Source organism: Lygodium microphyllum, chromosome 22 (assembly GCF_053477565.2).
Source record: "Lygodium microphyllum isolate KBCC chromosome 22, Lygodium_microphyllum_v1.1.10, whole genome shotgun sequence".
Lineage (NCBI taxonomy): Eukaryota > Viridiplantae > Streptophyta > Polypodiopsida > Schizaeales > Lygodiaceae > Lygodium > Lygodium microphyllum.
The window spans coordinates 16,576,315-16,720,493 of record NC_141156.1 but is presented as its reverse complement, the minus strand read 5'-3'; positions in this window follow the sequence as shown (position 1 = coordinate 16,720,493).

The following is a 144,179-nucleotide window of genomic DNA, read 5'->3' as shown; positions in this document are numbered from 1 at the left end:
AACAAGATGGTCTTCTTTGGAGTTCCTCAACATGCCTGGAGCCGTTACTTTGCTCGCTTGGCTGTGCATGGTCTCTAAGACCAAATTCATGGTCTTTTCCAAAAAGATGTAGGATGGACTGTGTTCAAGAAGGCTCTTCGAGAAGAATTTTTCCTTGAAGATTCTGGCCTTATGACAAAGAAAGTCTTCACCAAATGGGTCGAAAGGCCCAATAAGGGTTTAACCGCTACTGCTCTTCATCGAGAATTTGAAAGCAAATTTGCCCAACTAGATCCTGATGACCAACAAGGTATGGAAAGTCAAAAGATTGAATTATTTTTAAAGGCTGTAGACTCTTCTTTTCAGGAGAAATTAACTGACCGACTTGAAGACCCTGACTCTGAGTCGGGATTGAAGACTACTTGGAGTGATGTCACTGAAGCAGTTAATATGATTGCTCGAAGAGAGCGATTGCACCTAAGATGGGGATCAACCCCTGCAATAACTGAATCTATGAAGGAGCCTCTTCCAGTTTCTCGACCTCCTGTCTCTATGGCCGAGCAACCAAGAAATTATGTTGTTCCTTCTCCGAAGAAGGATGTCATGGACGAGCTAATTAAAAGCATGCGAGATCTCCATCTTAATTTAACGGAAATTAATTCTAAAATAGAAAGGCTTGATGTAAAAGTAGAAGAAAGGGGTCGGTCAACTGCCCAAAGGCCTGCACGAGAAGGCTTCAAAAGACGCTGCATTTGGTGTGATAGCCATCAGCGTGACAAAAGGGAGTGCGGTGCATTCCGTGAAGCTGAAGCACAAAAATTAGTGTTTTGGAAGGATGGTAAAATTCATGCAACCAAAACCGGGCTTCCTCTTGAGCCAAACTTCGGCAACAGTGGCATGAAGAAAAGATTGGAGGATTTGGCAATAAGAACGGCCTATGCAGCTATTGATGCTGCAACTTATGGGCTGCAAATTGAGCCAACTAATGAAATTGTTAAAGCATGTAAAACTAATGCAAAATCTAAAGTGTGGACACAGGCCTTGGAACGCATGGAGCAAGGCAAGGCTACTAAAGATGATTTAACCACTGCCAGTCAATGTATCCGAGGAAGAACCAGTTGGTCCGAGCCTATCGATTCATTTTCATCTTTTGCTCGGTTAGCTGAAATTAATAATCAAGAAGCCATGATAGAATAAAAGAGAAGAAGAGAAGAAGAGAAGAAGATGTTGCTGGTCCTTCTTCTTCAGGACCGACTAAACACATAACAAGAAGTAAACCAGACCAACAGAAGGCTACTGAAAATACGCCACCACCAGAATTTGACATGGGAGATGCCCCTCAAGCAAAGAAGACAGAAGGAAAAAGAAAAGCAAACATCCCAGCTACAAGTTGCAGTCTGATATAGAGACCGCAACGGATCTTAAACGGATCCTTGAAGAAAGGATTCTACATACATCATATCATAAAGGATATTTTTAGATTCTCAATTCAATTATGAATGTCAAATGTAAGATCTAATAGCATTTATTTCAAGTACATGGATGAATTTCAACCCTTTGGAACAAGTATATTGTTGATAGACTCAAATGCATCCAAGATTTGGGCCAAAGATACATGAAATGAATTGAAGAAGCATAACTTTAGCTTCAGCCCTGTTTTAAAACAGAAAATTCCAGCCCATAATCAAGTTCAAAATGAGTGCATAAGCTCAAGAAGAAGCACTTCTAATCATTCATGAACAATGTCCTGAAGAAAAGAGGTCATTTCCTTCCATTACAACCACATAAATCCCATGTTTGCTCATAAAAATGGACCATAACAGTGGGCTTCCCTGTTTATCACTGGTTATTTCAGCCCATAACAGCCCATATGTCTTCAATATCCTCACCTTTGCTTGCCCCAAAGTCACTCAAGTACTTGGGTACAAGTCGGGCTTCATTGGACCAAGAATAAGGTAGACAAAATGAGAGAAGTCGTGTATAAGAGCAGGTTGAATACTCTTCTCTCAAATTTCCCTCTTTTATAGACTATTTCAGCATGCATTTTTGTCAGACCAAAGAGGCAGAGAAGTGGAGCTCTCACCATGTTTACATCTTCAGTAGTTGGGCCTGTTGATCTTCAGTTTGCATGCTCCATTTCATGCACCATAGCTCCAGCTCTCTCCAGTTTGCCTCAGACTATGCAACCCGCATTTTGCGCCGAAAAATGCAGGCGGCTCCTTGCTCAGTCCCTGGTCACTTTTTGACCAACCTAGGTCACTTGCTGGTCACTTAAGTCTGTTACTCCAGGTCCCATGTGGACCTAGTGGACTTTTGGCAACTTTTGGCATCTTTCTTGGGTTCTGACCATATTTTTGTACCTGAATTAATGTGATTTATCTTGCAGACTGTCAATTACTTCCAGATGACCAAGTTGTAGGTTCCCATAGACTTATTTTTCATAAGTATACATGGTATAACTGAAAATTATATGCTAAATACAAAAGAACTTGTGTAACTAAGGTGGTTATTGGATAACAATGTCTAAATTTTGTATGCAAATTTCTCATATAACTTCCAGTGAAGCTCTTCTGTGTTCATAAGAATCCCATGATTTATATTATGAACAGTAAACTCTTTGACATTCACCTCCTCCTAACCTGCACATCCTCCGGCATGTGCCATTTCATAAGATTACAGGTCAAGGAGGGTCTTCTTCTTCATCTTCATTCTCTAAGTCTTTTTCTTCCTGCATGTCTTCAAGTAGAGGGCTTATTTCTAAGTCATCAAGTTCATAAGTTGAAGATTCTCTTCGTTTGAAGAGTTTGATTTGTTTTCCAACTATTGGAATCTTTATCATGGTTCCATCCATTTTAGCCAAAGAGTAAGTAGCATTATTATGTACTACTTTTACAACATATGGTCCAAACCATCGCTTGGCTAACTTCCTATGAGCACTATATTGATTGTCAAGGCTGCTATCATAGACAAGAACCCAGTCATTCTCTTGAATAGCTCTTGGACGGAGTTGATGATGCTTGTCAAACCTCTTCTTATTCTTAAATCTTGCTGTTTTTAGCCTTTCAATGGCTGTTTTGACATCTTCTGGCCTTCTTTCAAGTTGCCTTATGCGTAAAGATAGCAATTCTTCTCTATTCAATCCTTCATCCCAAGGCAAGATACTCCATGTGACAATGGATTCCTCAATAGGCATAACGGGTGGCTATCCATACATGAGTTCAGCTGGCATATATTTTTTCGCTACACTATGGGTAGTTCTATCAGCCCATAATGCGAATGGTAGCATTTTAGGCCATTCCCTCAACTTTCCTTTGCATGATTTTGCTAAAGCTTTAAGAATTGGTTGATGGCCTCTTTCACTCTTACCATTGCCTTCAGGATTGTAGGCTGAAGTAAGAGATAGCTTAATTCCCAATTGAGCAAAGAAATGGCGAGCCTCGTCGGCATCCAATTCTCCTCTATCAGCAGTTACTTTAGCAACACATCCATACCTGCAAAATACTTCTTCAAGTAAAAATCTACAAACAACATGAGTGGACTTTGTTGTCAAGGCCTTTCCTTCCACTTGATTTGTGAGATCTTCTCTAGCAAGTACTAGATATCTCATGTTCCAAATTCCTCTAGGCATGGTTACTAAATCAATAACCCATCTATAGTGAATGGATAAAGGATAGGTAGCATCTCTATGCTTTACCATAGAATACATTTGACAAACATGAGAAGACTCAAAAAAATGCTCAATGTCTTTATACATGTTTTGCCACCAAAATTTCTCTTTTATTTTGGCAAAAGTGCCCCATATGCCTCTATGACAAGCCAATAGGCTTTCATGGAATTCTTGCATGACCTGTCTTTGTGTCTTTTTATCTCCTAAGACACGAATAGGTGCCCTTCCTTTCTTTTTCACATGCCTCCAAAGGTAACCATCTTTAAGAAAAAAACCATAAGCTTTTCTCTTAATTCTCTTGAACTCTTCATTAGTCCAATCTTCCTTCTTTGTCATAGTGCTTAAAAATTGGCCAATTTTTAGCCAACCATCTGCATAATATTCTTCTTTGAAGTGTGAACAAACCAATGCAAAACATTGAATATGTTGTTTACTAGCTGTCCATTGTCCTTTTTTGGTTGTTTCATCCTTCCTTTGCTGATGAAAAATTTGTTTTAGCAGTTGAACCTGTTGTACTTGCTGTAATTTTTGTTGTACCTGCATTTTTGACTGTTGAATCAATATTAGATTTAGCTATACTTGTTGTTTTCAGATTTGTACCTGCATTAACAGTATCATTTATAAACTCTGGTTCTTCTTCATCCATCATTTCTTCTTTATCCATATATCTGGCACGTGAAAACATGTTAGCAAAACTGGATTATCTCTACCTGCAATATGTTTCAAATCAGGATTTAAGGATTTAATATAGCCTATCCATCTTAGCATGGCTATGTCAAGAGTGGAACAGTTGGCGATCATGCCCAAGAGTGGAAGGCAATCTGTCTCAACTATAACATGTGCGCCCATGAAGTATTCCCTGTCACATTTTAATGCAGTTACTACTCCCCAAAGCTCTCTTTTAATTTGAGCATACCTTCTTTGTCATTCATTAAGAACCTTTGCTCCAAAGCAGATTACATATCTGTTACCTTCAAGGTCGTCTTGACCAACTGCCCATCCTATTCCAATAGGACTTGTGTCCACTGTGACTATAATGGGCTGTCCATTAGAGTAATTAGCCCTTTTTAAAGTGGGGGCTGAAGTTAGCATTTTCTTGAGTTTCGGAATAGCCTGAGTGTGTTCTTTTTCCCATATAAACCTTTGGCTCTTTCTCAGAAGCTGATAAAGACTTTCATCAACATGGGAAAAGTGTGGTATCCAAATAAGATAGAAGACACATGCTCCAAGAAATCTTCTCACTTCTGAAACATTTGTACATTCTTCCTGTATTTTGCTGATAGCATTTATTTTGGATGGAGAAGGCTTTCGACCATATGGACCACACATATGACCGACCACAAGGACTTCTTCGACTCCAAAAACAGATTTAGCTCCTGAAAGAGTAAGATGAACTTCTTCTAATTTAGATAAGATTTGAGCACAATCATTAATATGATCAGAAACAAACTTTCGACATCCAAGCTCATTGAGTTCTTCATTTTTCTCATGAACTTCACATCCTTTGATTGGAACATCATCAAGAAAAGGAAGAGTCAATTGAGGAATATAATCCCTCAATACTTTATGCATAGCATTCATCATGTGAGCTACTGAATTCGTAGCCCCTTGAGGTCGAGTGTACATGCGGACTAGGCGAAGAGGCGTCTTCATTGTGGTAATGTCACAACTTTCCAAAGCAAGCTAAAATTGGTCGTAGCCTGAATATAAGTCTCCCATGGAATAGATTGCCCTACCTACAAAAGCTTCAGCAAACTCATCTACAATTGGTCCTGATCCAACATTTCTTATAGTGACTTTATTGACGGGTTGTAAATCTTGAATGAATTGTAAAGATCCATTCTTCTTAGGTATGGTAAACCATCGGTTGGAATATGGAGCTGAAGATGGCTCCAATATTCGCATTTTTATCTTTTCATTTAAAAGTTCCAATAATTTAGGCAAATGAGTCCTTGGAACCGGAATTGGTTTAAGATTCCAAGGCACATGTGGGACCGTAAAAATTATCATTGGTGCCACAATGCTTGGATCCACACAGCCAATTTCATGTGGCTGAAATGAAAAGGCTTTGCCATGGTTCTTTAACATCTGCATGAAGATTTTCTTTTCAGCCGTGGCAAGAGAAAAGAGTCTTCACCAATTTTCAGCTTTTGTAGACTTTCTGCTGTAAATTGGTGACCAATATCTTTAGGATGAAGAAGGCTTGGTTGTTTGGATACCCTTTCTGCCAGTCCTTCGCTTTCAAGTGGTAGAGGAGTAGCTATCGGCTTGACCTTCTTATCAACTGTTTTATACTTTGTTTCTACTCTTGCTTCATCCTTGTTTGGCTGTCCAAAAGCTTCATAATCTGCAAATTCTTGAATTATGTCATACATATCCAATGTACATACCTGTATGGATTGATTTTCAGCTTGATTTTCTTATACATGAACGGCTGTATAAATTTCAGCCATTGTATCATTATAATTCAGTCCATAAAATAGTCCTGAAATTTCTTCATCTTTAGGTAAAATATCAATTTGCTTCAGCTCTTGCTCCATATGACTCAAATACTTTCTTTCAGCCCTGTTCATGGCTGAAAACTGTTTATAACAGGCCACACCATTGGCTGAAAAAACTTGCAAATCAGCTTTGGGCCTTGTCTCCTTCATATGTGGAGGCAATTTTTTGTGACATGATGCACTCCATAGCCTCCACTTATAGCAGCGCTACCCAAAAACCCTTAGATTCTCGGGAATTAGGAGCAAAAGGATGATCTCTCAATCGATCCCTATTCCAATGGTGATTAACATAGACAGTTAGGAATTGAATAGCTTTATCATTATCCATGCTTCTTATCCGAGCATATGATGAACCATCATCAAGAGCCTTTGTCTCTGAACGAGACTCGGAAATAAATGGTTGTCCAAGAATGATAGGATAACTGCAGGAATCTTGAACAAAGAAATGAAATTCATCTTTTACATTACCAATAGTAACTTGTACATAAGGACACGCTCCATAAAGATCGCCAGAAGAGTTATTGGCTGCCTTCATGCGCCATCCTGGGTCCACATCAATGGGCCATCCACCATTCTCATAGAGACTTCTTGACATAACATTAATTTCCGAACCATGGTCTATAAGGGCAATGCATGGAGTTTCTTTTTCACCGATTTTAACAACAGTTTCAGTAGTCGCCCTTGCCCAATGGGTATAGGAATAGTAACTACTAGGAATAAAGTGAGTTTCACTTTCTTCTTGCATGTTGTGAAGAAGAGTCTCTTTCTTATGCATGAGCTGCACTTTAGATTGAGAGGTTCCCACCATTATGGCTTCTTCAGCTTCTGCTTCATAAATGTCTTCATCTTTGGCTTCTATGGCTACAATCAATTCTTTGATTGCCTCCAATCGAATCCCTTGAGTTTTCAACTTCTCTTCATCCTGCAAATACACATGAAGTACTTGCAAAAAAGCATGTACAGATTCTTCAGTTTCCTCACCAACATATTGTCTTTTTCATTTAATTACATCAATTATTACATCATGAAATCCTCGTTTTGCAATACCGAGAATTTCTCCTCTCTTGAATCCTACACTCTTCTTCTGCACTAAAGCCCTAGTGGTAGACCTTCAACCCTTAACGTGACAACAACGTCATGACAAAAGGGTGCGAAGAGAACGAGGCATGTCGAGGCGTGTTAATTAAAAAATGCGCATGTTTACGTGCAAGGCAAGGTGCACGGGGACATAGCAAAACAAAGAAAATTTAATAACTCGCAAACCATTCGTCGGAACATAATTTGGTAAAAATGAAAACTGGGCCCAAAGGTAAGGGGGAGACTGCAAAAAAGTAGAATGGGGTGTACGGGATCAAATCAGGGTGTTCCCTTGGGAAAAACACAAAAAACGATATAAAAAATACATACGGGGATTAATATTGGAAAATTAGCACGTCGAAACACGGGACGAAAAGAAGGAAAATTGTGCCAACTAACGTGTTTGATAAATCTATCATGTCAAAACATGGTTCCGATCGAAAGAGGATGCATTCACATGCAAAAAACCCAAAAAATAAACCCAAAAATGGACTCAAAGATGAATACGAAAAGAAGTGAGCAATGAAATGAAGGGCAGTAAAAAGAGAAAATGTCTGCAAGAAGGGAATGCACAGGGCTATCATGTCAAAAATTACTTTTGGTGAAGTTAAAAGGGGTTTATATGCGAAAAACATAAAAAACAGAATTGAAAATATATTGAAAAATTAATAACAGAAAATCCAGTAGTCGAAATAGGGTGGAAAAAAAAGTAAAAATGTGGGGAAAGGCTGGGGGACACAATAGTCAAATGAAAATGGAATTTCGTTGAAAATAGGGTGTGTTCACATGGAAAAATATTAAAAATCTGCATGAAAATGACCCGAAAACATGCAAAAATTGATAGAGCAGATGAACCGTGCATTGGAAGGATAGGGAGAAAAAAGAAAAAATGTCAGGAGAAAGATGGAGGATAAGACTATCACGTCAGATTGTTGCTTGGAAGGAATAAAGGTACATTCACATGGAAAACCATCCAATTTACGAGAAATACTTCAAAAATTAATAACTCAAGAACCGTCAATTGGAACAGGGGTTGGTAAAAAGAAAAAATAATCAGGTCAAAGGGTCAAACAGGACTGTAAGGTTGGATGGGGGTCTCAGTGAACGTAGGATGTGTTCTCATGAAAAATCGTCACAATAAGAGATAAAGGGGAAAAAAAGAAGGAACGGCCCCAAGGATGGGTTAAACATCGACGAGTGGGTGGGGAAGGGACCCAATCAGGGTAAAAATAGGTCATGGCATACATACAAGATTAAAGTGAAGCATATGTAGGGGCTATGCATCATAGATGCTCAGGGATGTGTCCCCACACTTAAAACCTTAATGGAAAGGGTTAGATATAGTAACACAGCCTAAGACTTATCACTCGACTAGAATCTAGCGTCCCCACACTTAAAAAATAACGTACAATTGCAATCATAATGATAAGGTTAGAAAAACTTGGCTCGTTTCGCATATGGTCGAAGGAACTGTCACTACTACAGAAGGGTTGGAGTCGGCTGCAGGAGGTACCACGACTCACTCCCAACATTCAGCCAACATGGCAGGGACCATGCAACAGCACCCAAGGAGGTAGCTGGTTGATAAAGATCGTCAAGGTAGGTGTCGTTGACGAAGGATAGTCACTCAACTCACGGGCACTCAAGAGGATGATAGAATAGTCGCTCACTCCATGATGCACATCGCTCAATGAATACGCATGAAATCCCATAACTCACAGCCAGTGTAGAATTGAACAAGGAAAAAATGATTTGGAGGGAGTATGCCAGTATGCACAATTGATGGTGCACTCATGCATTCCACCCATTTGGCATAGGTGCAAGGAGGAAGACTAGGGAGCCTTGTAGTGCAGTGGATAGAACAGAGTGGCATGTCCTGTGATGATGGCAAAGACCCATCCCATGGATACATAGGAAAATAGAAAAGTACCTGATGCCAATTGTTGTAACATCCCTCAAGCCTCACCTCCTCAATAGTTGATTGAAGAAACACCAGTCACACTCAATCCACCCTTTGTCTCACTCTTTGTTGAAAGATGTGGGAGCTTTCGCTCAATCGCCAAGACCCTCGGACCGCTTATTCTTTCAAGCGTTTCAAGCGAGCTCTAATGGCTATCTCTCACCTAGCCGACGCGCCGTCAATCCTACGAGTGTAGTGAGCTTACCTTGATGCTTGATCGAGTACCCTCCTCTCTCTTGCACTCCGGTAGCTCCACGATCCTAGATGCTAGTGCAAGCATCCTCAAGCCTCCTCCGTCTCCAAGCTCCATCCTCCATAGCCGGGCGCGCAAGAGAAGAGAAGGGAAGAGAAGAGAAGAAGAGGAGAGGAGATGGTGAAGAGCTTCACCCTCTTGATCCCTCACCCTCACACACACTCACTCCCTCACACTCTCACACTCCCTCTCTCAAGAGCACACACAAGCAAGAAGGAGAGAAGAAGAGAAGAAGAAGAGGACTCCTTTTGCCACACACCAAAGAATGAGCTTCTCATTATTTTTCAACTTTATATACAAAACCCTAAATCCCTTTCGGGCGGTCATCCCCTTTTCCTTTTTTACATGGCCGGTCATAACCTAGGCCCTCTTTCCCATTTCCCACCATTCTAATTTACCCTATTCCCACTAATGCATACACTTTGCACAGGAGCGAGCCTGGCACTCTTTTACACACATTTGGGAGCGCTCCCATATTTTAATGGTGCACATTTTCCTCTTTTATTGCTGTGGCCCAACACCGAAGCCTCTTGAGAGTCGTGTCCGAATATTTGAATTTTTTAGGGATTGGTTGCTAGTCAAGGCACCTTTTTTGCTCTTGCGCCTTTTTTGCTCTTTTTCCTTCTTCCCAGTTTCCGCTCCTCTGTGCTGCGGTAACGTGGTTGGAAACATGGTAACATTACCCCCCTCCTAGCCAAGTGCCAGTCCCATGGCATTGCGGTGGGACAAGGGGCACGTTAGGTTGGTTGGTAGGCTGAATAGGTAGGTGGGTGGTTAGGGACGATGACCCCGGAGCGAGTCCGGCGTATGGTAAGCTCCATGGAGACACTCGGCATCTGTCACATGGTTGTAGCCAGTCGTCTTGTGAGTAGGAGAAGCGCTTGAAGCAATGCAATGATGATGTGGGGGAATTTATTCTGGTAAAGACCCCTTGAACTCGATTTGGCTTGAATTTCGTGGCTTTGATTGAAGATTTGTGACTTGGATCTGAAGGTCCTCGGGCCGGTGGAATCAATAAGCTATCCATGGATCTTGAGGCGTAGGGCATGGATCGTTGGACGATACATGTCCAAGATCTATGCCAATGGCGGACTCACCTTGAGCTGGTTCGATCATAGTGGCCATCAGCACACCAGGTGGTTGGCTGGAGGCCAGCACGCTTTGGGTCCTTAAGGGGTGCCAGGGGTGACGGTCTTCCGCATGTAGCTAGCCCCTGAGAGTTGATATAGCCTGCAAGAAAAGTTGTGCCCTCCCTAAGGGGTGTGCTGCTTGTCATGTAGTGTGTTGTGCTCGTGGCAGTGGAACTGGGAGATGGGTCTAACCTTGGGCAAGCCCTTGGTAATGTCCCACACTTGAGGACCCAGCTTGTGCTTCATTGGTGGTGCAGTGCGAGCCTTAGGGTGACAAGTCTGAAAGTCCTGCCCTTGATGAGTCCTAGGCGTGAAGTGGGGGAGGGGGCTAGGGAGATCCCTAGGTGCTTTTTTTTTTTTTTTTGGAGATGAGACATAGGCCCAAGTATCTTAGTCGGAATGAGGAGGAGAAGGTGGGCGGAGAGACTTGCTCAAAAATTGGTGACTCTACATGTAATTCTTTAGATTCATGTGGACATGTAGGGAGGTAGTGGAGAGGAAGGGGTGGTTGCATCTAGTGAATTGGCTGTCGTTCATGTCCTCTAGGAGGGCTAGGCAAAAAGAAGGGAGGAGGGTAGCCCTCATCATGAGACAAGCCATGGCACAATTATCTATAGCATTAGGGTCGAAGAATAGGGGAGGCAGGCCACGCTCTTGTGGAGTCGAGTCCTGCTTAAGGAGTAGCCTAAGTAGCCTAAGATAGTTACAGGTGGTTATGAAGGCGGGGTCAGGACATGAGGAAAAGTCCGCAAGGAAGCGCATCATAGATTCATCTAGGCTTTCTACGATAAAAAGAAGGGCATTGTCAAAGGATGCTACAATGGAGTTATAAATGACGGGGAAGTCATAGCGCCCGTGGAGGGTGGCATCAAAATCTACGCCTACCCTTCGAGGGTACGCCATATAAGTAGGGTCGTTCCGCTCGAACGACAAGGTATTACAAAAAGCCATCCAGGCGAGCATGCTTATGTCGCATACTCGTCTCCTCCACACGGGTTGGTCCCTATAGTTTTGTACAGTGTAGGGGATTTCAAAAACTTTATCGTGCCAGTAGTCGGCCACTTCGATGCCCTAAGAGGTTGGGGTCTTTTCCTGCTCTTCCAGCCATCTTTTCCCCAGCCGGCCACCGACCGCGATCACCTCGTCCATCACTTTGAGGGGCAGGACCCTCCACAGACTGTTGGGTAGGAGGAAAATTGAAGGAGAATGGCTCCTTTGCTAGTTCCTGTACCTCCCACACCACCAGTTCTGCATGGAATCCCGCCGGGAGATCATCTGGGAACGGAGGGAGAGGCGCGGACGGTAGCACGGCTGGTTTGGCTCTCAGCTTCTGTCTGGCCTCCTCCACCAGCTTTTTTCGCCTTTCTTTAGAGATGGCTTTTCTTTCTGCAGTTGGGTCTACTTGTGGTGGATCTTGGGCCTGTGGCGAGGGGGGTTGCAGGACCACATCTTCCCTGAAGCGATTCACATCGATTTCTAGCTCGGCTTCTTCCCCCTACCGTTCTGCGTATACTACTTCTTCCTCGAACCCGAGGGCATCTATTTCCTGGGGGGTTAAGACCGGCTCTCGTCAGGTATTTCTGCTGTTCCTCCAGACTCAGCCTCACCTCCGTCGGCAGTGGTGGCATCTGTAGTCCAGCGTGTAGAGCTCTTCTCGCCATACCAAGCTTCCTCTGTACTGCTTCCAACGACTCTCCTTGTGCTGTGTGGGTGGCGTCCAAGATGGTATCGAGGAAGATCTTCTATTGAGTGCTGAAGGCCACTTGGGCTGCCTCTGCCTTGCTCTCCGCAATGATTTTCTCTTTTTATGTTAAAGCAAGGCGGTGCTCCAATGTCTTTACCCTCCTCTCGTTATGCATGGTCCACTCCTCTGCCCTCTTGTTCATCACTTCTAGGCCTTCCCCTTGTCTCAAGGCCAACATCATGATTTTCTGTCCATAATCCTCTAGTTTTCTAACAAGCCTCTCTTGTTCTTGTCATTCTGAGGTTAGCTGATCTGTTAGGCACCTGAGCTCCTCCTCCTGCTCCTCCATTCCTCATTGCCTTTCTTCGTCCCTAGCACTCAGCTCCTCCCTGAGTGCATCCACCTTAGCAGCTTTTGCAGCAAGCTCCTGGTACTGCCCTATGAGAAGCTTGTGCCCTCTTTGCATGCTTACTAACTCTTGCGTCTCATTTTCGAGTAACTGCCTCCAATGTTTTTCCCTTTCATCCCTAGCCTTCAGTTACTGTTTTAGCTCTGCAATTTCGCGCAGTTGCAAGGCTACCATTCTTGTCTTGTCCAACTGGAAGGCGGCCAACGGTTTCCTTCTCGGCTGCCAACTCAGCCACGGCTGTTTTGCATTCCTCCTTCGCTCTCTCCAACTGGGAGAGCAGCTAGGCGATGTATTCATCATAATTAGCTGGTGGCATCATTGTTGCGTGAATAGGTGAGGTGGAGGCTTCGACTTTTTGCTTTTTGGGTTCCTGCTTGGACTCTGCATCTGCGGCTAGCCTTTTCTATCCTGTGGCTGTAGTTTTCATGCTCCGCCCCTGGCCCATTTCTTTGTTGATAAAATACTGCATCCACGCCACGAAATTCGACATATCTGCGCTGGTGGGGATGCTGGGGGTGACGGTGGTGAGTTCTGCAGGAGGTACCAGGAGTGTAGGGATCGGATGAAGCAGGGCCTTGCCTTTGCCTTCGGAGATTGGGGGTGACACGAATTCTGGCATCTGTGTGCTGGATCCAGGCCCCTCCTCTCTGCATGGGCTTAGGTTCCTTAGTTCGTCCGCTCGGCACTGCTGTTCGATGGACCGTCGTGTGGCCTCCGCCAGGTCCTCCTCCTCTTTCCTTCGCAGCTCCTCCTCTTCTTCCTCTGCTTTCCTCTTCCTTTCCTCCTGCCTTTTCTTTTGCTCCTCCTACTTTTTCTCTTTTTGTTCTTTTTCCCTCCTTTTCTCTACTTGAGCTTCTTGTTTGGACGCCTCCTTATCTTTCTGCAACTCCTCTCTTTCCCTCTACTCCTCCTGCTTTTTCATCCTCTCTTTCTTTTGCTTCTTTTAGGGATTCCTTCTTTGCTCTTTCCAAGTCCTCCCTTTCTTTCTTCATGCATTCATCACCCTTTTTCTTCCCCTGCGCCGCCTTTTTCTTCGTTGTCCCGATTTCCCTCTTGCTAGTTGGTCCTTTCCCTTCTTCTTCCGTTTCTGTTCTGTTGGTGGACTTGTCTTTGTCCTGTCGAGGGGGCGACTCCTCCGACATTTCTCCTTCTCCCTCCTCTGGCTCTTGTGTTGCCTTTACTGCCTCCTGAATTAGTGCAGTTAAGACTCCTCCGTAGCCGATGAAAGAGGCCTTGGAGGAGGCTTTCTTCCTTTCCGTCACCTTAGAAGCAGGAGAATCTCCTCCTGTTGGTGCACTTCCCAAGGCTAGTGCTCTGGCCGCTTGATCGATAGTCTTCCGCACATAGCCATTCCAATCCACCTCATCTAGAGTGTGGGCTGCTACAATCTCTAGCATGGGCACACTAATCCGATGCATTAAGGAGTTGTATCGTTGGCTGGAGAAGAGCACGTGCACCAACTTGGCCTGCAGCCTAGCGTCAGTGTCGGGGATGTCTTGGATGCTTATGCCGTCATTTGTAAGTACCTCTTCCTTCTTCATTTTTAGCAAGGTGTAAACATCCCTTTTTTGCCACCTTTCTGTCCTAGGTGCCAATCCCAGAGCTTTTTCCACCAGGACTGGGTCCAATCGGACCGGTACCTTCTTTGCACCCTCTCCTCGGCCTACTATTATAGTGCTCGCTTCTTGGTCCGAATTGTATGTCCTGAGGAACTCCACGCATTTGAAGTGATCAGGCTCGTGTGAGAACTTTTCAATATATTTTGTCAGGTTGCATTGCTTCACCACCCTTTTGGCTGCCTCCTCCTTCGCCACCACGACTCCGATGTTGTGGATGGTTCGGAACTTCAGTTGGCCGAAGTCGCGGTTTTCCAATTGGATGCAATATAGCTCCCTTTCCTCGTCAGTGAATGGGAGTCGATGGGCCGGTCTTGCTGTGACATTTTCTACTGCTGCCACAATTCATAACTTCCATTAGTGTTTTCCATATAGCACTTTGCTGTTTTTGAAATCTTAATTGAATTTTCTGGAAGCCCTTTTTCTCATACTAATGCTTATGTCTTTCACTACTTTTACTTTACCATACCCTCTTTTTATTCATTTCCTATCTAATTCCTTCCAGCGTATTTTCCACTTTTCTTTTTACCGGGTTTCCCACGTGCATAGTTTCCCAGGTATATACCACCTTTTTTCCGGCTAAGAGAAGAATCCTTCCTAGGATTGGGAGTTAAAGGGTGGCATTGGTGCTGTTGGGGTATGAATTGACGTGTGAAGAAGCCACGTGTAGAATCATGGGTTGTATTCTAGTTGCGCATGACAATCGAGAGCAACCGGTTGGATAGAGACCTGGGAGATGTAGGTCAAGACATCATGAAAGAGATCCCCAGTATTAAGGCGGCTGGCGACATGTAATCCTCTTTGGTGAGGAGTTGGTCAATATAGGGGTGGGCGAGTACATGGTCGTCCAATTGCTGATTCTGGGTGATGGCCAAAACCCGAAACGAGATGGGTGCCACATAAGTGGGGTCGTATTCAATGGTTTTAATTGCCTTGCGTTGCTCAGCATTGGTCATTATTCAGCAACCTTTTTTCTCCCATTGGATTCGCAGAGCAAACCACTGTTGTAAGAACGTGGAGGGCGAGCTTGCCATCTGCATGAGCTCGTGCATCTCGTGTTCAGGAACAGAGTAGGGAGGCTTTCGATATGAAGTGACTAGGTGTTTGAGCTCCGCTTGCTCCTTTGAGATTTCATCGTTTGCTATGATTTCTGCAGCGATCATGGGGGATTTAATAGTTATAAGTTCGTATTCCTCCCATGTGCATAGTAATGCAAGAACCTCCGAAGCAAGGGTTCTGTCAAGGAGGCCTAGGTCTAGCCTCTCATAGCTTCTAGCGAATGTGGTGAAAGTGTCGTCCAACATCTTGATGCAGGTTATTAAGTCATCCCCAGAGGTCGCGGCAAGGTCGTTAGCCAAGGAGAGGAAAGGTCGGACCGCATACGAGGGTCTAAGACCTGCCGGTGGGGATGGTGCAACTAGACTAGACAGTGGTGACTCCCTTCTCGGTGTCACAAGTTGGGTTTTGTATGCAGAAGCACATTGAGGTGCTACAGGAAGCTCTGGGGGACTTGGGGGTTGGGCTGGGTTCTGAGTGAGCAGTCATAGGCCTTTTTAAGCCCTCTGGATTAAGCAGATTTAAGGCTTGTGGCGTTTGCTTTGGTCGATAGATGAGTTGAGGCTTACTAGCCATTGCTGGCAATGGCGTGCTGATTATGTGCTGGTTACCCTGTGTGCAAGCCTTCCTTTCTAGGGCGATATCACTTGTAGATGAGCTTTTTAGCCCGCCATTTTTAGGCACCCAAATCCAGGGGTTGCCCTCGTAGTATCCTTGTGTCCGCAAGAGATCCTTACGAATCCATTGTAGCATGGTTGTTTGTTTATGGAAATAGCATCTATACTACCTCCTAGGCCGAAATGACTGACGTTTTTGGTGGTTAGGGTCCCGTTTGGGTGGTGTACCCGAATGCGGTTCTTGTCGTTTTGGCACCCACATAAGTCTGGGCTCCTTGGCCTTGTGAGCATTCTTGGTGGATTTGGGCCTTGGGTCAAGTGCGTGACATGAAGCCACAGGTTTCGCCCATTTAAACTGGGTCTGGGGCGTGGTCCTAGGGGTTTCTATTAGTGGCGTCGTGATGGTGGAGGAATCATGATAGTCCTTGCTGAAGGTCGTTACTATATGGGTGCTGCTGATGGCAAGATTAATGCAGTTTAGGTTGTAATCCACATTACAATGCATTAGCTTCTTGAAGGTGCGACCCAATAGTGACACATTACCGGCTTCTTTAGTGTTAGGCAACACATGGAAGAAGGCTGGTAAACTTTCAGTCTCGATGGAAATAAGTGCCTTGAACTTCCCTAGGAGTGCATAGGCAGCACCCCCAAACGGGGTGAGGTTGGCATTAGTGGGCTGTAGCGTTGGTTGACCAACGCATGTTCAATGGTCATGCATCAAGATGTTGTAGTCGGCCCCTTCATCAATCAAGGCGTCGAAAGAATACACCGTGCCTGCTATGACTGTGATTCGTAGATACGTCGGTGCCACTGCTTCCTCGTCCTGATCCGTAAGGTCGGTTATAGTTGCCATTCGGACGTTCAACGGAGCTTCTAGCATGGGTGGCTCATGTAATGGATGGGAAGGAGGATAGTACTTCTTTACGCGGTTGCCGTTAAAAAAGCCTACTCCTTCACCGTCAAGTGTCTCCAACTCAACATTCCCGGTTCTTCCAATCATGCGTTCTCTAAAAGGGCCTAGTCCTCGAAACTTCATCTTCTGTTTGTGTCCTTTCACTGAGTATAGCAGAACAAGATCTCCTTCTTCGAAGTCTCGTTGCTTGACATGCTTGTCAAACCACATCTTTCGTCGAGCCTTCTCGCAGATGAGTGCGTGGGTGGCTAGAAGACGAGTCTCTGAGACAAGTGTTCCAGCTCGGTCAGGCGTTGCGTCCATGCTTCCTTCCCTTCCCATCATTCTTGGAGTGCTATTCTCAGGCTAGGGACAAAGAATTTGACCGATAGAATCACTTATGTCCCATAGGTCAGCCTAAAGGGGGTTTGACCGACGGCTATTTTATAAGTTGTGCCGTAGGCCCAGAAGGCGGCCATCAACTTGTTGTCCGAGTCGCTTCTCAAGGCTGAGACCACCTTAGTCAGGATGTTAATAAGAATTTTGTTAGTCAATTCAGCCTGGCCATTAGCCTGAGGGTAGTATGGCGAGGATTTGCGACGGATGATGAGAAAGGTGGATAGGAGATGTGCTATCACTTCGTTGATGAAGTGTGTGCCTTGGTCGTTGACCAAATCGATGGGGCAACCGAAGCGCGAGATCACTTGCTCCCATAAGAACTTGGCAGTCATTCTAGCATCGTTTTTTAGTGTTGCTCTTGCCTTTGCCCATTTTGTGAGGTAATCCATGGCCACTATGATGTACTTGGCTTGCGAGTACTGCGTTGCGGGGATTATTGGTCCTATGAAGTCAATTCCCCATTTTTCGAAGGTTTGGCGAGCAATAATTCGGGTTAACTCCATCTGATCCTTACGAATCGAAACTTTTGCCCACTGGCACTCGTCACAATGCTTGACAAATTGCTTGGCGTCACGGAAAAGTGTGGGCTACCATAGTTGGGACTGCAGCACCTTCCGTCCTATCGTGTCTCCGCTAAAGTGTCCACCTGCAATGCCGTTGTGTGCTTTTGAGAGCACATCATGCATCTCATGTTCACACACACACCTTCGCAACAATCCGTCTTGCCCCAACCTATAGAGTTGTCATGCAATCAGTTGATAGGGCTGGAGCTTCAATATCAAGCGCCTAAGTCGTGCCTTTTCTATTGGTCGCTCAAGTAGTCGGTGCTCGAGCACTTGGACTATGTCATCTGCCTAGTATGGCGTCAGATCAGCCTTAAATAGGTCTCCCTCTCTGGACAGGTGGAATAAGTGGGCGTCAGGTAACTCGTCAATGATGCCTTGTCCAGCTGCTTCTCCTGTGGGTATACGGGACATGTGATCAGCCATGTAATGTTGTTTTCCCTTTCGTAACACCATAGAGAAATCGAACTCTAGGAGCAGGAGGAGCCATCGAGCTATGTGTCCTGTAGCACAAGGTTTGTTCACCAAGTAGAGAAGGGCTTGATGGTCCACGAAGAAAATGAAAGGTGTGGCCAGTAGATAGTGCCGAAATTTCTTCACGGCAAACACCATGGCTAGTCCCTCCCTTTCTGTTGTTGAATAATTCATCTCCATCTTAGTGAGTTGCCTGCTCACTGGGTAGTCCAAGTTATGCTCACCCGGTTGGCACAACACTACTCCCACGGCAAACTTAGAGGCGTTAATGTGTTCCTGGAAGGTAGTGGTCCAGTCCGGGGCTCGTAGAATCGGTGCCATTGTTAGAGCCTTTTTCAATTGTTCAAATGCCTGTTGGCATGCTTCAGTCCACTCGAAGACGATCAGTAGCTTGTACAATGGCCTAGTGATCAGCGCGTAGTTCAGTACAAACCGTCGATAGTATCCTGTGTGACCTAAGAAGCATTGAACTCCCTTGTAATTACTTGGGGGTGGAAGGCCAATGATAACCTTGACCTTCGAGAAGTCCATGGCAATGCCGTTCTTTGACACCACGTGTCCTAAGATGCATCCGTGCTTCACCCAAAACTGACATTTCAAGGGGTTCAGGGAGAGGCGATATAAGCAACACTGTTCAAAGACCGTGCGGAGTTTGTCTAGATGTTCAATCCAGGTCGAATGGACACACAGGTCATCAACAAAGACCTCCAACTCCTTGCAAAGCATGTCCTTGAATATGGTGCACATAAGCGTTGAAAGGTGGCGGGGGCATTGGTTAACCTAAAGGGCATGACTACATATGCAAAGACGCCCCACTCAGTGGAAAAGGCGGTCTTGTGCCTGGTCTGCAGGATGCACTTGCACCTAGTTGTACCCCGAGAAGCCATCCACGAAATTGTAGGCTTCCTTACCTGCCACTCTCTCAAGCATGTGCTCGGTGTACGGAAAGGGGTAGTTATCTCTCTTTGTAGCAACGTTCACCTTCTTGTAATTGACGCACACTTGAATCTTGCTGTTTTTCTTTATTACAATGACTATGGGTGACACCCAGTATGTGTGCTGAATTTCGTAAATGAATCCAGCTCTCATCAGCTTGTCGATTTCCTCCTTGATAGCATGAGCGTGCTTTGGATTCATGAGGTGCGGTCGTTGCTTGACCGGCGTTGCATTCAACATCATGGGTATGTTGTGAGTCACAACACTCGGATCTACCCCTCGTAGCTCATCTAAGGACCAAGCAAATACGTCTATGTACTCCCGCAAAAGAGCGACAAGACTGAACTCCTCTTCAATAGTCAAGTCCTCAGCAATGAACACCGGTTGGGGTACTTCCCCTTCCAAGGCTAGGTTTACCTCCTTGACCTTGGCTGGCCCTTCGATTGGTTCGCTTGTTTGCCCTTGGCACTTGGTACCTAGCAGAACCACTACCCTATCCCCTTTTTTGAATTTAGTGAAGCATTTAGGGAGGTCTTGCGGCTTTCTCTGTTCCTTTGATCATGCATCCTTGGGGCGCTTTGCCTCATCCTGCCACAACCGTCTGCGCCTCAGGTGGATGGGTAAGTCCCCCTTGGTGCGTCTGGTCATGGGTGGCCTAGGAATTTCTGGGTCACTATTAGAAGTAACTTAGTTAAACCCTCCATTTTCACTAGAAGAGGTGGTCTCCCCTAGTGGCCGCAGTTTAGATGGCGATTTGGTTCTAAGCAGTGATGTCGTTCCTGGTTGGGCTAGGCTGGCTTGCTCAAGGTCTACAACTCCTATGCATTCCAACCAAGCACGATCACATTTCATACACATGACTCCTTGGTCCATTATAAGGGCCTGTCTTTTCTGCGGCTTGGAGTCTACCCATATCTGCTCAATTTCTCGTCCTTCAGTGTCGTACTCTATGGTATCCACTTCACCCTCACTTTAATCACCAAAGGATTGGCAATCTTCGTATTCATCATAGGAATATTTATCGCTCGACTGCTCATTGTCTCCCAAGGCTTGCTCTGCCTCGTCTCGTTGGTCGGGGACCAAGGCCCAGTTATACATGAGGTTCAGCTCTTGTACCCTGGTCCACTTCCACTCGGACTCCTCCAAGAGGTCCTGGAGTAGCTTGAAGTTGGCGGCTGAGTTGCCCGCTAGCCAGTCCGTTAAGTACTCCAGTATTCCCTAGAGTTCCCTTTTGTTGGAAGGCACTTGGAAGGTAACAGGCTCAGGGCCTCCATGGGGGATTGCTGCCATCATGTAGAGTGGCGTAGGAAGTGTTCCGTTTGTCTTGCCGATCGTTTTGATGGCTTGCTCATATGCCTCCTGGTCAGAGAACGACAGGTCAATTGTAGCAAGGACATGCATCCAATCCCGCTCATCCTCTAGGTATGGGATATACTTGGTCAAGGACTCATAGGGATGCCTGACCTAAGTGTTCCCTTTGAGCATAGCAGAGATGGCGTCCAAGTCGACTGGTGAGGTCTTCCAAGTGTCCATTTCTATTCTACGACGTTAGTTCTATTACCAAGGAAGATCAAGCCATTACCCCAATCTTCGATGACTCTAGCATTGTGCATCCAGGGTCAGCCTAATAGGACATCGTAGTCCACTCCCTTCATGACTATAAAGTCAACGGAGAAATAGACTCCTGCGATCTTCACTGGCCAACTTTTCAGGACCTCGAATGGTTTCACTCTCATACCGTTTGCTAGCATGACATTAAACCTAGCAACTTCAACAGGCCGGTTTTCCCAAGTCTGCAGCATCGCATGGCTAAGCACACTAACCCCGGCTCCCGTGTCTTCTATTCCCTTTCTTGTTGCATCACCCAAGGCTAGGACCGGCAGGACTGCATGCATCTCAGAGCCTTCCCAAAAGGCGTTGACGTGCAAAGTTCTAGGTACAGAGTGCAGCGTGAGGCTGGGCAATTGTGTTTCTGCATCCTGGTCTTGAGGGTCTACCGTGACCTGCTCTCGTGAGCCCTCAACCCATTGCCTAAGGTCTTGCCATAGGGCAGGGTGCTACTTAAGCAGATCTCCCAGACCAAATGTTACAGGGGTGGTCACTAGTGTGGTCAGAAGATTGCTAAATACTCAACCCTCCTTTAACCTAGACTATCCATGCCAATGGCCACGGCTGATCTGTGGCTCTGTTGTGTCTAGGCTTGGTCTCAGTGGCACTGCTTGTGGCATAGTAGCCTCGGCCAACTTAGGTTGAGCGGTGACATTGGCATGCTTATGCTGGAGAGATCATCGATCTCGTCTTCCGTGATGGTTTTATTGTCTTTGAGTGCTGTTGAGCCTCCCTCACCCATTCCTTCACCTTTTCTATGGCCTCCAATTATCGCTTGGGATGCGGGTATTCCCCTATCTTAGCGCTTCCCTTTTCTGCTGTCTTAGGGGCTGAAGTCTCTACCTCTGTGTCTGAGACTTTCTTCCCAGTAGTTAAAGTCGTAGCACTCTCGGTCTTCAATGTGACCTTAGCTTCCGACCTCTTCTTTTTCTGCCTGCGGCTTTTCTTCCCTATTGAGGCTGCGTCCAGGTTGCTAGGTCTTGGCAGAGAGATGCCGGTCTGCTTGGTTTGGGCTCGGGTCATAACTCGTAAGGGAATAGGTGTGGCCTCCCCATCGGGGTTTTTGACACCAAACAACCCTAATGGGATGGATGGGAAATTAGTTGCGCTAGAGGACGGCTTCCGCTTTGGGCAATCAATGAAAAGATGGGTGATTCCACACTCTGCGCGCCTTTGATCAGCCTTGTCCCTGTTTTGTTGCTCTCTTTCCGGGCAGCATGATGAGACGTGATCGGGGTGTCCGCAAGTCCAACAAGTGACTGGATCCTGTGGCTGCCCTCCTAGGCCTCTACCCCGTCCTCTTCCCAGCGCCATCACCGACACGGGTCGATAATCCATGAGGACCGCATTACCCTCGTCGTCATGCGAGACGTAAGGGTATATGTAGGTCTCTTCATCATTTGGCTCCTCCACGTAATAAACTAGAGCATTGCTTGGTGGGTGGGTCACATAAGGACCAGGCGGTCTAGGAATGGCGGTGGGATTTATGTCCATTTTAGGGACGGCAGGTTTCATATCGTTAGGCGCGGGTAGAGCCAATGGGGCTCCCCTTCCGAAGAATGGCTGTGGCCTGTTTAGCTAGATAAGGCTGGGCATAGGGTTGCGAGTATGGAAACCTTCTTGGTAGTCTGCATTGTGCGGCATCGTGGCCGAACCTCCCGCAGTTGAGACAAGGTCTTGACCTAGGGTGTTGACACTCGGCCGGCAAGTGGTTTCCTCCACAGTACACGCACTGGATGTGCGAGCGCGTTGGTCATCTCAGCATGTCCTGTATCTTGGCTAATTCCATCTTGACCTCCGCCAGTCTCGGTGGCTTTCCCCTTATCTTGGGGTGAAGGGTTCAACCGCTCACTAGAGCCTAGCGTTCTCTCTAAACACCGCGGGTTGGTTTCTTCTATAGTTGAGCTCCTAGAGCTCCGCTCTTTCAGCTGGTCATCGACTCTGATGGCTTCCTCAAAAACCCTAGCCACCACATCTCACTGCAAGCTTGAGTTGCCTGCCAGTGCCTTATATAACTCCTCATCTCAAATTCCACCGATGAATACAGTTGATACTGCCCTGTCAGTTAGTCGCTCGCCTAAGGGGATTCTTTTAAAGAGGCTTCTCATGTGGGTCACATAGTCGCGGATACCCTCCTTCTCCTTCTGCTTGACGTTCATCAGGCATACTAGCAGGTTGTCGGAGTATCCGGGCTCGGCAAACCTCTTGACGAAAAGATCCTTGAGGTTATTGAAGTTGGCTCGTTCTATGGCATCCAGGCTTGTATACCTCGTCCTACCCTTTTTGCTTAAGTAGAATCCGAATGCTTGCGAACGTTGAGTCTAGTCGTTGAGGCCATTGGCTTCGCAGAATTGCTCAAACTGCTCAACAAAGCTGTACGGATCGTCATGTGGTTGGTACTTGTTGAGTTTCTTGGCAACAATTGGTATTTTGGCGTGGCTCTTTGAGCCCTGGTTTGCCCCTAACCCTACAAGCAGTGATGTCACTAGTGTAGTGGCACTCTGCTCTACTGCGGTGTTATCGAGCAGTCGTTTCATGAGGAGCTCGCTCAGCGTCAGGTCTCCCTCTAGTGCTCTTTCCTAGTCCGTCCGGTTCCGGCCAGCCAAGTTTAGCACTCACTGCACCTCATGCAGCTCCATGCTTTGCCTTATGCTCCTGGCTTGTTGATCCCTATTATACTCGGCTATGCCTTGCAGGCTAGCCTTCTCTCCTCCTCTAGGTCTGCAATGATTTCCTTTGTCGTTTTGCCACGGTGCTCATACCGGGCATGTGCATCATAACTGCTCACCATTTGCTGTATAGGATCTAGGAATGCACTCACATCGAGCTCCTCGGTAAACCAATGGTCTGAGCCTTCCTCCATCATGGTCGAATTCTTGCGCTTCACTGCGTTGTCAATCAGGTTGACTAGTCGTGATAGGTCCTTGTTATTGGCGCTCCTCGCTTGGTTCTCCTCTATGCTTTGCGTGTCTGTCTATGTCCTGGGTCCTCTCCTATTGGTGGGTTCCTTGAGCGATTTATCTGAGTGAAGTCCCTTAATTACTGAATACAATTCTTAATTTACCGCCACTCGGTGAGTGTGTTGTTCCTCGTGCACTTGTGCCCAATCAGGCTTTCAGTTTTTCTAAGTGTACTTTAAGTGCAAAATTCAATGTGAGTGTAGCAAGCAATTCCTCGGCGCCCCACTCACTCTCGCTCGTTTCTGGCCTGATAGGCTTGTAGGTCCATTTTTTCGGCCGTTTAGTCAGGGTTCAGGGTTCCTTGTTTGTTTCCTTGTTCACTTCTGATCGATCAAGTCTTCGTGGTTCAGCGGCTTTCGTTCTAGTCCTGGATCCCTCAACTATCTACTGCCCACTACTAAGCGGCTGTGTACTACAATTTCTCTTATCCCGGGTGCCAGAATCAAGTTCTGAACGCCCGAAGGGTTTCGACAAGTTGCACTAATGCGCGTTTTCCAGTCGGGTAAAATTTATGATAACTTTGTCAAAAAGCAGCATTCGGACCAAGTGGTCCAAATTGTAGGGTTCGAGAGGGTCACGCGGACGCGGGCCGAATGGCATGGGGATCAAGGGCCGAATCACCAAATCTGGCTTGGACGATTTTTACTCAGACGGTTCGAATGGCTGGTTTGACAAATTCGGACAGGCTAATTTGGACAGGTCGAACCGCAATTGGCGGAGGGTCGAATCCCAGGTGTGGACGAGTTCCGATTTTGGACTTCGGACGGGTCGCTCGGAGGGGTAATGGCATAAGGCCGAATGTGCCACGTGGTCAAAAAGTTCTGGCTCGGAAGTCCAAGTAGGGTCTCTCGAACGGGTTGACTCGGACGGTCCGAGTGCCGACTGGGATTCCGACCGAGTGGCCGAATGGCAAGGGGCCGAAGGCCGATTCTGGGCCTCGGCCCAGAAGCAACGGCTCGGACGGGCCAAAAACAGCACGACGGAAACAGTGTGATGCTGATCTTGCCCGGTTCTTATGATTTACTCAACCATTACAAGCACAAACCTCTAGATACCATCTAAGGGGTTTGAGGGAGGGATTCATGTACCTGAATGGATCGGTGAGTGCGTCGGTGCTGCGATCAAATCACACGGCTTGGGGCTTTCTAGCTCTCTCTCTCTCTTTCTCTCACATTGAAATGGCACAAACGAGTTCTCTTTTGGCCTCCCGGTTCTTATATGCCCTCCCAGCTATGGCGTTGATACCCCTGATCCCTCTCTTGTCGATCTTAGTCCTCACTAGCAAGCATTTTGCGCATTTGCATGACTTTTTCCTTGTTTTTCCCCTGTTTCGAAACAGTGAACCCTACCCTTTTCCGGTTGGATCTCCTAGCTCTAACCTACGCTAAATGCAACAAAAATCGAAGGCAAAAAACTGGAATAGATTCTCCATGCTTTCCAATCATCAAACAACCAAAATATCCAAAATAGTTACTTGTTCCGAAGATTAAAAGCACCCAACTTCCTACCTATCTCAAGCTCCGTTTCGGGAATGAATACCCTACTTCGATGCTCGATGTGAGGCATGCAAGTGCTCAAGCTTGAATCCGTTGGTCCCGGCAACGGAATCAAAATGTGGGAGCTTTCGCTCAACTGCGAAGACCCTCGGACCGCTTATTCTTTCAAGCATTTCAAGCGAGCTCTAATGGCTATCTCTCACCTAGCCGAAGCGTCGTCAATCCTACGAGTGTAGTGAGCTTACCTTGATGCTCGATCGAGTACCCTCCTCTCTCTTGCACTCCGGTAGCTCCACAATCCTAGATGCTAGCGCAAGCATCCTCAAGCCTCCTCCGTCTCCAAGATCCATCCTCCATAGTCGTGTGCGCAAGAGAAGAGAATGGAAGAGAAGAGAAGAAGAGGAGAGGAGATGGTGAAGAGCTTCGCCCTCTTGATCCCTCACCCTCACACACACTCACTCCCTCACACTCTCACACTCCCTCTCTCAAGAGCACACATAAGCAAGAAGGAGAGAAGAAGAGAAGAAGAAGAGAAGAAGAAGAGGACTCCTTTTGCCACACACCAAAGAATGAGCTTCTCATTCATTTTTCAACTTTATATACAAAACCCTAAATCCTTTTCCGGCGGTCAGCCCCTTTTCCTTTTTTACATGGCCGGCTGTAGCCTAGGCCCTCTTTCCCATTTCTCACCATTCTAATTTACCCTATTCCCACTAATGCATACACTTTGCACATGAGCGAGCTTGGCACTCTTTTACACAGATTTGGGAGCGCTCCCATATTTTAATGGTGCACCTTTTCCTCTTTTATTGCCGTAGCCCAACATCAAAGCCTCTTGAGGGTGGTGTCCGAATATTTCAAATTTTCAAGGATTGGTTGCCAATCAAGGTGCCTTTTTTGCTCTTGCGCCTTTTTTGCTCTTTTTCCTTCTTCCTTGTTTCCGCTCCTCTATGTTGCGGTAACGTGATCAGAAACATGGTAACAAAAGATATAGGAGGGCAACCCGTTCTTGAAATCCATTGATGTAATCTTCACTGTCACTTGTGCAGAGGTTGTATGCCTTGTGTGCATTTGATGGTGCAACTATGCATCCCACCCTATGCCGGCATACAGTGCAAGAAGGAAGGCTAGGGAGCCTTATGGTGCAGTGCACATGATTAGATCGTGCATTGTGCATTGAGAGGCCCATCCCATGCATGAAATACTCAAGTCATAGATCTCACCTCTCATTTAATTTGATTGGAAAGATATGTCACTTAGCCCACCCTCTGTCTCACGCTCACTGATAGATACAAAGGGCAGCCCATACTCACGTCCCCATCCTGTTAGGATGAAAGCTCACATCACTCAAGGGGTTGGTGATGAAGATCATATCGACTGTTGTTGTCATTAGGATATTGAAGACAAGGAATACCCACGGAGGTATCCAACAAGTCTGGCACTTCAATGATTTGTGAGAAAGGTCGTTTGTTAAGAAGGGTATACGGACTGATATTGCAGAGACAACGCACCAAGGGAGGTGACTTCAAATTACTTGTTGGAAAGGTTCTACTAGTGAGGCAACTATCCTGAATTGCGCAGTGTTACCACCTTTTACATAGTTAGCTTCCCATCCAAGGGTATTTCCACCTTTTCTTGGAATGAGGCCTATTATGACAGGGAATTTCTTTCTTTTCTCCCATAACATATTTTTTTGTTTTGTTTTTTTATCATTAATAAAAAGAATGGTAGAAATACCATGTGTCAGGACCAACCTCGCCACCATTGTTGGATCAGACAAGAAGAGAACAAGGTAGGGTTGAGAGGTATTTGTGAGGGACTAGCAAAACGAGACCACCTCATGAGGAGAATCATAAGGGCTATCAGAAGCATGAAGAGAATGACAGTGCGACGCCCAAAAGGGAGAGGGTAGGTGGACTGTGATTTTCAAGTTCCCCAAGGAGGGAAGTACTTCTTCAGACAATAGCCATTGATCAGAAAAGGATCATCAAAGGCATCAACGGTCTATACCTAAACAGAGCCATTAGGATTGACAAAAAGTACTTTGTACGAGCCCATCCACCATTGTTGAAGCTTGCTAAAAAACTTGCCAAATCTCAAATCATAGGCCAAGACAAGATCACCTTCTTTGAACTCCTTGTGCTTGATGAAACTGTCATGATAGGCCTTGTGTCGCACTTGAGTGGTTTCCATACACTCTGTAGGGCCATCCGCCGAATCTCATCCAAACATTCCAAGTGCAAGAGGCAGCGTTGCAGTGACTCATCACCTCCCAAGCGTTCTTTAAATGTCACTCGCAAAGAGGGAAATTCCAGTTCAACATGGAAGACGGCTTCTGTACCATACACTAACAGAAAGGGATATGTCCTGTAGCTGCCTTATGGGAGGTTCTGTATGCCTAGTAGGCCTCTGTAAGTTGATCGTCCTAGTCGCAATGATGTGCGGCAATCGTTCTTGTCACAATCAAGCAAAGGATGCGATTGGTGACTTCAACTTAGCCATTAGCTCTAGGGTAGTAAGTAGTGGACTTGCGATGGCGGATCTTATACAGCTCCATTAGCTCCTCCATGATTTTGTTAGGGAAATGAGTACCTCTATCACTTACCAGCTCGAGGAGACTACCAAAACGGGTGATAATATTTTTGTACATGAACAGAGCTACATTGCTACCATCGTCCCACTTCAGAGCTTTAGCTTCACACCACTTTGTGACATAATCCTTACATACTTAAATGTATCTATTTTGATTCTGTCTGGTGGGTGGATCAATGGGACCCACAAAATCAATTCCGCACTTCTCGAACGGCTTTAGGGAAAGAATAGGCTGCAGTGGCATGGCACTTGTTTTGGTGGGTTTCCCCATTCGCTGATGACAAGCAACACATCTCTTGCAGTAGTCATGTGCATCCTTATGGAGGGTCAGCCCCCACCAGTATCCCGCCAACAGATCCTTCCTGGCTGTCGCTTCTCTTGCGAAGTGTCCACCACATGGTTTTTCATTGCATGCTTTCAATACTATGCTGATTTCATCTCCTTCAACACATCTTTGCAATACTTCATCTTTGCCTCTCTTGTACAGTGCATCGCCTAGCAAAGTGTAGGGGGCTGATTCTAACAAAAGCTTCTTCTTCTTATGACTTGAGATGCCAGGAGGATACTGTTGAGTTGCTAGGAGGTTGGCTATGTCTACATACCAGGGACTAACTGTTTCAACTAGAAACAAGGAAGCATTAGGAAGGTCTGGATCATCATGTTCCTCTTCTGCAGTTTGAGGGATCTGTGATAGATGATCGGATAGAACATGAGAATGGCCAGGCTTAGTGACCACTTCAAAATCAAACTCGTGGAATAGGAGAAACCATCTCATCAATCGTCCTTTAACATCTACTTTTCTCATCAAGAAGAATAGGGCTTCATGATCCACATAGAACTTGAAATGCATTGACAATAGATAGTGTCGAAACTTCTCCAGTGCAAACACCATTGCCAAGCACTCAAGCTCTATCACTGTGTAGTTTCACTCGCTACCTATCAATGACCTTTCGGCTTGCATAATATATTGGTTGATCTAATTTAGAGGGGCCCTTTTGACATAGGATAGCACCTAGCCCTTCAATTAATGCATCTGTGTGCACATGAAACTCCTTCATCTGGTTAGGAGGCTACAAGATAGGTGCTTGGATAAGGCATTGTTTTAGGGTATTAAAGGCTCCTTCGCAATCATCAATCCAAAGGAAATTCGCATCTTTCCTTAGGAGCTTGTGCAGAGGGGCTGCCTTGGTTGCAAAATGTGTAATAAATCTTTTGTAGTAGCCCACGTGGCCAAGAAATCCTCTCCATTGCTTGAGATTTGTTGGTGCTACTAAGGCGGCAATCTTCTCAATCTTCGTCGGTTCTAATGCAATCCCTTGTGTAGAGAAAATATGGCCCAGAAGAACACCTGATGAAACGCCAAAGACACATTTGTCAGGGTTGAGAGCAATTTCATACTCTCGGCATCTGTCAAAACACTACTTTAGGTGTCCCAAATGCTCACGGATTAAGCTATAGACATAGAAATCATCGAGATATACCTCAATCAAATCATGCAGATGATTCTAGAAGGTAGACATCATTACTCATTGGAAGGTGTCAGGAGCATTACAGAGCCCAAACAGCATCACTCTGTAGGCATAGGTTCCCCATTCTATGGTGAAGATTGTTTTGGATTGGTCCTCTTCTATGATTTGGACTTGGTTATATCTGTTGAATCCATCCAAGAGGGAATATAGCTCATGGCCTGCCATTGTGTCCAACAATTGGTCTATAAAAGGGATAGGAAAATGATCCTTCTTCATCTTCAAGTTCAGCTTCTAGAAGTCCACACATATTCGAAGTTTTCCATTCTTCTTAGGTACTACCACAATGGCCTAAACCCATTCACTGTTAGCCACTGTATAAATGAACTCGACTTCAAGAAGTTTCAATAATTCAACCTTCACTAGAGAAACATAATTAGGATTTATACGCCTTTATCTTTGACTTACAGGTTTGGCATCAGGCTCTAGGTCAATGTGATGTTGGCATACTGTGGGATTAATCCCCTTTAGGTCTTTGTACAACCAAGCAAACACGTCTAAGTTCTCCTTTAATAGATCTCGTAGGACCACTAATTCTTCTTCTGGAAGATTGAGACCCACTTTTAGGTGATGTTCAGTACCGTCAGTATCCAGGAACGTCACTTTCCTTTCACCTTCCACTTCACAGATAAATGTCCCATAGATTGCTTCTGGATAGAGGTCTGAGTCTTTCAAGAAAGTAGTGGCCTCGTCTGATATTCCAGTAGAACTAGTGTCCTCCTTCTGAACAGATGACTCATTTTTATGTTGAGATTGTTGGAAGGGTATCAGAGCTTTGTTTTCTTCTGTGTGAGTGGTGATTTCTTCTAGACTTAGGGATTCATCTTCAGAGGATACGTCTAGGAATGTCACATAGCACGGACCTTTAAAAGTCGTGGCTCTAATGGCTCTAGCTTCTGTTAACAAGGGGCATCATCATCATCTTTTCTCCTGAATGAATGGTCAGGGCGACAGGAGCCACTGGTGAACTTAATTTTTATGCTTTTGATCCATTGCTTATGCAGATTCTGGATACTTTGTGGTCCATTGGTAAACCCAATGGGAATCATGGTCATTCCATCCAACACCCCGAGATCTTCGGCCTCTGAGGATCTTTTGCTAGCAAGAGGATCTTCTTCATCTGCACTTTCATAAGCTGCTTTGTTTTCTCCCTCATCATTTTCATCCTCTTCCTCTGGAGGCTCTATCTCTGCTTTTGTAGAGGCTCTGTAGCAGAAGAACAGATCCTCCACCTTTGTGTCTGCTTTTGCTTCTGCCTCTATCTTTGGATCTGTCTCTGTTATTGTCTCTGTGACTAACATGTAACAGGGAGAATAGTACATCCATGCTTCTATCTTGCTGTTAGAGGTGATTTCAGAGGTTAATTCTAGTTGAGGCAGGAGGTATTCTCCCATGGACAAAGACTTTGCTTCCTTTGGTAGTTGGCTTACAGTGCCCATTGTTAGGGACTCTACCTCTATTTTCTTGGGAAAGATCTGTTTAACAGCCTCTTCATCTCCTGATGTACCATCTGTTACCTCATTTGAGGAGTCAGTTATGACTTTGATGAATGTGGATCCATTGCCTTTTTGTGATCCATACAATTTCAACACCACTTTGTTGGGTCCTTTGCCTAGGGTTAGGATTCCTTTGAACCAGTCCATCCTGGCTCTCGCTTCAAAAATCCAAGGTCTTTCCAATAGCAAAGGATATGAGGTCCCATAAGAATTTCGTTTAACCACTAGATAGGTTAGCTAGTAATCTTTTCATGCAAGGGTTGTTTTTACGTATGGGAGGATGCCCAACGGTTTAATTCTACTTTGGTCTGACAATCTGATAAGCCACTGTGTAGGTTGAATTCCTTGCAACCCTAAGTTTTTCATTGTCACATCCGTCATTATGTTTACTAATGAGTCTCCATCAATCAATGCATTTGAAATAAAGCATCCTTTGATCCATACACTAATCTCTAGGGTTCCAGGATCTAGGAAGGCGTTAGCCACATCTACTTCCTTTACAAGCTCCGGGGTCTTATTGGTCTCGGTCGCTATTGAAGGAGCAATCCTTAGTCCACGTCTTCTTTTCAAGATGTTTATGAATTTCTTTCAGTAGCTCGGAAACAACATCAGCAAACTGTCAAAATATTAAGTTTGGTTTAAAAGTGTCTAGGTCTTTTACCAAGTCATATTCTTTGATAGGATCCATGGGATTCTATAGCCTGCTGGGGAATGGGACTATACCCATTTTCATCTTTCCTTTTTCTTCTACTAATGGCAACATCGGCACTTACTCTATTTCTGGAGGTGCTTCTGTATCGTCTTTCTCCTGGACTACTGATCCTATTTTTGGGACTGTCTCTGTGACTCTCTGTGGTACTGCAATGCTCTATACTACACTGTTCTATCCTGTACTGCTCTGTCCCTCTGTTGGCACGTTGAACTTCACTGTCTTTGCAGGGGAACTATTCTCATTCTGGACAACTGGTTTCTTCTTCTTAGCACGCGTGATAGTGGCAACTTCCAACTCTACCAAATTGGAGGCAGACTCTTGTGCCTTTTGTTGGTTATCCATGGCATTGGCCTTGACTTGGATAGTCCTTTACAGTGTGGCCTTCTCCTTTGCATCTGTTACATAAGGGCTTGTATTTCATAGATCCTCTAGGGTTTGGACAATTCGGGGAGATATGACCATTTTCTCCACATCTGTAACATTCCACCTCTAATCTTTGACTATCACCAAACTGTCGTCCTCTGTAACTTTGAGAGGGAAACCTCCTTGGACCAAAATTAGGACCAAACTCCGTAGGCTTTGGTCCAATATCCTATGTTGTCATTTTGGATTCTAGCAAGTTAAATCTTGCATTTTCATCTTTCTGTTTTCGTTCATGCATCTCTTTTAGAGAGAAAATATCCTTTGTATGGTTCTTCCGCAAACAATAGGAACAAAAGGCTCCAATAATGGTTGGTTTTTGGGTACATTCAGTGGCTAAATTTCTCGCTTAATGACACTTTCCACACCATATATTAGAACGCATCACATCTCTCCCAGCTCCCATAGGAGTAATATATTAGCGGTATTCACCTTCAACGTCTGCTCTGTAATCACATCCATAAGCTCTTTCTTGATACTTGCAACTGAGTTAGATAAGTAGTCATTCAGATTATCACCTCCTAAAGTACTTGTAGTAGGGTTTTGGGAAGCTTCTGTAATTACTGCATACACTAGTTGGGTTGATCGAGAGGATCCTCTATTCTGGTTATGATTCAGAGTTCCTGTTTTGAGACTTGGGTTGTTGATTCCAGTTTGGTAGGGTTCCACTATTGTTGAGTCGCCATTGGAGGAACTGTTTAAGGCCACTATTGTTTTGGTTGAACCATCATTTGAGGCATTGTCATCTGTGGCGACCACAGTAGATTAGGTGCATTATACTATGGCACTGTTTGCATCTGGGGATAGGGGTAGGGAACTGTCCCTGGGACTGCATTTGGTGGGTATACCATTCCTGGCATGGGAGGAGGTAAGACTCCTCTTCCTGGAGTCATTGACAGCCTTGCTTCAACTTCATCATACAATCTTGCACCTTCCACTGCAGCTTGCAGATTGACTGGTCTTCTCAATTCCACAAATTTGCAAACTTCTAGTTGTAGGCCTCTGAGAAACACTCCTTTTTGGATACCTTCGTCCAAATGATGGTTAGTCCATCTCTTCAGGATGGATTCCATTCGTGAGACATAAGCTTATACTCTTTCTCCAGAGGATTGACTTAGGTTCATGAACTCCTCTCACATTCGCTCTTCAAAACCTTCACGCTTGATTTTAGTGAGGAATGCCAACTTCAAGTCGTCCCATGTGCCAAAAGTTTCTGCTGCTTGTCACTCATACCACTAAAACGCCGCGCCCTTGAAAGTGGCGGGGAATATTGCTTACCAATGCTTAGGGGTTGTGGCATTGTTAGTCGCACATGCTACTATAAACTATGCTACATGAAGATCAGGGTCTTCATTGTACTCCCCCTTAAACAATGGGACTACATTTTTTGGCCTATCATCATTATTTCCAAGACAAATCTAACTATGAAGGGGACCTTGAGTCACCATGGGGAATTCTGTAAAGAGTTCTTTTAGGGCATCAAAGGAGGCTTTTGCTGCGAGCTTGTTCTTAGCCTTGATTCTTGCCTTCTCTCTTCTCACATACCTCTAGACTCATTCTAACGCTTACCTCTTTTTTGCATCATTAATTAGGGGCTTGGCTCCAACCAGTTGTTCAGTACTCAATAGAATAGAATCAGAGAGGGGCTTCAGTCCTCTGGGGGATTCTCTAGCCAACATCTCTTCTACTTTCTTCTTTTCAACATCTCTGAATTCGGCTTTCAAACCACTATAGAGGGGGAGATATTCCGTTCTGAAAGTATCAAAACTCATTCTTCTTAGGATCATTGTTGTGTCATTATAATAATGCCAGCTTCTGATGGTTTCAATAGTGAATGTTGTGAAAAACACTCTGTCTACCAATTTCCAGTGGGTTGCTAATTGGACAAAGAGAAGATTGTCAGAACACCAAGTATCCCACACATATCTTGCTGTTGAGCATCCACGAACAAATTCCAACTCTTTTCTTTCTTGTTTTCGAGAACCTCCATAGACCACGACTCCTGAAGCTTCTTCACAATCTCCCACTTGATGATGTCTAGAAACTTCTGAATAAATTCCAAATCTTCCATGGATAGTCATTCTCTCTGCTTCTCCTCTTCAGTTTTTTCCCAAACAATTTGCCACCAAGATGTAAGTTTATGTTGCTTCAACAGGAAGAGGAAATATTCCACTGCATAAAGCTTGCATCATGATGGTGATATGTTTCTGCCATTGTGGGATGAGCTTCTTGTGGAAAGTGTCTTTAGCAATAAGAATCTCCAACTCTTCAATGGAAGAAGGAACTTTGCAAGCATTCATTGAATTCTCCTCTTCTTGGCAATGCCATTTCCTTCATTTTCAGACTCTTCGGATGCTTGTTGATGGCAAGTTTCCCTAGCTGCGTACCAAAAACAGGGGGGCCCAAGAGGAACACCAAGGAAAAGGGGATTCTAATGCAAGAAAATCTATCTTGTAACATCAACAAGCTTTTATTTCATTCTTTTGATGACCAAAACAAGAAAAACAGTAAATCTTCACGCAGCATCATAGTAGATATCTCCCATGGATTTGATAGAATCAACCATAATCTTCAATATCTTCATAGAATCCATTAAAAAAACAAGGAACATAAAAGAATACACCATTTTTGAATGGAAATTATTCACATATGATTCATCTTCAATGTCTTCATAGTTTTCTCTCTCAATCTCTCGTACATATATACATTATTTTGATAGAATTCTCTCTCTCTCTCTCTCTCTCTCTCTCTCTCTCTCTCTCTCTCTCTCTCTCTCAATAATACATCATCTCCTCACTAAAATACTCAATAATGAGTCTCAATAATTCTTCTTAGGTCGTGGATGAACCTCCCAAGAGGTATGTTTGTGTCGAAGAGGCACCAAAGCCACTACATTGTCTCTTCATAGCTCACTTTTGTCTGTGTCACTCCAATCTTCTCTTCAGTCTTCAATAGCTGCTTCTTCCATTTGTTTAGCTCTTTTGAACTTAGATTCATACTTTTCAAAAGTTAGAAAATTTTTCCAAAGTCACACATACATTCTACAGAACACTTACAGAATATCTTCAGAACAGAACAGAACATGAACAGAGCAGAGATAGAAACAGAGATAGAGGCTCTACAGAAGGTTTATAGAGAGTTACAGAAGGTCATCAAAGAACAACAAAACCTCATAACTCATACTGGAACCATTCTAAACTATAAAAAACTATTCAATTAGCTTTCAAAAAATTTCAAACTTCATAATCATCAATCCATACTTCATACAGAAGAAAATTAGAACAAAACAGAAGCTATACAAAAGGTATCAAAACCAATTAGAACCTCAACATAGCCTATTAAAACATCAAAAAGCCTCATATTTCTACTAAGAATCATCATGAACTTCCAAAACATAATCAATATAATCCAAAACACTCTCAAACACTTCCATTAAAAACCATACATCACTCTAAATCCATAAAAAATCAACCATTCAGACCTAAAAAACAACAAAACCGGTCAAAATTTCAGTCTTTTTCCACTCTCAATAGAATTTTAGTTAACATCCTTTTTTACGAAGTCATGTTGTTGTGCCTTATCTAAATCCTTATATTGATTATGCCTCACATAATTTACTATATGTATATCCTCTACATCATGTGTGTTCAAGGCCAGTTTATAAATTTCTTTATTTGTAAATTTTTCTTGAATAAAACATAACCCTTTTCTATTCAATTTGTAAATAATCACTTTATATTACACCCTTCTATATATGATATATATATATATATATATATACCTTATTTTGAACCCACATGATGCACACATATGATCATGAGTAACTTACCCGAGGATTATGCTAATACTATTTTTTGACTATGTAAGTTACCTTTGATAATACCGAAAGAGTAGGATGAGTCAAAGGATGATAGACGAGGAACTGCAAGACATCTTCATACATATCTTCAAATCATATGGCTCGTGGCTTTAGAGATATGGAAAACCAAGAGTTTTCTTGATCATCATTTGGCCATTCTTCATAGTCTACCTTAGTATAGTTTGATGCTTTGATCTCTAATAGTGGTAGAGTTGATGTTCTAGATTGGCCCTAGTTGAGGGAGAGAGTGGTTCTAGAAGGTGTTGTGGAGATATGGATGTTGTGAGCTCATGGTTGATTGCTAATACTCCCTCTCATACCAGTTTTAGAGAGGGTGGCTCATGTGGGTGTTATGGAGGTAGTGATGTGCTGTCCCTATATCATCGATCTAGTGGACAATTGTCACTTCTAGGGTTTGTACCACCTATAGATATGTCTACTCATGTGACTCTAATTTCGCTCAAACATCTATAGATGACACCCCTATGAATGCTTCTTTGAGAGATACCACCCCTGCAAATACGCCAAATGTATAGGGATATCTTGGTTGTGCTTAGGACATATCCCCAATAGGGTATGGACTTGAGGAAGTTACTATATGTATATCCTCTACATCACGTACGTTCAAGGCCTATTTATAAATAACTTTGTCTATCAATTTTTCTTAAATAAAATATAACACTTTTCTATTCAATTTGTAAATAATCCCTTTATATTACACCCTTCTGTATGTAAAAAAGTATAAAAAAATATTTTAAAAATATCTTATTTTGAACCCAAGTGATGCATGCATATATTCATATGTGGCTTATTCAATGGTGTGAATACCTCATAGATAAGAAAATAGGTGCTATGATCATGAATGAAGAGGAGAGGAGGGTGATGGCTCACATGAGAGAGTTGTGCCAAAGGACTATGTGGTAGTGTCCTTACACAAAGAGGTATTGGTATCTACGGTGAGACAGAGAGGTTTTCCACAAGATGGGTGATATATTGTATGCGTGCATATATGTCAGACGATTAGAGAGGGTGTTGCAAACCCTAGAAAACATTGGAAATGTAGAATTTTAGAGTTCAAAAAAGTGTTTAATGGAACAAGTACAGTAACAGAAGTGTTGATCCAACATGTTTATACACACAAACAAATCTCTATACACGATAAGAACTACATTGAAAATTATAAACAAAACAGTAAGTTTTTAAATTTTATCATTTTTTATTCTTTTGCATCAGAGTTGTGTTTAAAAATCTTTGCAGTGTTCTAATTCAGTCTTGTTTTATTGACAGCTCTATATCCATCAACTTTGCATGAATGGCAGAATATGAAATGTTTGAGTGGCAAGATACATATTTGGCATGAAGACATAGGTTCTTTGATCTATGACAATAACTTTGCAAGTCAACTTGCAACTCAAATATATATTTTTATAATTCATTGTATGTAGTAGAAAGCCAGAGATTGCAGCATTTCCCATTGCCGCCACTATTTAGTGGTGGTGAATGTTTGATTGATATCTTGGAGTTGTCGGCAGCATGTAAGTCCAAGATAAATCTAACATCAATAGTGCTATGAAACCCACCACATGCTCCAAAGATGTGCATCTTAGTTGGTTTATTTCATTGTCATTATTTACACATTTGTTTAGTTCATGTGATGTTCTAAAGAAAACAAAGATTACTTATCAATGCAAAAGTCCATCCGAGGAATGGATGAGTCAGCTATTGGCTGAGTTTGGGCAAGTCAAAAGAACACATTTTAATGAGATGATTGAGTGTAGGTTCAACCAATCTGATCTCACATTCATGTAAATATTTTTTACTACTTTGAATGCCTTGATTTAATTGACATAGGTCTTGCTTAGATTAATTATTGTGTTATTTGTATTTACTTACCATTATTATTATTATTATTATTACAGGTATTTTATCACTAGATAAACGTTGTGCATTTGATTTCGATATAGAAGATGGTGACTTTTGCGAGGGGAATGAATCAACTTGGATCAAAATACCCGAGATGAGACGTATATAGCTCTCATAGATGTGGTTATCTTGTGGAATGGCCATAATCCTTTTGTAGTTAGCACAGAGAGCCATTGGCCCATTTTTTTCTGAGACAAGATATCCAATTAATGCCCAATGAGCCCCTCTACAACTTCTATTTCAACTTAGATATAAGAAAAGTCAGGATTCATATTGAGCAATCCATGACATATAAACAATGTGTTTCTCCACATATAGTTGAGATAGTGGAATCCTTGTAAATTTTTTATACAGAAAGAATATAAAAAATTTTAAAACTTCTGAGTACTTTCAATTTAGATAATCTTAGTTTACTCCGATCCAAGCGCGTGATAATACATACTTTGATTAGTCAATCATGATGGTTAAAATCATAATTCAAATGTAGGCTATAGTTCTATAATCTATACAATATTGCCTTTGCACAATGATATATTGTAGCTAATCTTCTCTACTCATTTCTTAGATTTAAATATTAAATTGGATCTAAGGGATTTTGAAGGTCTTTTAGGTTTCTTTTCTTTTAAAAATTCTATATTTTTTCTAGTTGGACTTGAATACACTCAGCGATTCAAGTATATTCGAGGATATAATAATGTAGAACGAAGTGTTTCTCTGAATGACTAATTTTAACGGTGACTTTAAAGTATTGAAATAAAGAAACTAAGGTAAGATTTTTAATTTGACACTTTAGGGTTAAAAAAGAACCTTTATTTAAAACCCTAGATACATAAAAGCTATAACTCCAAACTCATTTTCACTTTCATCCTCTACTTCCCTACACTTGTGCTCTCCTTTCTTCTCTCTTTGTGTGCCATGGCTACCACCCCTGCCTTCTCTGCATGGATTAGCTCCACATGTTACGCACATATAGGAGACTAGATATACCCTAGGTTTTGCATGACCTTGAGTCTAGAGAGCTCGCTTTCCGTTGTAGACCTTAGCTCTAGTATAGTGGCATTGTTTTGTGATGTGGTAAACCCTCTCACTTGCCAGACTCTACTCTTAGATGGGTCCCCATAGATTTCTTATATAATTTTTGTGTTGGATCGAGCCATGCAAATGTGATTAATTGAGCCCTAGTGCATGTGGGGCAACATCTCTGAGCTAGATCCCACCTTATCCCAGGACCATGCCACAATAGATCTCATCGAGCACAATGTAACATTTTCCATATATGTTTTGTGCATTTATTAGGAGAATTATGGGCTCTCTTTTTCGCCCCTTAAGGGGTTTCTCTCACCTCTCTCTCTCTAAAAAGAGATTCCAAAATAATATTATAAAAAGAGATCTTCTACAATCAAGTAAATCTCGTATTTGTATTTTCAATTGATTTCACCTATTATTTTATTTCCAAACTGTAGGATAAGGTTACTTTTTCTCAAAATCCTTATAACTAAAAAAATACAATTCTATTTTTTCTAAAAACGGATCCAATCATTGATACATGACTCGTTAATGCCCTCATGACTTTTCAACATTAAAATATATTAGAATCATTCTCATTCTTGCTTCTTAAAAGGGCGGAAGTTTAAAACGATATAAAATGACGTACACATCATATTTTAAGATTATTTTTTACCCAAAGACACATTTTTGACTCAAGATTTTCCTTGTAAATTTTCATCTTTTTTGGACAAGTATATACCTATTTCTGGGCATTTTTTCATTCCCTCAGAAAGCACTAGTTTTGTCCCAAATTTTGTGTAATCTTCTCTTTCCCTCCAGAATATGATTTCTTGCATACGAGTTCTTCTGAAGCAGCATTGAGGAGTAGTTTTAATACCATTTCTTGAAATCAAATAATCTCTATCTACAACACACTCTACCCTGCTACAAGCCATCTCCCTCTTCAGAAATATGCAGTAAGAAATCTCCGTCTTCAATAGTCTATACTACAAGCAATCAAGTGATAATGGAGATATCTTTATTTTTTTAATCTCTATGATGTTATTATTCTTTACAGTTGTCGTTCATTCCTTAAGCATCAATTCATAGAGAGAGAGAGAGAGAGAGAGAGGAGGGGAGAAGGGGGGGACAGAGAGGATTGTGTAAGATAAAAAAGAAAATAAGTGATAGAGTGACAGATAGTAAATTAGGGCAGGAGATAAGATGATGTTATTGTTTTCCACTAGTCAAGCTTCGGTATGAATGTGTTTAGGGTTTCCTTGATGAATTTTAGTTGTGTGTGTATGAGAGAGAGAGAGAGAGAGAGAGAGAGAGAGAGAGAGAGAGAGAGAGAGAGAGAGAGAATATTTTGGATAGAACAAAAGATAAGATTTGATGCTAATTAGAGGTAGATTAAAAGCCAAGATTACAAGCTGATTAGGAGTTGATTAGGGTCTATCAAGACTGAAAGCAAGAGAAAGAGACAAGAACCAACTAGGTTAAAAAAAACACAGATATAGTGAATCAAAGGGGTGTAGTTTTGTGATTTGAATGTTAATCCAAGTTAAAATTTGCATACATTTTTTTTTGCAGAATGCAGGTGCAGGATGTACCAAGAGAAAGAGAGATATTCACTTTCAATTGGAGGATGAATATGCACCAATGTTCAAAAGAACTGTGGAAAGAGATGATGCAATAAGATACAGGATGCAACAAGAAAGTAATGTAGGGAAAAAAAATGTGGACCTTTGGGTTGATGGGTGCATTTATCCACCCGATCCACTCACTCAAAGGCCACCAAAATTTGAAGGGCTTACATCATTTGTAAAGTTTGCTTGTGAAGGCAATGAAGGATTGTATGGATACACATGTAGACTTTTCACACAAGGATTAGCAGGGGTTCATCAAACCTTGACAAATATGCAGACAAGATTACAAGGGAATATGCAGTCTTTGATGGAAAAGGATAGATTATTGGCTGAGAAGGATAGGGAGAACTAGAACCTACAACAAGCAATGTCTGTCATTGAAGATACTATGCATGCTACACACGTGCAGAATATGGAGTTATTATCTAAAGTCAATGACTTGGAGAAGGAGAATCGAAACATAGAGAGGAAGCTCAAAAAAACTTTGGAGATTGGGCCCACTTTAAAAACCAAAGAGGAACATCTGCGCATCCGATCAGTTAAACCAATTCACCAATTAACTAAAGGAAGTGGGCAATATCATAGACAGATATATGCTCAATCTACTACAATGAGAAATATGTTTCCTCATGTAGAGAATGATAATATTGTCAAATTCCTTAGCAAGGATATGGTAAAAAATGCATTGGAAAATCTTAAATTTAGGGACATTGTTGATGGTGTTGCTAGTGAACGTCTTAGGGATGTGAGCAACTTGTCTGCCGCTATAAATGCTCAGGGATTATGTGACAAGGTGGGAATGAGTTCTGAGTCATATAGTATGCTCTATCAATAATTGGATACAGGTTATAAGCAAGTCTTCAATACTAAGCAAGTAATGCCTCTGCCAAAACCATTTCACTTGAAGAAGGCTCGAAAATAAATAAATGAGAAAGTTTTAGAGCTAATTGGTGAGCCTACGCATCTGGAACACACACACATATTGAAGTATGGTTCCAAAGAAGTTGCCTTTGTATTGAATGCATCCAACAACTTTGTATTGGATATATGTAGGGTTCAAATTGCTATGGTCAAGTTCTACAATATGTCTATGGAAGAATGTAGAAGCAAGCTAAAGTTTGTCCTCAAACTTGATGAGAGTGAGATTATCAAGGGGCAAAAACTTGAGTGTGTGAGTATAACACTTATGAATCGAGCATTGGACCCCAATATCGATGAAAAATGTCCTTTATACTTCAGTGTACAATCGGAGAATGAAATATGGTGGCTTGCAACATTTGAAGTACCAAAGGAGGACCATGAATTACCAAAGGAGGACCATGAACATTTGAAGTACCAAAGGAGGACAATAGGATGCTCCGACACGTGATTAGAAAGTCATGAGAAATGGAATGCTAGTTCCAGTGGATCCAAACTGGCGCCCTATTTTGGAAATACCACTAACAAGGGTTCACTTTTGCACATTGCATTTTGTAACGTGTCCACTAGTATCATCCAGGACATGTCTTAGCAGTCCATCGGAAAGGATGTCTAGAAAGCTCCGCCCAGCACTCCCATGGAATGTTACGGGGTTTGCAATCTAGGGCTTTCCGCGTCTGCCACGTAGCGGAAGTATTCTGGCCATTCCCACTTAGGATCGATCAAAATTTGGGTTTTACTGATTGGTCATTTCCTAACAGCAACTAGCGTCGGACCCAAGCGAACTACTTTACGCAGAAACGCTAGGTCTGAAGCAGATTCACACTGCACTTGGTTCAAAGAGAATGGGAAACGAGAGGGATGCAAAGCTCAACCTCTCTGCCATAAGGCATAGTCCCATTCCATTTTCCTAAAACAGTGTGAATCGGTTAAGACATAACTCTAGGTCAATGCTTTTGTTGTTCGTGTCCTTTGACGACCATCCCGCTGTTCTTCGAGATTTGAGAAAAGTTCCCGGCCAACAGTGACCACCCAACCATAGGACAGACCCATGGCCCATCCTTCGCACTTTCCTCGGTTTGTTTTAGTTAGGTAATTATCTAACACATTAGTTGGACATGTAACAATCAGCTTCTTTAATTAAACTATTAAGCATTGGTTCCTTCATGTAATCTTATCACGTGACATAGAAAAACAATATCAAACAAGTTCTTTATTAACATATCATCATATTTATCTTTGAAATACAAGGAGTTCCGCCCGTAGGCTTGTCCATAATCCGTCCGAAGGCTATCCAGTAATCCATAGGGATCTCTATTCCAAGCTTCCGCCCGTAGACTAGTATGCGGGCCTCGAGATCCAATCCCGAGTCACGTTAGCCTCTTATGCAGGACCTGAAAGGCGAGGGATTTACGACCAAAGCCCCCCCGGCACCCAAGCGTCCTCCTGCTCCAAGTAGAGCTCAACGGAGAGACCTCTCGCGGTGGGTTCGGTCCACATTCCCGACACGGTCAACAACCCCCTTGGTTAGGGTCAGGCAGGCAGTCGGGGGTAACTGAAGCTGCCTCTCCCTTCAGGCCTTCAACCTGAAGTATAGATATTCATTTAATTTGTAATTCATAAATCAAACAGTGATCTAAAATCTCTAGCAAGCACAAACATTTCCATTAATAGATATTGTTGTTGGCAAACTGCTAAGGAAGATATCTTTTCTTTTGAATATATCTAGCACTCGACATGGGGTGCCTTGCAACTTGGCAAGATCCTTTGTATTCTAGGTTAGGGCGTACCCTATTAACCCGATTTGGTCAACCCTAAAGTTCATTGGATACTTTAGTTTTCGGATTTTAACCTTCCTTACTTAGAAGGATATCAAAGAATACATCCTTTTGCAAGATAACTTGCGTAAGGATCCGCCATCCTTGTTGAGGGTATTTAACCTTTCTTCTTGTGAATCAATCACAAGACCATATGACTTCGTACTTGCTGTGCAAGTCCTGCATCATAATATGCGATGAAACAATCCGTTTCAGTTTCTTTAAGCTGACGTTTGTTAGACCTAGGGTCTCCTTTTATTATTTTCTTTAAGAACCTCAGGGACAAACCCTAGTTCTTTTACGTTTATGATTTATTAACCCTACAATCAGGGAAGGCGGGCAAGTATTTAAGGTATAAACGTTTCTTGGATTTTAAATCATTCCCAATGCATATTTCACAGCATAGGTATTTCTAAGTTTATATTAATTTGGTTAATTTTAGAAGGTAATATCGAGATCACCTCGGCACGATTTGTTACCTATGTGACAATTGATTTTTCAATCCTAAACTTTATTGCTTTGAGGTTAGGTAAATTCAATTAATCTTCATTTTTCCTTGCGAACAAAACTCATGCCAAATAAACAATCTTTTCCTTGCTAAGATATGCAGTTAGCAATGATAACTTCCTAGAGTTTAAGCAACGTAAGAAACCTTTCATGAATTTTACCTTCTATGATGATTCGTTGTAAAAAAGAATAGGGGTTAATGGTGCAAGATGCAGTTTTATACCTTCAAGATTTAACTGAAATATACTACTATAGTGGGTAGATAATCTTGCTCGTAATTCGTTTCAATGCATAATGCTATTTGAAGGAAAACTATGTTTTATACTTTATCCATTTTGCATGTTCAATTAAACTAAATTCCTTCATCGTAAATAACTAGGACAAAATATATCTCATCCCTAACAATTCATCTTGCATGATTGAATTAAAACTGATATAAAACCAAGAAGGAAAAACCTAGTTTTGGGGTGAGATATCCACATGGATACCGGGAGATGACCCTCCCGCAGCTACTCCTTGGACTTTCTTAGGCGGCATCGCAATTGTAATCCTTCGAACGTGAAGGAAGCTTTACACTCCTTTTCGGAATTCCACCATCGCTTCAATACTCTTCTTCTCTCTTTCGAGGCAAGGAGTCGTTAAGGGATTGACCACGAGAAGGGGGTAATAAGACCTTTAAGGTCTTAGCTTCTTCGGGAGGGAAAGGTTTACAAAGCCTAAAAAGGTCCTATAGGGGTATATACACGGTAAAAAGGGTGTGTGTGAGTGTGGTTTTGCAAACATATGAAGGGCCTTGAAAGGGTATAAAAAGGGGGATCTTGAAGGATTTCTTGACACGGGGGTAAGTTCCAAACCAAGGGGAAAGGTGAAGGGTGAAAGGGGGTAAAAAGCACAAGAAGGGGGTAATAAGCTAAACACGGGGGTTAAGGTGGATAAGACTTTTCAAGCCTTAGTTCTTTGGGGGATTCCATCCAAGGGAAGGGGGCTTAAGGGAGAAAGGGCTTAAGGCTTATAAAGCATGGAGGGGGGGGGGTTAGTGGTTTTTGAGGCCAAGGGGAGTGGGGGCTAAGGTGGCTTAAACACGGGGTGGGGGTTTAGTGGCTCCACGGGAAGGGGTTAAGGGTTTAAAACCGGGGGGGTGAAAGGGTAAAAGGGGATAAAACTGGGAGGGGGGTGAAAGGGTAAATGAAGGGTATAGGAAGGGGGGCTTAGAGGAGCCCCCCCAGTGGGAGTCTTGTTCATTATGTAGACTGCTGTAGCAACTGCTTCAGCCTAGTAAAAATTTGGCAAGTCTTTTTCATTGAGCATGGCACGAGATACCTCTCCAATATGCTTGTTTTTCCTTTTTGCAATTTCATTTTGTTGTAGGGTATGATTGCATGAATATTGTTGCTTTATGCCATGCTGCTGCAAGAACCTTGAAAACTCATTTGAGAGGTACTCTTCCCCTCCATCTAACCTTAGGCATTTTATTTGCAAGCCTGTTTCTTTTTCAACCATAGCTTTAAGAGTTTTGAAATGCCCGAACACTTCACTTTTCTTTTTCATAAAATAAACCCAAACTTTTTTGCTATAGTCATCAATAAAAGTGACAAAATAATGATAGCCTCCAATAGATGTAGCTTTAGTAGTCCACACATCAAAGTGTATTAATTCCAATGGCTTCTTACCCTCTTGAACATGTCTAGGAAATGGTTTCCTTGCCTGTTTTCCAAATTGAGAGGCTTCATATACCTTATGCATTTCTGCAACCTTGAATTTAGGCAATCCTGCAGCAATATTTTGGGCCTGCATTGATTTAAGTCATTGTACATTAACATGATCAATGCGTTTATGCCAGATATCAATATCTGCAACTACACCGGTCCCATGTGCAAACATTGCTGCACTCAATTTAGGCATGTCTGTATTCAACGTAAACATTATGCCCTTCTTCTTTCCTTTTTCTATCAAGCGACCTTTATTTTTCATATCCTCAACAAAGCATCCATGAGGATTAAATCTGACCTGCAAGCCCTACTCAACCATTTGACCAACAGAAACTAGATTCTTGGTGATATTCCGAACATGAAATACATCTGACAGGTATTTAATTTCCCATCCTGCATAGACAAAGAAAATTTTCCAATCTGCACAATAGGATGTGCAGTATCATCACCACTCTCTGCAAATCCTAGTTTTTCCATTTTCCTTGCATCCTGCATCCATTCTGCATGACCTGTCATGTGGTTTGACGCACCTGAGTCAACATACCACACTTCGTTGCTTTCTTCTGCACTTGTCACAGAATTGTTCATGTGCTGCACCATAAATAAATGCTCATCACCCTATCTACTAGAAGATGCATAATTCCCTTGTTGCAATTTTCCATTCATGATGTCATTCTGCTTTTTATAGCAGTCTTTAGCCATATGACCCATTTTACCATAGTAGTAGCATTCAATATTGCTATTTGCATTTTGGCCTCTTTGCCATCCACCACGACCTCTTTGGCTCCCCCTGCCTCTAGAGTTACCACGTCCTCCTCCATAGGACTGGTTTTCTTTAGTTTGCTGCATATTCTGATTTCTACCACAGCCTCTAGATCGGCCTCCTCTACCTCTGCCTCTACCTCTTCCAGCATTTGAGTAGAAGATAGTTTCTTTTGAAGTTCCTCCTAAAGAAGATGCACCACCATTTCTTTGCTCCTCAGAAATTAGAAGAGCAATCAACTCCTCAAAATCAGGAAATCTTTCATGGACGTAAATGGATGTCTAAAACTGTACATCATCCTTTCCTAGACCATTCAAGGTCATAGACATTAAATCATCATCTTCCACTGGCGACCCAATGGAAGCAAGTGCATCTGCAATCTTCTTCACCTTCATGTGGTAGTCATTGATGCTCATACTTTCTCTTTGCACATTGTGTAACTCTTGCTTGAGTTGCATTTTCCTGGCTTGCGTATTTGTGCTATACATTTTTGACAAAGTATCCCATGCCTCCTTTGGCGTACTTGCATCGTGAATATGCACAATCATAGAGTTTGAAATACTGATAGACAACCAGTACATAACTTTTCTAGCTCTCTCATGCCATCCTTTAAATGCATGCATTTGCTGTTGATTGGGAACATCAGAAAGAACTGGTTCTTCTTCATTTTCTGTAACTAATTCCCAATATCCTTTTCCCATAAGAAAATTCGTCATTCTAAACTTCCATGCTTGGAAGTTGTTCTTGTCAAGCTTTTCAGCGACAATCTATGAAAGAGAATCAGACGCCATTACAGTACACTGCAAAATATTCTATCATAGCAAAAAAACCACAACTTCAGCCTCACAAGGGAAAATCTGCAAAATTGATGAAAGTGGTATTTGACCACACAGTCACTTCCTAGTGACAATTTTGCATATACTACCCTCTTGCTACACCGCGAAAGGTGTCTCAATCTGAGACAATGCATTCTTGCACTTTCCGGTTGTGCTACCTGCTGCAGAGACTTGCTCCCAAACTTGAAAAATGAAAGCAACACTGGTCCTCTTACCAGAACACCGCGAACTTGGTTTTCTTTCTTGAGCTCCTTACCACGAACCAAGCTCTGATACCCTATCAAGATTGTGGGAGAGAAGGAAGGAGTCTCACTTGTAGCTTTCTCACTTACACAATGGGGAAATACACACAAAAGTGGAGGCTGAAAATAGTTTTCCTCTTCTTAGTTGTGTAAGCCAAAAAGATCTCTAGTATAGAGAAATAGAAGAACCCTATATATGGGTCTCAAACCAAACTCAACTAACTAAGGTGGCATACTAACTGAGCCAGGAACTAGAGTAGATAAGGATAGCTGTCATCTAGCTATTATTCATGGGCGGTGTACCAACCGCATCTGCAGCTAACAAGTTGGTGACATAAATGCACAATGGTCACCCTGCCATATCACGAGTGGAGCTCGATATCTCAACAAGTCGATGGGTGGAATCTTGGATTGGCAATCCCTATGGATTGCTGGATAGCCTTCGGACGGATTGTGGATAAGCCTACGGGCTGTACTTTATGTATTTCCAAGATAAATATGATAACATGTTAATAAGGAACTTGTTTAACATTGCTTTTCTATGTCAAGTGATATGATTACGTGAAGGAACTAGTGCCTAACGGGCTAATTAAGGAAGCTGATTGATACATGTCCAACTAAATGTGTTAGGTAATTAAATAACTAAAACAACCTGAGGAAAGTGCGGTGGATGAGACCATAGGTCCGCCGTCCTACAAATGGGTGGTCCCGGTTGGCCGAAAACTTTTCTCAAATCATGATGGACAGCCAAAAGATTGTCAGAGAACACGAACAACAAAAGCATTGATCTAGAGTTATAATTGATCCTGATTTACGTTGTTTTAGGGGAACAGAATGGGACTATGCCTTATGGTAGAGAGGTTGAGCTTCAGATCCCTCTCTTTTCCCATTGTCCTTGAACCAAGTTTCCGCTACGTGGCAGACGCGGAAGGTCCTAGATCGCAAACCCCGTAACATTCCATGGGAGTGCCGGGCAGAGCTTTCTAGACATCCTTTCCGACGGACTGCTAAGACGTGTCCTAAAGATAATAGGTGGACACGTTACAGGGTGGCTCTTCGCTCGTGGGCATCTCATAAGGGCAGGGAGGTGGGTGCACAATGGCCAAGCTCTGTGCTACCTCAACACTCGGATCGAGAGTGATCTCCTTAGGCTCCCTCTAAAAATACTCTAGTTGTGGCCGAGAGGGTGCGTCGATGTCCTAGTCACTGTCCTCTTGCACCTCAGTGCACATAATATATATGGAGAAGGTGGCATCTCTCTCAAGGAGATCCATCATGACGTGGTCCTGTGACGAGGTGGGCACTGCTCTAGCGTGGAGATGTTGCCCCACATGCACCAGGGCCCGACTTATCACCTTTCCATGGCTAGATCCGGCATGCAAACTATACAAAAAATCTAGGAATAGAGCAAGTGAGAGGGTTCACTGCAAGTGAGAGGGTTCATTGCATCACAAAACGATGCTAGTATACTAGAGTCAAGGTCTACAACGGAAAGCGAGCTCTCTAAACTCAAGGTCATGCAAAACCTAGGGTATATCTAGTCCCCTATGTGCGCATAGCGTGTGGAGCTGATCCATGCGGCGAAGTCAAGAGTGGTAGCCATGGCACACAAAGAGAGAAGGAAGGAGAGCACAAGTGTAGGGAAGTGGAGAATGAAAGTGAAAATGAGTTTGGAGTTATAGCTTTTATGTTTCTAGGGTTTTAAATAAAGGTTCTTTATAAAGTTATTAACCCTACAGTTTCAAATTAAAAATCTTACCTTATTTTCTTTATTTCAATACTTTAAAGTCACTATTAAAATTACTCATACAGACAAACGCTTCGTTCTACATTATTATATCCTTAAGTATGTTTGGATCGCAGAGTATATTCAAGTCTAATGTGAGAAAATATATAATTTTTTAAAGAAAATAAATCTAAAAGACCTTCAAAATCCCTTTGGATCTAATTTAATATTAAAATTTAAGAAACGAGCAGCAGAGATGCGCTACAATATATCATTGTGCAAAGACAATATTCTATAGATTATAGACCTCTAGCTTGCAATTTAATTATGATTTTTACTTGCATGATTGAGTAATTACAGTATGTATAATTGCACACTTGGATCACAGTAAACTAAAATTTAAAGTACTCAGAAGTTCAAAAAAGGTATGTATTCGCTCTTTATAAAGTTTTTTTACAAGGATTCCACTATCTTAAGGATATGTGGAGAAGCACACTGTTTACATGTCATGGATTGCTCACTACGAGTCGTGAATTTTCTATTATCTAGACTCATTGGACATTAATTGGATTTCTTGTCTCAAAAAATAAATGAGCCAATGACTCTTTGCGCTGACTATGAAAGGATTATGACCACTCCACAAGATTACCACATCTATGAGCGTTGTATGTGTCTCATCTCGGGTATCTTGATCCAAGCTGATCCACTCCCCTCGCAAAAGTCGCCATCTTCTATATTGAAAGCGAATGCACAGAGTTTGCCTAGCAATGAAATACCTGTAATAAAAACAAAAATAATGGTAAGTGAATGCAACTAACACAACAATTCATCTAAACGAGACCTATGTCAATTAAATCAAGGTATGCAAAGTAGTAAAAAAGTTTTGTTTGAATGTAAGATCAGATTGGTTGACCTTGCACTCAATTGTCTCATTAAAATGTGTTATTTTGACTTGGCAAGACTCACCCAATAGCTAACTCATCCATTCCTCGGATGGACACTTGCATTGATAAGTAATCTTTGTTTTCTTCAAAACATCATATAAACCAAACAAATGTGCAAACACTGAGAATGGAATAAACCAACTAAGATGCACATCTTTGGAGCCTGTGGTGGGTTTCATAGCATATTGATGTCAGATTTTATCTTTGACTTGCAAGCTCCTGACAATTCCAAGCTACCAATCAACCATTCACCACTAGATAGTGGTAGCAATGGGACATCCTGCAATCTCTAGCTTTCTACCACATACAATGATTTATAAAAAAAGATATTTTGAGTGGAAAGTTGATTTGCAGAGTTATTATCACAGATCAAAGAACCTATCTCTTCATGCCAAACATGTATCTTGCCGCTTAAACATTCCACATTCTACCATTCATGCAAAGTCGATGGATATAGAGCTGTCAATCAAACAAGACTGAATTAGAATATTGTAAAATCTTTTAAAAACAAATCTGATACAAAAGAATAATCAATGATAAAATTTAACAACTTACTAGTTTTTTTATAATTTGCAATGTTGTTCTCGTTGTGTACACAGATTTGTTTGTGTGTATAAACATGTTGAATCAACACTTCTCTTACTGCACTTGTGCCATTAAACACTTTTCTGAACTCTAGAATTCTACCTTTCCAATGTTTGCTAGGGTTTGCAATATCCTTACGCTTGACCTTGAAACTCCCTCGAGTACTTGGGTGCATCAAAATCCAATCCAACTTATAATACTTATCACAAATCCAATTACCGCCATTATCTTTCCTGTTGAAGACCTCCACTGCAAGTATGCTACTGATGTTTTTCCTTCGTGAAGACATCTGTAACAACCAAATACAAAAGTTACCTATCAACATGTAACTTTGTTTACAGAGAAACCCTAAGATGTTGAAGAAGAAGTTGAGTGTTCAAAATATCACTGTTCTTGACTATAAGAGACTCCTAGAGCACCAAAACAAAAGAAATTACATGTCAGAGAATGCACACAACTTGCACTGGTTTTCTCCAAACGAGATAAAACTTTACCATAGATTATCCATGGAAGAGAAAAATATACATGTAGAGTTTTGTGAAGAGAATCTTAGGGCTTTGGTAAAACAAGCTCTGCTCTCATAAAACACGTGAAACTCTCTCTGTGCTTGTGCAGAGCAAATGAAAATCTATAGGGTTACAGATAGGGCAAGCAACAATGAGCCTGTAAAATTTCGTCAGGAAAGAAGAAGCGCGGAAAGAGATATGACAAATTTGAGTTCCGCCTAAGAAAGAGGGGGAAATTGAAAAGGGGAGAAAAGAAAAATCAAACATAAAAAATAAGAAAATGAAAATTCTAGGCACAAACTTCCAGGAAGTGACAACATTGTAGTCCCCACATTTCCCCTTATTTTATTGCTAAGGGAAGATTTGGGCCAAGATATGGCTAGAAGATTCATGTTACATGAATATGGAATCCCAACTCTCTCATTGGTTAGGCCTATATTTGTTTATTCACTCCTTAAGGGGCAAAAAAGAGAGTCAATATTTCTCCTGATGGATGTGAAAGAGGACAATGATGAAGAGATCAACCCACCCTCTCGACCACAACTAGAGTATTTCGAGAGGGAGCTAGAAGAGATCGCACTTGATCCGAGCATAGAAGCATCACAAAGCTTAGCCATTGTGCACCCACCTCCTTGCCCTGATGAGACACTGACAAGCCATGAGCCACCCCTTGCTTCTCTCCATGCTATCATTATCGAGGGGGTGGAATATCTAGTCATTCAGGATGTACTAGAAATTTTGGAGCTAAAAGAAGAAGAACTATATTGTATCATGGTGTGTGATGCCCCTAATGATTATATAGATTTTGATATACAAGATGCCCCAGTACATGTTGATGAGGTGGCTTGATATGATGGCATGGGTGCCAATGTCATCTCTACCATTGTGAGTATCCAATATAAAATTGAGAATGAAACGCCACAACATGATATCTCAAATGAGGAGTATGAGCGGTTGCAAGAAAGCATTTTTGGACCTTGACTTGATTACACACTACCTCCTAGGGGAGAGACGAGGGTGGCCTAGTTGTAGGAGTAGACATGGATGCTCCATCATAACATCAAATAGATGATGCCAAGAAGGTAATGTTATTGGATTCGCACGCAAATTTACCAGTGGGGCACCTAGGGCATTGGGATCATTGGGATTAACTTTTACCATGGGATTAGGCCCCCAGAGAAGCCCTGGCCGAAGGCTCCCATTTGCGGGCAAAAATCAATCCCAATGGTCTTGATGTCCTATTGGTAAATTTGCATGAAAATATGATGTATATATATTTAGCATACTTCATGCATAGTGAGTCTGACACTGAACTTGTGTGATGTAGGACATTATCTATATAGATGAATTTTCATCTAGACAAGGTGGCCAATCTGGTAGCCAAGAAAGGGTACATGACTCAGCATTGAAGGAGTATATTGGCCAGCTTGTGAGTAACATTATTGTATTTCATTAGACATGCTCTCCGGCTTTTGTTGAGAACTTCTTGAAGTTGAGAGCACTAATGAAGGTTGGGCCCTTCAAGACCATCCCAACGAACTCTAGCTTGGAGAAAGTAGTATTGCTTTGACATTTGAAGCTCCTCTACTTATTCTCTAGTACTAGGTCTAGGCCACTCTTTTTCACGATGGCTCGTGGCATCATTGTTGGTATTCAAGACCCCCATGTCATTAGGCAAGAACTACGAGGGCAAAATGTGTTGCTTTCTATGATAAGGAATAGCTCTGACCATGGGGACTATAGCTTGAAGAAGCCTAGAAGAGAGTAGATGTACTTATTGCCAATTGATATCTCATCACCAATGTATTGCACTTTGTAATCTTCTCTTGAAGTAATAAAAACTGATATTTGTTTGATTTGCGTGCAATGTAGTTTGCCATATAGGTCATTTATTATTATTTTTAGCTTGAATATTACACTTATTTATCAGATTTATATGCAACACAATTTGTACCCTAAATTTAATATGCAATGCTTTATCGGTTCGTGCACACAACATGTATTCATTCGAACGCATGTAACAATAACTCAAAGACAAATAAAACAAATAAGAAGAGAATAAACAAAAATAAGACGCACCAAAAAATCCATATTCATATTCATAACATTTTACATAGGATCCATTACAACCAAGATTTTACAAAATCTCTTTGGAAGCTACATTCCGTATATGTTTTAGTAGTACACCCCTATCATTGTTGATCATTGCAAGGACTATCCTTCCATAGTCGGGAGAACCTCACTATCCAAAAATCCCTATCGGTGACGATGACCCTCCTTGCATGCACTACTGCCTAGATCTAGTCTTCGAACATGTCGATAAGGTAAGCTTCAACAGCTTCCTATAGTGCAAGGAGGGCTTGGATAGTCTAGCGATCGGATTTTTGCAAGTGTGATCCATGTAGGAAGTGTCTCCTATAGTTCTTAATCAGTATGCCATTCATAATCTTTGACACTAGCTTCTGGAATGGAGCCTTTGGTATCAGGAGGTGTGTAGTCTTATGGTAATGGCGGATCTCATGAAGAGCCAATGTTCTTGGCATCCATCGACTCTTGCGATGCTAGCATGGTGGTGGTGGTGGAACTGGGAGGTGGTGGAACCCGTAAACTTGAATTAATGTAACTAAGTTTCTTAGAATCTACAACCAAATCTAATTACAAGGTTTCTTCTCAAAACATATTGTTGACATTAAGATTAAATGCATCCTTGTTGTTATGGATCCTACAAACAAGAACCATATCTATGGGCTGAATAGTGATACGTCCGGCATGAATGGCTAAAAGTTGACAATCTCATTAGATCGATCAAGTAAGTTTCAGCTGCTTCTTGGAGAGCAAGCAAGGCTTGGTTTGACCATCGCCCCACATTCCTTGCCTAGTTCCTTGAAAAGAACTTGTGATGATTCCCTAACTGCAGATCTTGAAGTATTTCTCACACCAACCTAGAGAATGGTGCCTTAGGAATAATCAAGTTGGCAGTCTTGTGGAATTTCCTTATCTCACCTAACACAACTGTACTTGGTCTCCATCTTCACTTCTTATGTGTTGAAGGACGTGTATTACTAGCTAGAGCAGTAGTGGGAGGTGGAGTAACTGGAGCATGTGGACCACCATTTTTGGACAGTGGCGAACCATCATTACTGACCATACTAGGGCCACCATTGTTGGACATAGTAACTATAAAAATTACATGCCGCAGCGAACAGAATCTGAGAAAGAGATAGAGATAGAGAGTACACAATAGATAAGAGGAGAATTAGAAAATTTCTTTAGCTCCCAAAAACTGACATAGAGATGGCTCTGTCCACCCATGTGCTTCCACAATGAAGCTTAGATGGCGATCTAGATAGAAGATAGGTGAAGAGCTTAAGGCTAGCTGGAACAACTCTGACTCCGGTGAAAGATAGATGATCGATGGCTGTGAAGGGGTTTAGCTTTTATAGCCCGTGAAGGTGGTTAGGTTGGCATGACTGACCTACCATATGAGCCTCCACTAGTCGGCTAGGGAATATTCCATATGAGCCTCCACTAGTCCCCCTTGGGACCCCCCAGCCAGGGGCCTCTTTCGCGGCCTTTGGATGCTATTGTAGTCCATGCCAAGCTTTCGTAAAACATGTCACGCATCATCACGAGACTTAGGCATGGTATTTCCAAGTGGAAATATATGATATTTCAGCCACCTGAAAAGAAATCATAAAACACATTTAAAAAGTATAATTGTTTTTTTCTAATGGTGTTTTAAAAAAAATCAACGAAGCAAATGTAGAAGATACCTGAAAAACTCGGTCACATTCGCATCTCTCCACTCGTATTTTGCTTGTACACTTAGAAGTGAAAGCAGCGTCTTCACACGAGATGCTCAGCACCTATCATATAATGTTATGGATGCTTCCTCTCTCAGTGGATCAAATGTCTCGATATCCATGGATATCAATGCATCGATCATTGCCTACATCTCAAGCTCCAACATTGTAGGAAAGTATGAAAGGCTACATGTCTCATCTGGTATTGACAGTATAGATTGGGTCGTGCCTTCTAAGTGATGGATTGGCTCTTCTAAGCTACAATTTGTTCTATATACAGGCGACGTTTTCATCTGATTGCCAACTTGCATTGAGAGCAAGGACACAGGACATGTTGATTAAGATATGCCTTGTGATCTTGAATATCATGACCATCATCGTTTTCCATTTTGTCTACGTTACGACAAACAATTGGTTTTTGCTCCCATTCTCTTTTTCTTTCTTAATTTGTTTGAGAAGGGATTTTTTCTCTTGTAACTCAATAAAATTAATGTCACCTAAAGTCTTGGTTTTCTCCCCCTTTCATTGCACATTTCTTTGCACTCTGTGTTTTATGTTCTCTCCCCCTTCTCTTTCTTCCTCTCTCTCTCTCTCTCTCTCCATTTCTTTATTGCCGTTCTCTTTGTTTCTCTCCACCCCCTCGTTTTTACTCAATCATTCTCCTCTCTCCCCCCTCTCTCTCTCTCTCTTTCCCCATTTCTTTGTTATCTTTCATGTCTATCCTCTCTCTCTCTCTCTCTCTCTCTCTCTCTCTCTCTCTCTCTCTCTCTCTCTCTCTCATTCTCTCTTCCTTTTCCTTTCTTCTTCTCCCTCTCTCATTTCCTCTTTTTCTCCCTCGATGCACCTCATTCTCAAGAAAAACAAACTTTAAAAAATTAAGAAAGAACAAGAATAGACCAAGAGGAGGATAGATTGTTCATCTCCTCTTTGCAACAAACCCTCTCTTTGTTTATCCCCACCCCCTCATGTTTTCTCACTAATTCTCCTCTCTCCCTCCCTCTCTCTCTCTCTCTATCTTTATATTAGCTAGAGATCATGGCTAGAAATTTGTACATCTAAACTTACTAATTGTAAACAAACCTACTAACTTACTAATCAATTATTTAAATAGATAACAATTTAAACAATACAAACATTTTTTATCTCTCTCTCTCTCTTAATCGTTGATCAATAATATAAACAATTTAAAGAAAAGTATCTAATTAAACTAACTAACTAATAGATAAATCTATAAATCTATCACCCCCTCGTGTTTTCTCAGTCATTCTCCTCTCTCTCTCTCTCTCTCTTTCTCTCTCTAAATCAGCTAGAAATCTATAAATCTAAATTTACTAATTGTAAACAAACCTACTAACTTACCAATCAATTATTTAAATAGATAAAAATTTAAACAATACAAATCTATCTCTCTCTCTCTATCTCTCTCTCTCTCTTTCTCTCTCTCTCTCTCTCTCAATCATTGATAAGTAATCTAAATAATTTAAAGCAAAGTATCTAGCTAAACTAACTAACTAATAGATAAATCTATATCCGTAAACTATACAAGCCTCTCTCTCTCTCTCTCTCTGTAACGTGTCCACTAGAATCATCCAAGACACGTCTTAGCAGTCCATCGGAAAGGATGTCTAGAAAACTCCACCCGGCACTCCTACGGAATGTTACGGGTTTTGCAATCTAGGTCTTTCCGTGTCTGCCTCGTAGAGGAAGTATCCTGGCCGTTCCCACTTAGGATCAACCGGAATTTGGGTTTTCCTGTTTGGTCATTAACTAGCAGTAACTAGCGTCAGACCCGAGCGAACTACTTTACGCAGAAACGCCAGGTCCGAAGCGGATTCATGCTGCACTTGGTTCAAGGAGAATGGGAAACGAGAGGGATGCAAGGCTCAACCTCTCTGCCATAAGGCATAGTCCCATTCCGTTCCCCTAAAACAGCGTAAATCGGGTAGGATGTAACTCTAGGTCATCGTTCTCATTATTAGCTTTGATGATGATGATCATCCCGCTGTTCGTCGAGTGATTTTGAGAAAAGTTCCCGGCTAACCGGGACCACCCATCCATAGGACGGACCCATGGTCCATCCTCCGCACTTTCCTTGGTTTGTTTTAGTTATGTAATTACCTAACACATTAATTTGACATATAACAAACAGCTTCTTTGATTAGCCCTGTTAAGCACTGGTTCCTTCACGTAATCTTATCACGTGACATAGAAAAACAATATCAAACAATTTCTTTATTATCATATCATCATTTTATCTTTGAAATACAGAGGTTCCGCCCGTAGGCTTGTTCATAATCCGCCCGAAGGCTATCCAGTAATCCGCTAGGGATCACTATTCCAAGCTTCTGCCCGTAGACTAGTATGCGGGCCTCGAGATCCAATCCCGAGTCACGTTAGCCTCTTGTGCAGGACCCGGAAGGCGAGGGATTTACGGCCAGAGCCCCCCCTGGCACCCAAGCGTCCTCCTGCTCCAAGTAGAGCTCAACGGAAAGACCTCTCGCGGCGGGTTCGGTCCACGTTCCCGGCGCGGTCAACAACCCCCTTGGTTAGGGTCAGGCAGGCAGTCGGGGGTAACTGAGCTGCCACTCCCTTCAGGCCTTCAACCTGAAGCATTTATATATCTTTCATCCTTTAGTTCCTTGAACAAACAATGCAAACAGTGCTTTCTAAACTGTTACAAGCACAATCAATTCCAGTGGTCGTTTAGTTGGCAAACTGTTAAGGAGTGAATCCTTCTCTCCGAATGCATCCCGCATTCGATCCGGAATCAATTGCAACTTGGCAAGATTCCTATCGTCCTTGGGTTAGGGTCATACCCTGTTAACCCAACTTAACCAATACCTTAGGTTTTATTAGTAGTAATCCCGGCGACCATGTCGCTTTAATTTATTGACTAATCATTTGCGTCCGAGCAATTACCTAACTTCCCTTAACTTGGCAAATTTTTCCCTAATGAGAGCGTTGTAACAGGATGACTACCCATCCCCTTGCAAGTTAAACTTGCGCAAGAACCTGCCAACCTCATTCCAAGGAATGGCAAAACTTTCTTGCGATCAAACCACAAGGCTATGCGACGTTGCAACTTGTTGCACAAGTGTCGCCTCCATTCCAAGAGATCATTTCACCTATTGAATGGCATTTTCTGGTCACGGAATTATCTTCAGACGAGAAGCAGGGTTTAGGGTGTCTTTTGACCCATCCCATCCCTAATTTCACTAGATCGACAACGTTTAGTCCTAGGGTTCCAACTCAATTCGAGTTTCATCATTTTGAACGATTGGTCCTTAAGGTAGGAACCCTAGATTATTGTTTGCATGAGCATCCAATTAACTCAACATTTTGGGAATGTGGTTAGGACTATTGGGCATGAAGGTTTCGACTTAGCGACAATTGGAAAACTTGACCGAATCCTTAACGTGCTAATCCCTAGATAGTGTTTGGGGTATCTATCGTATTGACTGAACCATGCCCATACGAATCCTTTGCAGCTAGGTGATTTGGGTAATTCAATATGCTTGTCTCGCGACAAGGATGAATCCTTCCCTAGAGATAATAAACTAGATCTAAAGAAGAAAAAAAATGGTTTTGACTACCACAATACATGTAAACATGCGACTCACTCTATCTTTTATTGGTAAAGTAAAAATACATGATAAGCTGGATACCAACTTTCTTAGGACCTACTAGGACTTACTTCAAATAATCATGTCTACTACCTTGTTATCTACACTTTAGAATCTCATGCTTTGTTTAAATCCTGCAACCTTTCCCAAATGCAACACTTGATGAATGAATTTTATGCACGATGAAAGTGCAACATGCAACCCTTTCATAACTACAACGTAGTTAAATGAGGTTATTGTAGAGTTAGTGTTGGTATATTCTTTCTTGCAAGCACATGCCACATGCCAATCCCTAGATTCATTTTTGATACACCACCATTACTTTTCGGATAACCTCCTACGGGTGTTAACAACTTTTCCCCATGAACCATTACAATAAAGATTTTTCCTAAATTGCGACATAAGCTTATTCTTTCCATGTCTAGTCAAAAATACACTTAATAACTTCAGCCTTATAATGATAGGCGGTAGGTGTTCTAGGCTCGTCACTTTGAAATGCATGATAAGGAAACATAATACTAGGGTCGTAAGATGGATAGACAACTCACGTTCATCATATTGAAAATGTTAATAACTCCATTTCATGTCATGAGATAATTCTAGTAATCGATCAAATAGACAAATTTTCCTCAATTGCCTTTTTAGTTCGGCTTGGTAAATTTGAACATGCATAGGTGATTTCTATTCCGTGAGAGTTATCATACCTAATGCATTACTTTCGCGTAGAATCAAAAATCATAAAAACCTGGGTCTGTGGGCTTGGGGAGATGTCCACTTGAATGCTAGGAGATGAACCTCCCTCAGGCGCGCCTTGCAACTTCTTGGGAGCCATTGTAGACGTGATTACGGACCCCGCAGATTCCCTCTAACCTTTACTCTTGCCCTTCGAGACGGTCAGGAGTCAATACCTTCTCCTCGCGTAAGAATAGGAGCTTAATGCACCTGGTTTTAAATCGGCGGTTTTAAATCGGGGAGGGCACATAGGAACAAGGCCTATGGACCTTATCCCTTTAGAATCTTCTTAAAGAAGCTTCTAATAGGCTTTTGTCTTTCTGGGAACCACGTGGAAGAGAGGGTGACCAATGATGGAAGGAGGGAATGTCGAAGGAAGGAGGAGGTGATTAGGATGATGGCAGGGAAGTATGGCGGCAGCCTTGGCGGCGTTTCTGGTGGCGCAGCAGTCGGTGGTCACGGCAGCCTTGGCGGCGTTTCTGGTGGCGCAGCAGTCGGTGGTCACGGCAGCCTTGGCGGCGTTTCTGGTGGCGCAGCAGTCGGTGGTCACGGCAGCCCTTGGCGGTGTTTCTGGTGGTGCATCAGTCGGTGGTCACGGCAGCCTTGCGTTTGCACGACTAGCATCCCCTCTCAGCACGGCGACGTGTATCCCAGCCTTTTCCCTCAGCACGTAGCGGATGTTTTTATAGGCATGGGGGGGGGAGAAGGCCTCCACCACGTGGCCCCTTGCATGGTTTCCCCCCCTCCCATGCAGGCCACGACTTTCCTATGTCCCATCCCCCCACACTCCCTTTTCTCCAGTCGTGCATCGGCTGGGGAAAAAGGGATAAAAATAAAAAAAATTGCCTTGAATATTCAAATTGCCCCTCCCAAGAGGGTGTTCATGTGAGACTTGCGGTTTCAAACTTTCGGGTTTGATTTACCAATGCGGAGGACCCCATTTCTCGCGTGCAGGACACACATTACACCGCCGATAATCTCAATACGAGAGATAACCTTTGCACAAGGTTTACGTCGTGTGCGGGAAGTCAATATTCACGGGTGGGAATATTACATTCTCTCCCCCTTAGAAGAATCGAGATGTCCTCATCTCGAGATAAATTGGGGATATTGAAGGTTGAGAGAGCTTTCATCCATCCAGGTAGCATCCTCTTCGGGATAATCTTTCCACTGGACGAGGCATTGTTTCAAGGTTCTAGATCTCAACTGTCTCTCCCTAACATCTAAAATCTTTTCTGGTCTTAGTTCAAGGACTCCTTGACTAGGCATTACAATTTGTTGGTCATCAAGTACATGATTAGGGTTGGGTACATATTTTTTTAAGAGACTAATATGGAATACATTGTGAACTTTTAGGTTCTCCGGAAGTTGCAATTTATAAGCATTGGGTCCCAGGCATTTGAGGATTCTATATGGCCCACAATACCTTGGACTTAGCTTCTTGCATTGTCCTAGAGATAGAGAACTCCTTTTCGGCCGTACACGAATGAAGACCATGTCTCCTTCTCCGAAGACCCTCTCTTGGCGTTTCAAATCCGCATATGCCTTTTGTCTATCTTTGGCTGCTTGTATGTCTTGTCTTATTGACCTTATTTGGTCATCCATGTCCTCCAACATTTGTCTTGAAGCTTCCACTCTTAGGGTAGGATCAGAAAAATTTAGGGGACTTCGACAATCATGACCATACAATGCCTGGAAAGGGGTCATTTGAATGCTCTGCTGGTAAGAAGCATTGTAGGCAAATTCTACTAACGGCAAGTATTGAATCCACCTCTTCGGCTCTCGACAGCAGTAAGCCCTAAGCATATCCTCAATGATTTGATTTACTCGCTCTGTTTGTCCATCTGTTTGGGGATGGTAGGCAGTGCTAAAACAGAGTTGAGTTCCAATAGCTTCAAAGATAGCTCTCCAGAAGTGTGAAGTGAAAAGAGAATCTCGATCGCTAATGATCCTTCTAGGTAACCCATGTAGCTTGAATATCTCTTTGATATACACTCTTGCAATGTCGGAGGCTTTATAGTTTGTCTTTACTGGAATCAGGTGTGCAACTTTAGTAAGCATGTCAACTACAACCATAATGGAGTTGTATCCTCCTTGGACTTGGGGTAAGCCCACCACAAAATCCATACTGATGAATTCCCATTTCATTTGGGGAATGTCAAGTGGTTGCAATTTTCCTGGCATCAAGATATGTTCAGCCTTGATACGTTGGCAAGACAAACATTCGGTGACATATTTGAGGACGTCACCTTTGAGCCTCTCCCAATGATAGCTCTTCCTAACTGCATTAAGAGTTTTTGCATAGCCAGGATGTCCTGCGAAAGGGGAATCATGAGCTTCCCATAATATCTTCTGCTTAAGTGACTGGCTTGTTGGTATACATAGCCTTGTTCTGTAGTAGATAAGTCCATTATCAATGGAAAATTCATGATACTTGGCCTGTAACTTCAGATTCTGATCCTTGGTAGATATTTCTTTTATCATTGCTTGGTAGGCCAAGTCATGGCATGCTTCCTCTCTAGCTAGTTCGAGTATAGGGTTGTTTGGCATAGATACCTTTGTAGCCAGAGATCTGGCCGTTGATGGATTCTGCAAGATTAGGGAATTTAGGAATGCCTTGCGACTGAGTGCATCGGCCACTACATTCTCTTTCCCTGGTCGATACTTGATTTCAAAATCATACTCCTCCAATACTTCAATCCATCGACGCTGCCTCATGTTGAGCTCGTTCTGGGTAAAAATCCATTTGAGACTCTTATGATCGGTTACTAGAGTAAACTTGTTACCCAACAGGTAGTGTCTCCAAAGCTTTAGAGCATGGATGACAGCTAATAATTCCAGATCATACGTGGCATAATTCTTTTCATGACTCTTCAATTTCCTTGAAGAATATGCTACTGGATGACCTTCCTGCATAAGTACACACCCCAAGGCAAGAATGCTAGCATCAGTTACTACCTCGAACTCCTTATTGAGGTCAGGAAGTTTCAGAATAGGTGCTGATACCAAACATTGCTTCAATTGGTCGAAGCTATTTTGCTCGGGAGTTGACCATGTAATAGAAGTCTGCTTCTTTAGTAAGTCGGTAAGGGGTGCTGCAATCAAAGCATAGTTTTTGATAAAGACCCTATACCATCCTGTTAAGCCAAGAAAACTACGTATTTCTTTGACGGATACTGGTATTGGCCATTCGAGCACATCTCTGACTTTGGCTGGATCTACTGATATTCCTTCTGATGATACTATGAATCCTAGATATTCAATCTGACGTTTGAAAAATGCACACTTCTTCATTTTTGCATATAGCTTATGAGACCTCATTGTCTCAAGGACAATCCGAAATTGAGATTCATGATCTTCTTCCTGTTTAGAATAGACTGTTGTCAAAGAAGACGAGCACGAAGTTATCAAGATATGGACTAAAAATATCCTGCATTAACCTATTGAGGGTGGCAGGCGCATTCGTAAGCTCGGATGACATAACTAGGAACTCAAAGTATCCATATCTTGTGTTGAAGGCCGTCTTTGGGACATCTTCTTCCTTGATCCTTATCTGATAGTAACCAGACCTTGGAGAAGATCTTCACACCCTAAAGACAATCAAGAAGTTCATCAATTCTAGGAATATGATATTTGTTCTTGATTGTTGATTGATTCAACCCCCTGTAATCAATACATAGTTGAAGTGTTCCATCTTCTCTTTTCTGGAACAGTACTGGTGCTTCCCAAGGTGAACTGCTAGGACGGCGGATGTAGCCCTGATCTAGCAGTTTCTTGAGTTGTTTCTTTCATCTCAATTGCTTCCGGTATAGACATTCTATAGGGTCTCTTCGTAATTGGCGCAGCTCCTATTACTAGCTTGATCTCATGATCTACTTCTCTTTCAAGTGGGAGTTTTGTTAACTCTTCAGAAACTACGTCCGCGTATTTCTTTAGCCAAGTGACCAATTCACTTTACTTCTTTATCAATATTCATAGTCAAGACAATCATTGATTTAAAAAAAAGTTTTATTCCATTCATATCAGCATAGCCTTTTCGAGGTACAATTATTTCTTGGGGCGATGGAACAAACTGATACATTAATTCGAAGAGAATAAGATATTGTTGCATTCAGCTACAGGAACTGAGTAGTAGTACGGATTGGGGTCATCGATTTTCAGGAATCGATAGTTCATTGGAAGATTAGGGTATCTTTTCCTTTGATATCCATTCTTCTCATGACGCCCCAAAACCTTGATTCGGTCGGCAGGGATTCTTTGAATCACTTCCCTGTACACATACTTATTCTGGTTATCCCTTCGACCTCCAACCTGTAGGGTCGCGTTTGTGTGAGCCTCAACAAAGACGAACAGCTTCACGATCTTCAAATCCTCCATCCACTTGATTCTCTTCAAGTTAATTTGAAGGTACGCAAGTCGATAGGCAGTTATGTAATAGATCCCTGAAACACCCATCCATCTCTGTTCCATTTACACAGGCAATGGATTGTAAATGCGGTCTAGGATGTTCATCATCTCAACCCTTTGTCGATAATCTGTGGAATGCATCGCGGTCATAAACATGACTCGGAACACTAAGAACCTGTTCCATGCTTCATAATTCTGGAAGACAGCATTCAAAGTAAGGAAATGTTTGGGACACAACATTTGCTTTACTTCTTCTTATTAAAATTTCTTAAAAACCAGTCTTTTGTTAGTTTGCTCTGATACCAACTGTAACGTGTCCACTAGAATCATCCAAGACACGTCTTAGCAGTCCATCGGAAAGGATGTCTAGAAAACTCCACCCGGCACTCCTACGGAATGTTACGGGTTTTGGAATCTAGGTCTTTCCGTGTCTGCCTCGTAGCGGAAGTATCCTGGCCGTTCCCACTTAGGATCGACCGGAATTTGGGTTTTCCTGTTTGGTCATTAACTAGCAGCAACTAGCGTCAGACCCGAGCGAACTACTTTACGCAGAAACGCCAGGTCCGAAGCGGATTCATGCTGCACTTGGTTCAAGGAGAATGGGAAACGAGAGGGATGCAAGGCTCAACCTCTCTGCCATAAGGCATAGTCCCATTCCGTTCCCCTAAAACAGCGTAAATCGGGTAGGATGTAACTCTAGGTCATCGTTCTCATTATTAGCTTTGATGATGATGATCATCCCGCTGTTCGTCGAGTGATTTTGAGAAAAGTTCCCGGCTAACCGGGACCACCCATCCATAGGACGGACCCATGGTCCATCCTCCGCACTTTCCTTGGTTTGTTTTAGTTATGTAATTACCTAACACATTAATTTGACATATAACAAACAGCTTCTTTGATTAGCCCTGTTAAGCACTGGTTCCTTCACGTAATCTTATCACGTGACATAGAAAAACAATATCAAACAATTTCTTTATTATCATATCATCATTTTATCTTTGAAATACAGAGGTTCCGCCCGTAGGCTTGTTCATAATCCGCCCGAAGGCTATCCAGTAATCCGCTAGGGATCACTATTCCAAGCTTCTGCCCGTAGACTAGTATGCGGGCCTCGAGATCCAATCCCGAGTCACGTTAGCCTCTTGTGCAGGACCCGGAAGGCGAGGGATTTACGGCCAGAGCCCCCCCTGGCACCCAAGCGTCCTCCTGCTCCAAGTAGAGCTCAACGGAAAGACCTCTCGCGGCGGGTTCGGTCCACGTTCCCGGCGCGGTCAACAACCCCCTTGGTTAGGGTCAGGCAGGCAGTCGGGGGTAACTGAGCTGCCACTCCCTTCAGGCCTTCAACCTGAAGCATTTATATATCTTTCATCCTTTAGTTCCTTGAACAAACAATGCAAACAGTGCTTTCTAAACTGTTACAAGCACAATCAATTCCAGTGGTCGTTTAGTTGGCAAACTGTTAAGGAGTGAATCCTTCTCTCCGAATGCATCCCGCATTCGATCCGGAATCAATTGCAACTTGGCAAGATTCCTATCGTCCTTGGGTTAGGGTCATACCCTGTTAACCCAACTTAACCAATACCTTAGGTTTTATTAGTAGTAATCCCGGCGACCATGTCGCTTTAATTTATTGACTAATCATTTGCGTCCGAGCAATTACCTAACTTCCCTTAACTTGGCAAATTTTTCCCTAATGAGAGCGTTGTAACAGGATGACTACCCATCCCCTTGCAAGTTAAACTTGCGCAAGAACCTGCCAACCTCATTCCAAGGAATGGCAAAACTTTCTTGCGATCAAACCACAAGGCTATGCGACGTTGCAACTTGTTGCACAAGTGTCGCCTCCATTCCAAGAGATCATTTCACCTATTGAATGGCATTTTCTGGTCACGGAATTATCTTCAGACGAGAAGCAGGGTTTAGGGTGTCTTTTGACCCATCCCATCCCTAATTTCACTAGATCGACAACGTTTAGTCCTAGGGTTCCAACTCAATTCGAGTTTCATCATTTTGAACGATTGGTCCTTAAGGTAGGAACCCTAGATTATTGTTTGCATGAGCATCCAATTAACTCAACATTTTGGGAATGTGGTTAGGACTATTGGGCATGAAGGTTTCGACTTAGCGACAATTGGAAAACTTGACTGAATCCTTAACGTGCTAATCCCTAGATAGTGTTTGGGGTATCTATCGTATTGACTGAACCATGCCCATACGAATCCTTTGCAGCTAGGTGATTTGGGTAATTCAATATGCTTGTCTCGCGACAAGGATGAATCCTTCCCTAGAGATAATAAACTAGATCTAAAGAAGAAAAAAAATGGTTTCGACTACCACAATACATGTAAACATGCGACTCACTCTATCTTTTATTGGTAAAGTAAAAATACATGATAAGCTGGATACCAACTTTCTTAGGACCTACTAGGACTTACTTCAAATAATCATGTCTACTACCTTGTTATCTACACTTTAGAATCTCATGCTTTGTTTAAATCCTGCAACCTTTCCCAAATGCAACACTTGATGAATGAATTTTATGCACGATGAAAGTGCAACATGCAACCCTTTCATAACTACAACGTAGTTAAATGAGGTTATTGTAGAGTTAGTGTTGGTATATTCTTTCTTGCAAGCACATGCCACATGCCAATCCCTAGATTCATTTTTGATACACCACCATTACTTTTCGGATAACCTCCTACGGGTGTTAACAACTTTTCCCCATGAACCATTACAATAAAGATTTTTCCTAAATTGCGACATAAGCTTATTCTTTCCATGTCTAGTCAAAAATACACTTAATAACTTCAGCCTTATAATGATAGGCGGTAGGTGTTCTAGGCTCGTCACTTTGAAATGCATGATAAGGCAACATAATACTAGGGTCGTAAGATGGATAGACAACTCACGTTCATCATATTGAAAATGTTAATAACTCCATTTCATGTCATGAGATAATTCTAGTAATCGATCAAATAGACAAATTTTCCTCAATTGCCTTTTTAGTTTGGCTTGGTAAATTTGAACATGCATAGGTGATTTCTATTCCGTGAGAGTTATCATACCTAATGCATTACTTTCGCGTAGAATCAAAAATCATAAAAACCTGGGTCTGTGGCCTCGGGGAGATGTCCACTTGAATGCTAGGAGATGAACCTCCCTCAGGCGCGCCTTGCAACTTCTTGGGAGCCATTGTAGACGTGATTACGGACCCCCCAGATTCCCTCTAACCTTTACTCTTGCCCTTCGAGACGGTCAGGAGTCAATACCTTCTCCTCACGTAAGAATAGGAGCTTAATGCACCTGGTTTTAAATCGGCGGTTTTAAATCGGGGAAGGCACATAGGAACAAGGCCTATGGACCATATCCCTTTAGAATCTTCTTAAAGAAGCTTCTAATAGGCTTTTGTCTTTCTGGGAACCACGTGGAAGAGAGGGTGACCAATGATGGAAGGAGGGAATGTCGAAGGAAGGAGGAGGTGATTAGGATGATGGCAGGGAAGTATGGCGGCAGCCTTGGCGGCGTTTCTGGTGGCGCAGCAGTCGGTGGTCACGGCAGCCTTGGCGGCGTTTCTGGTGGTGCAGCAGTCGGTGGTCACGGCAGCCTTGGCGGCGTTTCTGGTGGCGCATCAGTCGGTGGTCACGGCAGCCCTTGGCGGCGTTTCTGGTGGCGCATCAATCGGTGGTCACGGCAGCCTTGCCTTCTGCACGACTAGCATCCCCCTCTCAGCACGGCGACGTGTATCCCAGCCTTTTCCCTCAGCACGTAGCGGATGTTTTTATAGGCATGGGGGGGGAGAAGGCCTCCACCACGTGGCCCCTTGCATGGTTTCCCCCCCTCCCATGCAGGCCATGACTTTCCTATGTCCCATCCCCCCACACTCCCTTTTCTCCAGTCGTGCATCGGCTGGGGAAAAAGGGATAAAAATAAAAAAATTTGCCTTGAATATTCAAATTGCCCCTCCCAGGAGGGTGTTCATGTGAGACTTGCGGTTTCAAACTTTCGGGTTTGATTTACCAATGCGGAGGACCCCATTTCTCGCGTGCAGGACACACATTACACCGCCGATAATCTCAATACGAGAGATAACCTTTGCACAAGGTTTACGTCGTGTGCGGGAAGTCAATATTCACGGGTGGGAATATTACATTCTCTCCCCCTTAGAAGAATCGAGATGTCCTCATCTCGAGATAAATTGGGGATATTGAAGGTTGAGAGAGCTTTCATCCATCCAGGTAGCATCCTCTTCGGGATAATCTTTCCACTGGACGAGGCATTCTTTCAAGGTTCTAGATCTCAACTGTCTCTCCCTAACATCTAAAATCTTTTCCGGTCTTAGTTCAAGGACTCCTTGACTAGGCATTACAATTTGTTGGTCATCAAGTACATGATTAGGGTTGGGTACATATTTTTTTAAGAGACTAATATGGAATACATTGTGAACTTTTAGGTTCTCCAGAAGTTGCAATTTATAAGCATTGGGTCCCAGGCATTTGAGGATTCTATATGGCCCACAATACCTTGGACTTAGCTTCTTGCATTGTCCTAGAGATAGAGAACTCCTTTTCGGCCGTACACGAATGAAGACCATGTCTCCTTCTCCGAAGACCCTCTCTTGGCGTTTCAAATCCGCTTATGCCTTTTGTCTATCTTTGGCTGCTTGTATGTCTTGTCTTATTGACCTTATTTGGTCATCCATGTCCTCCAACATTTGTCTTGAAGCTTCCACTCTTAGGGTAGGATCAGAAAAATTTAGGGGACTTCGACAATCATGACCATACAATGCCTGGAAAGGGGTCATTTGAATGCTCTGCTGGTAAGAAGCATTGTAGGCAAATTCTACTAACGGCAAGTATTGAATCCACCTCTTCGGCTCTCGACAGCAGTAAGCCCTAAGCATATCCTCAATGATTTGATTTACTCGCTCTGTTTGTCCATCTGTTTGGGGATGGTAGGCAGTGCTAAAACAGAGTTGAGTTCCAATAGCTTCAAAGATAGCTCTCCAGAAGTGTGAAGTGAAAAGAGAATCTCGATCGCTAATGATCCTTCTAGGTAACCCATGTAGCTTGAATATCTCTTTGATATACACTCTTGCAATGTCGGAGGCTTTATAGTTTGTCTTTACTGGAATCAGGTGTGCAACTTTAGTAAGCATGTCAACTACAACCATAATGGAGTTGTATCCTCCTTGGACTTGGGGTAAGCCCACCACAAAATCCATACTGATGAATTCCCATTTCATTTGGGGAATGTCAAGTGGTTGCAATTTTCCTGGCATCAAGATATGTTCAGCCTTGATACGTTGGCAAGACAAACATTCGGTGACATATTTGAGGACGTCACCTTTGAGCCTCTCCCAATGATAGCTCTTCCTAACTACATTAAGAGTTTTTGCATAGCCAGGATGTCCTGCGAAAGGGGAATCATGAGCTTCCCATAATATCTTCTGCTTAAGTGACTGGCTTGTTGGTATACATAGCCTTGTTCTGTAGTAGATAAGTCCATTATCAATGGAAAATTCATGATACTTGGCCTGTAACTTCAGATTCTGATCCTTGGTAGATATTTCTTTTATCATTGCTTGGTAGGCCAAGTCATGGCATGCTTCCTCTCTAGCTAGTTCGAGTATAGGGTTGTTTGGCATAGATACCTTTGTAGCCAGAGATCTGGCCGTTGATGGATTCTGCAAGATTAGGGAATTTAGGAATGCCTTGCGACTGAGTGCATCGGCCACTACATTCTCTTTCCCTGGTCGATACTTGATTTCAAAATCATACTCCTCCAATACTTCAATCCATCGACGCTGCCTCATGTTGAGCTCGTTCTGGGTAAAAATCCATTTGAGACTCTTATGATCGGTTAATAGAGTAAACTTGTTACCCAACAGGTAGTGTCTCCAAAGCTTTAGAGCATGGATGACAGCTAATAATTCCAGATCATACGTGGCATAATTCTTTTCATGACTCTTCAATTTCCTTGAAGAATATGCTACTAGATGACCTTCCTGCATAAGTACACACCCCAAGGCAAGAATGCTGGCATCAGTTACTACCTCGAATTCCTTATTGAGGTCAGGAAGTTTCAGAATAGGTGCTGATACCAAACATTGCTTCAATTGGTCGAAGCTATTTTGCTCGGGAGTTGACCATGTAATAGAAGTCTGCTTCTTTAGTAAGTCGGTAAGGGGTGCTGCAATCAAAGCATAGTTTTTGATAAAGACCCTATACCATCCTGTTAAGCCAAGAAAACTACGTATTTCTTTGACGGATACTGGTATTGGCCATTCGAGCACATCTCTGACTTTGGCTGGATCTACTGATATTCCTTCTGATGATACTATGAATCCTAGATATTCAATCTGACGTTTGAAAAATGCACACTTCTTCATTTTTGCATATAGCTTATGAGACCTCATTGTCTCAAGGACAATCCGAAGTTGAGATTCATGATCTTCTTCCTGTTTAGAATAGACTGTTGTCAAAGAAGACGAGCACGAAGTTATCAAGATATGGACTAAAAATATCCTGCATTAACCTATTGAGGGTGGCAGGCGCATTCGTAAGCTCGGATGACATAACTAGGAACTCAAAGTATCCATATCTTGTGTTGAAGGCCGTCTTTGGGACATCTTCTTCCTTGATCCTTATCTGATAGTAACCAGACCTTGGAGAAGATCTTCACACCCTGAAGACGATCAAGAAGTTCATCAATTCTAGGAATATGATATTTGTTCTTGATTGTTGATTGATTCAACCCCCTGTAATCAATACATAGTTGAAGTGTTCCATCTTTTCTTTTCTGGAACAGTACTGGTGCTTCCCAAGGTGAACTGCTAGGACGGCGGATGTAGCCCTGATCTAGCAGTTGCTTGAGTTGTTTCTTTCATCTCAATTGCTTCCGGTATAGACATTCTATAGGGTCTCTTCGTAATTGGCGCAGCTCCTATTACTAGCTTGATCTCATGATCTACTTCTCTTTCAAGTGGGAGTTTTGTTAACTCTTCAGAAACTACGTCCGCGTATTTCTTTAGCCAAGTGACAAATTCACTTTACTTCTTTATCAATATTCATAGTCAAGAAAATCATTGATTTAAAAAAAAGTTTTATTCCATTCATATCAGCATAGCCTTTTCGAGGTACAATTATTTCTTGGGGCGATGGAACAAACTGATACATTAATTCGAAGAGAATAAGATATTGTTGCATTCAGCTACAGGAACTGAGTAGTAGTACGGATTGGGGTCATCGATTTTCAGGAATCGATAGTTCATTGGAAGATTAGGGTATCTTTTCCTTTGATATCCATTCTTCTCATGACGCCCCAAAACCTTGATTCGATCGGCAGGGATTCTTTGAATCACTTCCCCGTACACATACTTATTCTGGTTATCCCTTCGACCTCCAACCTGTAGGGTCGCGTTTGCGTGAGCCTCAACAAAGACGAACAGCTTCACGATCTTCAAATCCTCCATCCACTTGATTCTCTTCAAGTTAATTTGAAGGTACGCAGGTCGATAGGCAGTTATGTAATAGATCCCTGAAACACCCATCCATCTCTGTTCCATGTACACAGGCAATGGATTGTAAATGCGGTCTAGGATGTTCATCATCTCAACCCTTTGTCGATAATCTGTGGAATGCATCGCGGTCATAAACATGACTCGGAACACTAAGAACCTGTTCCATGCTTCATAATTCTGGAAGACAGCATTCAAAGTAAGGAAATGTTTGGGACACAACATTTGCTTTACTTCTTCTTATTAAAATTTCTTAAAAACCAATCTTTTGTTAGTTTTCTCTGATACCAACTGTAAAGTGTCCACTAGAATCATCCAAGACACGTCTTAGCAGTCCATCGGAAAGGATGTCTAGAAAACTCCACCCGGCACTCCTACGGAATGTTACGGGTTTTGCAATCTAGGTCTTTCCGTGTCTGCCTCGTAGCGGAAGTATCCTGGCCGTTCCCACTTAGGATCGACCGGAATTTGGGTTTTCCTGTTTGGTCATTAACTAGCAGCAACTAGCGTCAGACCCGAGCGAACTACTTTACGCAGAAACGCCAGGTCCGAAGCGGATTCACGCTGCACTTGGTTCAAGGAGAATGGGAAACGAGAGGGATGCAAGGCTCAACCTCTCTGCCATAAGGCATAGTCCCATTCCGTTCCCCTAAAACAGCATAAATCGGGTAGGATGTAACTCTAGGTCATCGTTCTCATTATTAGCTTTGATGATGATGATCATCCCGCTGTTCGTCGAGTGATTTTGAGAAAAGTTCCCGGCTAACCGGGACCACCCATCCATAGGACGGACCCATGGTCCATCCTCCGCACTTTCCTTGGTTTGTTTTAGTTATGTAATTACCTAACACATTAATTTGACATATAACAAACAGCTTCTTTGATTAGCCCTGTTAAGCACTGGTTCCTTCACGTAATCTTATCACGTGACATAGAAAAACAATATCAAACAATTTCTTTATTATCATATCATCATTTTATCTTTGAAATACAGAGGTTCCGCCCGTAGGCTTGTTCATAATCCGCCCGAAGGCTATCCAGTAATCCGCTAGGGATCACTATTCCAAGCTTCTGCCCGTAGACTAGTATGCGGGCCTCGAGATCCAATCCCGAGTCACGTTAGCCTCTTGTGCAGGACCCCGAAGGCGAGGGATTTATGGCCAGAGCCCCCCCTGGCACCCAAGCGTCCTCCTGCTCCAAGTAGAGCTCAACGGAAAGACCTCTCGCGGCGGGTTCGGTCCACGTTCCCGGTGCGGTCAACAACCCCCTTGGTTAGGGTCAGGCAGGCAGTCGGGGGTAACTGAGCTGCCACTCCCTTTAGGCCTTCAACCTGAAGCATTTATATATCTTTCATCCTTTAGTTCCTTGAACAAACAATGCAAACAGTGCTTTCTAAACTGTTACAAGAACAATCAATTCCAGTGGTCGTTTAGTTGGCAAACTGTTAAGGAGTGAATCCTTCTCTCCGAATGCATCCCGCATTCGATCCGGAATCAATTGCAACTTGGCAAGATTCCTATCGTCCTTGGGTTAGGGTCATACCCTGTTAACCCAACTTAACCAATACCTTAGGTTTTATTAGTAGTAATCCCGGCGACCATGTCGCTTTAATTTATTGACTAATCATTTGCGTCCGAGCAATTACCTAACTTCCCTTAACTTGGCAAATTTTTCCCTAATGAGAGCGTTGTAACAGGATGACTACCCATCCCCTTGCAAGTTAAACTTGCGCAAGAACCTGCCAACCTCATTCCAAGGAATGGCAAAACTTTCTTGCGATCAAACCACAAGGCTATGCGACGTTGCAACTTGTTGCACAAGTGTCGCCTCCATTCCAAGAGATCATTTCACCTATTGAATGGCATTTTCTGGTCACGGAATTATCTTCAGACGAGAAGCAGGGTTTAGGGTGTCTTTTGACCCATCCCATCCCTAATTTCACTAGATCGACAACGTTTAGTCCTAGGGTTCCAACTCAATTCTAGTTTCATCATTTTGAACGATTGGTCCTTAAGGTAGGAACCCTAGATTATTGTTTGCATGAGCATCCAATTAACTCAACATTTTGGGAATGTGGTTAGGACTATTGGGCATGAAGGTTTCGACTTAGCGACAATTGGAAAACTTGACCGAATCCTTAACGTGCTAATCCCTAGATAGTGTTTGGGGTATCTATCGTATTGACTGAACCATGCCCATACGAATCCTTTGCAGCTAGGTGATTTGGGTAATTCAATATGCTTGTCTCGCGACAAGGATGAATCCTTCCCTAGAGATAATAAACTAGATCTAAAGAAGAAAAAAAATGGTTTCGACTACCACAATACATGTAAACATGCGACTCACTCTATCTTTTATTGGTAAAGTAAAAATACATGATAAGCTGGATACCAACTTTCTTAGGACCTACTAGGACTTACTTCAAATAATCATGTCTACTACCTTGTTATCTACACTTTAGAATCTCATGCTTTGTTTAAATCCTGCAACCTTTCCCAAATGCAACACTTGATGAATGAATTTTATGCACGATGAAAGTGCAACATGCAACCCTTTCATAACTACAACGTAGTTAAATGAGGTTATTGTAGAGTTAGTGTTGGTATATTCTTTCTTGCAAGCACATGCCACATGCCAATCCCTAGATTCATTTTTGATACACCACCATTACTTTTCGGATAACCTCCTACGGGTGTTAACAACTTTTCCCCATGAACCATTACAATAAAGATTTTTCCTAAATTGCGACATAAGCTTATTCTTTCCATGTCTAGTCAAAAATACACTTAATAACTTCAGCCTTATAATGATAGGCGGTAGGTGTTCTAGGCTCGTCACTTTGAAATGCATGATAAGGCAACATAATACTAGGGTCGTAAGATGGATAGACAACTCACGTTCATCATATTGAAAATGTTAATAACTCCATTTCATGTCATGAGATAATTCTAGTAATCGATCAAATAGACAAATTTTCCTCAATTGCCTTTTTAGTTTGGCTTGGTAAATTTGAACATGCATAGGTGATTTCTATTCCGTGAGAGTTATCATACCTAATGCATTACTTTCGCGTAGAATCAAAAATCATAAAAACCTGGGTCTGTGGCCTCGGGGAGATGTCCACTTGAATGCTAGGAGATGAACCTCCCTCAGGCGCGCCTTGCAACTTCTTGGGAGCCATTGTAGACGTGATTACGGACCCCACAGATTCCCTCTAACCTTTACTCTTGCCCTTCGAGACGGTCAGGAGTCAATACCTTCTCCTCGCGTAAGAATAGGAGCTTAATGCACCTGGTTTTAAATCGGCGGTTTTAAATCGGGGAGGGCACATAGGAACAAGGCCTATGGACCTTATCCCTTTAGAATCTTCTTAAAGAAGCTTCTAATAGGCTTTTGTCTTTCTGGGAACCACGTGGAAGAGAGGGTGACCAATGATGGAAGGAGGGAATGTCGAAGGAAGGAGGAGGTGATTAGGATGATGGCAGGGAAGTATGGCGGCAGCCTTGGCAGCGTTTCTGGTGGCGCAGCAGTCGGTGGTCACGGCAGCCTTGGCGGCGTTTGTGGTGGCGCAGCAGTCAGTGGTCACGGCAGCCTTGGCGGCGTTTCTGGTGGCGTAGCAGTCGGTGGTCACGGCAGCCCTTGGCGGCGTTTCTGGTGGCGCATCAGTCGGTGGTCACGGCAGCCTTACCTTCTGCACGACTAGCATCCCCCTCTCAGCACGGCGACGTGTATCCCAGCCTTTTCCCTCAACACGTAGCGGATGTTTTTATAGGCATGGGGGGGGGAGAAGGCCTCCACCACGTGGCCCCTTGCATGGTTTCCCCCCCTCCCATGCAGGCCACGACTTTCCTATGTCCCATCCCCCCACACTCCCTTTTCTCCAGTCGTGCATCGGCTGGGGAAAAAGGGATAAAAATAAAAAAATTTGCCTTGAATATTCAAATTGCCCCTCCCAAGAGGGTGTTCATGTGAGACTTGCGGTTTCGAACTTTCGGGTTTGATTTACCAATGCGGAGGACCCCATTTCTTGCCTGCAGGACACACATTACACCGCCGATAATTTCAATACGAGAGATAGCCTTTGCACAAGGTTTACGTCGTGTGCGGGAAGTCAATATTCACGGGTGGGAATATTACACACACACACACACTCTCTCTCTCTCTCTCTCTCTCTTCCTTTCTTCTTCTCCCTCTCTTATTTCCTCTCTTTCTCCCTCAATGCACCTTATTCTCAAGAAAAACAAAAAAGAAGAAGAAAGAACAAGAATAAACCAAGAGGAGGATGGATTGTTTGTCTCCTCTTTGCGACAAACCCTCTCTTTGTTTCTCTCCACCCCCTTGTGTTTTCTCTTTTATTCTCCTCTCTCCCTCCCTTCCTCTGTCTCTTTCTTACATTATTTGTTATCTTTCATGTTTATACTCTCTCTCTCATGCTCTCTTTCTTTTCCTTTCTTCTTCTCCCTCTCTCATTTCCTCTCTTTCACACTCAATACACCTCATTCTCAACAAAAACAAACAAAAGAAAAGAAGAAAGAACAAGAACAAATCAAGAGGGGGAAATGTACTCACTGCAAAAGCCCGAGGATAGATTCTTTGTCTCCTCTCACAACGGCCTCTCTTAACACAATATTAGTGAGTTTGGGAATCTCCCAGTTTCCATTTTTTGAATACTAAAAAAGGTGGCACCTTGATAACATACCCATAAGTTTCTCAAAACCATATTATGTGACCTGTCATTTGAAAGTGCTTGAAAAATTGAATCTATTGAGCTATAGAGCGCTCGATTTGGAGTTATAGTGTTCAAGTTATGACAAATCCAAAGATTTGACCACATATCCCAAACTTATGGGAAATTCCCATAATATTCCCCAATATGGTGTTTCTTCTTCCTTTGTACACTTCCTCCCCTTCTTTGCGAACAGTAATGGTGGTGGTGGTGGTGGTGAGAAGCTCTCCTTCTCTCTCTTTCTCTCTTCGTCTCCCTCTCCCTCCCAAAGGCACGATCTCTTTCACTCTCTCTTTTACTCTTTGTGGCAAAATGCCGTGCTCGGGTTTTACGTGCTTTTTTTTGCTTTGAGTACCATCACTATTTGTGACGCACATAGCCACAGCACTAATATGCGTTGCAACTGCCTATCGCTATGTCCCTGTATCATTGTAGTTATTGGAATAATGAAGAATAATACTTCACAAATCCTCTTTGGTCTTGTACACACCTCCTAAGAGGTATGTCTACTATAAAGAATCACTAGATCCACTATTGTGACCTTTTCTAGATCAACACTGTCACTATCACTTCAGTATTTACTTCAATCTTCAACAACTGCTGTTTCTTTGAGCCATTTTGAACTTTTATTTATCTCTTTTTATGTAACGTGTCCACCTGTTCCCTTCATGACACGTCTTAGTGGTCCATCAGAAAGGAGGTCTAGAAAGCTCCGCCCGGCACTCCCATGGAATGTCATGGGGTTTCAATCTAGGACTTTCCACATCTACCACATAGTGGAAGTATTCTGGCCATTCCCACTTAGGACCGACCTGAATCAGGGATTTCCCTAATGGTCATTTCCTAAATGGAAACTAGCGTCGCACCCCGAGTGAACTACTTTACGCAGAAACACCAGGGCCAAAGCGGATTCATGCTGTACTTGGTTTAAGGAGAATGGGAAATGAGAGGGATGCAAAGCTCAACCTCTCTGCCATAAGGCATAGTCCCATTCCATTCCCCTAAAATAGCATAAATCGGGATTGTTATGACTTAGACTCTAGGTCAGTGCCCTTGCTGTTCGTGTCCTTTGAAAGGATCTTCTTGCTGTCCATCATGATTGAGAAAAGTTTCCAGCCAACCGGGACCACCCATCCGTAGGATAGACCCATGGCCACATCCATCCCACTTTCCTCAGGTTGTTTTAGTTGTCTAATTACCTACCACATTTAGTTAAACTTGCATCAAACAGCTTCCTTAATTAGTCCGTTATGCACCGGTTTCTTCACGTAATCATAGCACTTGACATAGAAAAGCAATGTTAGACAAGTTCCTTTTCAACAGCTTATGATATTTATCTTTGGAATACATTTAGAAAATCCAGCCCGTAGCCTTATCCATAATCCGCCCGAAGGCTATCCAGTAATCCACAGGGATTACTAATCCAAGATTTTGCCCGTAGTCTAGTATGCAGGCCTCAAGATCCGATTCTGAATCAGGTTGGTCTCTTGTGTTGCAGGGCCCGGAAGGCAAGGGATTTATGGCTAGAGCCCCCCTAGCACCCAAGCGTCCTCCTGCTCCAAGTAGCACTCAACAGAGAGACCTCTCACAGCCAGTTCGGTCCACCTTCCAGGCGCAGTTAACAACCCCCTTTGTTAGGGTCAGGTAGGCAGTCGGGGGTAACTGAGGCTGCCTCTCCCTTCAGGCCTTCAACCTGAAGCATTAGATATATTTTCATCCTTTAAGTCCTTGAGAAAACAAAGAAAAATAGTGCTCTTTAAACTGTTACAAGCACAATCATTTCCAGCGGTCGTTATTTTTGGCCAACTACTAAGTAGTGAATCCTTCTTTCCGAACGCATTTAGCATTCGATCTAGGATCAATTGTGACTTGGCAAGATTCCCAAGGGTTTGTTTGTTAACCCTTATATCCTTGGGTTAGGGCCGTATCCTATTAACCCAACTTAACCAATACCTTAAGTTCTATTAGCAGTAAATATGGTATTCCAATTTACTGATTGGTCTTTTGCTTCTAAGCAATTATCTAATCCCCTTATCTTGGTTCTTTTCCCAAGAAGGTGCTATGTCAGGATGACTACTCATCCTCTTGCAAGATAAACTTGCGCAAGAATCTGCCAATCTCATTCCGAGGATTTGGCTATTCCCTTGTGATCAAATCACAAGATCATGCGACTCTGCAACATGTTGCACCAGTGTCGCATCTAATCCATGGGACTATTTTACCCATCAAATGGCGTCTTCTAATCATGGAATAATGATTAGATAGGAACTAGGGTTAGGATGTCTTCATATCAATCCGTTCATGATTGCACTAGGCCGACATTGTCGGTCCTAGAGTTCCAAATTCAAACTGAGTTTCATCTTTTTAGCGAGGGATCCTTAGGGTAGAAACCCTAGATCGTTCCTTACAAATATGCCCTATTGTCCCTACATTCAGTGAGAATGTGAAGAGGTCTTGAGAGTTTCATCTTGGCAATAAGTGCGACTAGGTCACGTCCTCAACGTGCTAAACCCTAGTTAGCACTTTGGGATATGTTGCATTGATTTAACCCTTCCTAAGCGATTCCTTCGCAGTTTTAGGTGTTTAGGGTAAACCAATTTACTTGTCTATTCATGAAGATATTGTCTTGATCAAATAGGAGAAAAAACTAGTTGCATTACTATACCATTCTCGTAAGCACACAATTTATTGCCTACATATGATTAGATTTACAATCCCTAACTTTTCTGGATAAGATCAAAGCGTATGTTAAGTTAAGGCATAATTCTTATTGATCCTTTTATAACATGCAATCAAGATTCATGATACTAAGATTTAAGGTTTTATGTGAACCATGCAGCCTTTTCCTAATTTCATTTCTGAATGAATTATTCGTATGCTAAATTTACCCAACCTTTCGTAACCGCTTACATAATTGATTGAGATTTATGCCAATTTCCTAGAGATTAATCTACTTCATGTAGCCCTAGAATCATTTCCATGCCTTGCAAATTCCTATGGTTATTATCGAACTTCTTTAAAGAATCATTTCAAAGAAAAGATGTCTAATAATGTGACATGCGATTTATTCTTTCCATGCATAATCGAAGTGTACTACCATAATTTTGACTTGTAAAGATGGTCATTAGTTGATCTAAATTCTTTACTTTGCAATGCATAAAATCCATTTGCTAAGAATGCATAGAGATCTTATGCTTCTTTTTTTTGTTGGATTCATTGAAAAATACCAATGATCAAATTCTTCTATCGTGAGCTATTAGCCAAAGTATTTCAATCAAAAAAGTACATCCTAATTCCATAAATGATCCATGCACAATTGTAATATTATGACAGATCATCAAAATTAGGAAGAAAACCTGGACTTGTGGATTCGGTGAAATGTCCACATGAATGCTAGGATATGATCCTCCTGCGGTTGCACCTTGTGCCTTTTTAGGAGCCATCGCGTATTCAACCTTCTTGCCTTGGCCCGCAGACTTATGATCTTGACTCGTCTCCCTCGCACGCAAAAATCCCTTTGAGATTCGACTTCCTTTACCGATTTCACCATCTTTCACAATCGGGCTTTAGAAGACCTTATAGGTTTGTGGGAGTTTCAACAGGAAAGATGGTTCTTGAATCCAGCGGTTAGAGTGAACTTAAGGAGGTCCAATGAAAGAGGGTGTAAAACTTGCTAATACGGTTTGAGTGGGAATGCCATGGGAGCCTTTAAAGAACTTGAGTGGGGGAAATCCATGAAAGGGTTAAAAATGGCTTTGTGGAATGCAAGGAGAAGTACACAATTTTCGAGGATGCAAGGGGAAAGGGTGCTTTAGTCCCCTGTTTGTAAAAAACCTACTTTGTAAGGGCAATGGAAAAGGGTCCACGGGAAGAGAGTTTATAACCCGGCCTTATGTGAGCTAATGGGGGATGTAAGGGGAGGAAAATCCATGGAAGGGGGTTTAAATTGACTTGGATGGAACCCCACGGGAAGGGGGTGCTTAAATTCGGGGGGGAGGGGGTTATAAAAACCACCTTGGAAGGGTCTTATGAAAGCCCACAAGAAGGGGGCTTCCTAAGGGCCCAAGAAGCTTCTAAGAGCTTCTAGGAGTCGTGGAAAAAACCACATGGACGAAAATGAAGGCGATAGCTGGCACAAACTTCACGACTCCTCCTCACGGCTCTTCCTCATGACTCCTCCTTTGGTGGTAGGTGGCGCAGACTTCCAATCGGCGAACTTCTGGCAGCGGCTACGTCCCCTCCTCACGACTACCTCCTTAGCCTCAACTACTCAGCTCCTCTCCTCCATGGCCTAGCGCATTACGGCCCCTCCTCCTGGCTTCTTAGAATCTGATCCTCAGCCTCTTCCTTTCCTGTGATAGCTTCATGATATTATTTTCCTCTCTCTACCTCACGGCCTTAGTGGGGGAGGTATTTATGGAAAGGGGGGTAAGGCATCCCTCCCCCACGTGGTGCCTACATACACTCACTCCCCTCCACCTCTACACTCTCCCATTTTAGCACCATCCTCTTCCCTCAGCCACGCTTCGATTGGGGGGGAAGAGGATTAAATTTTTTTTGCATTAAATCCAAAATTATCCTCTTGACGTCCTCCCATGAGGAGGTTCTCATGAAAATATGCGGGTTTCATTGAACCATGTCTCGTTTGGCCAGTGGAGAGTGTATTATTAAAGACCAAACCGTCCGTAACCACAATGCCAGCATTGTCATTTGCCTGAGACTTCACACAGCCTCATAATATTTTTAGCAGAAATATTACATTTTCTCCCGCTTGGAGAAATCGAGATGTCCTCATCTCGAGATAAACTGGGGATATTGATGGTTGAGAGTGCTTTCATCTATCTAAGTGGCATCCTCCTCGGGATAATCTTTCCACTAGACGAGGCATTCTCTCAAGGTTCTGGATCTTAGTCTTCTCTCCCTAACATCTAAGATCCTGTCAGGCCTCAATTCAAGGACTCCTTGACTAGGCATTACAACTTATTGGTTATCAAGTACATGGTTAGGATTAGGTACATACTTCTTCAATAGGCTGATATGGAATACATTATGAACCTTTAGGTTCTCAAGGAGTTGCAGTCTATAAGCATTAGGTCCTAGGCACTTGAGGATCTTGTATGGTCCACAATACCTTGGACTTAGCTTCTTGCAATCTCCTAAGGATAGAGAACTCTTCTTTGGGCGTACACGAATGAAGACCATGTCCCCTTCCTCGAAGATTCTATCTTGACGCTTCAAATCTGCGTATGCCTTCTGTCTATCCTTGGCGGCTTGGATGTCCTATCTTATTGACTTTACTTGGTTATCCATCTCTTCCAACATGTGCCTTGAAGCTTCAACCCTCAAGGTCGGATCTGAGAAGTTTAGGGGACTTCGACAGTCATGACCATTCAATGCTTGGAAAGGGGTCATCTGAATGCTTTGTTGGTAAGAAGTATTATAGGAAAATTCAACCAAAGTTAAGTATTGAAACCACCTTTTTGGCTCACGACACCCGTGTGCGCTAAGCATATCCTCGATAACTTGATTGACTCGCTCTGTTTGGCCATCACTCTAGGGATGGTAAGCTGTACTAAAACAGAGTTGAGTCCCAATGGCTTCAAAGATAGCTCTCCAGAACTGTAATGTGAAGAGAGAATCACGATCACTAATGATTCTTCAGGGTAACCCATCTAGCTTTAATATTTCCTTGATAAACAACCTTGCAATGTTTGAGGCTTTAGAGTTTGTCTTTACTGGAATAAGGTGTGCAACCTGAGTAAGCATATCAACCACAACCATGATGGAGTTGTATCCTCCCTGAACTTGGGGTAGGCCAACAACAAAGTCTATACTGATGGATTCCCTTTTCATTTGGGAAATATCGAGTGGTTGTAACTTTCCTAGCATTTTGACATGTTCGGCTTTGATACGTTGACAAGACAAACATTCAGTGACATATTTGAGAATGTCACCTTTAAGACTCTCCGAATAGTAGCTCTTCCTAACCGCATTGAGAGTCTTGGCATAGCTAGGACGTCCTGAGAAAGGGGAATCATGAGCTTCCCACAATATCTTCTGCTTAAGTGACTGGCTTGCCGGTATACATACTCTCGTTCTATAGTAGACAAGTCCACTATTGATAGAGAATTCATAATACTTAGCCTGTAGCTTTTGGTCCTGGTCCTTCATAGTGATCTCCCTTAGCATATTTTGATAGGATGGATCATCGCATGCTTCCTCTAGCTAGCTCAAGTATTGGGTTGTTTGGCATGGACACCTTTGTGGCTAGAGATCTAGTTGTTGATGGGTTTTGCAAGATTAGAGGATTAAGGAATGCCTTGCTACTGAGTGCATCCGCAACTACATTCTCCTTTCTAGGTCAGTACTTGATTTCAAAATCATACTCCTCCAGCACTTCAATCCACCGACGTTTCCTGATGTTGAGCTCGTTCTGGATAAAGATCCACTTGATACTTTTATGATCAATCACTAGTGTAAACTTGTTACCCAACAGGTAGTGTCTCCAAAGCTTTAGGGCATGGATGACAGCTAATAGTTCTAGATCATGGGTAGCAAAATTCTTCTCGTGGCTCTTTAGTTTCCTTGATGAAGAGTAGGCTACATGATGACCTTCCTGCATGAGCACACATCCTAAGGCAAGCGTGCTAGCATAAGTTACTACCTCAAACTCCTTACGGAGGTCTAGAAGTCTTAGGATAGGTGCTAATACCAAACTTTGCTTCAATCTCTCAAAACTGGTTTGTTCGTCACTTGACCGTGTAATGGATGTTTGCTTCTTTAATAAGTCCATCAGAGGTGCTGCAATTAAAGCATAGTTTTTTATGAAGACCCTATACCATCCTGTCAATCCAAGAAAACTGCGTATTTCTTTGACAGTTGTTGGTATTGGCCATTCTAGAACATCTCTAACTTTGGCCGCGGATCCACTGAGATTTCTTCTGCTGATACGATGAATCCTAGATATTCAATCTGACGTTTGAAGAATGCACATTTCTTCATCTTAGCATACAACTTGTGTGACCTCATTGTCTCAAGGACAATCCGAAGTTGGGGTTCATGATCTTTCTCCTGTTTTGAATAGACTAAAGTGTTGTCGAAGAAGACAAGCATGAAATCATCAAGATATGGCCTAAAGATATCCTGCATTAACCTATTGAAGGTGGTAGGCACATTCGTAAGCCCGAATGACATAACTAGGAATTCAATATGTCCATATCTTGTGTTGAAGGCCCTCTTTGAGATATCTTCATCCTTGATCCTTATCTGATAGTAACCAGTCCTGAGATCAATCTTGGGGAAGATCTTCGCATCTTGAAGAGGATCAAGAAGCTCATCTATTCTAGAAATAGGGTACTTGTTCTTAACAGTTGATTGATTCAACCCTCTATAATCAATACATAGTCAAAGCATTCAATCTTTCTTTTTCTGGAATACTGGAGCTCCCCATGGTGAACTGCTAGGACGGCCCTGATCTAGCAGTTGCTTGAGTTGTTCCTTCAGCTCAATTGCAATTGGCGTAGCTCCTGGCACTAGCTTGATCTCATGATCCACTTCTCTTTGAGGCGCGAGTTTTGTTAACTCTTCAGGAAAATAACCACCTAGTGCTAATGCCTCAACTACGGTCAATACTACTGCTGCTAATAATAACAAAAATATTTCACCAAGCTCAGAAGCTTATGAAAGAGAGTCCTAAGGAGGCAACTACACGGGGGTCACTTCTTTTGTCATATTTGGAGGAGAATGCAGTTGAGCTTTTCCCATCTCTCGAATACCGGCAAAGTTGCTTAATCTCTTTCTCAAAAAGTTGAACCTGTTTTCCAGGCCTGGTAAACCTGACCTCAAGGAGAAAGGCCATCATGCGTGAGACAAGTTCGTGGGTGTGAATATCGCTAGCAAAACGCTCCCCAGGCTGATGGCTGAGCTGATGCCGTCCCATATGTCGAGCATGGTGCCATTCAGAGCCCAGCTGGTATCAGACTATTCTGCCTCATTATCCTCTATCACCAAGCTCTCTGCCAACATGGCTTTGCGTATGCACCACTCCTTGATCCGATTCCACCTACCTCTCCATCGCCCCGCACCAATCCTTGATCCACCTCATTATCCTCTATCACCAAGCTTTCTACCAACATGGCTTTGCGGAAAAGGCCGCTCGCATCGCCAGCCTCCTCGAAGGCCTTCATGAGGCCAAAGATGCGGACATCAAATACAATCTTCAAGGCATGTACTTGCTGCTCAAGGATGGATTACTACAGCTTTATCCTCGGATTCAGCCTCACTTGCCTCCTATTCCTAGCCAGATTGTGAAGTTTAAATCGGTAACATATAACCCTCCGCCTTGTAGTGCACATCTACAGGCAGGGCGACTACAGATCTCTACCTAGCAGTTTGCTTTTCAGATCACAAGCCTTGTGGCAGACCAAAGAGAGATTTTTGACTGCTTGTCTATATTTCTCCTTCTCAGAGTGTCCACTCTATTGTGGATATAATGCATAGGCACAGTTTCCAGGAAGCAATAGCTTTTTTCTCTAAAAGATTTGTGGATTGGGAGGAGCAGTTTATCTCCCATGATCGTGGGAGCAGAGTTGTCAATTATTGGCTCAAGGACAGGAATGGTGCATCATGCCTTGCTGTTGTTGGTACTGAGCATAGTCTCAAACACATGGTTTATGTAGTAACTGATGAGTTCTTATTACTAGCAGGGCTAGACAACTGTAGCACTCCCTCCATCACTGGTCACCAAAGTAGCCAGTGAGGTTCTTTCATTTTATTTCAGCTCTGAGGAAAGCTTCCATGTTGTCGTCAACTTCCGACTTGCTGGATTGCCTGCATGGCATTGCCACTCGAGCTCCCAAACTCAGAAGCTTGTGGAGAAGCCAACCAAATTTTCATCTATAGTTTATCTTCACAATTGTGGTATCAAATTACAACGTGTAGCACCACGTTACATGAACTCAGTCAGTTTCGATGCTAAGAAGGCCATTCTGTATTTGACCAAAATAAGAGTGGGAGATGATACAAAGAGGTTGTTTAGAAACCTGGTAGCTTACGAGAGCCACTTAGCAGATAAGCTTCCTCTCTCTCTCTCTCTCTACATTTCCACATCAACATTACTTTTGGATGTTGATATTGTCATGCTTCATGATGATCGTCCTCGTTCGTTATTCCATTGATGAGCGTCTATATTCTAGCTCATGATACATTGTTTCATTTATATTCCTTCCAGCTGATAAGCATCTATATTCTAACTGATGACAAATTGTCTTATTTATATTCTATTCATGGCACCCCACATTTGTTATGTTGTCTATAGAGCGGTGTCGTGAACCGTCACTATACACCTTGTGTTGTTCTAATGTCACTATAACGTTTTTCTTTAAGTTTTGATGTGACAGATATACTACTTACATCCCAAGTTCAGTTGAAGGAATTTCTTGGAGATTTTATCTTTTGCAGTGATGTTGCTTATCCTTATTTTACATGTTGTATATTTAGGAGTGATAAAGCCCTTTTGATGCCTCTGAATAGGCTGTTGTAATTCAGGAGTGATGTAACTCCTTCTCCGTTGATGTTGTAATTCACGAGTGATGTAGCTCCTTTAATGCCTATGAATAGGCTCTTGAAAGTTTAACTTTGTGATTTTATATTTTGAATATTAATATAACGGTAGGCCTATATAGAGCTGTGGGTTTTTCCCTTGAGCCCCCAAGGGTTTTTTCATCCATAGTAAGGGACCTTTATTTGAGCGGGGGTGTTAGCTATATATATTCTGTCTATATATAGCGCCCCTTAGCTATATATAATCTGTCTATATATACCGCCCCAGGTCCCTTTTATATATTCCTATCATGTGTGCTCAGTTGACACACTTCTGGGGTTACAGTTTTGCTGTCTAGTGTCTCTCTTTGCCTCTCTCTTCCTCCGTTCCACGTCTCCCTTGTGCACTATTCAACAGGAGGAAAACTGGGAATCTGTACCTGGGGTTGTGCCTGGATAAAGGTTTCTTAACGTTTATACTCGTTAATCGTTATGATTTATATTACATCTCCATTTCCATTATCAACTAAGCAATCTAGCCACTTAACTTTTTATCAATTCTCATAGACAAAATAGACATTGATAAAAAGAAGTCTTATTCCATTGATATGGGTCTAGCCCTTTCGGAGTACAACATCTCTTGATATGGCAAAGCAACTGTTACATTTAGTTCGGAGAGAAAAATATTGTATTACATTTATCTATCGGAACTGGATAATAGTATGGTTTCGGGTCATGAATCTTCAGGAATCGGTAAATCATCAGAAGATAGGCGTGTCCTTTCCTTTGGAACCCATTCTTCTCATAGCACCCCAACACCTTGATCCTATCAGCGGGGATTACACGGGTCACTTCCTCATATACATATGAGTTCAGCTCAACCCTCTGACCTCCGACTTATAGGATCGCGTTTGCGTGAGCCTCAATAAAGACGAACAACTTCACGATCTTTAAGTCCTCCATCCACTTGATTCTCTTCAAGTTAATTCGAAGGCACGCAGGATGATGGATAGCTATGTAATAGATCCCTGAAACACCCATCCATCTCTGTTCCACGTACACAGGCGATAGATTGTAAATGTGATCTAGGATGTTCATCATCTCAACCCTTTGATGATAAATTGCAGAATGCATCGCAGTCATAAACATGACTCAGAAGACTAAGAACTTGTTCCATGCTTCATAATTCTGCAAGGCAGTATCGAAAGTAAGGAAATGTTCAGAACAACAACATTTGATTTACTTTTTCTTATTAAGATTTATTAAAAACAAATCCTCCGTTGGTTTGATCTGATACCAACAGTAACGTGTCCACCTGTTCCCTTCAGAACACATCTTAGCAGTCCATAGGAAAGGAGGTCTAGAAAGCTCCGCCTGCCACTCCCATGAAATGTCATGGGGTTTGCGATCTAGGACTTTCTATGTCTGCCCGCAGTGGAAGTACTCTGGCCGTTCCCACTTAGGACCGACTTGAATCAGGGCTTTCCCTAATGGTCATTTCCTAAACGGGAACTAGCATCACACCCCGAGCAAACTACTTTATACAGAAACACCAGGGCCACCTACCTGAATCAGGGCTTTCCCTAATGGTCATTTCCTAAACAAGAACTAGAGTCGCACCTCGAGCGAACTACTTTACACAGAAACACCAGGGCCGAAGCAGATTCACACTGTACTTGGTTCAAGGAGAATGGGAAACGAGAGGGATGTAAAGCTCAACCTCTCTGCCATAAGGCATAGTCTAATTTCGTTTCCCTAAAACAGTGTAAATTAGGATTATTATGACTTAGACTCTAGGTCAGCGCCCTTGCTATTCATGTCCTTTGAAACGATCTTATTGATGTCCATCATGATTGAGAAAAGTTCCCGGCCAACCGGGACCACCCATCCGTAGGATGGATGCATAGCCATATCGACCGCACTTTCCTCAGGTTGTTTTAGTTGTCTAATTACCTACCACATTTAGTTGGATATGCATCAAACAACTTCCTTAATTAGTCCGTTAGGCACTAGTTCCTTCACGTAATCATAGCACTTGACATAGAAAAGCAATGTCAAACAAGTTCCTTTTCAACAGCTTATGATATTTATCTTTGGAATACATTTATAAAATCCAGCCCGTAGCCTTATCCATAATCCGCCCGAAGGCTATCCAGTAATCCACAGGGATTACTAATCCAAGATTCCGCTCGTAGACTAGTATGCGGGCCTCGAGATCCAATCCTAAGTCATGTTGGCCTCTTGTGTAGGGCCCGAAAAGCGACGGATTTACGGCCAGAGTCCCCCTGGCACCCAAGCATCCTCCTACTCCAAGTAGCGCTCAATGGAGAGACCTCTCACGACAGGTTCGGTCCACCTTCCAGGCATGGTTAACAACCCCCTTGGTTAGGGTCAGGTAGGCAGTCGGGGATAACTGAGGCTGCCTCTCCCTTCAGGCCTTCAACCTAAAGCATTAGATATCTTTTCATCCTTTAATTCCTTGAGCAAACAAAGCAAAATAGTGCTCTTTAAATTGTTATAAGCACAATCATTTTCAGCGGTCGTTATTTTTTACCAACTGCTAAGGACTGAATCCTTCTCTCCGAATGCATTCAACATTTGATCCAGGATCAATTGCGACTTGGCAAGATTCCCAAGGGTTCTTTTGTTAACCCTTATATCATTGGGTTAGGGTCGTACCCTATTAACCCAACTTAACCAATACCTTAAGTTCTATTAGCAGTAAATATGGTATTCCAATTTACTGATTGGTCTTTTGCTTCCAAGCAATTATCTAATCCCCTTATCTTAGTTCTTTTCCCAAGAAGGTGCTATGTCAGGATGACTACTCATCTTCTTGCAAGATAAACTTGCGCAAGAATCTGCCAATCTCATTCCAAGGATTTGGCAATTCCCTTGTGATCAAATCACAAGATCATGCGACTCTGCAACATGTTGCACCATTGTCACATCTAATCCATGGGACTATTTTACCCATCAAATGACGTCTTCTAATCACGGAATCATGATTAGATAGGCAATAGGGCTAGGGTGTCTTCATAACAATCCGTTCCTGATTGCACTAGGCCAACATTGTCGGTCCTAGGGTTCCAAATTCAAACCGAGTTTCATCTTTCTAGGGAGCAATCCTTAGGGTAGAAACCCTAGATCGTTTCTTGCAAATATGTCCTATTGTCCCTATATTCCGTGAATGTGGACAGGTCTTGAGAGTTTCATCTTGGCAATAAGTGCGACTAGGTCGCATCCTCAATGTGCTAAACCCTAGTTAGCACTTTGGGATATGTTGCATCGATTTAACCCTTCCTAAGCAATTCCTTCGCAGTTTTAGGTGTTTAGGGTAAACCAATTTACTTGTCTATTCATGAAGATATTGTCTTGATCAAATAGGAGAAAAAACTAGTTGCATTACGATACCATTCTCGTAAGCACACAATTTATTGCCTACATATGATTAGATTTACTATCCCTAACTTTTTTGGATAAGATCAAAGCGTATGTTAAGTTAAGGCATAATTCCTATTGATCCTTTTATAACATGCAATCAAGATTCATGCGACTAAGCTTTAGGGTTTTATGTGAACCATGCAGCCTTTTCCTCATGGATACATACATCATATCATAAAGGATATTTTTAGATTCTCAATTCAATTATGAATGTCAAATGTAAGATCTAATAGCATTTATTTCAAGTACATGGATGGATTTCAACCCTTTGGAACAAGTATATTGTTGATAGACTCAAATGCATCCAAGATTTGGGCCAAAGATACATGAAATGAATTGAAGAAGCATAATTTTAGCTTCAGCCCTGTTTTAAAACAGAAAATTTCAGCCCATAATCAAGTTCAAAATGAGTGTATAAGCTCAAGAAGAAGCACTCCTGATCATTCATGAACAATGTCCTGAAGAAAAGAGGTCATTTGCTTCCATTACAACCACATAAATCCCATGTTTGCTCATAAAAATGGACCATAACAATGGGCTACCCTGTTTATGACTGGTTATTTCAGCCCATAACAGCCCATATGTCTTCAATATCCTCACCTTTGCTTGCCCCAAAGTCACTCAAGTACTTGGGTACAAGTCGGGCTTCATTGGACCAAGAATAAGGTAGACAAAATGAGAGAAGTCGTGTATAAGAGCAGGCTGAATACTCTTCTCTTAGATTTCCCTCTTTTATAGACTGTTTCAGCATGCATTTTCGTCAGACCAAAGAGGTAGAAAAGTGGAGCTCTCACCATGTTTACATCTTCAGTAGTTGGGCCTGTTGATCTTCAGTTTGCATGCTCCATTTCATGCACCATAGCTCCAGCTCTCTCCAGTTTGCCTCAGACTGTGCAGCCCGCATTTTGTGCCAAAAAATGCGGGCTACTCCCTGGTCAGTCCTCCCTGGTCACTTTTTGACCTACCCAGGTCACTTGCTGGTCACTTAAGTCTGTTACTCCAGGTCCCATGTGGACCTAGTGGACTTTTGGCAACTTTTGGCATCTTTCTTGGGTTCTGACCATATTTTTGTACCTGAATTAATGTGATTTATCCTGCAGAATGTCAATTACTTCCAAATGACCAAGTTGTAGGTTCCCATAGACTTATTTTTCATAAGTATACATGGTATAATTGAAAATTATATGCTAAATACAAAAGAACTTGTGTAACTAAGGTGGTTATTGGATAACAATGTCTGAATTTTGTATGCAAATTTCTCGTATAACTTCCAGTGAAGCTCTTATGTGTTCATAAGAATCAGATGATTTATATTATGAATAGTAAACTCTTTGACATTCACCCCCTCCTAACCTGCACATCCTCCGGCATGTGCCATTTCATAAGATTACAGGTCAAGGAGGGTCTTCTTCTTCATCTTCATTCTCTAAGTCTTTTTCTTCCAACATGTCTTCAAGTAGAGCGCTTATTTCTAAGTCATCAAGTTCATAAGTTGAAGATTCTCTTCGTTTGAAGAGTTGGATTCGTTTCCCAGCTATATTGGAATCTTTATCATGGTTCCATCCATTTTAGCCAAAGAGTAAGTAGCATTATTATGTACTACTTTTACAACATATGGTCCAAACCATCGCTTGGCTAACTTTCTATGAGCACTATATTGATTGTCAAGGCTGCTATCATAGACAAGAACCCAGTCATTCTCTTGAATAGCTCTTGGACGGAGTTGATGATGCTTGTCAAACCTCTTCTTATTCTTTAATCTTGCTGTTTTTAGCCTTTCAATGGCTGTTTTGACATCTTCTGGCCTTCTTTCAAGTTGCCTTATGCGTAAAGACAGCAATTCTTCTCTATTCATTCCTTCATCCCAAGGCAAGATACTCCATGTGACAATGGATTCCTCAATAGGCATAACGGGTGGCTGTCCATACATGAGTTCTGGCATATATCCTATCACTGCACTATGGGTAGTTCTATCAGCCCATAATGCGAATGGTAGCATTTTAGGCCATTCCCTCAACTTTCCTTTGCATGATTTTGCTAAAGCTTTAAGAATTGGTTGATGGCCTCTTTCACTCTTACCATTGCCTTCAGGATTGTAGACTGAAGTAAGAGATAGCTTAATTCCCAATCGTCGGCATCCAATTCTCCTCTATCAGTAGTTACTTTAGCAACACATCCATACCTGCAAAATACTTCTTCAAGTAAAAATCTACAAACAACATGAGTGGACTTTGTTGTCAAGGCCTTTCCTTCCACTTGATTTGTGAGATCTTCTCTAGCAAGTACTAGATATCTCATATTCCGAATTCCTGTAGGCATGGTTACTAAATCAATAACCCATCTATAGTGAATGTATAAAGGATAGGTAGGCTGAAGCCCATCTCTATGCTTTACCATAGAATACATTTGACAAACATGACAAGACTCAACAAAATGCTCAATGTATTTATACATGTTTTGCCACCAAAATTTCTCTTTTATTTTGGCAAAAGTGCCCCATATGCCTCTATGACCAGCCAATAGGCTTTCATGGAGTTCTTGCATGACCTGTCTTTGTGTCTTTTTATCTCCTAAGACACGAACAGGCGCCCTTCCTTTCTTTTTCGCATGCCTCCAAAGGTAACCATCTTTAAGAAAAAAAGCCATAAGATTTTCTCTTAATTCTCTTGAACTCTTCATTAGTCCAATCTTCCTTCTTTGTCATAGTGCTCAAAAATTGGCCAACTTTTAGCCAATCATCTGCATACTATTCTTCTTTGAAGTGTGAACAAACCATGACAAAACATTGAATATGCTGTTTACTAGCTGTCCATTGTCCTTTTTTGGTTGTTTCATCCTTCCTTGATGAAAAATTTGTTCTAGCAGTTGAACCTGTTGTACTTGCTATAATTTTTGTTGTACCTGCATTTTTGACTGCTGAATCAATATTAGATTCAGCTATACTTGTTGTTTTCAGATTTGTATCTACATTAACAGCATCATTTATAAACTCTGATTCTTCTTCATCCATCATTTCTTCTTTATCCATATATCTGGCACGTGAAAACATGTCAGCAACTCGATTATCTCTACCTCCAATATGTTTCGAATCAGGATTTAAGGATTTAATATAGGCTATCCATCTTAGCATGGCTATGTCAGGAGTGGAATAGTTGGCGATCATGCCCAAGAGTGGAAGGCAATTTGTCTCAACTATAACATATGCACCCATGAAGTATTCCCTGTCACATTTTAATGCAGTTACTACTCCCCAAAGCTCTCTTTTAATTTGAGCATACATTCTTTGTTGTTCATTAAGAACCTTCGCTCCAAAGCGGATTACATATCTGTTACCTTCAAGGTCGTCTTGACCAACTGCCCATCCTATTCCAATAGGACTTGTGTCCACTGTGAGTATAATGGGTTGTCCATTAGAGTAATTAGCCCTTTTTAAAGTGGGGGCTGAAGTTAGCATTTTCTTGAGTTTCAGAATAGCCTGAGTGTGTTCTTTTTCCCATATAAATCTTTGGCCCTTTCTCAGAAGCTGATAAAGACTTTCAGCAACATGGGAAAAATGTGGTATCCAAATAAGATAGAAGACACATGCTCCAAGAAATCTTCTCACTTCTGAAACATTTGTACATTCTTCCTGCATTTTGCTGATAGCATTTATTTTGGATGGAGAAGGCTTTCGACCATATGGACCACACATATGACCGACCACAAGGACTTCTTCGACTCCAAAAACAGATTTAGCTCCTGAAAGAGTAAGATGAACTTATTCTAATTTAGATAATATTTGAGCACAATCATTAATATGATCAGAAACAAACTTTCGACATCCAAGCTCATTGAGTTCTTCATTTTTCTCATGGACTTCACATCCTTTGATTGGAACATCATCAAGAAAAGGAAGAGTCAATTGAGGAATATAATCCCTCAATACTTTATGCATAGTATTCATCATGTGAGCTATTGAATTCGTAGCCCCTTGAGGTCGAGTGCACATGTGGACTAGGCAAAGAGGCATCTTCATTGTGGTAATGTCACGGCTTTCCAAAGCAAGATGAAATTGGTCGTAGCCTGAATATAAGTCTCCCATGGAATAGATTGCCCTACATGCAAAAGCTTTAGCAAACTCATCTACAATTGGTCCTGATCCAACATTTCTTATAGTGACTTTATTGACGGGTTGTAAATCTTGAATGAATCATAAAGATCCATTCTTCTTAGGTACGGTAAACCATCAGTTGGAATATGGAGCTAAAGAAGGCTCCAATATTCGCATTTTTATCTTTTCATTTAAAAGTTCCAATAATTTAGGCAAATGAGCCCTTGGAATCGGAATTGGTTTAAGATTCCAAGGCATATGTGGGACCTAAAAATTATCATTGGTGCCACAATGCTTGGATCCACACAGTCAATTTCATGTGGCTGAAATGAAAAGGCTTTACCATGGTTCTTTAACATCTGCATGAAGATTTGCTTTTCAGCCGCGGCAAGAGAAAATAATCTTCACCAATTTTCAGCTTTTTTAGACTTTCTGCTGTAAATTGGTGACCAATATCTTTAGGATCAAGAAGGCTTGGTTGTTTGGATACCCTTTCTGCCAGTCCTTCGCTTTCAGGTGGTAGAGGAGTAGCTACCGGCTTGACCTTCTGATCAACTGTTTTATACTTTGTTTCTACTCTTGGTTCATCCTTGTTTGGCTGTCCAAAAGCTTCATAATCTGCAAATTCTTGAATTATGTCATACATATCCAATGTACATACCTACATGGACTGATTTTCAGCTTGATTTTTTGCATGAACGGCTGTATAAATTTCAACCATTGTATCATTATAATTCAGCCCATAAAATAGTCCTGAAATTTCTTCATCTTTAGGTAAAATATCAATTTGCTTCAGCTCTTGCTCCATATGACTCAAATACTTTCTTTCAGCCCTGTTCATGGCTGAAAACTGTTTATAACAGCCCACACCATTGGCTGAAAAAACATGCAAATCAGCTTTGGGCCTTGCCTCCTTCATATGTGGAGGCAATTTTTTGTGACATGATGCACTCCATAGCCTCCACTTATAGCAGCGCTACCCGAAAACCCTTAAATTCTTGGGCATTAGGAGGAAAAGGATGATCTCTCAATCGATCCCTATTCCAATGGTGATTAACACAGACAATTAGGAATTGAACAGCTTTATCATTATCCTTGCTTCTTATCCGAGCATATGATGAACCATCATCAACAGCCTTTGTCTCTAAATGAGACTCAAAAATAAATGGTTGTCCAAGAAAGATAGGATGACTGCAGGAATCTTGAACAAAGAAATGAAATTCATCTTTTACATTACCAATAGTAACTTGTACATAAGGACACGCTGCATAAAGATTGCCAGAAGAGTTATTGGCTGCCTTCATGCGCCATCCTGGGTCCACATCAATGGGCCATCCACCATTCTCATAGAGACTTCTTGACATAACATTAATTTCCAAACCATGATCTATAAGGGCAATGCATGGAGTTTCTTTTTCACCGATTTTAACAACAGTTTCAGTAGTCGCCCTTGCCCAATGGGTACGTGAATAGTGACTACTAGGAATAAAGTGAGTTTCACTTTCTTCTTGCATGTTGTGAAGAAGAGTCTCTTTCTTATGCATGGGCTGCACTTTAGATTGAGAGGTTCCCACCATTATGGCTTCTTCAGTTTCTGCTTCATAAATGTCTTCATCTTTGGCTTCTATGGCTGCAATCAATTCTTTGATGGCCTCCAATCGAATCCCTTGAGTTTTCAGCTTCTCTTCATCCTGCAAATACACATGAAGTACTTGCAAAAAAGCATGTGCAGATTCTTCAGTTTCCTCACCAACATATTGTCTTTTTCGTTTAATAACATCAATTATTACATCATGAAATCCTCGTTTTGCAATACCGAGATTTTCTCCTCTCTTGAATCCTACACTCTTCTTCTGCACTAAAGCCCCGGTGGTAAACCTTCAACCCTTAACGCGACGACAACGTCATGACAAAAGGGTGCGAAGAGAACGAGGCATGTCGAGGAGTGTTAATTCAAAAATGTGCGTGTTTATGCGCAAGGCAAGGGGCACGGGGACATAGCAAAACAAAGAAAATTTAATAACTCGCAAACCATTTGTCAGAACACAATGCGGTAAAAAGGAAAACTGGGCCCAAAGGTAAGGGGGAGACTGCGAAAAAGTAGAATGGGGTGTACGGGATCAAATCAGGGCGTTCCCTTGGGAAAAACACAAAAAATGACATAAAAAATACATACGGGGATTAATATTGGAAAATTAGCACGTCGAAACACGGGACGGAAAGAAGGAAAATTGTGCCAACTAACGTGTTCGATAAATCTATCATGTCAAAACATGGTTCCGATCGAGAGAGGATGCCTTCACATGCAAAAAACCCAAAAAACGAACCTGAAAATGGACTCAAAGATGAATACGAAAAGAAGCGAGCAATGAAATGAAGGGCAGTAAAAAGAGAAAATGTCTGCGAGAAGGGAATGCACAGGGCTATCGTGTCAAATCTCACTTTTGGTGAAGTTAAAAGGGGTTTACATGCCAAAAACACAAAAAACAGAATTGAAAATATATTGAAAAATTAATAACAAAAAAATCCAACAGTCGAAATAGGGTGGAGAAAAAAGGAAAAATGTGGGGAAAGGCTAGGGGACACAATAGTCAAATGAAAATGGAATTTTGGTGAAAATAGGGTGTGTTCACATGGAAAAATATTAAAAATCTGCATAAAAATGGCCTGAAAACATGCAAAAATTGATAGCAGATGAACCGTGCATTGGAAGGATAGGGAGAAAAAAGAAAAAATGTCAGGAGAAAGATGGAGGATAAGACTATCACGTCAGATTGTTGCTTGGAAGGAATAAAGGTACATTCACATGGAAAACCATCCAATTTACGAGAAATACTTCAAAAATTAATAACTCAAGAACCGTCAATTGGAACAGGGGTTGGTAAAAAGAAAAAATAATCAGGTCAAAGGGTCAAATAGGACTGTAAGGTTGGATGGGGGTCTCGGTGAACGTAGGATGCGTTCTCATGAAAAATCGTCACAATAAGAGATAAAGGGGAAAAAAAGAAGGAACGGCCCCAAGGATGGGTTAAACATCGACGAGTGGGTGGGGAAGGGACCCAATCAGGGTAAAAACTGTTATAAATGCGGGATCTAGAGCATGGCTATGGTGGCTTGTAGGCATAGAGTGAACTCATGATGGAGAAGACAAGGACACTGTTTGTTACACAAGTGAATTAGGTTCCAAGATGGAAGCTTGGACTCATAAACACAATCTTGTGTATGACTGACAATGACAAGACACTTAACTGAAAGTACAAGGCATCATGACATTGTATTCATTCTACATGAAAAATGGTAGTCAAGTACAATGCTTATATAGTTGTTGGATGGGTAGCAATCTTCCCTCTCTGTGCATATGGGATTACTGCAGCCTGCATGTCCTAAGCCTAGACTGCCTCATACAAAGAGGCTACATTAGGTGTGATTGCTGATTCTTAACACCCGTCCTCAATCACAACTGGAAAAGGCACAAAGTGTGTAGAGGCTGTAGTGAGAACCACCTGCAAAGTGTGGGCATACCACAGACATGGCAAAACACCAGAGGCTGTCGCAGAAAAGGCTAAGTGTGGGTACCATAAACATGGTGGACATCCAGAGGCTGTAACAGGGGCCTCACAAAGTGTACAGGGACTGTAATGCCAAGTTACATGAGGAGTTTACAAAGCTTATGATAAAGACATTTGGGCTAGACATTACAAGGCTAAAGAAGTCAGTAAAAAATTGGGTCAAGGACCGGGAGGTCCTTGCAGTTTTCAGCATTCAATTTATTGTAGGTCTTCTTGTCGGAGTAGTTCAGCTTGCCCTTTTTGATAATGTACTTGCTGTTCACTTTACTTGCTGCTTCAGAGTCTTCATGATTTTTCTGCTTCTTCTTCTTCTTCTTTTTCTCTTTGATCTTTCCTTCATGGTCATCATTTTCATGGAATTTGCTTGCATTAGTCATCTGGTTCTTGTCTTTAAGGTCCCCCTCAAGCAAAGGTACAGTCTTTGAGATAGCGTGAATGTCTTCAAACTTTTGCACTTTCATGTCTTCAAGGTCTTCAAATGGATGCATTGATGGCATTTGGATATAGTCAGCTCCTTGTCTTCTTGTAGGGAGAGTAACATCTTCTATGTAGTGTATTTTGGCAAGGAGAATTGTATCACTTTTCATAACAAGCATCTTCATAAAGGAATTCATTTTGGTCATTCCCATAACTGAGAATGAGCTTCAAATTTTGAGTTTGCACCGCAGAAGAGTTACACTTTAATGTGTCAATAGACACAAAAAAACTAGTGTTTATCAGCACTGAATGAGTATCAAAAAGATACTATCTTGAAGCTTGGTGTTGAAACTGAGTTTGATTTCTTAATTCCCTTACTGATTTGAATTGGAAACTCAGTAGATCAGAGTGAATTAGAACTGCAGAGGGTTGGTTGAGCCCAAAGGAGTGAGAAATTGAAGAATTTTATGAGCTTGAGTTAAAAAGCTATGGAGGACTATTAGGGTTTGAGGTGCAGGCGACTGATTTTTTCGATGATTCAGCAGCTACGATGGATCATTTCGTCGCATATTTGATGGAGATGAAGCTTAGGAGTCCTTCTTCAAATGCCCTATGCCCAGAGGGTAAATCGCACAGCGTAGAGGTCAAGTCGGACGTACGACCAGCACAGGCGCAGATCTGGACAGCAATCTCGAATCTGGGAAATGCTGGAGCATAGACGGACCAATGTCAGACTGTGATGTACCAGGAGGCTTTGCCCTGACCTAGACAAGATATCTCAAGAAGAAAGCATGAGGAGATAAGGTCTGTAGAGGGAGATCTTAGCCCTCTATCAAAGGTATGTCGAGGCTGGCTATGGTGGCCACAGGACAGAACCACAGAAGAATGACAATGCTAAAGCTATAAGAGCCCAATGTCAGTGATTGATGTGTCAAGAAGAAGCTCTGGAAGTAGGGGAACACTTTCCCAGAAGGAAGCAAGTGAAGATATGCCCTGTAAGTGGAGATCCAGCTCCTCCAACAGAGGTAGGTTGCAAGTTGGCTATGGCTGCCAAGGGATAGAGAGTGAAAATGGAGTTGGAGATTAAGTCAAACACTTGAGCTAAGCTGGATAGAGATTATGAGAGACTGAGGGAGCAGAGAGAGGACCTGAAACATGCTAAGCGATGCTCAGCTGCACTCTGATACCATGTTATAAATGCGGGATCTAGAGCATGGCTATGGCGGCTTGTAGGCATAGAGTGAACTCATGATGGAGAAGACAAGGACACTGTTTGTTACACAAGTGAATTAGGTTCCAAGATGGAAGCTTGGACTCATAAACACAATCTTGTGTATGACTGACAATGACAAGACACTTAACTGAAAGTACAAGGCATCATGACATTGTATTCATTCTACATGAAAAATGGTAGTCAAGTACAATGCTTATATAGTTGTTGGATGGGTAGCAATCTTCCCTCTCTGTGCATATGGGATTACTGCAGCCTGCATGTCCTAAGCCTAAACTGCCTCATACAAAGAGGCTACATTAGGTGTGATTGCTGATTCTTAACAAAAACAGGTCATGGCATACATACAAGATTAAAGTGAAGCATATGTAGAGGCTATGCATCATAGACGCACAGGGATGTGTCCCCACACTTAAAACCTTAATGGAAAGGGTTAGATATAGTAACACAGCCTAGGACTTATCACTCGACTAGACTCTAGCGTCCCCACACTTAAAACATAACGTATAATTGTAATCATAATGATAAGGTTAGAAAAACTTGGCTCATTTTGCATATGGTTGAAGGAACCGTCACTACTACAGAAGGGTTGGAGTCGGCTGCAGGAGGTACCACGGCTCGCTCCCAACATTTAGCCAACATGGTAGGGACCATGCAGCAGCACCCAAGGAGGTAGCTAGTTGATAAAGATCGTCAAGGTAGGTGTCGTTGACAAAGGATAGTCACTCAACTCACGGGCACTCAAGAGGATGATAGAATAGTCACTCACTCTATGATGTACATCGCTCAATGAATACGCATGAAATCCCATAACTCACGGCCAGTGTAGAATTGAACAAGGAAAAAATGATTTGGAGGGAGTATGCCCGTATGCACAATTGATGGTGAAGTCATGCATTCCACCCATTTGGCATAGGTGCAAGGAGGAAGACTAGGGAGCCTTGTAGTGCAGTGCACACAACAGAGTGGCATGTCCTGTGATGATGGCAAAGACCCATCCCATGGATACATAGGAAAATAGAAAAGTACCTGATGCCAATTGTCGTAACGTTCCTCAAGCCTTACCTCCTCAATAATTGATTGAAGAAACACGAGTCACACTCAATCCACCCTTTGTCTCACTCTTTGTTGAAAGATGTGGGAGCTTTCTCTCAACCGCCAAGACCCTCGGACCGCTTATTCTTTCAAGCGTTTCAAGCGAGCTCTAATGGCTATCTCTTACCTAGCTGACGCGCCGTCAATCCTACGAGTGTAGTGAGCTTACCTTGATGCTCGATCGAGTACCCTCCTCTCTCTTGCACTCTGGTAGCTCCACGATCCTAGATGCTAGTGCAAGCATCCTCAAGCCTCCTCCATCTCCAAGCTCCATCCTCCATAGCCGCGTGCGCAAGAGAAGAGAAGGGAAGAGAAGAGAAGAAGAGGAGAGGAGATGGTGAAGAGCTTCACCCTTTTGATCCCTCACCCTCACACACACTCACTCCCTCACACTCTCACACTCCCTCTCTCAAGAGCACACACAAGCAAGAAGGAGAGAAGAAGAGAAGAAGAAGAGGATTCCTTTTGCCACACACCAAAGAATGAGCTTCTCATTCATTTTTCAACTTTATATACAAAACCCTAAATCCCTTTCGGGCGGTCATCCCCTTTTCCTTTTTTACATGGCCGGCCGTAGCCTAGGCCCTCTTTCCCATTTCCCACCATTCTAATTTACCCTATTCCCACTAATGCATACACTTTGCACAGGAGCAAGCCTGGAACTCTTTTACACAGATTTGGGAGCGCTCCCATATTTTAATGGTGCAGATTTTCCTCTTTTATTGTCGTGGCCCAACACCGAAGCCTCTTGAGGGTCGTGTCTAAATATTTGAATTTTTCAAGGATTGGTTGCCAGTCAAGGTGCCTTTTTTGCTCTTGCGCCTTTTTTGCTCTTTTTCCTTCTTCCCAGTTTCCGCTCCTCTGTGCTATGGTAACGTGGTCGGAAACATGGTAACATTACCCCCCCTCCTAGCCAAGTGTCAGTCCCATCGCACTGTGGTGGGACAAGGGGCATGTTAGGTTGGCTGGTAGGCTGAACAGGTAGGTGGGTGGTTAGGGACGATGACCCGGAGCAAGTCCGCGGAGTATGGTAAGCTCCATGGAGACACTCGGCATCTGTCACACAATTGTAGCCGGTCGTCTTGTGAGTAGGAGAAGCGCTTGAAGCAATGCAATGATGGTGTGGGGGAATTTATTCTGGTAAAGACCCCTTGAACTCGGTTTGGCTTGAACTCCGTGGCTTTGATTGAAGATTTGTGCCTTGGATCTGAAGGTCCTCGGGCCGGTGGAATCAATAAGCTATCCATGGATCTTGAGGCGTAGGGCATGGATCAATGGATGATACATGTCCAAGATCTATGCCAATGGCGGACTCACCTTGAGCTGGTTCGATCATAGTGGCCATCAACACCAGGCGGTTGGCTGGAGGCCAGCACGCTTTGGGTCCTTAAGGGGTGCCAAGGGTGACGGTCTTCCGCGTGTAGCCAGCCCCTGAGAGTTAATATAGCCTGCAAGAAAAGTTGTGCCCTCCCTAAGGGGTGTGCTGCTTGTCATGTAGTGTGTTGTGCTCGTGGCAGTGGAATTGGGAGATGGGTCTAACCTTGGGCAAGCCCTTGGTAACATCCCACACTTGAGGACCCAGCTTGTGCTTCGTTGGTGGTGCAGTGCGAGCCTTAGGGTGACAGGTCTGAAAGTCCTGCCCTTGATGAGCCCTAGGCGAGAACTGGGGGAGGGGGCTAGGGAGATCCCTAGGTGGTTTTTTTTTTTTTTTTTTGGAGATGAGACATAGGCCCAAGTATCTTAGTCGGAATGAGGAGGAGAAGGTGGGCGGAGAGACTTGCTCAAAAATTGGCGACTCTGCATGTAATTCTTTAGATTCATGCGGACATGTAGGGAGGTAGTGGAGAGGAAGGGGTGGTTGCATCTAGTGAACTGGCTGTCATTCATGTCCTCTAGGAGGGCTAGGCAAAAAGAAGGGAGGAGGGTAGCCCTCATCATGAGACGAGCCATGGCACAATTATCTATAGCATTAGGGTCAAAGAATAGGGGAGGCAGGCCACACTCTTGTGGAGTCGAGTCCTGCTTAAGGAGTAGCCTAAGTAGCCTAAGATAGTTACGGGTGGTTTTGAAGGCGGGGTCAGGACATGAGGAAAAGTCCGCAAGGAAGCGCATCATAGATTCATCTAGGCTTTCTGCGGTAAAAAGAAGGGCGTTTTTGAAGGATGCTACAATGGAGTTATAAATGACGGGGAAGTCATAGCGCCCATGGAGGGTGGCATCAAAATCTACACCTACCCTTCGAGGGTACACCATATAAGTAGCGTCGTTCCGCTCGAACGGTAGGGATTACAAAAAGCCATCTAGGTGAGCATGCTTATGTCGCATACTTGTCTCCTCCACAGGCGTTGGTCCCTATAGTTTTGTACAGTGTAGGGGATTTCAAAAACTTTATCGTGCCAGTATTTGGCCGCTTCGGTGCCCCAAGAGGTTGGGGTCTTTTCCCGCTCTTCCAGCCATCTTTTCCCCAGCCGGCCACCGACCGCGATCACCTCGTCCATCACTTTGAGGGGCAGGACCCTCCGAAGACTGTTGGGTAGGAGGAAACTGAAGGAGAATGGCTCCTTTGCTAGTTCCTGCACCTCCCACACCACCAGTTCTGCATGGAATTCCGTCGGGAGATCATCTGGGAACGGAGGGAGAGGCGCGGACGGTAGCACGGCTGGTTTGGCTCTCAGCTTCTGTCTGGCCTCCTCCACCAGCTTTTTTCGCCTTTCTTTAGAGATGGCTTTTCTTTCTGCAGTTGGGTCTACTTGTGGTGGTTCTTGCCACATGGCAAGGGGGGTTGCGGGACCACATCTTCCCTGAAGCGATTCACATCGATTTCCAGCTCGACTTCTTCCCCCTGCCGTTCTGCGTGTACTGCTTCTTCCTCAAACCCAAGGGCATCTATTTCCTGGGGGGTTAGACCGGCTCTCATCAGGTATTTCCGCTGTTCCTCCAGACTCAGCCTCACCTCCCCCGGCAGTGGTGGCATTTGTAGTTCAGCATGTAGAGCTCTTCTCGCCATACCAAGCTTCCTCTATACTGCTTCCAGCAACTCTCCTTGTGCTATGTGGGTGGCGTCCAAGATGGTGCCAAGGAAGATCTTCTGTTGAGCGCTGAAGGCCACTTGGGCTACCTCTGCCTTGCTCTCCGCAATGATTTTCTCTTTTTCTGTTAAAGCAAGGCGGTGCGCCAGTGTCTTTACCCTCCTCTCGTTATGCGTGGCCCACTCCTCTGCCCTCTTGTTCATCATTCCAGGCCTTCCCCTTGTCTCAAGGTCAACATCATGATTTTCTGTCCATAATCCTCTAGTTTTCTGACCAGCCTCTCTTGTTCTTGCCGTTCCGAGGTCAGCTGATCTGTTAGGCGCTCGAGCTCCTCCTCCTGCTTCTCCATTCCTCGTTGCCTTTCTTTGTCCCTAGCACTCAACTCCTCCCTGAGTGCATCCACCTTAGGAGCTTTTGCAGCAAGCTCCTGGTACTGCCCTATGAGAAGCTTGTGCCCTCTTTGCATGCTTACTAACTCTTGCATCTCATTTTCGAGTAATTGCCTCCAATGTTTTTCCCTCTCATCCCTAGCCTTCAGTTCCTGTTTCCGCTCTGCAATTTCGCGTTGCTGCAAGGCTACCATTCTTGTCTTGTCCAACTGGAAGGCAGCCATGGTTTCCTTCTCGGCTGCCAACTCAGCCACGTCTGTTTTGCGTTCCTCCTTTGCTCTCTCCAACTGGGAGAGCAGCTCGGTGACGTATTCGTCATAATTAGCTAGTGGCATCATCATTGCGTGAATAGGTGAGGTGGAGGCTTCGACTTTTTACTTTTTGGGTTCCTGCCTAGACTCTGCATCTGCGGTTGGCCTTTTCTACCTTGTGGCCATAGTTTCCGTGCTCCATCCCTGGCCCATTTCTTTGTTGATAAAATACTGCATCCACGCCATGAAATTCGACACATCTGCACTGGTGGGGATGCTGGGGGTGACGGTGGTGAGTTCCGCGGGAGGTACCAGGAGGGTAGGGATTGGATGAAGCGGGGCCTTGCCTTTGCCTTCAGAGACTAGGGGTGACGCGAATTTTGGCACTTGTGTGCTGGATCTAGGCCCCTCCTTTGTGCATGGGCTTAGGCTCCTTAGTTCGTCCGCTCGGCACTGCTGTTCAATGGACCATCGTGTGGCCTTCGCCAGGTCCTCCTCCTCTTTCCTTCGCAGCTCCTCCTCTTCTTCCTCTACTTTCCTCTTCCTTTCCTCCTGCCTTTTCTTTTGCTCCTCCTGCTTTTTTCCTTTTTGTTCTTTTTCCCTCCCTTTCTTTGCTTGAGCTTCTTGTTTGGACGCCTCCTTGGCTTTCTACAACTCCTCTCTTTCCCTCTGCTCCTCCTGCCTTTTCATCCTCTCTTTCTTTTGCTTCTTTCAAGGATTCCTTCTTTGCTCTTTCCAAGTCCTCCCTTTCTTTCTTCCTGCATTCATCACCCTTTTTCTTCCCCTGCATCGCCTTTTTCTTCGTTGTCCTGATTGCCCTCTTGCTAGTTGGTCCTTCCCCTTCTTCTTTTGTTTTTGTTCTGTCGGTGGACCTGTCTTTGTCCTGTCGAGGGGGTGACTTCTCTGGCGTTTCTCCTTCTCCCTCCTCCAGCTCTTGTGCTACCTTTACTGCTCCTGAATTACTGCAGTTAAGACTCCTCCGTAGCCGATGAAAGAGGCCTTGGAGGAGGCTTTCTTCCTTTACGTCACCTTAGAAGCAGGAGAATCTCCTCCTGTTGGTGCACTTCCCAGGGCTAGTGCTCTGGCCGCTTGATCGATAGTCTTCCGCACGTAGCCATTCCAATCCACCTCATCTAGAGTGTGGGCTGCTACATTCTCTAGCATGGGCACACTAATCTGATGCATTAAGGAGTTGTATCGTTGGCTGGAGAAGAGCACGTGCACCAACTTGGCCTGCAGCCTGGCGTCAGTGTCGGGGATGTCTTGGATGCTTATGCCGTCGTTTGTAAGTACCTCTTCCTTCTTCATTTTCAGCAAGGCGTAAACATCCCTTTTTTGCCGCCTTTTTGTCCTAGGTGCCAATCCCAGGGCTTTTTCCACCAGGACTGGGTCCCATCGGACCGGCACCTTCTTTGTGCCCTCTCCTCGGCCTACTGTTACAGTGCCCGCTTCCTGGTTCGAATTGTATGTCCTGAGGAATTCCACTCATTTGAAGTGATCAGGCTCCTGTGAGAACTTTTCAATATATTTTGTCAAGTTGCATTGGTCCATCGCCCTTCTGGCTGCCTCCTCCTTCGCCACCACGACTCCGATGTTGTGGATGGTTCGGAACTTCAGCTGGCCGAAGGCGCGGTTTTCCAATTGGATGCAATATAGCTCCCTTTCCTTGTCAGTGAATGGGAGTCGATGGGCGCGGTCTTGCTGTGACATTTTCTTCTCCTGCCACAATTCATAACTTCCGTTAGTGTTTTCCATATAGCACTTTGTTGTTTTTGAACTCTTAACTGAATTTTCTGGAAGCCCTTTTTCTCATACTAATGCTTATGTCTTTCACTACTTTTACTTTACCATACCCTCTTTTTATTCATTTCCTATCTAATTCCTTCCAACGTATTTTCCACTTTTCTTTTTACCGGGTTTCCTACGTGCATACTTTCCCACGTACATACCACCTTTCTTTCGGCTGAGAGAAGAATCCTTCCTAGGATTGGGAGTTAAAGGGTGGCGTTGGTGCTGTTGGGGTATACATTGACGTGTGAAGAAGCCACGTGTAGAATCATGGGTTGTATTCTAGTTGCGCATGACAATCGAGAGCAACCAGTTGGATAGAGACCTAGGAGATGTAGGCCAAGACATCATGAAAGAGATCCCCAGTATTAAGGCGGCTGGCGACATGTAATTTCTCTTTGGTGAGGAGTTGGTCAATATAGGGGTGGGCGAGCACATGGTTGTCCAATTTCTGATTGCGGGTGATGGTGGCCAAAACCCGAAACGAGATGGGTACCACATAAGTGGGGTCGTATTCAATGGTTTTAATTGCCCTGCGTTGCTCAGCATTGTGGTCATTATTCGGCAACCTTTTTTCTCCCATTGGATTCGTAGAGCAAACCACTGTTGTAAGAACGTGGAGGGCGAGCTTGCCATCTGCATGAGCTCATGCATCTTGTGTTCAGGAACGGAGCAGGAAGGCTTTCGATATGAAGTGACTAGGCATCTGAGCTCCACTTGCTCCTTTGAGATTTCATCGTTTGCTATGAGTTCTACAGCGATCATGGGGGATTTAGTAGTTATAAGTTCGTATTCTTCCCATGTGCATGGTAATGCACGAACCTCCGAAGTAAGGGTTCTGTCAAGGAGGCCTAGGTCTAGCCTCTCATAGCTTCTAGCGAATGTGGTGAAAGTGTCATCCAACATCCTGATGTAGGTTATTAAGTCATCCCCAAAGGTCGCGGCAAGGTCATTAGCCAAGGAGAGGAAAGGTCCGACCGCATACGAGGGTCTAAGATCTGCTGGTGGGGATGGTGCAACTGGACTGGACAGTGGTGACTCTCTTCTTGGTGTCACAGGTTGGGTTTTGTACGTAGAAGCACATTGAGGTGCTGCAGGAAGCTTTGGGGGCTTGGGGGTTGGGCTGGGTTCTGAGTGAGCAGTCATAGGGCTTTTAAGCCCTCTAGATTAAGCAGGTTTAAGGCTTGTGGCATTTGCTTTTGTCGATAGATGAGTTGAGACTTACTAGCCATTGCTGGCAATGGCGTGCTGATTATGTGCTGGTTACCCCGTGTGCAAGCCTTCCTTTCTAGGGCGATATCACTTGTAGATGAGCTTTTTAGTCGGCCATTTTTAGGCACCCAAATCCAGGGGTTTCCCTCGTAGTATCCTTGTGTCCGCAATAGATCCTTACGAATCCATCGCAGCATGGTTGTTTGTCTATGGCAATAGCATCTATACTACCTCCTAGGCCGGAACGGCTGACGTTTTTGGCAGTTAGGGTCCCGTTTGGGTGGTGTACTCGAATGCGGTTCCTACCTTTTTGGCACCCACATAAGTCTGGGCTCCTTGGCCTTGTGAGCATTCTTGGTGGATTTGGGTCTTGGGTCGAGTGCGTGGCACGAAGCCACAGGTTTCACCCATTTAAACTAGGTCTGGGGCATGGTCCTAGGGGTTTCTACCAGTGGTGTCGTGATGGTGGAGGAATCATGATAGCCCTTGCTGAAGGTCGTTACTATATGGGTGCTTCCGATGGCAAGATGAATGCGGTTTAGGTTGTAATCCACATTACAGTGCGTTAGCTTCTTGCAGGTGCGACCCAATAGTGACACATTACCAGCTTCTTTAGTGTTAGGCAACACATGGAAGAAGGCTGGTAAACTTTCAGTCTTGATGGAAACAAGTGCCTTGCACTTCCCTAGGAGTGCATAGGCAGCACCCCCAAACGGGGTGAGGTTGGCATTAGTGGGATGTAGCGTCCGTTGACCAATGCGTGTCCAATGGTCATGCGTCAAGATGTTGTAGTCGACCCCTTCATCAATCAAGGCACCGAAAGAATACACCGTGCCTACTATGACTGTGATTCGTAGATACGCCGGTGCCACTGCTTCCTCGTCCTGATCCGTAAGGTCGGTTACAGTTGCCATTTGGACATTCAACGGAGCTTCTAGCATGGGTGGCTCATGTAATGGATGGGAAGGAGGATAGTACTTCTTTACGCGGCTACCGTTAAAAAAGCCTACTCCTTCACCGTCAAGTGTTTCCAACTCAACATTCTCAGTTCTACCAATCATGCGTACTCTAAAAGGACCTAGTCCTCGAAACTTCATCTTCTGTTTGTGTCCTTTCACTGAGTATAGCATAACAAGATCTCCTTCTTCAAAGTCTCGCTGCTTGACATGCTTGTCAAACCACATCTTTCATCGAGCCTTCTCGCAAATGAGCACGTGGGTGGCTAGAAGACGAGTCTCTGACAGGGTTCCAGCTTCGTCAGGCATTGCGTCCATGCTTCCTTCCCTTCCCATCATTCTTGGAGTGCTATTATTAGGCTAGGGACAAAGAATTTGACCGGTAGAATCACTTCAGTCCCATAGGTCAGCCTGAAGGGGGTTTGATCGATGGCTGTTTTATAAGCTGTGCGGTAGGCCCATAAGGCAGCCATCAACTTGTTGTCCCAGTTGCTTCTCAAGGCTGAGACTACATAGTCAGGATGTTAATAAGAATTTTGTTAGTCGATTCAGTCTGGCCATTAGCCTGAGGGTAGTATGGCGAGTATTTGCGATGGATGATGAGAAAGGTGGATAGGAGATGTGCTATCACTTTGTTGATGAAGTGTGTGCCTTGGTCGTTGACCAGTTTGATGGGGCAACCGAAGCGCGAGATCACTTGCTCCCATAAGAACTTGGCAGTCATTCTAGCGTCATTTTTTCGTGTTTCTCTTGCCTTTGCCCATTTCGTGAGGTAATCCGTGGCCACTACGATGGTACTGCGCTGCGGCGCTTATTGGTCCTATGAAGTCAATTTTCCATTTTTCGAAGGGTTGGCGAGTAATAATTGGGGTTAACTCCATCTGATCCTTATGAATCAGAACTTTTTCCCACTGGCACTCGTCACAATGCTTGACAAATCGTTTGGCGTCGCGGAAAAGTGTGGGCCACCATAGTTGGGACTGCAGCACCTTCCGTGCTATCGTGTCTCCGCTAAAGTGCCCACCTGCAATGTCGTTGTGCGCTTCTGAGAGCACATCATGCATCTCATGTTCACACACACACCTTCGTAGCAATCCGTCTTGCCCCAACCTATAGAGTTGGCCTGCAATCAGCTGATAGGGCTGATACTTCAATATCAAGCGCCTAAGTCGTGCCTTTTCTATTGGTCGCTCAAGTAGTCCGTGCTTGAGCACTTGGACTATGTCATCTGCCCAGTATGGCATCAGATCAGCCTTAAATAGATCTCTCTCTCTAGACAGGTGGAATAAGTGGGCGTCAGGTAACTCGTCAATGATGCCTTGTCCAGCTGCTTCTCCTGTGGGTATACGGGACATGTGATCAGCCATGTAATGTTGTTTTCCCTTTCGTACCACCATGGAGAAATCAAACTCTAGGAGCAGGAGGAGCCATCGAGCTATGCGTCCTGTAGCACAAGGTTTGTTCACCAAGTAGAGCAGGGCTTGATGGTCCACAAAGAAAATGAAAGGTGTGGCCAATAGATAGTGCCAAAATTTCTTCATGGCAAACACCATGGCTAGTCCCTCCCTTTCTGCTGTTGAATAATTCATCTCTGTCTCAGTGAGTTTCTTGCTAGCAAAGCTCACTGGGTAGTCCAAGTTATGCTCACCCGGTTGGCACAACACTGCTCGCACGGCAAAGTTAGAGGCATCAATGTGTACGTGGAAGGTAGTGGTCCAGTCCGGGGCTTGTAGAATCGGTGCCATTGTTAGAGCCTTTTTCAATTGTTCGTATGCCCGTTGGCATGCTTGAGTCCACTCGAAGACGATCAGTAGCTTGTACAATGGCCTAGCGATCAACGCGTAGTTCACTACAAACCGCTGATAGTATCCTGTGTGACCTAAGAAACATTGAACTCCCTTGTAATTACTTGGGGGTGGAAGGTCAACGATAACCTTGACCTTCGAGAAGTCCGTGGCAATGCCGTTCTTTGACACCATGTGTCCTAAGATGCATCTGTGCTTCACCCAAAACTGACATTTCAAGGGGTTCAAGGAGAGGCGATATAAGCGACACCGTTCAAAGACCGTGCGGAGTTTGTCTAGATGTTCAATCCAGGTTGAATGGACACACGGGTCATCAACAAAGACCTCCAACTCCTTATGAAGCATGTCCTTGAATATGGTGCACATAAGGCATTGAAAGGTGGCGGGGGCATTGGTTAACCCAAAGGGCATGACTACATACGCAAAGATGCCCCACTAAGTGGCAAAGGCGGTCTTGTGCTTGTCTGCAAGATGCACTTGCACCTGGTTGTACCCCGAGAACCCATCCAAGAAATTGTAGGCTTCCTTACCTGCCATTCTCTCAAGCATGTGCTTGGTGTATGGCAAGGGGTAGTTATCTCTCTTTGTAGCAGCGTTCACCTTCTTGTAATTGACGCAAACTCGAATCTTGCCGTTTTTCTTCATTATAATGACTATGGGTGACACCCACTCTGTGTGCTGAATTTCGTAAATGAATCCAGCTCTCATCATCTTGTCGATTTCCTCCTTGATAGCATGAGCGTGCTTTGGATTCATGGGGTATGGTCACTGCTTGACCGGCGTTGCATCCGACGTCATGGGTATGTTGTGAGTCACAACACTCGGATCTACCCCTCGTAGCTCATCTAAGGACCAAGTAAATACATCTATGTACTCCCGCAAAAGAGCGACAAGACTGAACTTCTCTTTAGTAGTCAAGTCCTCGGCAATGAACACCGGTCGGGGTACTTTCCCTTCCAGGGCTAGGTTTACCTCCTTGACCTTGGCTAGTCCTTCGATTGGTTCGCTTTTTTGCCCTTGGTGCTTGGTACCTAGCAGAACCACTACCCTATCCCCTTTTTTGAATTTAGTGAAGTGTTTAGGGAGGTCTTGCGGCTTTCTCTGTTCCTCTGATCGTGCATCCTTGGGGCGCTTTGCCTCATCCTGCCGCAACCGTCTGCGCCTCAGGTGGATGGGTAAGTCCCCCTTGGTGCGTTTGGTCATGGGTGGCCTAGAGATTTCTGGGTCGCTATCAGAAGTAACTTCCGATTCAGAGTTAAACCCTCCATTTTCACTAGAAGAGGTGGTCTCCCCTAGTGGCCGCAGTTCAGATGGCGATTCGGTTCTAAGCAGTGATATCGTCCCTGGTTGGGCTAGGCCAGCTTGCTCAAGGTTTACAGCTCCTATGCATTCGAACTAAGCACGATCACATTTCGTACACATGACTCCTTGGTCCATTATAAGGGCCTGTCTTTTTTGCGGCTTGGCGTCTACCCGTAGCTAATCAATTTCTCATCCTTTAGTGTCGTACTCTATGGTATCCACTTCACCCTCACTTTCATCACCGAAGGATTGGAAATCTTCGTATTCATCACAAGAATCTTTATCGCTCGACTGCTCATCGTCTCCCAAGGCTTGCTCTACCTCGTCTCGTTGGTCGGGGACCAAGGCCCAGTTATACATGAGGTTCAGTTCCTGCACCCTGGTCCACTTCAACTCGGACTCCTCCAAGAGGTCCTGGAGTGGCTTGAAGTTGGCGACTGAGTTGCCCATACTCCAGTATTCCCTAGAGTTCCCTTTTGTTGGAAGGCACTTGGAAGGTAATAGGCTCAGGCCCTCCATGGGGGCTTGCTGCCATCATGTAGAGTGGCGTAGGAAGTGTTCCGTTTGTCTTGCTGACCGTTTTGAATGCTTGCTCGTATGCCTCCTGGTCAGAGAATGGCAGGTCAATTGTAGCGAGGACGTGCATCCAATCCCGCTCATCCTCTGGGTATGGGATATACTTGGTCAAGGACTCATAGGGCTGCCTGACCTGAGTGTTCCCTTTGAGCATAGCAGAGATGGCGTCCAGGTCGACTGATGAGGTCTTCCAAGTGTCCATTTCTATTCGTACGACGTTAGTTTTATTGCCAAGGAAGATCAAGCCGTTACCCCAATCTTCGATGACTCTAGCATTACACATCCAGGGTCGGCCTAATAGGACATCGTAGTCCACTCCCTTCATGACTATAAAGTCAACGGAGAACTGGACTCCTGCGATCTTCACTGGCCAATTTTTCAGGACCCCGAATAGTTTCACTCTCATACCGTTTGCTAGCGTGACGTAAACCTAGCAGCTTCAACAGGCGGGTTTCCCCAAGTCTGCAGCACCACGTGGCTAAGCACACTAACCCCGGCTCCCGTGTCTACGATTCCCTTCCTTGTTGCGTCACCCAGGGCTAGGACCGCGGCCGACCTCTTCTTTTTCTGCCTGCAGATTTTCTTCCCTATTGAGGCTGCGTCCTGGTTGCTAGGTCCTAGCAGAGAGATGCCGGCCTTCTTGGTTTGGGCTCGGGTCATAACTCGTAAGGGAATAGGTGTGGCCTCCCCATCGGGGTTTTCGACACCAAACAACCCTAATGGGAAGGATGGAAAATTAGCTGCGCTAGAGGACGGCTTCCACTTTGGGCAATCAACGAAAAGATGGGTGATTCCGCACTCTGCGCACCTTTGATCAACCTTGTCCCTGTTTTGCTGCTCTCTTTCCGGACAGCGTGATGAGACATGACCGGGGTGTCCACAAGTCCAACAAGTGACTGGATCCTGTGGCTGCCCTCCTAGGCCTCTACCCCGTCCTCTTCCTAGTGCCATCACCGGCACAGGTCGATAATCCATGAGGATTGCATTACCCTCGTCGTCATGCAAGACGTAAGGGTATATGTAGGTCTCTTCATCATTTGGCTCCTCCACATAATGAACTGGAGCGTTGCTTCGTGGGTGGGTCACATAAGGACCAGGTGGTCTAGGAATGCCAGTGGGATTTATGTCCATTCTAGGGACAGCGGGTTTCATATCGTTAGGCGCGGGTAGAGCCAATGGGGCTCCCCTTCCGAAGAATGGCTGCGGCTTGTTAGCTAGATAAGGCTGGCCATAGGGTTGCGAGTATGGAAACCTTCTTGGTAGTCTGCATTGTGCGGCATCGTGGCCGAACCTCTCGCAGTTGGCTCAAGGTCTTGACCTAGGGTCTTGACACTCGGTCGGCAAGTGGTTTCCTCCACAGTACACGCACTGGATGTGCGGGCGCATTGGTCGTCTCAGCATGTCCTGTATCTTGGCTAATTCCATCTTGACCTCCGCCAGGCCTTGGTCTGTCTTGGTGGCTTTCCCCTTATCTTGGGGTGATGGGTTCGACCGCTCACTAGAGGCTGGCGTTCTCTCTAAACTCCGCAGGTTGGTTTCTTCTAGAGTTGAGCTCCTAGAGCTCCGCTCTTTCAGCTCGTCATCGACTCTGATGGCTTCCTCAAGAACCCTAGCCACCACGTCTCGCTGCAAGCTTGAGTTGCCTGCCAGTGCCTTATATAACTCTTCATCTCGAATTTCGCTGATGAATACAGTTGATACTGCCCTGTCAGTCGATTGCTCACCTAAGGGGATTCTTTTAAAGAGGCTTCTCATGTGGGTCACATAGTCGCGGATACCCTCCTTCTCCTTCAACTTAACATTCATCAGGCGTATTAGCAGGTTGTCGGAGTATCCGGGCTCGACAAACCTCTTGACGAAAAGATCCTTGAGGTTATTGAAGTTGGCTCGTTCTATGGTATCCAGGCTTGTATACCACGTCCTACCCTTATCGCTTAAGCAGAGTCCGAATGCTTGCAAATATTGAGTCTGGTCGTTGAGGCCATTGGCTTCGCAGACTTGCTCAAACTGCTCGACAAAGCTGTACGGATCGTCATGTGGCTGGTACTTGTCGAGTTGCTTGGCGATAATCGGTATTTTAGCTTGGCTCTTTGAGCCATGGTTTGCCCCTAACCCTGCAAGCAGCGACGTCGCTAGTGCAGTGGCACTCTGCTCTACTGCGATGTTATCGAGCAGCCATTTCATGAGGAGCTCGCTCAGCATCAGGTCTCCCTCTAGTGCTCTTTCCTAGTCCATTCGGTTCGGGCCAGCCAAGTTTAGCACTCATTGCACCTCATGCAGCTCCATGCTTTGCCTTATGCTCATGGCTTGTTGATCCCTATTATACTCGGCTATGCCTTGCAATGCCTTGCGGGCTAGCCTTCTCTCCTCCTCTAGGTCTTCAATGATTGCCTTTGCCGTTCTGCCACGGTGCTCGTACCGGGCATGTGCATCGTAACTGCTTACCATCTGCTGTATAGCATCTGGGAATGCACTCACATCGAGCTCCTTGGTAAACCAATTGTCTGAGCCTTCCTCCGTCATGGTCGAATTCTTGCGCCTTGCTACGTTGTCGATCAGGTTGACTAGTCGTGATAGGTCCTTGTTGTTGGCGCTCCTCGCTTGGTTCTCCTCTACGCTTTGCGTGTCTGTCTACGTCCTGGGTCCTCTCCTATTGGTGGGTTCCTTGAGCGATTTATCTAAGTGAGTTCCCTTAATTACTGAATACAATTCTTAATTTACCGCCACTCGGTGAGTGTGTTGTTCCTCATGCACTTGTGCCCAATTAGGCTTTCAGTTTTCCTAAGTGTACTTCAAGTGCAAAATTCAATGTGAGTGTAGCAAGCAATTCCTCGCTGCCCCACTCACTCTCGCTTGTTTCTAGCCTGATAGGCTTGTAGGTCCATTTTTCCGGCCGTTTAGTCAGAGTTTAGGGTTCCTTGTTTGTTTACTTGTTCACTTTTGATCGATCAAGTCTTCATGGTTCAACGGCTTTTGTTCTAGTCCGTGGATCCCTCAACTATCTACCGCCCACTGCTAAGTGGCTGTGTACTATAATTCCTCTTATCCCAGGTGCCAAAATCAAGTTCTGAATGCCCGAAGGGTTTCGACAAGTTGCGCTAATGCACGTTTGCCGGTCGGGTCAAATTTCTGACAACTTTGTCAAAAAGTTGCATTCGGACCAAGTGGTCCGAATTGCAGGGTCCGAGTGGGTCACTCGGACGGGCCGAATGGCATGGGGTCAAGGGCCGAATCTCCAAATCTGGCTTGGATGATTTTTACTCGGACGGGACGAATGGCTGGTTTGACAGATTTGAACAGGCTAATTCGGACAGGTCAAACCGTAGTTGGTGAAGGGTCGAATCCCGGGTGTGGCCGAGTTCTGATTTTGGACTTCGGATGGGTCACTCAGACGGGCCGAATGTGCCACGTCGTCAAAAAGTTCTGGCTCGGACGGTCTGAGTAGGGTCTCTCGGACGGGTTGACTCAAACCGACTAGGGTTCTGGCCGAGTGGCCGAATGGCAAGGGGCGGAAGGCCGATTCTGGGACTCGGCCCAAAAGCAACGGCTCAGACGGGCCGAAAACGGCGCGACGGAAATAGCGCGATGCTGATCTTGCCTGGTTCTTATGATTTACTCAACTATTACAAGCACAAACCTCCAGATACCATCTAGGGGGTTTGAGGGAGGGATTCATATACCTGAATGGATCGGTGAGTGCGTCAGTGCTGCGATCGAATCACACGACTTGGGGCTTTCTAGCTCTCCCTCTCTCTCTTTCTCTCACACTGAAATGGCACAAATGAGTTCTCTTTTGGCCTCCTGGTTCTTATATGCCCTCTTAGCTGTGGCGTTGACACCCCTAATCCCTCTCTTGTCGATCTTAGTCCTCACTAGCAAGCATTTTGCGCATTTGCATGACTTTTTCCATGTTTTTCCCCTGTTTTGAAATAGTGAACCCTACCCTTTTCCGGTTCGATCTCCTAGCTCTAACCTATGCTAAATGCAACAAAAATCGAAGGCAAAAAACTAGAATAGATTCTCCATGCTTTCCAATCATCAAACAACCAAAATATCCAAAATACTTACTTGTTCCAAAGATTAAAAGCACACAACTTCCTACCTATCTCAAGCTCCATTTCGCGGATGAATACCCTACTTCGATGCTTGATGTGAGGCATGCAAGTGCTCAAGCTTGAATCCGTTGGTCCCGGCAACGGAACCAAAATGTGGGAGCTTTCGCTCAACCGCCAAGACCCTCGGACCACTTATTCTTTCAAGCATTTCAAGCGAGCTCTAATGGCTATCTCTCACCTAGCCGACGCGCCGTCAATCCTACGAGTGTAGTGAGCTTACCTTGATGCTCGATCGAGTACCCTCCTCTCTCTTACACTTCGGTAGCTCCACGATCCTAGATGCTAGGGCAAGCATCCTCAAGCCTCCTCCATCTCCAAGCTCTATCCTCCATAGCCGCGCGCGCAAGAGAAGAGAAGGGAAGAGAAGAGAAGAAGAGGAGAGGAGATGGTGAAGAGCTTCACCCTCTTGATCCCTCACCCTCACACACACTCACTCCCTCACACTCTAACACTCTCACACTCCCTCTCTCAAGAGCACACACAAGCAAGAAGGAGAGAAGAAGAGAAGAAGAAGAGGACTCCTTCTGCCACACACCAAAGAATGAGCTTCTCATTCATTTTTCAACTTTATATACAAAACCCTAAATCCCTTTTGGGCGGTCATCCCCTTTTCCTTTTTTACATGGCCGGCCATAGCCTAGGCCCTCTTTCCCATTTCCCACCATTCTAATTTACCCTATTCCCACTAATGCATACACTTTGCACAGGAGCGAGCCTCGCACTCTTTTACACAGATTTGGGAGTGCTCCCATATTTTAATGGTGCGCCTTTTCCTCTTTTATTGCCGTGGCCCAACATCGAAGCCTCTTGAGGGTCGTGTCCGAATATTTGAATTTTTCAGGGATTGGTTGCCAGTCAAGGCGCCTTTTTTGCTCGTGCCTTTTTTGCTCTTTTTCCTTCTTCCCTGTTTCCGCTCCTCTGTGCTGCGGTAACGTGGTCGGAAACATGGTAACAAAAGATATAGGAGGGCAACCCGTTCTTGAAATCCATTGATGTAATCTTCACTGTCACTTGTGCAGAGGTTGTATGCCTTGTGCGCATTTGATGGTGCAACTATGCATCCCACCCTATGCCGGCATACAGTGCAAGAAGGAAGGCTAGGGAGCCTTATGGTGAAGTGCACAGGATTATATCGTGCATTGTGCATTGAGAGGCCCATCCCATGCATAAAATACTCAAGTCACAAATCTCACCTCTCATTTAATTTGAAGGGAAAGATATGTCACTCAGCCCACCCTTTGTCTCACACTCACTGATAGATACAGAGGGTAGCCCATACTCACGTCCCCATCCTGTTAGGATGAAAGCTCACATCACTCAAGGGGTTGGTGATGAAGATCATATCGGCTATTGTTGTCATTAGGATATTGAAGACAAGGCATACCGAGGGAGGTAGCCAACAAGTCCGGTACTTCAATGATTTGTAAGAAAGGTCGTCTGTTAAGAAGGGTAGACGGATTGATATTGTAGAGACAGCGCACCAAGGGAGATGACTTCAAATTACTTGTTGGAAAGGTTCTACTGGTGAGGCAACTATCCTGAATTGCGCAGTGTTACCACCTTTTACATAGTCAGCTTCCCACCCAAGGGTATTTCCACCTTTTCTTGGAATGAGGCCTATTATGACAGGGAATTTCTTTCTTTTCTCCCATAACTTTTTTTTTTGTTTTTTGTTTTTTTATCATTAATAAAAAGAATGGTAGAAATACCATGTGTCAGGACCAACCTCGCCACCGTTGTTGGATCAGACAAGAAGAGAACAAGGTAGGGTTGAGAGGTATCTGTGAGGGACTAGCAAAACGAGACCACCTCATGAGGAGAATCATAAGGGCTATTAGAAGCACGAAGAGAATGACAGTGCGACGCTCAAAAGGGAGAGGGTAGGTGGGATAGCCATTGATCAGAAAAGGATCATCAAAGGCATCAACGGTCTGCACCTAAACAGAGCCATTAGGATTGACAAAAAGTACTTTGTACGGGCCCATCCACCATTGTTGAAGCTTTCCAAAAAACTTGCCAAATCTCAAATCATAGGCCAGGACAAGATCACCTTCTTTGAACTCCTTGTGCTTGATGAAACTGTCATGATAGGCCTTGTGTCGCGCTTGAGTGGTTTCCATACACTCTGTAGGGCCATCCGCCGAATCTCATCCAAACATTCCAAGTGCAAGAGGCGGCGTTGTAGTGACTCATCACCTCCCAAGCATTCTTTAACTGTCACCCACAAAGAGGGAAATTCCAGTTCAACATGGAAGACGGCTTCTGTACCATACACTAACAGAAAGGGATATGTCCTGTAGCTGCCTTATGGGAGGTTTTGTATCCCTAGAAGGCCTCTGTAAGTCGATCGTCCTAGTCGCAACGATGTGTGGCAATTGTTCTTGTCAGAATCAAGCAAAGGATGCGATTGGTGACTTCAACTTAGCCGTTAGCTCTAGGGTAGTAAGTAGTGGACTTGCGATGGCGGATCTTATACAGCTCTGTTAGCTCCTCCATGATTTTGTTAGGGAAATGAGTACCTCTGTCACTTACCAGCTCGACGAGACTACCAAAACGGGTGATAATATTTTTGTACATGAACAAAGCTACGTTGTTACCATCGTCCCACTTCAGAGCTTTAGCTTCACACCACTTTGTGACATAATCCTTACATACTAAGATGTATCTATTCTGATTCTGTCTGGTGGGTGGATCAATGGGACCCGCAAAATCAATTCCCCACTTCTCGAATAGCTTTAGGGAAAGATTAGGCTGCACTGGCATGGCACTCATTTTGGTGGGTTTCCCCATTCGCTGACAAGCATCACATCTCTTGCAGTAGTCATGTGCATCCTTATGGAGGGTCAGCCCAGTATCCCGCCAACAGAGCCTTCCTGGTTGTCGCTTCTCTTGCGAAGTGTCCACCACATGGTTTGTCATGGCATGCTTTCAATACTATGCTGATTTCATCTCCTTCAACACATCTTCGCAATACTTCATCTTTGCCTCTCTTGTACAGTGCACCGCCTAGCAAAGTGTAGGGGGCTAATTCTAACAAAAGCCTCTTCTTCTTACGACTTGAGATGCCAGGAGGATACTGTTGAGTTGCTAGGAGGTTGGCTATGTCTACATACCAGGGACTAACTGTTTCAACTAGAAACAAGGAAGCATTAGGAAGGTCTAGATCATCATGTTCCTCTTCTGCAGTTTGAGGGATCTGTGAAAGATGATCGGATAGAACATGAGAATGGCCAAGCTTATCGAACTCGTGGAATAGGAGAAACCATCTCATCAATCATCCTTTAACATCTATTTTTTTCATAAAGAAGAATAGGGCTTCATGATCCACGTAGGACTTGAAATGCATTGACAATAGATAGTGTCAAAACTTCTCCAGTGCAAACACCATTGCCAAGCACTCAAGCTCTATCACTGTGTAGTTTCACTCACTCCCTATCAATGACCTTTTGGCTTGCATAATATATTGGTTGATCTAATTTAGAGGGGGCCTTTTGACATAGGATACCACCTAGCCCTTCAATTGATGCATATGTGTGCAGATGAAACTCCTTCATCCGATTAGGAGGCTACAAGATAGGTGCTTGGATAAGGAATTGTTTTAGGGTATTAAAGGCTCCTTCGCAATCATCAGTCCAAAGGAAATCCGCATCTTTCCTTAGGAGCTTGTGTAGAGGGGCTGCCTTGGTTGCAAAATGTGCAATAAATCTTCTGTAGTAGCCCACGTGGCCAAGAAATCCTCTCCATTGCTTGAGATTTGTTGGTGCTACTAAGGCGGCAATCTTCTCAATCTTCGTTGGGTCTAATGCAATCCCTTGTGTAGAGAAAATATGGCCCAAAAGAACACCTGATGAAATTCCAAAAACACATTTGTCAGGGTTGAGAGCAATTTCATACTCTCGGCATCTGTCAAAACACTGCTCTAGGTGTTCCAAATGCTCACGAATTAAGCTGTAGACATAGAAATCATTGAGATATACCTCAATCAAATCATGCAGATGATTCTAGAAGGTAGGCATCATTACTCATTGGAAGGTGTCAAGAGCATTACAGAGCCCAAACAGCATCACTCTGTAGGCATAGGTCCCCCATTCTATGGTGAAGGTTGTTTTGGATTGGTCCTCTTCTATGATTTGGACTTGGTTATATCTGCTGAATCCATCCAAGAGGGAATATAGCTCATGGACTGCCACTGTGTCCAACAGTTGGTCTATAAAAGGGATAGGAAAATGATCATTCTTCATCTTCAAGTTCAGCTTCTAGAAGTCCACACATATTCAAAGTTTCCCATTCTTCTTAGGTACTACCACAATGGCCGAAACCCATTCACTGTTAGCCACTGTATAAATGAGCTCAACTTCAAGAAGTTTCAATAATTCAACCTTCACTAGAGCAGAATAATTAGGATTCATACGCCTTTGTCTTTGACTTACAAGTTTGGCATTAGGCTCTACGTCAATGTGATGTTGGCATACTATGGGATTAATCCCCTTTAGGTCTTTGTACAACCAAGCAAACACGTCTAAGTTCTCCTTTAATAGATCTTACAGGACCACTAGTTCTTCTTCTAGAAGATTGAGACCCACTTTTAGGTGATGTTCAGTACCGTCAGTATCCAGGAACGTCACTTTCCTTTCACCTTCCACTTCACGGATAAATGTCCCATAGATTGCTTCTGGATAGAGGTCTAAGTCTTTCAAGAAAGTAGTAGCCTTGTCTGATATTCCAGTAGAACTAGTGTCCTCCTTCTGAACAGATGACTCATTTTTATGTTGAGATTGTTGGAAGGGTATCAGAGCTTTGTTTTCTTTTGTGTGAGTGGTGATTTCTTCTAGACTTAGGGATTCATCTTCAGAGGATACGTCTAGGAATGTCACATAGCACAGACCTTTAGAAGCCGTGGCTCTAATGGCTCTGGCTTCTGTTAACAAGGGGCATCATCATCATCTTTTCTCTAGAATGAATGGTCAGGGCGACAAGAGCCACTGGTGAACTTAATTTTTATGCTTTTGATCCATTGCTTATGCAGATTCTGCATACTTTGTGGTCCATTGGTAAACCCAATGGGAACCATGGTCATTCCATCCAACACCCTGAGATCTTCGGCCTCTGAGGTCTCTGTAGGGACATCAACAAGATCATTTGCTAGCAGAGGATCTTCTTCATGTGCACTTTCATAAGCTGCTTTGTTTTCTCCCTCATCATTTTCATCCTCTTCCTCTAGAGGCTCTATCTCTGCTTTTGTAGAGGCTCTGTAGCAGAAGAACAGATCCTCCATCTCTGTGTCTGCTTTTGCTTCTGCCTCTTTCTTTGGCTCTGTCTCTGTTATTGTCTCTGCGACTAACATGTAACAGGGAGAACAGTACATCCATGCTTCTATCTTGCTGTCAGAGGTGATTTCGGAGGTTAATTCTAGTTGAGGCAGGAGGTATTCTCCCATGGACAAAGACTTTGCTTCCTTTGGTAGTTGGCTTATAGTGCCCATTGTTAGGGACTCTGCCTCTATTTTCTTGGGAAAGATCTATTTAATAGCCTCTTCATCTCCTGATGTACCATCTGTTACTTCATTTGAGGAGTCAATTATGACTTCGATGGATGTGGATCCATTGCCTTTTTGCGATCCATACAATTTCAACACCACTTTGTTGGGTCCTTTGCCTAGGGTTAGGATTCCTTTGAACCAGTCCATCCTGGCTCTCGCTTCAAAAATCCAAGGTCTTTCCAACAGCAAAGGATATGAGGTCCCATAATAATTTCGTTTAACCACCAGATAGGTTAGCTAGTAACCTTTTCATGCAAGGGTTGTTTTTACGTATGGGAGGATGCCCAACGGTTTAATTCTACTTTGGTCTGCCAATCTGATAAGCCACTGTGTAGGTTGAATTCCTCGCAACCCTAAGTTTTTCATTGTCACATCCATCATTATGCTTACTAATGAGTCTCCATCAATCAATGCATTTGAAATAAAGCATCCTTTTATCCATACACTAATCTCTGGGGTTCTAGGATCTAGGAAGGCGTTAGCCACATCTACTTCCTTTACAAGCTCCGAGGTCTTATTGGTCTTTGTCGCTATTGAAGGAGCAATCCTTAGTCCACGTCTTCTTGTCAAGATGTTTTTGAATTTCTTTCAGTAGCTCGGAGAAAACATCAGCAACTGTCAAAATATTAAGTTTGGTTTAAAAGTGTCTAGGTCTTTTACCAAGTCATATTCTTTGATAGGATCCACGGGATTCTACAGCCTGCTGGGGAATGGGACTACACCCATTTTCATCTTTCCTTTTTCTTCTACTAATGGCAGCATCGGCACTTACTCTATTTCTGGAGGTGCTTCTGTATCGTCTATCTCCTGGACCTCTAATCCTATTTCTGGGACTGTCTCTGTGACTCTCTGTGGTACTGCAGTGCTCTATACTACACTGTTCTATCATGTACTACTCTGTCCCTCTGTTGGCACGTTGAACTTCACTGTCTTCGTAGGGGAACTACTCTCATTCTGGACAACTGGTTTCTTCTTCTTGGCGTGGGTGATAGTGGCAACTTCCAACTCTACCAAATTGGAGGCAGACTCTTGTGCCTTTTGTTGGCTATCAATGGCATTGGCCTTGACAAGGGCTGGACTTGGATAGTCCTTTACAGTGTGGCCTTATCCTTTGCATCGATTACATAAGGGCTTGTAATCCATAGATCCTCTAGGGTTTGGACAATTCGGGGAGATATGACCATTTTCTCCACATCTATAACATTCCACCTCTAATCTTTGACCATCGCCAAACTGTCGTCCTCTGTAACTTTGAGAGGGAAACCTCCTTGGACCGAAATTAGGACCAAACTCCGTAGGCTTTGGTCCAATATCCTATGTTGTCATTTTGGATTCTAGCAAGTTAAATCTTGCATTTTCATCTTTCTGTCTTCGTTCATGCATCTCCTTTAGAGAGCAAATATCCTTTGTATGGTTCTTCCGCAAATAGTAGGAACAAAAGGCTCCAATAATGGTTGGTTTTTGGGTACATTCAGTGGCTAAATGTCCCGCTTAATGACACTTTCCGCACCATATATTAGAACGCATCACGTCTCTCCCAGCTCCCACAGAAGTAATATATTAGCAATATTCACCTTCAACGTCTGTAAGCTGCTCTGTAATCACATCCATAAGCTCTTTCTTGATAATTCAGATTATCACCTCCTGAAGTACTTGTAGTAGGGTTTTGGGAAGCTTCTGTAATTATTGCATACACTAGTTGGGTTGATTGAGAGGATCCTCTATTCTGGTTATGATTCAGAGTTCCTGTTTTGAGACTTGGGTTGTTGATTCCAGTTGGTAGGGCTCCACTATTGTTTAGTCGCCATTGGAGGAACTGTTTAAGGCCACTATTGTTTTGGTTGAACCATCATTTGAGGCATTGTCGTCTATGGCGACCACAGTAGATTAGGTGCATTATACTGTGGCACTGTTTGCATCTGGGGATAGGGGTAGGGAACTGTCCCTGGGACTGCGTTTGGTGGGTATACCATTCCTGGCATGAGAGGAGGTAAGACTCCTCTTCCTGGAGTCATTGACAGCCTTGCTTCAACTTCATCATACAATCTTGCACCTTCCACTGCAGCTTGCAGATTGACTGGTCTTCTCAATTCCACAAACTTGTGAACTTCTAGTTGTAGGCCTCTAAGAAACACTCCTTTTTGGATACCTTCGTCCAAATGATGGTTAGTCCATCTCTTCAGGATGGATTCCATTCGTGAGACATAAGCTTATACTCTTTCTCCAGAGGATTGACTTAGGTTCATGAACTCCTCTCGCATTCGCTCTTCAAAACCTTCACGCTTGATTTTAGTGAGGAAGGCCAACCCACGTGCCAAAAGTTTCTGCTGCTTGTCACTCATACCACTAAAATGCCACACCCTTGAAAGTGGCGGGGAATATTGCTTACCTATGCTTAGGGGTTGTGGCATTGTTAGTCGCACATGCTACCATAAACTATGCTACATGAAGATCAGGGTCTTCATTGTACTCCCCCTTAAACAATGGGACTATATTTTTTGGCCTATCATCATTATTTCCAAGACGAATCTGACTATGAAGGGGACCTTGAGTCGCCATGGGGACTTCTGTAAAGAGTTCTTTTAGGGCATCAAAGGAGGCTTTTGCTGTGAGCTTGTTCTCAGCCTTGATTCTTGCCTTCTCTCTTCTCACATACCTCTGGACTCATTCTAACACTTGCCTCTTGTTTGCGTCATTCATTAGGGGCTTGGCTCCAACCAGTTGTTCAGTACTCAATAGAATAGAATCAGAGAGGGGCTTCAGTCTCTGGGGGATTCTCTGGCCAACATCTCTTCTACTTCTTCTTTTCAACATCTCTGAATTCGGCTTTCAAACCACTATAGAGGGGGAGATATTCCGTTCTGAAAGTATCAAAACTCATTCTTCTTAGGATCGTTGTTGTGCCATTATAATAATGCTAGCTTCTGATGGTTTCAATAGTGAATGTTGTGAAAAACACTCTGTCTACCAATTTCCAGTGGGTTGCTAATTGGACAAAGAGAAGATTGTCAGAACACCAAGTATCCCACACGTATCTTGCTGTTGAGCATCCACGAACAAATTCCAACTCTTTTCTTTCTTGTTTTTGAGAACCTCCATAGACCATGACTCCTGAAGCTTCTTCACAATCCCCCACTTGATGATGTGTAGAAACTTCTCAATAAATTCCAAATCTTCCATGGATAGTCATTCTCTCTACTTCTCCTCTTCAGTTTGTTCCCAAACAATTTGCCACCAAGATATAAGTTTATGTTGCTTCAACAGGAAGAGGAAATAGTCCACTGCATAAAGCTTGCATCATGATGGTGATATGTTTCTGCCATTGTGGGATGAACTTCTTGTGGAAAGTGTATTTAGCAATAAGAATCTGCAACTCTTCAATGGAAGAAGGAACTTTGCAAGCATTCATTGAATTCTCCTCTTCTTGGCAATGCCATTTCCTTCATTTTCAGACTCTTCGGATGCTTGTTGATGGCAAGTTTCCCTAGCTGCGTACCAAAAACAAGGGGCCCCAAGAGGAACACCAAGGAAAAGGTGATTCTAATGCAAGAAAAACTATCTTGTAACATAAACAAGCTTTTATTTCATTCTTTTGATGACCAAAACAAGGAAAACAGTAAATCTTCACACAGCATCATAGTAGATATCTCCCATGGATTTGATAGAATCAACCATAATCTTTAACATCTTCTTAGAATCCATTAAAAAAACAAGGAACATAAAAGAATACACCATTTTTTAATGGAAATTACTCACATATGATTCATCTTCAATGTCTTCATAGTTTTCTCTCTCAATCTCTCATACATATATACATTATTTTGATAGAATTCTCTCTCTCTCTCTCTCTCTCTCTCTCTTTCTCTCTCTCTCTCTCAATAATACATCATCTCCTCACTACAATACTCAATAATGACACTCAATAATTCTTCTTAGGTCATGGATGAACCTCCCAAGAGGTATGTTTGTGTCGAAGAGGCACCAAAGCCACTACATTGTCTCTTCATAGCTCACATTTGTCTGTGTCACTCCAATCTTCTCTTCAGTCTCTTCAATAGCTGCTTCTTCCATTTGTTTAGCTCTTTTGAACTTAGATTCATCCTTTCCAAAAGTTAGAAAATTTTTCCAAAGTCACACATACATACTACAGAACACTTACAGAAGATCTATGGAATAGAACAGAACATAAACAGAGCAGAGATAGAAACAGAGATAGAGGCTCTATAGAAGGTTTATAGAGAGTTACAGAAGGTCATCAAAGAACAACAAAACCTCATAACTCATACTGGAACCATTCTAAACTATAAAAAACTATTCAATTATCTTTCAAAAAATTTCAACCTTCATCAATCATCAATCCATACTTCATACAGAAGAAAATTAGAACAAAATAGAAGCTATACAGAAGGTATCATAACCAATTAGAACCTCAACATAGCCTATTAAAACATCACAAAGCCTCATATTTCTACTAAGAATCATCATGAACTTCCAAAACATAATCAATATCATCCAAAACACTCTCAAACACTTCCATTAAAAACCATACATCACTCTAAATCCATAAAAAATCAACCATTCAGACCTAAAAAATAACAAAAATCGGTCAAAATTTTAGTCTTTTTCCACTCTCAATAGAATTTTAGTTAACATCCCTTTTTAGGAAGTCATGTTGCTGTGCCTTATCTAAATCCTTATATTGATTATGCCTCACATAATTTACTATATGTATATCCTCTACATCACGTGTGTTCAAGGCCAGTTTATAAATTTCTTTATTTGTAAATTTTTCTTGAATAAAACATAACCCTTTTCTATTCAATTTGTAAATAATCACTTTATATTACACCCTTATATATATGAAATATATATATATATATATATATATATTTAAAAAAACCTTATTTTGAACCCACATGATGCACACATATGATCATGAGTAACTTACCCGAGGATTATGCTAATACTATTTTTTGACTATGTAAGTTACCTTTGATAATACCGAAAGAGTAGGATGAGTCAAAGGATGATAGAGGAGGAATTGCAAGAGATCTTCATACATATCTTCAAATCAGATGGCTCGTGGCTTTAGAGATATGGAAAACCAAGAGTTTTCTTGATCATCATTTGGCCATTCTTCATAGTCTACCTTAGTATAGTTTGATGCTTTGATCTCTAATAGTGGTAGAGTTGATGTTCTAGATTGGCCCTAGTTGAGGGAGAGAGTGGTTCTAGAAGGTGTTGTGGAGATATAGATGTTGTGAGCTCATGGTTGATTGCTAATACTCCCTCTCATACCGGTTTTAGAGAGGGTGGCTCATGTGGGTGTTATGGAGGTAGTGATGTGCTGTCCCTATATCATCGATCTAGTGGACAATTAAATAATCCCTTTATATTACACCCTTTTGTATGTAAAAAAGTATAAAAATGATATTTTCAAAATATCTTATTTTGAACCCAAGTGATGCACGCATTTCATATGTGGCTTAGTCAATGGTATGAATACCTCATAGATAAGAAAATAGGTGCTATGATCATGAATGAAGAGGAGAGGAGGGTGATGGCTCACATGAGAGAGTTGTGCCAAAGGACTATGTGGTAGTGTGCCAAAGGACGATTAGAGAGGATGTTGCAAACCCTAGAAAACATTGGAAATGTAAAATTTTAGAGTTCAAAAAAGTGTTTAATGGAACAAGTAAAGTAACAGAAGTGTTGATCCAACATGTTTATACACACAAACAAATCTCTATACACGATAAGAACTACATTGAAAATTATAAACAAAACAGTAAGTTTTTAAATTTTATCATTTTTTATTCTTTTGCATCAGAGTTGTGTTTAAATATCTTTGCAGTGTTCTAATTCAGTCTTGTTTTATTGACAACTCTATATCCATCAACTTTGCATGAATGGCAAAATATGAAATGTTTGAGTGGCAAGATACATATTTGGCATGAAGACATAGGTTCTTTGATGCCAATAACTCTGCCAGTCAACTTGCAACTCAAATATATATTTTTATAATTCATTGTATGTAGTAGAAAGCCAGAGATTGCAGCATTTCCCATTGCCGCCACTATTTAGTGGTGGTGAATGTTTGATTGATAACTTGGAGTTGTCGGTAGCATGTAAGTCCAAGATAAATCTAACATCAATAGTGCTATGAAACCCACCACAGGCTCCAAAGATGTGCATCTTAGTTGGTTTATTTCATTGTCATTATTTACACATTTGTTTAGTTCATGTGATGTTCTAAAGAAAACAAAGATTACTTATCAATGCAAAAGTCTATCCGAGGAATGGATAAGTCAGCTATTGGCTGAGTCTAGGCAAGTCAAAAGAATACATTTTAATGAGACAATTGAGTGTAGGGTCAACCAATCTGATCTCACATTCATGTAAATATTTTTTACTACTTTGAATTCCTTGATTTAATTGACATAGGTCTTGCTTAGATTAATTGTTGTGTTATTTGTATTTACCTACCATTATTTTTGTTTTTATTACAGGTATTTTATCACTAGATAAACTTTGTGCATTGGATTTAGATATAGAAGATGGTGACTTTTGCGAGGGGAATGAATCAACTTGGATCAAAATACCCGAGATGAGACGCATATAGCTCTCATAGATGTGGTTATCTTGTGGAATGGCCATAATCCTTTTGTAGTCAGCACAGAGAGCCATTGGCCCATTTTTTTCTGAGACAAGATATCCAATTAATGCCCAATGAGCCCCTCTACAACTTCTATTTCAACTTAGATATAAGAAAAGTCAGGATTCATATTGAGCAATCCATGACATATAAACAATGTGTTTCTCCACAAATAGTTGAGATAGTGGAATCCTTGTAAATTTTCTATACAGAAAGAATATAAAATTTTTTAAAACTTCTGAGTACTTTCAATTTAGATAATCTTAGTTTACTCCGATCCAAGCATGTGATAATACATACTTTAATTAGTCAATCATGATGGTTAGAATCATAATTCAAATGTAGGCTAGAGTTCTATAATCTATGCAATATTGCCTTTGCATAATGATATATTGTAGCTAATCTCCTCTACTCATTTCTTAGATTTAAATATTAAATTGGATCTAAGGGATTTTGAAGGTCTTTTAGGTTTCTTTTCTTTAAAAATTTCTATATTTTCTCTAGTTGGACTTGAATACACTCAACGATTCAAGTATATTCGAGGATATAATAATCTAGAACGAAGTGTTTCTCTGAATGACTAATTTTAACGGTGACTTTAAAGTATTGAAATAAAGAAACTAAGGTAAGATTTTTAATTTGACACTTTAGGGTTAAAAAAGAACCTTTATTTAAAACCCTAGATACATAAAAGCTATAACTCCAAACTCATTTTCACTTTCATTCTCTACTTCCCTACACTTGTGCTCTCCTTTCTTCTCTCTTTGTGTGCCATGGCTACCACCCCTGCCTTCTCCGCATGGATTAGCTCCACATGCTACGCACATATAGGAGACTAGATATACCCTAGGTTTTGCATGACCTTGAATCTAGAGAGCTCGCTTTCCGTTGTAGGCCCTAGCTCTAGTATAGTGGCATCGTTTTGTGATGCGGTAAACCCTCTCACTTGCCGGACTCTGCTCTTAGATGGGTCCCCATAGATTTCTTATATACTTTTTGTGTTGGATCGAGCAATGCAAATGTGATTAATTGAGCCCTCGTGCATGTGGGGCAGCATCTCTGAGCTAGATCCCACCTTATCCCAGGACCATGCCACAATAGATCTCATCGAGCACGATGTAACATTTTCCATATATGTTTTGTGCATTCATTAGGAGATTTATGGACTCTCTTTTTTTCCCCTTAAGGGGTTTCTCTCACCTCTCTCTCTCTAAAAAGAGATTCCAAAATAATATTATAAAAAGAGATCTTCTACAATCAAGCAAATCTCGTATTTGTATTTTCAATTGATTTCACCTATTATTTTATTCCCAAACTGCAAGATAAGGTTACTTTTTCTCAAAATCCTTATAACTTAAAAAATACAATTCTATTTTTTCTAAAAATGGATCCAATCATTGATACATGACTCTTTAATGCCCTCATGACTTTTCAACATTAAAATATATTAGAATCATTCTCATTCTTGCTTCTTAAAAAGGCGGAAGTTTAAAAACGATATAAAATGATGTATACATCATATTTTAAGATTATTTTTTACCCAAAGACACCTTTTTGACTCAAGATTTTCCTTGTAAATTTTCATCTTTTTTGGACAAGTATATACCTATTTCTGGGCATTTTTTCATTCCCTCAGAAAGCACTAGTTTTGTCCCAAATTTTGTGTAATCTTCTCTTTCCCTCCAGAATATGATTTCTTGCATACGAGTTCTTCTGAAGCGGCAATGAGGAGTAGTTTTGATACCATTTCTTGAAATCAAATAATCTCTATCTACAACACACTCTACCCTGCTACAAGCCATCTCTCTCTTCAGAAATATGCAGTAAGAAATCTTCGTCTTCAACAGTCTATACTACAAGCAATCAAGTGATAATGGAGGTATCTTTATTTTTTTAATCTCTGTGATGTTATTATTCTTCACAATTGTCGTTCAGTCCTTAAGCATCAATTCATAGAGAGAGAGAGAGAGAGAGAGAGAGAGAGAGGAGGGGAGAAGGGGGGGACAAAGAGGATTGTGTAAGATAAAAAAGAAAATAAGTGATAGAGTGACAGATATTAAATTAGGGCAGGAGATAAGATGATGTTATTGTTTTCCGCTAGTCAAGCTTCGGTACGAATGTGTTTAGGGTTTCCTTGATTAATTTTAGTTGAGAGAGAGAGAGAGAGAGAAAGAAAGAAAGAAAGAAAGTTATATTAACGTCTTCTAAAGACCAAAACTGGCCTATGAGACAAACTGTGATACAACTGATGAGGTCCAGCTATCCAAAATAAAAGTGCTGAATGAAAAGCTAAAGAGAGAGAATATTTTGGATAGAACAAAAGATAAGATTGGATGCTAATTAGAGGTAGATTAAAAGCCAAGATTACAAGCTGATTAGGAGTTGATTAGGGTCTATCAAGACTGAAAGCAAGAGAAAGAGACAAGAACCAACTGGGTGTAAAAAAACACAGATATAGTGAATCAAAGGGGTGTAGTTCTATGATTTGAATGTTAATCCAAGTTAAAATTTGCATACTCTTTTTTTTTTGCAGAATGCAAATGCAGGATGTACCAAGAGAAAGAGAGATATTCACTTTCAATTGGAGGGTGAATATGCACCAATGTTCAAAAGAACTGTGGAAAGAGATGATGCAATAAGATACAGGATGCAACAAGAAAGAAATGTAGGGGAAAAAAATGTGGACCTTTGGGTTGATGGGTGCATTTATCCACCCGATCCACTCACTCGAAGGCCACCACAATTTGAAGGGCTTACATCATTTGTAAAGTTTACTTGTGAAGGCAATGAAGGATTGTATGGATATACATGCAGACTTTTCACACAAGGATTAGCAGGGGTTCATCAAACCTTGACAAATATGCAGACAAGATTACAAGGGAATATGCAGTCTTTGATGGAAAAGGATAGATTATTGGCTGAGAAGGATAGGGAGAACTAGAACCTACAACAAGAAATATCTGTCTCATTGAAGATATTATGCATGCTACACACGTGAAGAATATGGAGTTATAATCTAAAGTCAATGACTTGGAGAAGGAGAATTGAAACATAGAGAGGAAGCTCACAAAAACTTTGGAGATTGGGCCCACTTTAAAACCCAAAGAGGCATGTCTTCGCATCCGATCAGTTAAACCAATTCACCAATTAACTAAAGGAAGTGGACAATATCATAGACAGATATATGCTCAATCTACTACAATGAGAAATATGTTTCCTCATGTAGAGAATGATACTATTGCCAAATTCCTTAGCAAGGATATGGTAAAAAATGCATTGGAAAATCTTAAATTTAGGGACATTGTTGATGGTGTTGCTAGTGAACGTCTTAGGGATGTGAGCAACTTGTTTGCCACTATAGATGCTCAGGGATTATGTGACAAGGTGGGAATGAGTTCTAAGTCATATAGTATACTCTATCAACAATTGGATACAGGTTTTAAGCAAATCTTCAATACTAAGCGAGTAATGCCTCTGCCAAAACCATTTCACTTGAAGAAGGCTCGAAAACAAATAAATGAGAAAGTTTTAGAACTAATTGGTGAGCGTACGTATCTCGAACACACACACATATTGAAGTATGGTTCCAAAGAAGTTGCCTTTGTATTGAATGCATCCAACAACTTTATATTGGATATATGTAGGGTTCAAATTGCTATGGTCAAGTTCTACAATATGTCTATGGAAGAATGTAGAGGCAAGCTAAAGTTTGTCCTCAAACTTGATGAGAGTGAGATTATCAAGGGGTAAAAACTTGAGTGTGTGAGTATAACACTTATGAATCGAGCATTGGATCCCAACATCGATGAAAAACATCCTTTATACTTCAGTGTACAATCGGAGAATGAAATATGGTGGCTTGCAACATTTGAAGTACCAAAGGAGGACCATGAAGTACTTAAATTTTTTTAAAACCTCACTAATATACCCAGTGTTATTCAACAGCAAAATAATGGAGCAGTTTTACAGGTTGAAGGGTTTGGGGACTATCAAGTTGAATGGCATCTTGCAGGTGATTTAAAAACATTGAAGTGTATGTTTGGTTTATCAAATGCAGTGAATGCAAAAATTCCATTCATATACTGCATGCAAACTAGGAAGAAAGGGAAAGATGGAAAGAAAGAATGGCTTTCCAAGGCAGGACAATAGGGTGCTTCGACACATGATTAGAAATTCATGAGAAATGGAATGCTAGTTCCAGTGGATCCAAACTGGTGCCCTATTTTGGAAATACCACTAACAAGGTCACTTTTGCACATTGCATTGTGTAACATGTCCACTAGTATCATCCAGGACATGTCTTAGCGGTCCATCGGAAAGGATGTCTAGAAAGCTTTGCCCGGCACTCCCATGAAATGTTACGGGGTTTGTGATCTAGGGCTTTGCAAGTCTGCCACGTAGCGGAAGTATTCTGGCCGTTCCCACTTAGGATCGATCGAAATTTGGGTTTTCCTAATTGGTCATTTCCTAACAATAACTAGTGTTGGACCCAAGCGAACTACTTTACGCAGAAACGCCAGGTCCGAAGCGGATTCACGCTGCACTTGGTTCAAAGAGAATGGGAAACGAGAGATATGCAAAGCTCAACCTCTCTGCCATAAGGCATAGTCCCATTCCGTTTCCCTAAAACAATGTGAATCAGTTAAGACATAACTCTAGGTCAATGCTTTTGTTGTTCGTGTCCTTTGATAATCATCCCGCTATTCTTCGAGATTTGAGAAAAGTTCCCGGCCGACTAGGACCATCCAACCGTAGAACGGACCCATGGCCCATCCTCCGCACTTTCCTCGGTTTGTTTTAGTTAGGTAATTATCTAACACGTTAGTTGGACATGTAACAATCAGCTTCTTTAATTAAACCATTAAGCACTCGTTCCTTCACGTAATCTTATCACGTGATATAGAAAAACAATATCAAACAAGTTCTTTATTAACATATCATCATATTTATCTTTGAAATACAAGGAGTTCCGCCCATAGGCTTATCCATAATCCGCCCGAAGGCTATCCAGTAATCCACAGGGATCTCTGTTCCAAGCTTCCGCCCGTAGACTAGCATGCGGGCATCGAGATCCAATCCCAAGTCACGTTAGCCTCTTGTGCAGGACCCGAAAGGCGAGGGATTTACGGCCAGAGCCCCCCCAGCACCCAAGCGTCCTCCTGCTCCAAGTAGAGCTCAACGGAGAGACCTCTCACGGCGGGTTTGGTCCACATTCCCGGAACGGTCAATAACCCCCTTGGTTAGGGTCAGGCAGGCAGTCGGGGGTAACTGAAGCTGCCTCTCCCTTCAGGCCTTCAACCTAAAGTATAGATATTCATTTAATTTGTAATTCATAAATCAAATAGTGCTCTAAAATCTCTAGCAGGCACAAACATTTCCATTAATCGATCTTGTTGTTGGCAAATTGCTAAGGAAGGAATCTTTCCTTTTGAATGTATCTAGCACTCGACCTAGGGTGCCTTGCAACTTGGCAAGATTCTTTGTATTCTAGGTTAGGGCGTACCCTATAAACCCGATTTGGTCAACCCTAAAGTTCATTGGATACTTTAGTTTTTGGATTTTAACCTTCCTTACTTATAAGGATATCAAAGAATACATCCTTTTGCAAGATAACTTGCGTAAGGATCCGCCATCCTTGTTGAGGGTATTTAACCTTTCTTCTTGTGAATCAATCACAAGACCATATGACTTCGTACTTGCTGCGCAAGTCCTGCATCATAATATGCGATGAAACAATCCGTTTCAGTTTCTTTAAGCTGACGTTTGTAAGACCTAGGGTCTCCTTTTATTATTTTCTTTAAGAACCTCAGGGACAAACCCTAGTTCTTTTACGTTTACGATTTATTGACCCTACAATCAGGGAAGGTGGGCAAGTATTTAAGGTATAAACGTTTCTTGGATTTTAAGTCATTCCCAATGCATATTTCATAGCATAGGTATTTCTAGGTTTATATTAATTCGGTTAATTTTAGAAGGTAATATCGAGATCACCTCGGCACGATTTGTTATCTATGTGACAATTGATTTTTCAATCCTAAACTTTATTGCTTTGAGGTTAGGTAAATTCAATTAATCTTCCTTTTTCCTTGCGAACAAAACTCATGCCAAATAAACAATATTTTCCTTGCTAAGATATGCAGTTAGCAATGATAACTTCCTAGAGTTTAAGCAACGTAAGAAACCTTTCATGAATTTCACCTTCTATAATGATTCGTTGTAAAAAAGAATAGGGGTTAATGGTGCAAGATGCAGTTTTTATACCTTCAAGTTTTAACCGAAATATACTACTATAGTGGGTAGATAGTCTTGCTCGTAATTCGTTTCAATGCATAATGCTATTTGAAGGAAAACTATGTTTTATACTTTATCCATTTTGCATGTTCAATTAAACTAAATTCCTTCATTGTAAATAACTAGGACAAAATATATCTCATCCCTAACAATTCATCTTGCATGATTGAATTAAAAACAATATAAAACCAAGAAGGAAAAACCTGGTTTTGGGGTGAGATATCCACATGGATACCGGGAGATGACCCTCCCGCAGCTACTCCTTGGACTTTCTTAGGCAGCATCACAGTTGTAATCCTTCGAACGTGAAGGCAGCTTTACACTCCTTTTCGGAATTCCACTGTCGCTTCAATACTCTTCTTCTCTCTTTGGAGGCAAGGAGTCGTTAAGGGATTGACCATGAGAAGGGGGTAATAAGACCTTTAAGGTCTTAGCTTCTTCGGGAGGGAACGGTTTACAAAGCCTAAAAAGGCCCTATAGGGATATATACACGGTAAAAAGGATGTGTGTGAGTGTGGTTTTGCAAACATATGAAGGGCCTTGAAAGGGTATAAAAAGGGGGATCTTGAAGGATTTTTGGACATGGGGGTAAGTTCCAAACCAAGGGGAAAGGTGAAGGGTGAAAGGGGGTAAAAAGCACAAGTAGGGGGTAATAAGTTAAACATGGGGGTTAAGGTGGATAAGACTTTTCAAGCCTTAGTTCTTTGGGGGGTTCCATCCAAGGGAAGGGGGCTTAAGGGAGAAAGGGCTTAAGGCTTATAAAGCACGGAGGGGGGGGGGGGGGGGGGGTAGTGGTTTTTGAGGCCAAGGGGAGTGGGGGCTAAGGTGGCTTAAACACGGGGTGGGGGTTTAGTGGCTCCACGGGAAGGGGTTAAGGGTTTAAAACCGGGGGGGTAAAAGGGGATAAAATCGGGAGGGGGGTGAAAGGGTAAATGAAGGGTATAGGAAGGGGGGCTTAGAGGAGCCCCCCCTTAGAAGCTTCTTGAAGCTTCTGTGGGCTCGAAGGCCCACGTGGGGAGAGAGGATGGAGTCACTTCAAGACGGTGGATGTTTGATGGTGGCAGCGGCAGTAGCTGGCGGTTGGCGGCAGGGTGGCTCCTCCTCAACAGGGGTTCAGTGGCGGCGTTTAGGCATCTAGCGGCAGCAGCATTGTCCTTTCCTCCCCTTTTCTAGTAGCCTGCGGCCCTCCCTCAATTATATAGGGGAGAGGAGGGAATCCTCCCTCTCAAATGTGTCCCTATGCATGCCCGTGAAGCCGAGCAAGCTCCAGCGAGGAGCTTGCTGGCTCCTCTATTCCCTTCCCCCCTTCCAGCACGACGCGCCGCCAAGAGAGGAAAAAAAATATTTTATATATATATATGCTTTGCATACAAGATGCAGCCCGTGTCAGAATCTGATGCTACATGCAAGAAGGTAGAACAAGTCCTCTCTGAAGTTGGATTGTGCGGAGGCCAAGTAAAAATAAAAAAGGACGAGGAAAAATTAGGGAAGAGTGGAAATGTTCCTTGGAAACCATGCTTTGGCAGACCCAAGGCTAGGAAGTTCTTATCCCCACCTCGAGATGAGAAAGGCAATATACTAATAAAACAACCAGAGAAGTATGAAGCATGGAAAAAGTTGCACCTTGCTGTTTCAGATTGGAGCAATGGGGGACGAACGAGGATTGCACCTAGATAGATTAGGAGCTCTCTTACAGAAGTTGAGGTTTATGGATGGTGATGCCAATGCATTTAAAGAGACAGCTACTAAATTTCATAAGTCCATGGCAGAGGCATGGACTACAAATAGCATAACACACTACATGGTCAGTGTTATCACCATTACAAAAAAAAATCATCATTTCAAATTACTTTGTGTTTCTAATCTCTCTTCTTGTGCAGCATATACTTGAAGCACATGGTCCATACTTTGCAGATCAAGGAAGTTTGGCAATATGGTCAATGCAAGGCATGGAAAGATCTCACTGGCTAGCTCACTGTGCTTTTCAAAAGGCAATTGATCATGGAGGTGGCATCAATGATTCCAATTCTATGAGGCAATTATTCCAATGGTGGTACAGGAGACTAGAGATATGATACGAGGAAAAAGAAAAGAAGTCCAAAACATATCAAGCAGAATCTATAAGTAGGGCAATATATGAAGTGAGAAAAGAAAGATATGAAAACAGCACAGCTAGACAACGGCATGCAGAATGATTGGCAACCCAAGAGAGAGATGGAAAAAAATGGAGACCTAGATAAATATAATAATTTTGATGCATTTAGAGTCCACAAGAGAGTGCAAGTACCAAGGATATGACACATTAATACTCATATCTCTAACATGAGATGTCTTATAAATTTTCTTTAAAATTTCGAAGGTTTGTCACTATGTTTCTCAAAATCGATTTTGAACTATGTTTTTTAATTATGAAAAGTTTATTTTGAAATCCTAAGACAAAGATATGAAAATTCCAAACCTTGGAACATTCACTGGCCTAGAGAGAGAGAGAGGGGGGCATGAGGGGGGTGTCAGGAGATAGAGAGAGGTAGGGATGGGGTGGAGAAATGAAATGAAATGATAAATTTAAAAATAATTTACACCACAGTAAGTTTGAAAGTTTTGTATTTAAGTCATCTCTCCTCTCATTTTTTCCCATTGCTCTTTACTCTACCCTCCACCTTTCTATCTTTCATCATCATAGCCATGGCACATTCCGAGCTTCCTATCAAAAAGGCGCCTGTGAGAGAAAGAGCTCAACACTCTTCCGAATCTAGTGAGTGTACTGTGAGTGACAAAGATCCCCTGGTGACCTATAACGGTGGCCCTACTACAGCTAATAATGGTGGCGCTACTATGGCAAACAATGGTGGCCCTAGTGTGGTCGATAATGATGGGTCGCCACTTTCTAGAAATGATGGTCCACATGCTCCAACTGCTCCACCTCCCACTACTGCTCCAGCTCGTAATGCATGCTCTCCAACACATAAGAAGCGAAGATGGAGACCAAGCACAGCTGCGCTACGTGAGATAAGGAAATTCCAGAAGAGTGCCGACTTGATTATTCCTAAGGCACCATTCTCTAGGTTGGTGTGAGAAATACTGCACGATCTACAGTCAGGGCATCATCACAAGTTCTTTTCGAGGAACCAGGCAGGGAACGTGGGGCAATGGTCAAGCCAAGCCTTACTTGCTCTTCAAGAAGAAGCTGAAAGCTACTTGATTGATCTAATGAGTGATGGTCAACTTTTAGCCATTCATGCCCAACGTATCACTATTAAGCCCATAGATTTGGTTCTTATTTGTAGGATCCGCAATAACAAGGATGCATTTAATCTTAATATCAACAATATGCTTTGAGAAGCTACCTTGTAATTGGATCTATGTTTTTAGCTCAGGTTTGGTTGTAGATTGTAAAGAGCTTAGTTTTGGGTTATCTTTCAAGTAGACCAAGTATTTGATAGTAGTGGCCTGCAAAATGGAGCTAAATTTTCCCTGGCTCTAGTTGTACTTGGTGCGATGCACTATCTATCGTGTATTTCATAGTTTCGAAATGCTAAATCTGATATGTGATATTCTATTTTGACCATGATTGGCATTGTGTGAATTTTCAAGTTTCCAATTTTGTAAGTAGTTTTGTTGAGGATAAATTCAATGTGCAACCACGTACACGTTGGTGATCTGTTGTACATGGGCCGATGCACTATATCTTTACTGTATTTAGTGGTCTGGCAACACTATATCGGATATGTAATATTCCATTTTACCCATAATTTATTTTTTGGGAATTTTTAAGTTTCCAATGTTTCATATTGCGAGGTTAACAATACATTTAATCTGTAGTGCGCACACTCATTGGTGAGTTTTTCTATTATCAGTGCAGTATAATCCAGCTAACACATTTTCAAAAAAATATTGAATCATCAAATTTATAAATCGGAATCTGGTGAAACTTCACCCTCATGCTGGGCATCAGAAAAACTCATTTATATTAAAAATTTGGCCCCATCAGAAGCCTTTGGGTCATCTGTCCGGAGGCTCATGTCTGGGGCCCTGAATTTGGGGATTTAGGGCCCCAGACGTGAGCCTCCGGATAGGTTACCCAGAGGCTTCTATTAGGGCCAAATTTTTTTTGGGTGGTTGATGTGTCCTTGAGGAAACCACAGGTAAAATTTCATGTCAATCGGAGCACTGGTGATATTTTTCCAAAGCCTAGATTCATTAATTAAACTTTTAGGATTTTTGAAAAGTTTGGCTATAAGTTTAAAGTTTCACCTCATTTTACACATTTCACTTTTGAGTTTTGAGTTCTCTCTCCTAGAAGACATGGTACCCATCAAGCAAGCGGCCCGGAGATACCCCCTGGAAATTCCATATGGCAGCCACGTCCTCCAGTTCCACCACCACCACCACGACGCTAGTATCGCAAGCATCGATGGAAGCTAGGCACAGTGGCTCTTCACGAGATCCGCCACTACTAGAAGACTACTCACCTCCTAATAATACCGAAGGCTCCGTTCCAGAATTTGGTGCGGGAGATCATGGAGGGCATATTGATTAGGAACAATAGGATCAAGTTTCTAGATACATCACGCGCAAAACAACTCGATCGCTGGAATGCCTAGGCCCTCCTTGCACTACAAGAAGCTACTGAAGCCTACCTCATCGACTTGTTTGGAGACTCGGTCTATGCAGCGGTGCATGCAAGGAGGGTTACCATCACCGACAGGGATCTGCAGATAGTCAGGTTCTTTCGGTGATGGAAATATAGTCATCGCGGAGGTCAGCAAGGATAGGGGTATACAACTCTAAAACACATGGAATGTAGCTTCTGAAGACATTTTGTAAAGCCCTGGTTGTAATGGAACCCATGTAAATTGTTATTAATATGAATACAATTTTTTTGGCTATCTTATTTTTGTTTAGTCACTTATTATTTATTTTATTTATGTCATTGAGTTCTTGTTACATGTGTTCGAACAAATACATGTTGTACACGAATTTGATAAAGCACTGCGTATTAAATTTAGGGTACGAATCGTGTTGCATATAAATTCAACAAATAAACGTAATGTTCAAGTAAAAAACAATAGTAAATGACATGTATCACAAACTACATTGCACGCGAATCCAACATACAGCAGTTTTCATTACTTGAAGATAAGATTACAAAGTGCATTACATCGATGATGCGATATCATTAGGAAATAAGTACATCTAGTCTCTCCTAGGCTTCTTCGAGCTAGGCTCCCCATGGTCAGAGCTATTCTTGATCATAGGCAACAATACATTTTGCCCTAATAGTTCCTGTCTAATGAGAGTGGGGTCTTCAACACTGGCAACCATGCCACGGGCCACCATGGAGAAAAGTGGGCCAGACCTAGTACTTGTGAATAAGTAGAGCAGCTTCGAACGTTAAAGCAACACTACTTTCTCCAGGCTGGAGTTGGTCGGGATGGTCTTGAAGGGCCCAGCCTTTGTTAGTGCCCTCAACTTCAAGAAGTTCTCAGCAAAAGCAGGGGAGCATGTCTTATGAAATACAATAATGTCGTTGACAAGCTGCCCAACATACTCCTTCAATGCCGAGTCTTGCACCCTTCCTTGGCTACCAGATCGGCCACCCTGCCTAAATGAAAACTCATCTATATAGACAATCTCCTACATCACACAAGTTCAGTATCAGACTCACTATGCATGGAGTGTACTGAAGATATATACATCATATTTATATGAAACTTAACCAGTAGGGCCAGATTCAGGCCCCCAGATCCGAGCCTCTGGCCAAGGCACATCTGGGGGACCTGATCCCGACAAAAACTACTGTGTCTGTAGATTCAAGCCCCCAGACACGAGCCTCCCGCTAGGGCACATCTGGGGTCCCGATCCCGACAAAAACTATTGTGTTGGCTCCCAATTCCCTAGAGGCCCTATTAGTTAAGTTTCATAGGAAATCGAGAACATTACCTTCTCCGCATCATCTATCTACCCCGCTATAATGGAGCATCCAAGTCTGCTCCTGCCATTGGGCCACCCTCGTCTCTCTTTGGGGTAGGCACTGCATAGTCGAGTTGAGGACCAAAAATGCTTTCCTACAACTGCTCAAACTCCTCATCAGAGATCTGATACTGTGGTGCCACATCCTCAATCTGCTCTTGGATGCTCACAATGGCAGAGATGTCATCGATGCTTGTGCCATCATAACGAGCCACCTCATCAACATGTGCTAGGGCATCCTGTAAATCAAAATGTATGAAATCACTAGGTGTATCATGCACCATGATATAGTATATTTCTTCTTCCCTTAGCTCCAACAACTCTAGCACATCCTGCATGAGTAGATATTCCACCCCCTCGATGGTGATAGCATGGACAGAAGCGAGGGGTGTGTAATATTTCTACCGAAAATATATATTGAGGCCATGTGAATTATCGAAAAAAGATAATGCCGACATTGGATCTTGGACGGTATGAACTCAGATGCGGTGTAGCATTATCTCCTTTGACAAAATCTGGGTCTACGAAACTACATATGCCGCACAAATCCCCTCTTGGGAAGGGGTCATGGGGATGATAACATTTGGTTTGGATAATTGAATTGGGATAATGATAAAAAATTTTATTTATTCTCCTTATTCCCCCTAGTCGACTATCGTGCTGGAGGGGGAGGGGAATAGAAGGAGTGACTAAGTTTCTCGATGGAGCTTCAGGAGAGAAGTGGCCATGCCCGCTGCCGTGTGGGGGAGGGAGGATCTTATCCCCTCCCCTATTTAACTCAGGATAGTGGGATGATGAGGGAAGGCGTTGCCACTGTCGTGAAAGGGAGAGGAGGAGTGGAGATGCTGATTGCCGATGTGAAGGAGGAAATTCTGTGCTGCCGTAGTGTAGAATTTGGCCGCCATAGAATGGTAGAAGATGTTGCCGCCTACTGTAAAGAGTGAGGGAGGAGACGAGCATTGGTTTCCATGCAGCTAGAGGGAGTCGCCGCCAGACTATCGAGAGGGTGAGGAGAGGATCTCTGCGGCACTGCCGCTGAAGCATATGCCACGTTGCCTCCTGGCCATTGTATCATCGCCTGGGGGAGTCATCCCCCCCCCCCCCCAACATGCTTCTAGAAGCTTCCAAAGCTTCTAAGGGGGGGCTATATAAGTCCCCCTTTCCCCCCTCCCAAAAAGATTTTACCTTAGGCCCCTTTCCCCCCCCCCCCCCCCCTCAAATTTCCCCTAAGGGCTCCCTTTGGCACTTTTCCCCCCCGTGACTTTTGCCGTGAAGGGCCCTCATATGGACCCTTAAGTTTTTTTTTTCTACCCTAGCAATAATTCCCTCCTAAGGGCTCCCTAAGGACCCTTTTATACCCTTTTTTTTTACCCCCTTACAAAAGGAAAAGAGGATGCTAACGGTCTTTTGACACCTTCTTTCCGCATACAAAAGCCCTCGTAAGGGTTTCTACACCTTTTATTCCCCTTTCTTGTGAGTCTTTAAAATGCCATTAAGCCTTTCCCATGGCTTTAAAGGGCCTTATTCACTGAGGATTTTGAAACACCCCCTTCCCGGTTTTGAACCCTTTCCGTGGTTTCTTCCCTCCTCCAAATAAGTCTCTCTTCAACGATCTTCAACGAAAGGAAAGAAAAGAGAACTCATAAAGAACGTGGAATCTCAAAAAGGGAGTTTCACAAAGCCGCATCCAAGACAGAAGGGCCGCATTCACGATGGCTCTGAAGAAAGCCCAAGGTGCAACCGCAGGAGGATCGTCTCCTAGCATCCACGTGGACATCTCAGCACAAGTCCAGGTTTCCCTTCCTAATTTTTATTTGGTATTGTTATAATTCATTCGTGCAAGGATAATTGTTGGAGATATGATGCATTTTTCATGCTTTAGAAAAATTAACTCATGATGGAGGAATTCAATCATTAGAATTTTTAATGAAATGAACAAAATAAAGTGAGTAGAAGATTGATATGCGTTCCTAGCAAGTAGTTTTTGTGCATTTCAATGAACTGAACTTAGATTATTGTCCATATTTACAAAATGGAATTAAGATAATACGCTCTGTCTAAGCATGGAAGTATAAATTGCATGTCACATTATTAGGCCATATCTTCTTCACAATGAGTTATCATGGGAAGTGCTAAGAATCCATAGGAAAGTGCAAGGCATGAAATGATTCCTAAGTTCCATAAATTGGTCAATTATCATTTTTCAACTGCATAATTATTAGTAAAAGGTTGCTTATGTAGCATGAGTCTTGTTTACCAGTTATAGGATGATTAATTGGAATTAGGTTATAACCTAACCTATGCTTGATCTTAAATCGATAGTTAGGGTTGAAAATCAATTTATGCATAGACAATGAGTCATGTGTTTATGGAAATGATAGCATAATTATCTTCAATAATTAAACAAATTGGCATAAGCCTAAACACCTAAACCCACAGAGTACTCGTTTTAGAAAGAGTTAATTCAATTCCAAAGAACTCACTAGGATTTAATACGTAACCTAGTTGCACATATTGCTAAAACTGAAACTCCTATACCCTAAATACTTGCCCACATTCACTGAATGTAGGGATAGTGGAACATGCATGAGATGTGATCTAGGGTTTGTCCCTAAGGATCTTTCATTAAAAAAGATGGAACTTGGAACCCTAGGACTGACAATGTCAGCCTAATGTGATTAGGAACAGATTGTTTAGTGACTCCATTTGATGGGTAGAATAGTCCCATAGTTCGATGCGACCACTACAAGGATTTGAGCTAGTAGCGACGCCAATTAGTGACAGTGGATAGCGGCGTCGCTATTGGCGTCGCTAATAGCGTCGCTATTAGCGTCACTATTTGCGACGCAAATAGCGACTCTCCACAGGGAAAAAAAGCGGGTCGAAATCGAGTGCGGTTTCATTTCGCGTCTGCGGCTTGTGTGTTTTGAGAGTGAGAGCGAGGGAGAGAGCGATCGTCGTGAAAGAAGGAGAGGAAGAAGACTTGCCGCCACCGCCGCCGCCGCCGCCGTTGTTTGCGAAGGAGAGGAGGAGCCTTCATCGCAAAGAGGAGCCACCGCACACTCGCCATATCTCATCGATGACTCTCCCTCTCTCTTTCTTTTGCTTGTTTAAGGTTTAAATCACTTTCTCTTTTGCTTGTTTAGGAGAGGAAATGAGAGAGAAAGAGAGGGAGAGGGAGAGAGAGGGAGAGAAAGAGAAAAAGAGGGAGAGGGAGAGGGAGTGCATTCTCTTTCTCCCTCTCCCTTTTGCTTGTTTAAGGTTTAAATCACTTTCTTTTTTACTTTTTTAGAAGAGGAAATGTGAGAGAAAGAGAGAAAGAGAGAGAGAGGGAGATAAAGAGAGCGAGAGGGAGAGCGAGAGGGAGGGGGAGGAAATGAGAGAGGGAGAGAAAGAGAAAGAGAGGGAGAGGGAGAGGGAGAGGGAGAGGGAGGGAGAGTGCATTCTCTCTCTCCCTCTCCCTTTTGCTTGTTTAATGTTTAAATCACTTCATTTTTTGCCTGTTTAGGAGAGGAAATGAGAGAGAAATAGAGAAAGAGATGGAGAGGGAGAGAGGGAGAGAAAGAGAGGGAGAGGGAGAGGGAGAGGGAGGGGAAGGAAATGAGAGAGGGAGAGAAAGAGAAAGAGAGGGTGAGGGAGAGGGAGAGGGAGGAAGAGTGCATTCTCTCTCTCCATCTCCCTTTTGCTTGTTTAATGTTTGAATCACTTTCTTTTTTGCTTGTTTAGCGGAGGAAATGAGAGAGAAAGAGAGGCAGAGGGAGAGAGAGGGAGAGAAAGAGAGGGAGAGGGAGGGGAAGGAAATGAGAGAGGGAGAGAAAGAGAAAGAGAGTGAGAGGGGGAGGGAGAGGGAGAGAGAGTGCATTCTCTCTCTCCCTCTCCCTTTTGCTTATTAAAGGTTTAAATCACTTTATTTTTTGCTTGTTTAGGAGAGGAAATGAGAGAGAAGTAGAGAAAGAGAGGGAGAGGGAGAGGGAGAGAGAGGGAGAGAGAGAGAAAGAGAGGGAGAGGGAGAGGGAGAGGGAGAGGGAGAGGGAGAGGGAGAGGGAGGAAATGAGAGAGGGAGAGAAAGAGAAAGAGAAAGATAACATATATTGGAATGATAGCATATCCATGATTATGGTAATGGTATCCACTTTACTTTTTTTATGGGTACCATTACATCGACTCCTTAAGAGGGCTAAAAATTAGTCATACACTTTATAAAGTCTAATTAGGAGATTTAAGATGCACGATAATAGACTTATCGATAATGGTATGGAATGTGCTTTGCCATGGACCACGTACATTGGTGACTCTTTAAGATGGCTTAAAATTGGTTATGTCCTTCATAATGTCCAAGTAGGGGATCTAATTGTGATATGCATAATTCATTGTTTTTGTATTAACTTTATAGGCATAACAAATTAGAAATCATGCCAACTAGTCAACGGAAGGACTAAAAGAAAATGATACCCTAGCTAATGGTCATTACAGTACTTCATCAAAATGAACCCAAAGGTATTGTTATAGAAGAAGAATTCCTTAAATTGAGTATAGGATATTTTCTCTCAGGTCTTATGACTATGAGTAGAATTGATTGAAATAAATTTTATTACTATAGTTGATAAATTTCATAGATGGCATTAATTTTAGTACGCGATCCTAGGACAAAAAAACCACATTTCTAAGATGCTTTTTGTTGGGACTGATTTATTATTAGACTAAGAGATCCTCAATGATGCTCAAAAATGGATTACTTATACTCAAAGCCCTCTAGTGCAGTTTTTTACAATAATGAATAATTATCTACCGGGACAAACAAATCCTTGAGCATGATACAGGGCCGAGATATAACATCAATAAATCTCTCAACTACTATGTACAATGCAAGATTTATGGTCAACTTGAAACTTGACATACATCTCCATAAAGCTATCCATTTAAGCCTCGTTTGTTGTAATGTAGATAAGATAGAAAACGAAGAAGGTCTTATTGTTCAAGATCACGAGACGTATCTTAATCAGCGTGTCCCATGTCCTTGCTCTCAATGCAAGTTGGCAATTAGACGAAAATGCCAATTGTCTATAGAACACGTACGACGATTTGGCGAGTTTCAATCTGAGATCATT